Genomic DNA, 144,179 nt, shown 5'->3' on the forward strand with positions numbered 1-144,179 from the left:
GTACCTTTCAAATATCTGAGAATCCATTTCACTGCCATCCAATGTTCCTTTCATGGATTGTTCATGTACCTTCTTACAACTCCCACTACATGTGCAATATCAAGCCTTGTGCAGACCATTTCATACATTAAGCTTCCAACTACTGATGCATATGGAACTTTAGACATATAATCCATGTCTTCTTGGGTCTTTGGGCACATTTCCTTACTAAGTTTCAAATGGCTAGCAAAAGGTGTATTAACTGGTTTTTCATTGTGCATATTAAATCTTTTCAACACCTTTTGTATGTACTCATTTTGAGACAATGTTAATTTACGATTTTTCCTGTCTCTAGTTATTCTCATACCAAGGATTTGTTGTGCAGCTCCCAAATCCTTCATTGGAAATGAATTTGCCAATTTTCTTTTGAGCACATTTATTTCCTGCTGTAGGTTTTAACCCTGTACAGAAATTACCTGCATACAAATTCTTAAACAAAGAAAATAAACAATGCGAGAGCATAACCCATAAAACACATATGCACAGAGATTTTTCCATGGATCCCAAAACCGGGACTACCAGCTTGATTTTTCATTATGTTCCTTTCAATGTTACAATACATATTTATACATGCCGAAACATCCAATAGCATGGACCGAAAACCATCGCGTCCAATACCATGGACCAAAAACCATCGCCTCCAAAACACATGTGCGAAAATCATGCACAAAACCATAGGTGGGTATGCCCAACCTAACATATGGTCCAAAACCAAAATTTTCCGGGGCGCTGCCCCGGACCCCATAAAGTGGGGTTACGGGTGCCCTTCAAACCCCCTATTAACTACGTGGAAAGAATATAACACAACCCAACAATCTCCCACTTGTTGTTTTCTTTCCACAGGGGGCCACAGGAGAGCTTAGTCATTTTTTTAGCCCTGAGATTCCCATTGCTTCTCTACACCAAGAGAACTTCTCAGAGCTCAAAGATTTTGTCAATGCATCTGCAGTATTCTTCAAAGTGTCCACCTTTACCAGCAACACCTTTCTGTCTTCTATCATATCCCTCACAAAGTGATACTGAACATCAATGTGCTTTGTCTTTGAATGATAAGCAAGTTTCTTTGCCAAGAAAATTGCACTTTGGCTGTCACAGTCTATTCTTATAGCTCCCTGTACTAACCCCATACTTGAACACAATCTCTGCAACCAAACTGCTTCCTTGCTTGCATGAGTGGCTGCCATGTATTCTGCCTCTGTAGTTGATAGTGCCACTACAGATTGTTTCTTACTCATCCAACTGACTGCACCTCCAAATAGGTTAAACACATACCCACTTGTAGATATTCTCTGATCCAGATCTCCAGCCCAGTCTGCATCAACAAAGCCATGAATATCCAACACTCTATCCAATCCTGGTCTTCCTTGGTAGCACAAACCATAATCACAACTGCCACGCAAATACCTGAAAACCCGCTTCACTGCTGTCCAGTGCTCCTTCCCAAGTTTTGACATAAACCTGCTCAATACTCCCACTGCATGTGCAATGTCTGGTCTAGTACAGATCATTGCATACATCAGGCTACCCACTGCACTTGCATATGGAACACGGGACATGTCCTCTTCCTCTTCTTGTGTCTTGGGACACTGTTCAGTAGATAACCTCACACCTACAGGAATAGGAACCTTCACCGGTTTACTATCCTGCATATTAAACCTCTGGAGTATTGTCTCGACATACTTCCTCTGGTTTAACCAGAGCTTCCTCTTTGACCGATCTCTTTTAATTTCCATGCCCAAAATATAGTTTGCAGCACCAAGATCTTTCATGTCGAATTTGGAGGAAAATTGGGTCTTCAAATCCTGGATAATTTCTTTGTCATTTCCAACCAGCAACATATCATTCACATACAAGACCAGATAAATAATACGGTCACCAATTAATTTAAAATACACACAATGATCTGCTTTGCTTCTGGTAAAGCCAAGTCCCCGTATAAATGTATCAAATTTCTGATACCACATCCTTGGTGACTGTTTTAACCCATACAGAGACTTCTTTAACTTGCATACCAGTTCTTTCTTACCCTTCACCGCAAAGCCTTCAAGTTGCTTCATGTAGATTTCCTCTTCCAAATCCCCGTGAAGAAATGTTGTCTTCACATCCATCTGATCTACCTCAAAATCAAAAGCAGCAGCAACAAATAAAAGTAATCTAATAGAAGTTACCTTGGCAACAGGAGAAAAAATATCACCAAAATCGATTCCCGGCACCTGGGAATAACCTTTTGCTACCAACCGAGCTTTGTATTTCTCCACCTTTCCTTCTGCATTTGTCTTCTTCTTGAACACCCATTTGCTGCCAATGGGTTTCCTTCTAGCCGGCAATTCCACCAGATCCCAAGCCTCATTTTTGTGCAAAGATGCCATTTCATCGACCATGGCCTCTTTCCAGAGTTTTCCATCCTCTGAATCCACTGCTTCCTTCACAGTTCTGGGATCATTATCAGTAACAGACAAAGCAAAATTTGAACTGAAAGAAGATGGACTATACCTTTCTGGCTGCCTTCTTTCTCGAACTAATCTTCTCACAGCCGGAGTTTGTGGCTCTTCATCTTCTGATTCCTCCTTTGCTGCAGAGTCTGATTCTTCCTCCTTTGGCTCAAACTCTATCTTCTCAGGTTCCTTTGGTTGGACTTCATGTTGAATAACATCTTTTACCTCTCTGAACAACACATCTCGGCTGTACACAACCTTCCGTGTGACTGGGTTCTAAAGCTTATAACCCTTTAAACCATCCTTATACCCAATAAAGATGCACTTTTCAGATTTACTATCCAACTTGGTTCGTTTCTCCTTTGGAACATGTACATATGCATCACATCCAAATACCCTTAGATGTGAAAGAGAGGGTTTCTTACTAGTCCATACTTCTTGTGGAGTCTTATCTTCCAACGCTGATGAAGGTGATCTGTTGATCAGGTAACATGCAGTATCCACCGCCTCTGCCCAGAATTCCTGTCCTAACCCAGCACCACTGAGCATGCTTCTTGCCCTTTCCATCAACGTCTTGTTCATTCTTTCTGCGACTCCATTTTGCTGAGGTGTATATGGAGTAGTCTTCTGCCGTGCTATACCACACTTCTTACAAAATTCTTCAAATTCCTTGCTGCAAAATTCTCCACCATTATCTGTCCTCAGCACTTTTATCTTCTTCTCTGTCTGATTTTCCACTAGAGCCTTAAATTCTTTAAACCTGTCAAAGACTTCAGATTTCTTCTTAAGAAAATATATCCATGTATTCCTTGAGAAGTCATCTATGAATGATACATAGTACACAAACTTACCCAGTGATGGAACCTTCACAGGTCCAAACACATCACTGTGCACAAGCTCTAATATCTGTTTCGTCCTCTTACCACCAGAGGGGAAACTTACCCGATTCTGCTTCCCATATACACAATTTTCACAGAAATCAAAATCCAGAGAGCTATTATTCATACCTTCTACCATACCTTTACCATGAAGTATTCAAAGGCCCTTCTCTCCAATATGTCCAAGCCTTTGATGCCACAACATGGTCTTCTCTCCAGAGACCACTAGATTCTCTACTCCATTTTCAAGAACCATAGAACTATTGCACCCATCAACAACAGTGCTACCTTGAAGCTTGTACAGAGTTCCAATCCGAACTCCCTGCATTAATATCAGTGCTCCTCGAACCATCTTGCAGGTATCTTTCTCGAACAAAGTCTTTACACCTGCATCATCCAACTTGCTTACAGAAATCAAATTTCTGGCCAATGCAGGAATATGTAGAACACCCGGAAGTGTTCTAACCCTTCCACCTTGCAACTTCAACTTTACTTTTCCCCGACCAATGATTCTAGCCTTCCTATCATCTCCTAAGAAGACATCACCACCATCGTATTTCTCATACTCGCAAAACCACTCTCTATGGGGAGTGAAGTGAAAGGATGCACCTGAGTCAATCAACCATGCCTCATGATCTACATGTGTACTTGAAGAAGCCAAGTACACATCCCCACCTTCATCTGAGGTGGTTTTCGCCTCTGCAGAAGGAGAATCATCAGATCCCTTTCCTTTATCAGGAGCTTTAGATTTACAATCCCTTCTGAAGTGCCCTTCCTTTCCGCATTTCTAGCACACCACCTTTGTAGGTTTTCCTGGAGATTTAGATCTCCCTCTAGATTTAGATCTCCCACTCGATGACTTATTTTTTTTTTTTTCTGGGACCGTCCTCGTACAGACAAGGCATCACCATTCTGGTTGTCCATATTTTTTCGTCTCATCTCCTCTGTCAGCAAGGCTGAGACTATTTCATCAAACTGCAAAGCAGTTGCATTGCTACCTATTGCAATAACCAGACTATCCCACGAATCTGGTTGAGAACACAACAGACTGATGCACTTATCTTCATCTGAAATTTTAATATCAACAGATAATAACTGACTTACCACATTATTAAAAGCATTCAGATGCTCTGTCACCGAGTCTCCATCTTTCATCCTCAGGTTATACAGCTTTTTCCGTAGGAACATTTTATTCACCAGAGACTTAGATTGGTACAAAGTCCCTAACTTGACCCACAAAGCCTTTGCCGTAGCTTCCCCTGATACATTCAGAAATACTGAATCCGAGACACACAATCGTATTGTGCTCTTTGCCTTCCAATCCAACTTCTTCCATTCTTCATCGGTCACTCCCGATGGTTTAGTACTCGGATCTACTGCGATCCACTGATCTTTATCCACCAACAAATCCTCCATCTTGAGTTTCCACAACTCAAAATTCTAACCATTGAACTTCTCAATCTCTATCTTTCCACTGCTTGCCATCTTCTTTCACCACCAGAATCGATCTCGCAGATCTCCCACTGAACAGGGTCTACTACAGGCCCGAGCGAAACCCCTCAGCAACAAAGGCGTCCCCTTGAAGCCAAAACAGCTCTGATACCAAATGTAGGTTTTAACCCTGTACAGAAATTACCTGCATACGAATTCTTAAACAAAGAAAATAAACAATGCGAGAGCATAACCCATAAAACACATATGCACAGAGATTTTACCCTGGATCCCAAAACCGGGACTACTAGCTTGATTTTTCATTATGTTCCTTTCAATGTTACAATACATATTTATACATGCCGAAACATCCAATACCATGGACCGAAAACCATCGCGTCCAAAAAACATGTGCGAAAATCATGCACAAAACCATAGGTGGGTCCGCCCAACCTAACATATGGTCCAAAACCAAAATTTTCCGGGGCGTTGCCCCGGACCCCATAAAGTGGGGTGACAGGTGCCCTTCAAACCCCCTATTAACTACGTGGAAAGAATATAACACAACCCAACACCTGCATGTTAGACCCTGCAACAAGTATGTCATCTACATACAATAACAATATAATATAGCTGCCATAATTTTGCTTTTTCAGATAAGCACAATGATCAGAGTGACATCTAGTATAACCTTTTTCAGACAAAAACTTGTCAAATTTTAGATACCACTACCTTGGAGCCTGTTTTAAGCCATACAAGGTCTTCTTCAACCTGCACACTAGTTTCTCCTACCCTTTCACTTCATATCCTTGTGGCTGCTTCATATATATCTCTTCCTCGAAATCCCCATGGAGAAAGGTTGTCTTTACATCTAATTGCTCAAGATGAAAATCTTTAACTGCTACTACACTTAAAATAGTTCTGATTGAAGTCATTTTAACAACAGCAGAAAATATTTCATCAAATCAATACCTTTCTTCTGTGCAAACCCCTTCACCACAAGTCTAGCTTTGTACCTCTGTTTTCATCCATCTTCTTCCTTTAGTCTGTAAACCCATTTATTCTTCAATTTAGTTTTTCCTGCAAGAAACCTGACTAAGTCCCAAGTCTGGTTATGCATTAAGGAGTCCATCTCTTCTTCCATGGCTACCTCCCACTTCTTCCTGCTTTCAACCTGCATTGCTTCTTCATAACATTCGGGTTCACCAGAATCAGTCAACAATACATAATATAATGAAGGAGAGTATCGTTCAGGAGGTCTACTTATCCTGGTAGATCTTCTAACACCACTTTCAGGTGTTTGGGGTGCCTGTTGCTATTGTGGTGGTTGGTGTTGTTGTGGTTGTTGATTATTATTATTTTCAGGCACCTTTACTTTTTCAGTGATTTCATCAAGAACTGTGTATTCCTTGTTTTCTTTTCCTACAACTAATTCATATACAAGACCTTTTCACTGAATATTACATCTCTACTCCTAATGATTTTGTGATTTTTGTAATCATATAAGCGATAACCAAAATCATTAACACCATATCCAATAAAGGTACATTTCTTTGACTTTGCCTCAAGCTTTGTTCTATTTTCTTTTTCAATATGGACAAAGGCCTCATAACCAAAAGGCTTTAAAAAAGAGTAGTTTACCTTTTTACCTGTCCATGCTTCCTCTGGAACACCCCCATCCAAGGAACTTGAAGGCCCTCTGTTTATTAGATAAACAGCAGTATCTACAACATCTGCCCAAAATTGTAAAGGCAATCCTACATGCAATCTCATGCACCTTGCACGCTCCATGATTGTTTTGTCCATCCTTTCTGACACACCATTTTCTTGTGGTGTTCTTGGAACTGTCTTCTCTCTGCAAATTCCATGTTCGGAACAGTACCTATCAAACTCTTTGTTGCAATATTCACCTCCATTATCTGATCCGAGACACTTTCATTTCTTTCCTGTCTCAATCTCAACCAAAGCTTTCCATTTCTTGAAAGTATCAAATACATTAGATTTATTCTTAATACAATAAATCCAAGTTTTTCTAGTTGTATCATCAATAAAAGTAACATAATAATGATAGCCACCGAGAGATGATACCTGAGCAGGTCCCCATACATCTGTATGCACAAGCTCTAATTTTTCACTCTTCTTTTATTTCCCAACTCTAAGAAATCTAACTTTCTTCTGTTTTCCATAAATGCAATTCTCACAGAAGTCGAAATCAACATTCTTCAAACCCAACAACAAATTCCTTGAGTGAAGAATCTTCATCCCCTTTTCACTCATGTGTTCGAGCTTATGATGCCATAATGCTGCATCTGCTCCTTTGGAAGTTAAAGCATTAACAGAGTTAGAAATACCATTGCATAAATACAATGTACCAACCCTTTCGCCTTTTGCTATTACCAGGGCTCCTTTGGTAACCTTCCAAGCTTTATCTGTGAAAGTTGTCACACAACCTTCACCACCTAATTGCCCTGTTGAAATCAGATTTTTCTTTAGATTTGGAACATGCCTTACCTCCTTTAGTAGCCATTGGTTTCCATTCTGTTGTTTTACAAGAACCTTACCCATTCCAACAATTTTACAGGGTTTATCATCACCCAAACGAACCTGTCCAAAATCTCCTTGAACATAGTCATGAAAGTATTTCTTATCAGGTGTGGCATGGAATGAGGCCCCTGAATCTACCACCCAGGAATCAGTAATATTTTCAAAAGAAAGAACCAAAGCATCTTGTAACACCTCACCTATCACATTTGCTTCATGATTGTTTTATTGTTGTGCATCTCCTTCTTTTCCCTTTCGAGATCTACAGTCTTTCTTTAGGTGTCCTTTCTTTCCACACTTCCAGCACACTATCCCCGATCTAGACTTGGATCTGCCTTTCCTTGATTACTATGATATCCTGAGTTCTTTCCTCTTTCCATTTTTCTTCCCCTAGACTCTGCACTTAAAGCATTACCCAATGTCTCACCAGAGCTTTTCCGTTGCATTTCCTCGCTAAGGATAGCACCGACAACATCATCAAACTTTAAACTACTAGATCCAGAAACAAAGTTACTAATGGCCATTACTAAACCATTCCAACTTTCTGATCATGAGCACAAGAATAACAGAGCTCTAACTTCATCATCAAAGTTTACCCCTACAGAACATAACTGACTTGTAACAATATTAAAATCATTTAAATGGTCTGCAACAGATCCACCTTCCGACATCTTCATATTAAATAATTGTTTCATAAGAAATACCTTGTTTGAGGCCGAGGGTTTTTCATATAGTATCTCCAACGCCTTAATCAAACCCTCTGTCGTTGTTTCCTTCGAAATGTTGAAGGCGACTAACGCTGCGAGGCACAACCGTACTGTTCTGAGTGGCTTTTTATCGAGAAGGTTCCATTCTTCATCTGTCATTCCCGTCGGCATATTTTTTTCCTGCCCAATGGTAGGTACAGATCTTTCTAATATAGATAATCTTCCATCTGCATCTTCCACAGCGAGAAGTTTTGGTCGTTAAATTTCTCGACCCTAAACTTACCATCTTCCGCCATTGCTCCCACTCGAACGAGGAACCCTTCTTTCCTACGAGTTTATCAGACAAATAGACCTTCGACTCTGATACCAGTTGTTAGAAAATTATATATTATGGAGCAATGGAACACATAAAATATTGCAGAAATATAAACACAGAAAACGCATAAAACAAGAGAGACACAGATATACGTGGTTCACCCAGTTTGGGCTACGTCCACCCCAAACATCCAGTCCTTCCTTTCTATTATCCAGCAAAATGAAGAGACACAACCTACAGCAGATCCGCCGTAATATCCTCTGTTTTCTCTCAGAGTCTCACATCTCTGCTTCTCGCTCGGAGAATACACATATATTACACAGAGTTAATACAATGCCCTCATACAAAGGGAGGGGTTTCCTTCTAGGGCAAAAAACCCTAAACTAAACATAAGTTCTACCGTCAGATCATCAGCCTAATGAACAGCACAGATTGACTAGAAATTACTATACTTTTACAAGGCAATTTTACATCTGTTTTTAGCTTCGGGGACGTTGCCCCAGAAACCCCCCACCAGGAGGGGGCTCCCTAAAGGTCGCAACCCCCCCCCCCAGACCCCCCCTGCAGCAAATAGTTTACAGCGACATTATCGGCCCATTTCAAACTGGGGTCCAATGTGGCGACACCTTTGAATACAAAAGATAATCAGGTTCCACACCCAGCAAAATCAATGCAAAAATCACATATTACAAATATTGAATGCATAACAACCCTAATTGAGTGTTTATTCTTCTCATAAAATGTCAAAGTCAAAACATTGCAAAGCTTGATTTCCAAGCATAACTTAAATTTAATCAACAATGTCACGTAATCCAAACTCTTCGTCCTCTAAAGTTTCATCATTGTTTTCTTCCACAATATTTTCTGTTTCCTTTTGCTCATTTTCCTCTTCTAATGGATCTTTGATGTCTACGAATCTCCTAATGTATGTATTTCCAAACATTCCATGTAATGGTGGTTGGGGTTCCTTTGCCTTTTTTGCCACACGTGATTCACTAAAGTCCCCTTTCTTCAACCCAATTTCTTGCATTGCATTTGGAAGAAATTGAAGAGCATTAATTCTTTGCTGAATAAAATTGCACTGTACTGGATCTTTTTCAATTGCAATGCAATTTATTCATTTTTGAAGGTAACATGCTAGTGTTGTACTTAATTATCAAGCACAAAAGAAATAATGAACTAAATTAGTACAATGACATATTAATTAAAAAATAACATATTGAAATTCAATTCCATATAATAAAACTTACCTGAGCCAGAAAATAAATCTAGAACCCAATCTCCATCATTTGAACATATGTCTAGAAGATAGTTTATTAATAATTATGGTTTTTGATAAGTGTTAACTATCTCTCCTTTTGCTTCTGTCTTCATATGTTAGTTTTCTCACAACAACATCATAAGTCAGTATTTGGCTATGACTGTTTCTGTCTACCCGATTAAAAATCATAGATATATGGCTATCATCTTTTTCCCAACTATCAATATGAATGAACTCACAATCATTTATAAATTGTTGATCTTCATTGTTAAGAAGATTTGACTTTTTCCTGTAACATGAAATAGTAAAAGTTCAATTAACTTGTACATAAATAAATTTTTCAACATTAATCAAATATACATTTTAAACGTCTTACCATGTAAGATGCATCCTTGAATTTGTTTTCCCCTTGAAGCTTGAAAATATCATTGCCAATTGTGTGTCTGAATGAAATGTCACAAATCTCCATAATGGTGATGATGTGACTTATACAAATCCCGCAACCACTTTACTAAGAGCTTGATAAGTATAAGGGTCACTATCATAGTCAATGTTTGGAATATTGAAACCATAGGGAATATCTGCAGTGACTAGGGCATAATCCCTTTTAGGTATGAGTTTAGCAATGTCTTCACAATCGCCTTGTATTTCTTGATATTGAATAGTGTCGAGCCCATTCCAAATGAAATGATTAAGAGTTGGATCAACTTGAACATTCTTAATACATTGCCTCCTCAGTCTTTCGATCTTTATTTTTCAATAAAGGTTTTGAAACTATTTGGCGCTCCATTATCATCCTTCCTCATCTTTTATAAAATAAACAAATATATGTGTAAGTTATAAATTAAAAATAGTACATAAGTGAATAAAAATGAATGTATAAATCAAGATACCTTTTTAAATGCAAGATAAAAAGCTTTTAATGTTGATGTAGAACTTGAATCTAGATAGTTGCATACAACATCATCCCAACTATCTTCATTCAACAATCTAACCATTTGTTCTTGAATTTTCATGTAAACTTTGTGACTGCATAGATAAAGTAACAAAAAGTTAATATAATGATATGTATAACAAATACTACCAAGAACATGTTTTATTTAAAATATAATTATAATCTAGAAATAAATAAAAATAATTCAACAAACTTACTTTTGAAATCTTCAGACATTTCCTCCAATGATAATTCCCCTGACCTCACACGAGATAATATTGTTTTGATTTTTTTTTCATCTTTCACTCCTTGCATCGCTCTCCAAGGTGTGATAGTCATATCGTCTGGAAGCTACTTCATTTTAGGCGCTGATTTACTGTTGCTACATATCAATGGCTTAGACTTTTTGACCCTCTAGTTTTTAATGGCAATGTCTTCCCACATGATAAAAATCTCATCAATCAACTTCCAAACATCTCCAGTTCTAAATGCCAATGGGAAAATGTTATCAACACCTATGAATAAATCACTTTTTTTGTTGCCTTTTCCACCTTTTTAATTGGTTTTCTCTTCAATTTGATAGCCTATTTCCATACAACATTCCTTTCGGAAATCTACAGTAACATTTATCCTATCCCCACCACATTTTTCTTCAAATTCACTATGAAGAAATCTAACCCTTTGGATGAAAGTCATAGACATCCTATATTCATTATCTAAATTATGATCCCATGCCACTAACTTTGCTTCTGTATCTGATAAACCAGCGTAAATGATACATTTCATTGTTTCAAAACGTGGGTTATTAGGATATTCCTCCATCAATTGTCTTTGAGCTTCTACAGAATGGTTCCCCCCAAGCACATAATAATTATATTCAAAACATTTTGACTTATCAAATGCTTCTTTGTTGGGAACTTGAAGTGGATCAACAAGAAGCACATAACTAACCACATGAGCATATGGATTTTACCTCATCAATGTCTTCAAATTGTGAACATGCAGATGATGTGGCTTTCTAACTTGATATTGACATTGCCCTTCACTTGCCTCATAGGTTTGCCTAACATTAAGCTGAAATGTACGATCACCATCAATTACGTTTCTCTTTATCAAATTCTCTTGAATGACATTTTGTTTTATTTTGATAATGCCATCCTCTAAATCAGCTCCTGGTGTAATGATTTCTTTGCTTTCTTTTGAAGTTTCACTAGGTACTTGACTGCTGGTAATGACTGCTTCAAAATCTTGAACTTTACTTTTCTTCGTCATAACATTCCCAACAGATTTATTCTTGGGCATTTTTACTTTTGGTCTTTTACAACTCTTCTCAGTTCCAATGTCATCTTCAGTAATGGCAACATATGCTTCACTATCAGTTTCAACTTCATCGTCCTCAAAAGTAACTTGTTTACCCTTACTAGATTTATCCACTCGAGGCCTTTTTTCTAATTCTTTGGATGTAGTTTTGTAGCATATGTAAACAACTTCAGTGTCTGGTACTGAACACATATCTATGACTCTTCCCATCACCTCAATAATTCCATTATCATTCGGTATATCAATATATAGATATATATTCACATTTGTGCTTTCTCTTTCTTTCACATACCAGATTCTTGATGGAAATTTCACCTCTTTTGAATTCTTCCAGTCTGAAATCATCTTCTTATCACTTGAGGTACTTGAAAGATTTGTAGCCATGAGCTCAGGTGGAGTTCTTTCACCAATGTTTCTTGAAGATGAACCTTTAAGAGTCTTTGGTCCAAAAAGATTCACATAACTTTTCTTTGATGCCATTTTCCTAAAAAATAGAAACACATAAATTAGTAAATAACAAAAACATATTAACTTAAATTAACAACGAAAATATATCATAAATTTTTTATTTGTATAATCGGAATCGCCCAACCACCCCTAATGGGCGAGTGGGTGGGTCGGCGCTACGCAGGTCGGTGGGCAGGCGGGAGGTCGGGTGAGGGACGGCGGGGCGGGGTGGACAGCCGGGTGGGTGAGGGCAGGCGGGGTCGGCGGGTGGGCTGGGTAGGTGTGGGCAAGAGGGGTGCGCGGGTGTGGACGGGTGGGGGGTGGGTGGGGATGAGCATACGGGGGGGCCTGGGTGGGTTGGGCCAACCCCCAACCTCCCCATCCTCACCCGCACCCGGCCCCTTGACCCGCCAACCTCTCGATCCCCACATGCACCTGGTCCCCTTCCACCCCCACGCGCCCACGCCGACCCTCTTCCCTCATAGCCAGCCATCTCTCCCCCACCCTCACACACTCCCTCACCCCCTCACACAAACCCGCCTCTCCCACACCCCTCTCACTCTGCCACCTACCGACCCCTCCCACACCCGCTCACACCTCCCATCCCCTCACACAACCCCTCACACACTGGGCACTCTCGCACACCCTCGCCCACCCAACATCCCCACATAGCCCCGCCCACGGCCTCCACCTCCCTGCCCACTGTTCCACCCACCCTCGCCCTCCCTTGCCCTCCCTTTCTCTGCCCGCCCCCTCACCCGCACACCCTCCACCCACCCTTCCACCCACCCACGCACTCCCCCTCACCCGCATGCCTCCCCTTCCCTCACCCTCTGCCCTCCCCCCCTTCACATTCTAGAAGGGTATGCATTAACATTCTAATGTAGAAAAAGTAAATCATGAATAAAACATTCCAAAATTAACTATGTATATATTATATGAAAGTAGTGAAAGTAATAAAATTCTTACATTTTATTTATTTTTAGTCGAAACCTTCATAGATCTATCTTGATTCTATATCTAATAAAAATGTAGAAGAATAAAAAATCATGTAAACATTCTTTAAATTTTATGCTCAAAATGATATTTACATCTTGATATCTACTAAACCCAAAAATCTAATATTTTCAAATTTAAAACAATATTTTTTATTATTTTATTTAATATATGTCTGATTTTTTTAATAAGTACAAAAAAAATATATGTAATGAATAAAAAAAATTGAAAATAAAAAATATTTCACTGAAAGTAATTATAATATACTGCCAAAGATTTTAAATAAAAAATATATCACCCAGTCAGGCATGAAACAAAATGAACCGTGCACATTAAAAGTATTCAAAAACTTAACCACGAAAGAAGTGAATAAAATTGTTTGTAAACAGAATGCGTATAACAGAAGTTTCCATTAATTAAAAATGAGTAACAACCATCGTGAGTGACAACCCTTTACCGCCCTCCCCTTCACCCTCCGCGCCCTCCCAACCCCCGCTGCCCCCCCCCGGCACTCCTCCGCCTCCCCCTCGCCCCCCTCCCACACCCTCTCCCCTTCCCATCCCCCTCCAACCCCCCCCGGCCCTCCCCGTCACCCACGCTCCCCCCCCCCATCCCACCCCCCCCCCCATTGCCTCCCCTGCCCCCTCATCTAACCCCCCCCCCCCCGGCGCCCTCCCCTCCTCCCTCTTCCCCTCCACCCCCTCCCCTCCCTCATTCCCCCCACTCCTTCCCCCCCCGCGTGCACTCCCCCCCCTCATCCCCCTCCCTCCCCCTCCCGCCCTCCCCCTCCTCGTGCCCTCTCCCTTCCCCTTCCCCCTCCCCCTCCCTCCCCCTCCCCGCCCTCCCTCCCTCCCACGGCCTACCCAAGGTCGGCGCCACCCCGGCGGCCCGCTCCCTCGCCTGACCAACAGCTGGGCGATTCCTGCGGGGGGGGCGAGCCACTGGGCTGGTGCTGGCCTCGAGAATCGCCTGGCCACCAGTCGGGTTACCGCGGTGGCGCGACCGAGGCCTGCGTCACCCTAGCAGCCCACACCCCTACCCGACCGGCGGCCGGCCGATTCCGGGAATCACCTGACCGCTAGTGGGACGGGGGGGAGGGCGTGGGCCGCCGGGTTGGTGCTAGCTAAGGGCGGGCCGCGGGAGGGAGGGAGGGAGGGAGAGCGGGGACGGGGACGGGGAGAGGGAGGGGAGAGTGCACGGGGGCGGGGTAGGGGGAAGGGGAGGGGGCGGGGGGGATGAGGGAGGGGAGAGGGTGCGGGGGGTGGGGGGGGGTGAGGGAGGGAGGGGGAGTGGGCACATGGGTGAGGGTGGGGGATGGGCAGGGCGTGGAGTGGGGGGTAGGAGGGTGCGTGGGGACGAAGGGGGGGGGGGAGTGAGGGGGGAAGGGGAGGTGGAGGGCGTGGTGAGGGAAGGGGCACAGGAGAGGGGGAGGGGGAGGGGGAGGGGGAGGGCGCAGGAGAGGGGTAGGGGGTGGGGAGGATGAGTTAGGAGGACACGTGGGTGGGAAGGAGGTGAGGGGGAAGGCGGATGAGGAGGAGGGCATGCGAGTCAAGTAGTGGGTAGAGCGTGGGTGGGGAGGGTGCATGAGGGGGAGGGCGTGCGGGTGAGGGGGCGTGGGTGGGGGGGTCGATGTGGGGTGCGGTCGGGTGGGTGTGGGGGGAAGAGGGAGAGGGGGATGGCGAGTGGGTGTGGGTGAGGGGATAGGGGAAACGTGGGCATGTGGAGGTGGAAGGGGGTGGTGTAGGTGGGGATGGGAGGGTTAGCGAATCATGTGGGGATGTGGGGGTGAGGGTTCTGGGGGGTTGGTGGTAGAGGATGAGGGTGGCGTTGAGGGGGCGGAATGTGGAGGGGGGTTAAGGTGGTAGGGGCGTGAGGTGTGGGTGAAGGGAGTGAGGGTGTCAGGAGGGGGGGTGAGTCAGGTTGTGGCACCCACCCTGGTAGCTTGCTCGCCCGCCGCGGGGGTTGGACAATTCTCAGAATCGCCCAACCCCGCGAAAAGCGGGTGAGCCGCCAGCCTGCCCCCACACCCCCTACTGCCCCCTCATGCTCTCACACCCCACCCACTCGCCTGACCTCCCCGCCCAGCCCGCGACACCATGGCGTCCCACCCACGGCTATTGAGCGATTGAGTTTGATCAGGCCCACCATGCTCATGATGGACGTAATTGTTATTTTGGCTCAGAAAAATGATTAATTTAAATAAAAAAAATTATGTTTCATTAAACTAATTTAATATGAAAAATTTCAAGGAAAATAATTTAACTTACCTTTCAATTGTGAGAATTCTTCGTTGAATATGTTGTTGATAGCAATGTAGCTGCTCCACAAATTCATGAGTCTTTCAACGATTTTCAGAAAACTTGGATGTGATGTGAGTAATAATGATAATGAAATTTTAATATATAAGTGAAATTACGAAGATGTTTTACTATACGGTTAATGTGGGATAATTTGTTTTAAAATATTATAAAGCGAATATTATAGAATTGTTTTACAACGGGTTGGATGTGGGATTAATTTGTTTTATAATATATTATAAAAATTAAAAAAAAAAATCAATTGTTTAGTAAATATTATATACTTTAACTATTAAAATAATTAATGTAGAAGTTGTAGTTTACAATTAATGATTTATTTCATAAAAAAATTTAGTTTACATTTTTCAGTAAATTGTAGAATAAAATAATGAAGGTAAATAAATCTAACAAACTTTTTGGAAGGAAATATTTTCATGAAAATTTTTGGAGGGAAATATTTTCGCGAAACTTTTTGGAGAGAAAATTTCATTCTTTAAGCTATATAATATCTTTAGGAGACTCTCCATTTGTATCATTCAACATCTTCTATTTGAAAGGGATGGATTGTTCTAATAGTGAAGTTTCGATTTATACACCATCAACATCTTCATCGTGTAACAAATCTATTCATATTGATGAATATAGTGGGAATTCTTCCACTATGAATAGAAAGTCAATTCTTCCACTTAGTCCTGATTCTAAGGACTATGAGAGCAGCACTGATGAAAGAGGGGATGGAGAATTTCAAATAAATAAAGAGTCATAGATTCCACTTAGTCCTACTTCTAAGGACTATGAAAGCAGCAGTGATGAAGAGCATGATGGTGAAGTTCAAAAGAATGGAGTGTCACGATGTCCACTTAGTCCTAATTCTGAGGACTATGAGAGCAGTAGTTTTGAAGAGCGTGATGGTGAAGTTCAAAAGAATGGAGTGTCACGGTGTCCACTTAGTCCTAATTCCGAGGACTATGAGAGCAGCAGTTTTGAAGAGCATGATGGCAAATTTCAAAATAATGTAGTGTCACGGTGTCCACTTAGTCCTAATTCTAAGGACTATGAGAGCAACAGTGATGAGAGCGTGATAACGGATTTCAAAAGAATGGAGTTTCGAAGTGTCCACTTAGTCCTAATTCTAAGGACTATGAGAGCAGTAGTGATGAAGAGCATGATGATGAATTTCAAACGTATGGAGTGTCACAGTGTCCAGTTAGTCCTAATTCTAAGGACATGAGAGCAGTAGTGATGAAGAGCGGGATGATGAATTTCAAAAGATTGGAGTGTCACAGTGTCCTCTTAGTCCTTCTAAGGACTATGAGAGCAATAGTTATGAAGAGCGTGATGATGAATTTCAAAAGAATGAAGTGTCACTGTGTCCTCTTAGTCCTAATTATAAAGACTATGAGAGCAGCAGTGATGAAGAACACGATGATGCACTTAGTCCTAATTCTAATGAGTATAAAGGTAGCAGTGACAAAGGATAGGATGTAGAATCTTCAATAAGTAAACAGTCACATTTTCGACGCAGTCCTAATTCTATGGACTATGAGAGTAGCATTGACAATGCATATGAGGAAGAATATCCATTAAACATCGAGTCAGATTTTCCATTCAGTCTGAATTCTAAGGACTACGACAGTAGCACTGAAGAAGGGGAAGATGAAGAATATCCTCCAAGTCAATATTTGAAAAGCAGAGCTGATCATAGTGTGGATAACATTCCTCTTAATGATGATGAAAATCCTTATACAAATGATGATCCAATGATGGAGATGTTGCCAAGAAATATTGTATCGAGGAGTAGGAGCAGACCTTTTTGTATCAATGCAAGCTATTCTAGTTATACAAGGGGTAGAGCAGAATATCTAACGAGAAGAAGTTCTATCAGTGCTCTCATTTCAAGTGAATGTTGCCAAAAAGATTGCTTGAAACATATGGATTTCAAATTTGCATTAGAAAGCAGGAAGAGATATTTGTCAATGAATAAAAGCATGCAAAATTCATATTTAGTTGGGTGCACGCAATCTACATTGTTAGGTTATGATTATCATATTGGGACTTTATTTATCTGTAGAAAAGCTTTCGAAATGTTTCATTCGATTGGGAAAAGGATCCCACATTTTATTCAGAAATACGTCATAAAAGACAGTTTGGGCCATTATCAAATATTGCAATGTCATGGATGAAAGATTTCTTTTCAAAGCATGGAGAGTGTATGCCAAATAGAGAGACAATACATATTCCAAATAATTTTTCAAGACGAGAAATCTACAACTTATACAAAGAATATGCAGAAGGTGCTGAGGGACATGTCCGGTTTATTACATATCAATATTTTGTGAAAGTATGGAAGAAAGAATTCAACAATGTTCATATTCCTAAGAAGACAAGGATGGGTATTTGCAGTACATGTGCTTCTCTTAAATCAAAAAGGGACAAATGTGAAGGGTCAGAAAGAGGTAAGCATTCATAACTTTAACTTTTAAAATTGTATAGTCATCAACTATGAAAACATATTTCTTAATGAATTTATTTTATGTTATGTATATTTAATTGTCAAAGAACTTCAGGATCATCGTGAACAACAAACAAACGAAAGGAAGAAGTTGTACAAGCATTGAAAGAAGTGTTATGATAATCCAAATAAATATTTGGGTTTAATAATTGATGGGATGGACCAAAAGAAAACACTTTTACCACATTTTGTTCACACACCCAAAAATTTACAGGAGGAAAATTTTATTCAGTTTCACTTGGTCGGTTGTATGGTCTTCAATGGGAAAATGTTGCCAAGGGTGTACTTCATAGCTCCAAATATTCATAATGATGCAAATTTGACCATAACCATAATTCATGATGTGATCTCTCATTGGTTTGGTAATCTTCCTGAAGTTTTGTATCTACAATTGGACAACACTTGCCGTGAAAACAAAAATCAGGTTGTTTTTGGATATCTAAACATGCTTGTTGAATTGAGAATTTTTTAAAAGGTAAAGGTTGGTTTCCTTCTTGTTGGGCACACTCATGACCATATTGATCAGATGTTTAGTCGTTTTTCTGTCACATTGAGGAGGAAGGAAGTTGGCAGCTTGCCATCACTAATTGAATGTACTAAGAAATCATACATGCCAGAGCCTACTTTTGATGTGTTGGAAGAAACTGTTGACATGCGAAGGTTTATTCCGGGATCATATGGTGAGGGGAAATGCATTGAAAAACTTAATGACATTAGCTTCCAACATCAATTTTGTATCAAAAAAATTGATGGGAAAACACTAATATGGGGCAAGAAGTATTCAACTACTGCAGAATGGGCACTGTCATCAGGTTTGCAATTTTTGAAGTTCATTCCAGATCATCCAATATTTGCATCAAAAATATTGTTATTACAATCCGTTGGTGAAGTTCAGAATGCACGCAGACAGAATAGAGATATAAATTATTCTGATTGCCTGGAAGAAATTAAAAAATGTATTAGATATACATATGAGTACTTTGACATTGCTGATTCGGTTTGGTGGGAGTCATTTTTCAATAATCAAAGTGATATCATTTTAACAACAACAAATGAAGATATACCTTTGAAAAATCCATTTATTTGGCCACAAAATGGGTCGAATGAACATGAGGAAATAAGCATTGTTGAACAACAACAATCTCAAGGTATTATTAATTCTTCATAGGCAGTGGAAAGAGAGATGTATATTGGTTCCAGAAGATCTCGTGCACAATGTAAAGCCATGGAAGACCTTTACAGGGCTTCAGTACAGGATATTAAGGAGGGTTACATGATTGTAGTGCTAGCAGATGGAGATTCCAATGGCTATACATTCTGGGTTGCTAAAGTTATAAAGGTCTTTACAGAAAATGAGGATGTTACAAGTGTTGAAGTACATTGGTATGCCACAAATACACACCCATTCAATGGTGTGTATAAACCAGAGATGGTAGTTGACAAAAAAATGGCGGAAAGAGAAAAAGAAAGGATACAAATATAAATCGCCGCCGCACAGACATATTAAAATTGAAGGATGTTGACATACTTGTTTATGACTTCAATTTAACAAAGAGAGGAACTCTTCGCTTCAAGACGATAGATATTCTGAAAAGGTTGTTACTAAAAGGAACAGTGTTGAGATGGGAGTTTGCTGAAACCAATCGTAGATCTAGAAGAGTTTTGAAACCTAAAATGTTGGGCATGCATGTGGACTTAGATGGGGCACTAGTTGATGAAAGAGAAGAATATGGAACATCTTCGTCAGCATCCAGTCACTCATCTGAAGATGTGAATTCTGATGGTGTGCAAGAAAATATGAGTGATTTTGAATAATTGTTTAAGACAGTTTATATAACTGATGTATGCATCGTATCTTCAAATAAAATTAATGATTTCCATATGGTGTTAAATGAGAAGTTATGAGGCATTTTTATGTTGTTGGATTATATGTCTTAATTATGATAAATTTTATTGTTTAAAATATCTACAATGCAATATTAAATTAGAGATATAATGTATGTTTTATTCAATATACAAATAATGACTTTTGAATTCATTTAGTAATGTAATTTGTTCATAATGTCATGGTTTTTTAATTTTATAGTTGAAAAAATTTCAATTTCTTTTGTATCTAGCATGTTATGGTTGAAAACATGTTGAATTTATACTTAGGAAAGAAAAATGATATTCTACCAAAAACATTAATGTGTTTTTTCCCTCATAAACAACTTTGTTTGGCACATAAAAATTTGGTTTTACTAGCATTTTTTAAAAATTTTGAAAATTGACCCTAAAAAAAAATCATTGTTCCAGTGTCATCACTTTCGTTTTGAAGCTATATTTTGCATGAAAATTTCATAGTAAATTTCGTAGTCACTGCCATTTTTAAAACATGTTCAAAATTGACGCCTAAAAAATAAAAACATCGTTCCAGTATACACACTTTTCGTTTTTAGCACTGTTTTTGATGTTTTTTCGGGGTTTTTTGGCCAGAATTCCCGTTTTGAGTTTATAGTTCCCGTTTCAAAGTTTACATTGTTCCATCTCCCAAGGCCTATCTGGAATTGGTAATGGAACATACAAACTTGTGTTTTGGCTTCTTCCCTTTGCATATTGACAAACTTTGCAAGTTTTTACATACTTTTCCACTTCATATCTCATTTTTGGCCAGAAATAAAATCTGTTCAACTGTTCATCAGTCTTATCTATACCAAAATGTCCTGCAATTCCACCACTATGTTTTTCTTTGCTTAAGTTCTCCATCATAGAATAGTTTGGTATGCACAATTTATTTCTCTTAAACAACAGTCCATCTTGTAAGAAATAATCCAACCATTTATTCCTATCCATCAAAACAGGATTCTTACAAGCTTCAAATGCCTCTTTAAAATCTAAATTTGTTAATTCTTTAAGAAAATCAAAACCTAACACTTGAATTTGACTCTCTTGAAGTAATACATTTCTCCTACTTAAGGCATCTGCAACTTTGTTTGATTGGCCATTTATGTGCTTCAAGACAAAATGGAAACCTTGAAGATACTCTACCCATTTAGCATGTTTCTAACTAAGCTTTAGCTGTTGCATAATATACTATAATGCATGGTTATCTGAATAAGGTATGAACTCTTTTGACATTAGATAATGTCTCCACTTCTTCAATGACTACACAACTGCATAAAACTCTTTGTCATAAGAAGAATACTTCTTCTTTGAATAATTTAGTTTTCACTAAAATAAGCTATAGATCTCTCTTCCTAACTTAAAACACCTCCAATAGCTTCTCCACTGGCATCACATTTCACTTGGAAAGATTTACTAAAATCAGATAAAACCATAATTGGTTTTTCAGTGATCTTCTTCTTCAACAGTTGAAAATTCTTTTTTGCTTCAGCAATCCATCTAAATGGTTGTTAATTCTTATTTATGGTCTCAATAATAGGAGCATTGATCTTACTAAAATTCCCTATGAATTTCCTATAAAAACAAGCAAGACCATGAAAACTTCTTACCTCAAAGATGCTTTTAGGTGAAGGCCACTCCATGATTGCCTTGATCTTCTTTGGATCTATCTTCAATCCTTCAACAGAAACAACAAAACCCAAATACACTAATTCTTCTTTCATGAATGAACATTTCTTCAAATTCAGCAATAATTTCTCTTGTTGTAACCTTTGTAAGACATAATTCAGATGTCTCATGTGCTCCTCCTTAGACCTATTATAAATTAATATATCGTCCAGATATACTATTACAAATTTACCAATAAACTCTTTAAGAACTTCATTCATGAGTCTCATAAATGTACTTGGTGCATTTGATAACCCAAAAGGCATTACTATCCACTCATACAATCCTTCATTTGTCTTCAAGGCAGTTTTCCACTCATCCCCTTCTCTTATCCTTATCTGCTGATACCCACTCTTAAGATCTAGTTTTGTAAAATACTTTTCTCCACTCAAACAATCCATCAAATCTTCAATTCTAGGTAAAGGAAATCTGTACCTGATTGTGATTTTATTGATGGATCTTTAATTAGTACACATTCTCCAGCCTCCATCTTTCTTTGGACTCAACACTGTTGGTACTACACAAGGACTCAAACTCTCTCTGATCAGTCTTTTTTCAAGCAGTTCCTAAACCTACTTTCTAGCCTCTTCATTTTCTGTGGGAGTCATTCTATAACCTGATTTGTTTGGTAGATTTTCTCCAGGAATCAAATCTATATGATGGCTAATTCTTCTAATGGGTGGTAACTCATTAGGCAAATCATCAACAATGATATCATAATAGTTGTCCAAATTTTTTTGAATTTCAATTGGTGACTCAGAAACTTTAGTAGAAGTCATTATTACCTTGGGCTTGCAAATTACAGCAAAATTTACCTGATTCTCTTTGATCTTCTACAAGTATTCCTTTCCTCCTAGTAATAGAGTTTTTGGATCAGTCTTCTTTCCTGGTGCATCCTCTTCTCCATAGGCAACAATGTATGATTGATACCATCCTTACCAAACTTGTCGGTATTTCTTTTCCCATCATGCATAGCTCCTCTATCATATTGCCAAGGTCTTCCAAGCAATATGTGACACACATCCATGGGAATCACATCACATACAATTTTATCCTTATATTTTCCTAACTGCAACTCTACTTCACACTGTTCAATCACTAACAACTGATATCCCTTTTACGACCATGACACCTTGTAAGGTGTTGGATGTTTCATTGTCTTCAACTTCAATTTATCCACCACTTCTGTAGAGACCAAATTATCAGTGTTACCACTATCAATGATCATTTGACAGCGTTTCCCTTGAACCTTACACACTGTTCTGAACAAAGTCTTTCTTTGTGATGGTCCAACTATCTCCTTTGCTGGCTTGAGAAAAACTTTATTGACTACCAAAGATTCTCCTCTCTTTGGTATATTTTCTTCTTCTGTCACTACTGTTGCTTCTTCCTTAACTCCTCTCTCTAGTATATTTTCTTCTTCTGTCACTATTGTTGCCTCTTCCTCAACTTGAGCAACAATTGCATTCCTCTAACTTGTTCCTGCATTCTTTGGGCACTCAAAAGCTCTGTGTCCCAGTCTGTTTCACTTACAACATCTTACTTCTCCTCCTCTGCCTCTGCCTCCTCTTCCTCTAAAAAAAATCCCTCTACCACTTGCATCACCTCTTGTGGGTTCATGCTAGTTTGAACTACTGCTAGCTCCATCTTTAGGTGTTGTAGATCTTTCTCTACCACCTTGGCTTCCTTTCCCTTGGAAAGTACCTCTTCCTTTGGCAGACTGCTTCCTCATGAGTTTTTCTTCAGCTTTCAGTACCATCTGATAAGCTTCTTTTACTGTTTTAGGAGACAATATACTTATCTCATCTTGAAGGTCCATCCTAAGACCATTCACATATCTAGCCACCATCTCATCTGTATCCTGAGTTTGTCTAGCTCTTATAATTACCTTATAGAATTCCTCTATATATTCTCTCACTGTCATAGACCTCTGTCTAAGATTCTACATCTGTCTGAATAAGGTTCGCTGATAATTACTTGGTAGAAACTTACCTCTTAGCTTTGCAACCATTCTATTCCAATTCTTGATTGGTTGCTTGCCAAGGCTCTTTCTTTCTGCCTACACTCCATCCCAAAAAAGTGCTGCATGTCCTTTTAGCTTGGTGACAACAAACTTTACTTTCTTCTCATTTTCTGTTTCTTCATAATCAAAGAATTTCTCCATACCATTAATCCAGTCTATCAATTCTTCTGGATTCAATCATCCTTCATATATTGAAACCTTAGTCTTTGGCCTAGCTGTGGATCTCAACACTGATTGGAAGAACCTCATCTCAAGAGTAATTGCTATAGTTTCCTCCTCTCCTTCGGCGTCAAGCTCAGGCTCTCTAATATCTCCATCATCTATATTTGTCCCTGCTGTTAATGCTTCCAATCTAGCGTGCATCTATTGCATAGCTTCCATCACCTCAGCATTTGCAACTGATCAACCTCTTCCACCACATCCTTGTCCTCTTCCAACTCTAAAAGCCATATTAGGTTTCCTTCTCTTGCTTCTGAGATTCAATTCAGTGTCAACATGTTGCTCTGATACCACTAATGGTGGCTTGGATGCAGGCGATATGGACAAACGTTCAAACCCTGAAATAATTTCCTCTAATTCTGGTTGAATCTCTTCTTCAATCCCAACTGGAGTATCAGTCATCTATTTCTAGACTGACTGTTTAATTAAACTTTCCCTTTTGGCCGCTATAATCAATCCTTTTGCTATTAAAGGCCAAACCTTTCGTTATCAGGCACAATTTCATAACAGAGCCCTTTTTAGCACTATCAACACTGTTGAAAATAGCAATAATGCATTTATATGTAAAATACACTATTGGCAAGTTAAAATGTCATAATGCAATTATATATAAAATACAATATCGGCGGGTTATTCCATATTAAACAGACCCGAAGGTAATATAAATCTTGGCTTAAAGAAACTTGAGATCCACCTTCTAAAACCTGTCGAACTTCCTCACCATTGATCTCTTTAAGATCCAACAGTCTCAACGCTCCCCGACCATTGAACTTACTCCGCGCCTATGGACCATTGATCTTGTTCCGCAAGATCTAACAATTCATATGCATATCGGCTAACAGACCTACACACTCTAAATCCACCTGAAAAGGTGGTTTCTCCCTCTCTCCTCGCTACTACGTGGCACAATATGTATGGAATCAGAGCCGAAGGGGAAATACCACTTACGGTCTTCCGTCCGCCCGAAATCTGCTTGCGGTTTTTTCAAACTTGCGATGCGATAACTATTTGCAGACCCGATAGGTTTTAAATCCTCCTCTATAATGTTTTAGATCTCGTAGTATCGCAATATCGGCTTTTGGTAGTTCAATAGGCCGGTACCTCTCCACTGAAGCGATTTGATGCGATAGCGCTTACGGACTTGATATGGATATAAGCCATGATCTATAAGACTTCAAGTCTAGATTTCAATTTAGGACTATGTTTTTCACTGTTTCTTAGTGTAAACAAGAATTTAGCTTTCGGGACTAAAACAATGCATAAGTTAGAAACAGAGCACACCGATATGAAGGAAAAATGCTCAAACTGACTCTTATCAGAGTATTAACTGGAAAACCAAGGCCGAATAACTGTCATAAGGACTTTAAAAGAAAGCGCCACGTGAAAGCCAAAGATATGCATAAATACCAAATTTAACATACAAACAGGTGTTCAAATGCCTAGAAAGGGTTTCGAAGGTCACAAAGCCTACGGGATCGACCAATACACAGAGATATCCTCCTCTTTCCTTAAGCGATATGAGATAAAACCACTCGGTCAAAATCCCTTTACAATAGCTTAAATGTTACATATATACTGGTTCGTTTTAATAACTAGATCCTAAAACAGAGGCTAAAATTTATTACTGCTATAGTTCCACGAGGAATTCTCCTCGAGAAGTTCCCTATGCTAGCTATTCCTATCTGTTCTGTGAGGTATTCTCCTTGAGAACCTCCACTATAGCTTAACTAATCAACACTTATTACATCATGATTTATTCCTAGATTCTATCCTTATGCTTAACTAGAAAAACATGGAAATTGATGGCTAAAGGATCCCACACCTTTGCTTATAGATTTTTTTGTATTTTTGGAATAATTTTTAAGTATTTTCCCTCCAAGTATCATGATCCTACATCATTCCTCCCCAGTTAGGAAGAAATGATCCCCATTGCGTTGAGTTCCTCCATGATATGAGGAAACTTCTGCTCAACTTGGTCCCTGGAGAGTCACTTGTCCTGGTGAAGGAGTTGGCCTACTTTGACAAATCGATACAGTTGGATATCCTGCTGGTGAGTGTTCTTGATTTGTGTGTCCATGATCCGATCAGTTGCATGTTGTTCCATGTAATCTGGATTTAATTCTATGGGTGTGAGATGTTCTACAATGTTGGATGTGTCTAGTAATGGTGGAAAGTATGGCCGAAGGCGGTCCACATTGAACACTGGGTGTAGGCCAAGGAATGGGGGAATGGTGAGCTCAAATGCATTGTCTTCCACAGCCTTGGTAATGATGTAAGGAATATGTCGCTTCTTGTACTTGTCATTTTTTAGAATGGAGCGGTGATATATCGGCCCGTTGAGTAAAGGTGCTCTGGGAGTCAGATCGAATGAATGCTTGACCTGACAGTGCAATGGTACCCCTGTGGGTGAGGAGAAGATGTTCCTATGTTCTTTCATGACTGTATCCATCTACAGTTGTTGCTGTGTGGAGGAACCCTTCGCGGGGGTCATGGATGTGGTGACAATATTCCCCTTACTTTGGGAGCGAACCAAATAGAAAATGAATTTCCTAGTCTTGGAGATGAGCTTGTTGCATTTCTTAGCAAAGATAAAAGAGGTGGTGATAAATGGGGTTACCTATGGTATCCTATATAATGAATTACACAAGGAAATAATAACAGCACGAGGCCTTGCTCATACACTGCATGTCACCTCCACAAGTATGGTTGGGCTAATAATACATCACAAACATCCAGAGGTGAAACATCACACAATACCTCGTCTGTGAAGGGTTTGATGTTGTAGGGAAGGCGGCACTGTTGGCGAACTCGGAGATCTCGTCCTTGGTGAAGCCATCCGATGCTATATGGTTGTGGGTGTGGTAAGGTCTGTAGTCCCAACCGCTTCATGACCTCTACTGAAATGAGGTTCTTTTGGATGCCACTATCAACAATGAATTGCAGCGGCAAACCCTTCACCCACATTTATGAGTGGAAAAGTCGCTTCCCCTCCTCTGGACCTTCGGGCACATTCTTCTGGATCTTGGCAGTGGCAATAGTGGCATTGGGCTCTGCATCAATGATCTGCTTCCATTTTCCATTCCCCTTGTGAGTTCTAACTTAGGGTCAAAACATGCATCTGATTCTAAAGCCTTCAACTCGGCCACCAATGACTGCTTGGTCCGACACTCACTTTTTTCATGAGTGGGGCTCTTGTGGAACTCACACCACTTTCCTGTGTCCTTCTTCGACTTTGTGGTGTTGTTCTTTTCTTGCAGCTTCGATAGGTTATCTCGGGTTGCTCCCTCTTGGCTTTGTCCTCGGTTCTGTGATTTGGGGAAGCCTTTCCCTTGCTTTGGATTCACAGATCCAAAGTCTCACTTCTTCTGTTTAAACTTCTGCTCAATTTGATAGCGTATCGGTACGCCATGCCAAGCGAGGAGATGTTTAGGAACTCCATCTCATCCGGGATGTATCTGTGTAGGCAGCCGTGGTATTTGAGTACCAAATGCAGCTCAGAATCCTTGATACCCAACTGTGTGCGAAGGGTATGAAAAATGTTTGTGAACTCTGGCACATATTGGTCCCTTCCTTGAGCAGCATGGTCCACTTTATGTATTTGTCCTCCTAGATTTTGACAGGGTAGTACTGCTCCTTTTGTTATGAAACCAGCTCAAGAAAATATAGAAAATATAGATCAACACCTTAGAATTCAGCCTCTTCGAGGGGGCAACCTCCTTTACATTACATAAATGAACAATTCTTGGATGATACAAATGACAAAACCTCATTTCTATATATAGGAGTCTAAGGAGTCACAATATAATCCAGCCGACCTAAAATTAATAATATAAAGCCACAAAAATAACAATAGAGGGATTCTATGGGGCACAGTAATAACAATATGGGGGCAATAGGGGCACAAAAATATTAATAAGGGGTATAACGACAATAGTAATGGAGTAATCCCTTCACCCACATTTGTGAGTGGAAAAGTCGCTCCCCCTCCTTTGGACCTTCGGGCACATTCTTCTGGATCTTGGCAGTGGCAATAGTGGCATTGGGCTCTGCATCAATGATCTGCTTCCATTTGCCATTCCCCTTGTGAGTTCTAACTTAGGGTCAAAACATGCATCTGCTTCTAAAGCCTTCAACTCGGCCACCAACGACTGCTTGGTCTGACACTCACTTTTGTCATGAGTGGGGCTCTTGTGGAACTCACACCACTTTCCTGTGTCCTTCGACTTTGTGGTGTTGTTCTTTTCTTGCAGCTTCGATAGGTTATCTTGGGTTTCCCCCTGTTGGCTTTGTCCTTGGTTCTGTGATTTGGGGAAGCTTTTCCCTTGCTTCAGATTCACAGAACCAAAGTCTCACTTCTTCTGTTTAAACTTCTGCTTGATTTTGATAGCGTATCGGTACGCCATGCCGAGTGAGGAGATGTTAAGGAACTCCATCTCATCCGGATGTATCTATGTAGGCAGCCACGGTATTTGAGTACCAAATGCAGCTCAGAATCCTTGATACCCAACTGTGTGCGAAGGGTATGAAAAATGTTTGTGAACTCTGGCACATATTGGTCCCTTCCTTGAGTAGCATGGTCCACTTTATGTATTTGTCCTCATAGATTTTGACAGGGTAGTAGTACTCCTTGATGGTGTCTCGGAATGAATTCCAAGGGGGAGCAACTGAAAATAGTGAGTTCGTACTTTCATCCTTCTGCTCGCAGTAGGTTTCCCACCAGTCCTTGACATGGGGGGCTACTTTGAGAAGTGAAAAAGTGATCTTTTGCTGGCTGGAAAAATCATGAATAGTAAAATACCCTTCTAACAGATTTATCCGTTTATCTACGATGTATTTGTCTATCTGACCCTCAAATATGGGGATTTCAATATTAACTTGTACCTTAAAGGGTGTGGCATTTCCAGAGTAGCTATTGGAAGTCGATGTGTCGCCCTAGGGTAACCATTGAAGGATCTGGGCAAAGTTTTCCATCATCGCGTTCCTTTGTCACTCGAGAGCTTCTTCGAGCAATATTTTGATAGGATCTCCTGCCCCCTCATCTTTCTTTTCATCTGTCATGGGAGGCCATCAGGATTTGTGAGGTTGGTCTTGCAAAGGTTTGACCAGTTCAATCCCTAACTCCTTATATCGCAACCTCGTTGGGGACATGTAGAGAAAAACAGAGAAAAAGCAAACCGCTCTGATACCATTGATCCAGATTTATACAGGAACGCAACAAATTACAAAGATAACTATAAATACAAATATGCAATGGAAATAATACATCATTTCATTACCCTAAAATACTGAAATATGCCTACAAATAGAAATGGAAATAAACCAGCTAGGGCGATGGTAGCTTATCTCTGAGAAGAGATGTGGTGGCTACATGCCTCTGAACTGTGTTACAATGAGGCTCGAAGGTCTATTTATTATTGAGAAACAATGGAAAACCCTAAACATCCAAAAAACCTAACCCTAGAAAATGAAACGCCAAACTGTGGGCCCCGTTCGAGTAAATTGGTACATCAACTTCCCAGGGTCATAACTTTGGCATATGATCTCTTTTTGACGCACATACTATCTCATTAGAAAGATCTATATGAGAACTACAACTTTGGGAGGAGCAACATAGGTCCATGGACCGAAGTTGCTCCAAGTTCTCCCAAAAAACATCGTTTAAGGCCTCAAAACGACTCTGGAAGTTCAAGACCCGATAAACTGCTAAAAATAGTAAACTGTGATACAATTAAGGAAACTAAAAAGCTGAAAGAAACAATGGTGGGGGTCCAAGTGGACTTGGCAGGTGGCCACCAATATCCACCTAGATCAACCTTTCCAACATCTACTCATAAATTCATCTAACATAAGGCTAGAGACTTTTGTTTCCTATAATATAACTATCTATGGCCTCTCCATTTCTATTCTAGATCTTAAATACCTATGATTATCCTTACTATGTACTAAGGCCTTGAATATTCCAATACATTATTTTCATGGTGCAACTACATTAGTCCGGAGAAAATACTTTGTGTTATTGTTGATTTGACCTGCATTCAAGAGAAATTCCCCTACTTCTCGAAGAATTTCTTGTATTGCCTTGAACCCCTTCTTAGTCCGATCATTTCAAGTTGGTTCTTTTGATACATGAGGTTGAGATGGTCCTTTTTTCCTCGCATTTGAAGTTGTAGAGCCACCTTCCAATTGGGTGTCGTTCTTCCTCTAGGGACAATATAGATGCAAGAAGTGTTGCAATTGTTCAACATGGATTTCTTTTTCCCCAATTTGTTTATTTTTATTAGTGAAATTATAAACAATGTTTTCAAGGGAAAAAAATTCATAATATATATATCACATTAAAATAAATTTCTGTAATGATAATTCATATTCATATTCATGATATTTTAAAACGTTATATTTAAATTTAATTCAATGAAATTAATTTCAAAAATTATAGAACATGTGAAACAAAAATTCCAAGCTCATGTATATGTAAAATAAGAATGTGTGTGTGTGTGTGTAATTTGTATATAATATAAATATTATTATTAAGACCCAATACAAATTCATATTAACTCAAGATCTACCAGGTGTAGATAGGAATTAAATCTTTCCAACAACCATTTCCTCAAGTAAGGAGATTTACATCTTGAGAGATTTGATCATTGTATATGCTCAGAGGAATTAAAGTTATGAAAACATTTCCTCAAGATTTTCACTCTAAAATAGATTTGCATCTTAAGATATTTGATCTCTTGGTGCTTAGTAGATCTTGAATTAAGATGGATTGATGCTAGCATTAAATATTCTTATGACTTGTGCACATATAAGTGGATCAAAACCCATCCCTATGTCCTTATTTAGATATGTGGATGAAATCCCACCCCCATGTCCTTTTTGAAGAAACTCGATAGGGTTAGATCCAATCGTGAAAACCAAATATTTTTTCACCAATAAGAGAGGTCAAATTCTCGTGATGGCCTAGTTAATCCACCAGGGAAACTTGAGCTAGTGATCAAATGTGTGAGTTCTTGCACTTAGAGTTATTATACTAATAGTCTTGTGACTCATGTACACATAAGTGGATTAAATCCCACCCCATGTCCTTGTGTACACATAAGTGAATTAAATCCCACCCCATGTCTTCTTTGTTTTTCAACACAAAGGTATTGTATCCAATGGTAGAAAGTGAGGATTTGGGCATAACTAATTAAATCCCACTCCACGTCATTTTTTTCAACCCAAAAATATTGTATCCAATTGTAGAAAATGTGAGTGCTTGTAATTAGAGAGATTAGTCTCATGACTAGTGCACACATAAGTAGATTAAAGACTATATTAATAGTCTCGTGACTCATGAGCACATAAGAAGATTAAGTCCCACCCCATTTACTTCACATTAGTGGATTAAATACTATACTAATAGTCTCATTACTCGTGCACACATACGTGTATTAAATCCCACTCCTTGTCCTTCACAAAAGTGGATTAAAGACTATAATAATAGCCTAGGAATGAATGCACACATAAATGGAATAAATACTATATTAATAGTCACATGGCTCATGCACACATAAGTGGATTAAATACCACCCCAAGTCATGGATTAAATCCCACCCATGTCCCTTTTTTTTCAACCCAAAGGGGTTATATCCAATGATCGAGAGTTAGGATTTGAGCATAACCATGAACCCATGGGGCACCTTGAGGTAGTGGTAAAATGTATAGTTGCAACCAAGGAGACTATATTAAAAATGGTCTTGTGACCTATGCATATATAAGAGAATCAAAGCTCACCTCTATATTCTTCTTTTTAAAATCCCATGAGATGTAGAATAGTCAATGAAAGAGTGGTCTATTAAAGAACTCCTTATGTGAAGGTCATTAGTTCAAAACCCCATAGGTACAAAAAATATAGGCAGTTGGGTGTTATCCCTCGATAATTTTGACAATTTAGATGCCCCTAGGTTGTAATATTCTATCTAAAGGATAGTCTTGTAAGACATCGACAACCTATCAAACAAAAAAAAATCTATATGGAGTAAGCCTTTTATGTTATGACCCATCTTGCATAGATATTAGACCCATATTGTATGGTCATTAATGACCAATTTCACAATAATTTGAACAATCCACTTACCTCTTGTGATGGTCAATAAGGTGAAGAAATGATGTTGAAATCAGTGGCTTACCAAATCATATAGCATCAATCATCCCCTTAATTATTAAATTATCAAAGCATGTAGCATCAATCATCACCTCTATGATGTGACTTGATAAATTGAAAATACTTTTAAAAAGAGCCTTAATATGTATGACCTTACTAAGTTGTGGATACTAGGTACAAGCCCTAGAGGTAGTGATTGATTCCAAATGCTTTATTCTCTACTTTAAATCCATTTATTCACCTGGATGATAATTAATGAATTACCTATACAAACGTGAATTTGAGTTAATAGTTTATGTATTTTCAAACAATTCAAACAATTTTATTAAGTGATTTTATTTTTTCTTTATTAATTTCCATTTTTTTTAGTTTTTTTGTTCCAAATTTAAAAGGATATAGATTACAATAACTCTTCATTTATTTTTAGTAAATGTTTCTATACGGTTTTAGAGGTTTAATATATGTATGAGTAATATCTTATTATAAAATATTAATTTACCTTTATATTTTATTTTTTAAATAAATTATTTCCTAATTTTGAGGGTTAACTTAATTGGTCAAGTCCCTTTCATTAAAGTACATTTGCTATTGAGATATTTAAAATAATGATGATTCATATTCAACCATTATATTCAAAAAATTATATAATGGATGGTAGGGATTTAAGCTCCATAGAATATACTAAAATATTTTTAGTAACACTGGTTGAAAAAAGTAAATTCATAACTCAGATAAATAATTTTAAATAAATTAAATAAATTAAAATAATTAAAATAATAATAATTCATATAACTATAATATTTCAAAATTTCATGGTGATTTTTTGTTTCAAACTCAATATTTAAATTTAATTAAAAATAACAACGATTCATATTCTTCACTATGATATTTCATAAGAGGACGTCTTCTAGAATTTTAATTTAATTATCAATCATTATTTCAAAGTTTACCAAATTTTCTAAAATTCTTGTTCTGACCAAAAAAGCTATGGTGTTTTAAAACTCCATATTTCAATATAATTTAAAATATTGACAGTGCATATTCTTAACCATTATATTGTAGAACTTCATATATTTCAAAATAACCTATGCCTATTTTGGAATAGGATTTTCCTAATTTTAATTTAATTATAAAAAAATATTAGATGGATGGTAGGGATTTAAGCTCTATAGAATATTATAAAATATTTTTAATAGTAGTAATTGGAAAAAGTAAATTCATAGGTTCAAACATTTTAAATAGTCTCGCTATTCTAGATTTTGTCTCTATATTTAGGTATATTTTTTAGCCAACTTTGTTTTAAATCCAACTAAGATTTGTTGGAGTATGTAGTCTACACAATACAAGTGCCCAAGAAGATTTTCAAGATGTTCAATCCATAAATAAAAAAAATGCAATTTAAAAAATGAAAAGTTACACACATTATATATAACAATATCCATCTTAATGCCACAAATCTATCAAAAGTCGAAAAGAATCGAATTTTTCAAAGTACAAACCAGACAAAATTTACCCCTCAATATATTTGATTACTCTCAATACTTATTGTTAAAATAGATTTATACTATTTTGGATTGCAGGTTTCTGTGGAGTGGTTTTTGAGAGTTTGAATTCGGATCATCCACAGTGTTCATCTTTTTCTGTCGACGTTTCGAGTCTAGATTTATACTAGTTAATTAATTAGTTAAATCTAACTATTTTGCTTATTAAATTCATGGTTATAATAAATTTATTCTAACTAATAAATTAGTTAATCTAACTAGTTTTGTTAAAATTTACTTTAATTTTTTAAATAATATTGTGTTTTCTTTACTTGAAATATATTTTTAAAAAGCCTTAAAATATAATGCGTAATATATACCGATTTGATTGGTTAAAGTTTGACAAAATTCATAATAAAATACATAAAAAACAAAAATTAGGATTTAGATTGATTAGCTCTCTTTGGCCGAACTCGATCATTATTAATGCCAGCTAATTAGGATTTAGATTGATACTAACGTGTGTAATTTCTACCAGCGATTCTTCTTCATGAATTTCAATATAATGAAAACTAATGCTAAAACGATTCCTCACGTGAAAACGATGTTTCGTGAGTGATGATATAAGAAAGGCAGACGACGCCGAGAAAATAAGTCAGCATCGGTTGGTTGAAATTGATTTTGCCTTAGTTTAACTAGATGGAAGAATTGTCGAGAAAGTTATGGAAATTCTGGTTATATTTAGAGAAAATTTGGTAAGGATTTTTGTAAAGTCATGTTATAGTTATTAAACTTCAAAATTTTAGGTGTTCTAGACGTTTTTGATGGTGCTGAATTCATTTCCACCATCAAAAACACAATTCAAGTATTGCCTCTACAAGATTTTTTGAAATTTTTTTGCCCGGATTCCGGCCACTTTTGACATCTACGTCTGTAGACGACTCCATTGGCTTTTAGAAAATAATCAGTTTCCAACACTAAGTGTATAATATATTTCACCTCATGTTATGTATGCGCACATACAGATTACATTTAGTCATTACTTTATAATATAGAGTCTATGAGATTTAACTTATTCTTAATTTGGGAGGAGAGGTTAAGAGAATTTCTCAACCATGACTAATAACTCATAAACTAACTTATCAAATATAGTATATATGTATTAGTTTTAAGTGCCCCCTTTAATGCTTACAATACATAAATTTATTGAAACCACCCATAGACAACAAAATACACAATCATTCTTTAAATGGTTTACAACTTCTAGATCAACATGGAATCCATCAAGTTGCCTCATAACCCTCATAAAAGTCTAGTTAGCAAGTTGGATTCTCGAGTTCGACTTCTGAACTCCTGAATCAAAGACCTCCAGAAGTCAATTACTAAACAATGTCCCAAGTCATTGCATAACCTCATTAGAAGAGCACTCTCACATCTTCAACAATGAGGGATCCTTCCCTAGATCCACAACTGCCATATTATCTAGACAACCATCCATGTTGAGCCTTTTCACTAAACTGTAGTTGTTCTAAAAGAGTTTGAGAGGTTCAATTTCTTCATTGAATTCATCATCTGAATTCAATGAATATTCATCTATGGCTATGTTTGTTGATTCTTTTACCTTCCCTTTTAATAGATCGATGGCATGGTCTTTGCAAGTCCACGTTGTATAACCAATTTTCCTGCAATAGTAGCATTCAAGTTCACTTTTATTTTCACTTTCACTTTTATTTTCATTTCTTTCTCATCCTTGTCTTTGAAAATAATGCATTTTCTATTTGAGAATTTCCTTTTGTATCCTTTGGTTTTAGCCTCTTTTCCTCTGCCAAAAGTGTTGCAATTGTCTCATCTAATGTATGTGAAGACATTTGACTTAAGGTGAAGACAACATTGCTAAAATTTGAAGGTAAACTATTTAATAAAATGGATTTTGCATCTTCATCTTCTACCTTGGCACCGTGTTCATTATCTGTCTTATAAGAGACATTAAATTATTTACATGACTCGACATAAATGTTTCTTCATTCATTTTTAGTTTAAATAACTGCAATTTTATGGAAAATTTTGCATATATATTTTTGGCATGAATCAAGTGTTTCCATAGTTCTTTAGATGGTTTAGTGAGATCTACATGATATAACTGTGAATAAAAAAGAGCAATTATGAGAATGGACTTAGCTTTGTGATCTCTACTTTTCCATTCAAGTCATTGTTTGGCATTTGTAGGTGCTACTTTTGTACCCTTCACTATGCCCCACAAATTTTTCTTCATTAATTGCATCTGTACTTTTACTTTCCATGTGGGGAAGCTTGGGCCACTAAATTTTTCTAAAGCCATGAATTCCATGATCAGAGAAAACATCATTTTTAGAAATTGAAATTGCCTCTCTAAAACTGAAAATATTGTAATTCCTTTATGCAGACAAAGTAGGTTAAGCAACCAAAACTTTAATTTCTGTAGGCAACAAACCAAACTACAGGTTTCACACACTCAATCCACGATGGGCAGCAAAAATTTTGGGCCTAAATTCTTCACACAACAATAAGACCAAACAAAGTTACAACTTACCACACCTCCCAACGTACAATAAATTTTCACTTTAACACAAAGCATGAAAATCTCCTCCTTCCTGTTATCAATTAGAGGAAACCCAACTGCGAGAAAACCTCCAAGGTAACCTTGAACCTCTTTTAGGTTGAAAGCTAGCCCTTCAACTTGGAGAGGGATCTCTCCCTAAAACTCAACTACTCTAGGTCACTGTAGTAGTAGGTTTTGCAATTGAGTTCTATGGCCAGATTTAGTTTATAGGATGAAATTTGGTTGGGATGTATATAAAACACACCATTGGGCATGGAGTCTAGTTTTATCAAATGATGCTACAGATCTAATGAGCAAGACACAAAAAGCAGGGTAGCAATAACTCCTTTGACAATTTGAGAAATTTGGAAGAAGAGAACTGAAGAAAACATAATTATAACTGATATAAGCAACAAGTACTAATGACTGAGAAATAATGAAACCAGAGCATAAAGAATCCCAATTTCAGATACTAAAGTTTCCAAACATGAAGAATATTTTTCATAAATAGAGAAATAACAGACAAGGAACTACAACACATGAATTTTCTACAAATGCTCATCAAACTGTAATATATTTAAGATATGCTCAAATACACCAGAATGCTAATGTTTTTACAATAAAAACCAACCTTTTTCCCTTCTTTAGAAATTGTCTTTATAGACATTACATCAACTGATCACAGGATTATAGTTTCAAACTTAATTACAATAATCCAAAAATATCAAAATATTTTAAGTTCATGCATATGGAAGATATCTTTAATTACATTAAGTTTTTTCTAAAATAAAATATTTGTTTGAATATATGCTAACATATAGGTAAAGAAAAATATCTTCAAAATATCTTCCTCGAAAATAGAAATGGGTCCCTCTGCCAACAGGTTCAATCGTCACCCAAACTTATTTTTTGTTAGCATTCTTTTCCCTCGGGCTTCCCAGTAAAATTTGTTGATACTACCGATATCAGCTTCTTTGTTTGTCTGAATTGAGGCTTTCGCTGACAGATTGAATGTCTGCATTTCCTTTCTATCTGTTTTTAAAATTCGTTGACAGTGGGAATGCCAGCATTTTCACTTGTCAAAACTTGCTGACAACAGAGATGTCAGTGCTCTTTTTTTCTTTCAAAATTGATAATAGTGGTAATGTTAGCTCCTCCCTCCTTTGTTGTATATAAAAACGTTGTTAAGCATACTGTAAGCAATAAAGGAAAAAACGTTGTTTCTTAAGTTAATAACCAAAATTTTCAAAATGACCCCAAGCCTCTTAGCCGAGGGTGTTGGCTGCTTTAAGAAGCACATCCACCTTCTCGAACCTATGTTTCTAGCTTTGTCTTGTCTCCATAGGACTTTTTCTTATAGTTTCTTTATCTCTACTCTTCTTAGAGCCTGTAGTCTTCCTTCTTGGTTATGATAAGGTTCGTCAATGGAAGATTATCTACATGAATTACCTCCTTGGCCAAATCTGGGTTGTTTCTTAGTTTAATTTTAAACCTTAATTTGTTTGTTGGCCTTGTATGGGGTCTTTTGCCTCCTTTAAAAGTTTCAAACAACTTCATCTTAGGTCTCAACTTCGAACCTCTTTGCCTTCAATAACTTTTGGTATCATTTGTGTTTAGAGGGGAGGCTTCAACAGGTGAACTCACGACCTAGGGAAAACTGATGACTGAAGTTAAGTTTACAAGAGATGAAGGGTCTAGTTTACTAAGCATGACACTTTTTATTTGGTAGACTTTGGGTATTTTAGGGATAGAGGATGTAGAAAGGATCTCTGTGTTTTTCTGGCTAGGAGTTGGCTCAATAGGGGTTGTTTCTTGAGTTTTTTCCCCTTTTAACAGTTTTTGGCCTTCCTCTTCAATTTTTAGGGGGTTGAGGTTGAAAACCTACCTAAAATAGGAAATGGCTCCATGTTCTTTCTTCCTTCGCCAGCTGGTTTTCAATTAATAGTTTAATGAGGGTTTTATGGTAGATAAAATGTGGAGAAGGGTCAACTCGGGCTCTGAAACGAGTTTTCATATGCCTAAGACTCTCCAATAGATATAAACAAGTGTTCATACTAACCTGACCAACAAAATGTGTAAGAAAATGGAAATGATAAAGGTTTACCTGGTTGAATCTTCCCTTGCATATGAAATATTGTTGAGCAATGTGAAAGCAAGTCGTTCCATTTGTCTTGTAGCCAATCCCTCTGAACCCCGTTTCTCCAATTACAATTCTTTAATTCTTCCTTCAGAAATAAGGGCAAATTGACCCCTCCCAACACATGGCTTTTAAAAACTCGTTCCTCGTCTGCTGGCAAGGTTATTGCCTCTGAGATTATCTACTCTATAATAGGGAAGGAGATCCCACTGACATCCAACTGGTTCCCATTGAAATTTTGAGTGAATGAATGGGCCACGACATCATGGTAGTCAGTGCAATGGTGAAAGAACTCACTCTAACCGGCCTGCTAACACTGCTTCTAGATATCAGGATAACTGTCGAAACTAAAAACCCCGGGATTTGATCCTGGATATTTGTGGGAAAATCGAATGATATCTTGCGAGTCATTACCAAATAAACAACAAAGTAACCAAAATTACAAATGAAAACACGAATTTAAAAATGAAACGAGTTTAATGGTGGAGGAGGTAAATCATTACAAATTTAGGAAAATCATTACAATTTGGGGAAAACACATTTTAAACGATGATTATTTGACAAACCATATACCGATGATGGTAGATAAATCTACGATTTAACATCATACTTACCCATAGCATGCTTGTAGACCTCATCATTGACACTGACGTGGTCAACGTAATTCCAAATTTTAGATTTGGTATTTGTTTTTGGCACTACCAATCAACCTGTCAATTTTATTAGAAACGCTGATAAGCCCATTGTCAGTGAATTTCTTCAAAAACACTATTGAAACACTTAAAGCGCTGATAGCCCTGCTATCGATAATTTTTGTGTTTATTACAACTAAAATGCTGACACTGAAACTGTCAACATTTTCTGATTTAAAAAAAACAGAGTTAATGTGATAACACTTCCTATCTGCGACTAGCTAATTACAACTTGGAGTCCTCTCACATGCCCAAACCAATAGTACCAAAAATAAGACCAAAGCTACCTCTAACAACAAATGCGTCATATAGCTATCCTAAACAGTTTCAAGCATACCTTGTCTCCAAATCATCCATGCAGCAAGTGCTTCCTCTAACAACAAATGTGTCATATAGCTATCCTAAACAGTTTCAAGCATACCTTGTCTCCAAAGCATGGTGCCAATTGTTGTCTGATGATTGTATGGAAGATTATCAGTACGACATATTGGAGTTGATTAAATGCCTTCAAACAAATAATGTCATGAGAACAGATGAACATCGTTAGTCACCTTTCGTCTCTCCCTGTCGAGATAAACTAGTGCAGCAAAATCATGTCCTCATTCTAAACGTTTTAATTCCATGGATTTAGAGAGTTTAATTGAGATGAGCTATGATCCCTTATCGCAGTCACTTCACCCAAATGCAATGACTCTCTCCAATCCGTTGCTCTCAATTGATCTCAATCTTGTTCCAACACAAAGTGTTTTCCTCAATCACTTGGTGGCCTCCATGCCATGTTAATCGATCATATAACAACTTCAACGATAGTTTAAATCAATATAGATCCAACCTAGCACTTTGATACCAAGAAAGAATGATTGAAAACATAATATATTTCACACAATGGTGTGTATGCGTGCACGCGCACATAAACACACACACACACACACACACACACACACAGATTACATTCAACCATTACTATATAATATAGAGTTTATGAGATCTAACTTATTCATCATTTAGGAGCAGAAGTTGAGATAATTTCTCAACAATCACTAAAAAATCACAAACCAACTTATCAAATATAGTATGTAAGCATTAACTCTAAGGGTTTCCTTGATTCGGTAGGCAGAAAAATAGTAGTACTGGTTGTTTCATTGAACCTCACTTTGGTGGCAGAGATTAAATTTCATGATGAAATGACTCAGAGTGCACAAGGTGAGAAAGATATATGGAAACAAGAAAATGTACTAGAAAATTCGTTTTTGTCTAATGTTTTGTCTAGAATATTTTTGATCAATGGATTTGGTTTCCCTTGTGGTGGATTGAGGCTAGTTTTTTACAAATGATGTATCAATGTTGTATCTTGAATTTTGAAGGTAATACAAAATTTAACTAAAAAAATAATTTATTTTATTTAAAAGATAATTTGTTCCAATTTTCTGAGCAATATTAAGAGACTCATTCTTACTATCATAAATAATGTTACTCTGGATTATATCAAGAGGACCAGTGTTACAATTATCAATAAATGCAATCAAACTATTCAATCTTTTTGTTTCTTCCACGAGGATTTGGTGATAAAAAAATGGTGATTTATACTTATGTCAATGCATGACTCTAGCTTGTCAACAACTATTAGTTTAGCATTGACCAATACAACTTATAATGTTTAAATTTGAAAACAAATATTTACTTTTCAATATTATTGTAAAAAAAAATTTCAAACATTTGATTGGACCATAAACTTGAAGGTATTATTGTAGCCTTTGTCCAAAATTGCTTTTCAAACATCTGATTGAACCATAAACTTGAAGGTCTTATTGTAGCCTTTGTGCTATATGGATAACTGCCTTACATTTTTCTACCATAATTTTTGATGCAGTTTCAATATTTATGCCATCTATTTTATATTTTTGTAGGGTGATTTTTCATTGTTAAGATTCATAAGAAAACCAACCAAAATTAAAATATTTGAACATTTAAGCAAATATTTGCATAAAAATGGATAGGAACAAGATGTAGATAAATATATTTACCAAGAGTTATGGTGTGTTGTTTATCACTTTAATAAATAGAAGTAAAAATGTAAATGTGCAGACTTACTAGGGGTTACTACCCACCAAAATTTATGCAACTCCTTGCCCCAACAATTAATTTTTTCATTTCATTTACCAATTTGCAATTTTTATAAAAGCATAATTTCCACCTAAGTGGTAGGGACCCATCTCATGCATTCCCCTATGTGAAAAGAGAAACTCATTTTTTTAGCATGTTCTACTGACATAATTGTCATAATCTTAATTACATGGGAATAACTGCAGGTTAGAGTATGATTGTTCTTATCCATTAGGACTAGAGCATACATGTTGAGAAAATTGCTAGAAAGTGGAACATTAGATTTTTTTGCCAGATTATGTGAAAAACTACAAATACATATTTTGCATTCACAATCTTGCAAATGGAACATCAAATTTTTTTTTTTTACAAGATTATATGAAGAATTACAAATATATAGCTGACATTCACAATTTTGATGTTATTTATCTTAAATATGACTCAAATTCTAAGTTATCCCATGATGAAATGTGTAATTGTATCAACAAGTATTCAAATGCACTTGGAATATGGAAGGAGGAGCAAGTGAAAGCCTCGAAGCATATTGCCAATGCTTATATGAGAAAATAGATGCTTTCTTCTGTAAAATTTGGCATACAGAAAGGACTTTCCCATATGGATAAGGACATATGCATTGTTATTTGTAAATTACTTCCATGCAGATTATGTATATCAGATTGAGAGTTGGATTATGTATTTGTAAATTCTTTCCACATTGGTAGTATGCATTGGATTATAATTATTTTAATATTAAAAAAATATTTTATTTGTTAGTATAGAAACCATTTTATTTATTAAATAGTTTAATCTAATATTATTATATGTTGTTTTTTCTGAATGAAAAATATTTACATTTAGTTTCTTTGGATAGAGATGACTAACGGGGTTTATGGAATGCAGATTATCAGTCCAATGGGAAGATTTCATCATTAGATAAAAAAATAGGGAAATGTTATGTTTATCAACTGTTTGGTTTTTGCAAATTATCCTACTCCTTGAGCTCTTAAAATTGAGGGCATTTCACATATTTTTAATGATTTTCGTGTTGTTGTCATAAATACTATTAGCTCACTATCATTCATAGTTTGACATTTAGCCACTTACTAAGTTGCACTTATCATAATTGAGTGAAATTTTACAAACTAATTTTATTTATTTATTTTAATTAATATTATATTTACTTCGTTTTGATTAATATTATATACATTTGTTATATCAATAATGTGTATTAAATAGTATTTATAGTTTTTCCATTTCAATATGTTATTATGATAATGGGTACAATTTGTTTTAATATTTATTGGGATTATATATATATATATATATATATATATATATATATATATATATATATATATATATATATATATATATATATATATATATATATATATATAAAATTAGATTATAAATACCTTGGTATATATTTAAGCATTTTTATGTTCAAAAGCATTTGGTACGGACTAAGTTGCATGCAACCCTTGTTTGAAATAAGTTTAAAATACATAAATAAATTTAGTGCCTAGTTTTTTTTTTAAATATTAAAGTTACAATTAAAAAAATTCCTAAGATATATATATAACTCTATATAATATATCAATATGTTGTTTACATCACAATCCAACTTTAACTACACAATATTAAGATAAATAAAAATCAACTAGATAGATCAATTGCTGAGTTTCTTGGTAATTTATGCACTATCTAGTAGAGAACCATCTTAATTATAAATTTAACAAGCATCTAGAGGTATGAAATTTAATGAGGTACAATTCTCTTTTAAAGTGCACAATTTGAAAAAGGTTTGCACCTCAATAGATTTGGTCTCTCACTACCCTTATAAATCCATGCTTAAAATGGATTTACACAGGTTATATAACCATGCACAATTTTTCATTGTTTAAATTACATTTTTTAATGCATAAATGAATTCAATTCAAAAATTGTATTTTGGAATCAAAATCATTTTGGGCACTGTAAAATTGTTTAAATTACATTTTCTAATGCATAAATGAATTCAATTGAAAAATTGTATTTTGGAATGAAAATCATTTTGGGCACTATAATATATATAAAATATATACGTAGTTCATATTGAAATGTTTTACTTAACATGCACACTAGAATATTTTATTATGATCAACGTTAAAATTATATATAACATTAATGTGCAATTGTTCATTGTTTAAATTACATTTTTAATATATAAATGAATTCAATTCATAAATTGTATTTTGTAATGAAAATCATTTTAGGCACTGTAATATATATAATATATAGGTAGTTCATATTGAAACATTTTATTTAACATGGATCATGGAAAATTTTAGGGGCGAATGTTCGCCCTTTGGCGAAATAAAGGGGTTTTAAATTTTTAGTGGGCGAATATTTTGTATCATAGTACATTTTTACAAATCGCCTCAAATAGGCCACCTTATTTTAAGGGAGAGAGTAAAAAAGGTAAATTTATCCCTTGAAATTAGGAGTTATAACCTTCCATTCGCCATAATTTTCAAGAATAGGTTTTATTTAAGTGAATTCTATGGGCCAAATACCATATTTATAAAAGAGGTATGGTAAATTAATAAAAATATAAATAAATGAGAGGTATGGTAAATAAATAAAACATTTTTTATATTGACTCCATAAGTCACCTTATATACATGCAAGGGTGTAAACAAATAAAAATATAAATAAAGTGGACGTATGGTAAATAAATAAAACCTCTTTTTATATTTAGTCCATAACCCTCTTTCTATTTATGAAGGTACAAAAAAGAGGTTTTATTTAAGTGAATCCTATGGGCCAAATACCATATTTGTAAAAGAGGTATGCAAAATTAATAAAAATATAAATAAACGAGAGGTATGGTAAACAAATAAAACATTTTTTTATATTTACTCCATAAGTCACCTAATATTTACCAACACTCAAAAAATGTCTTATAGTTAGGTGAAACCTATGGGCAAAATACTATGAGCCAAATACCATGGGCTAGATTATTATTAATACCATGTAAAAAAACATTATTAACCCTAATATTAGTATTAATAAAAATAAAAATGGCACATGGTATTGATCCATGGTATTCATGTGGAATGTAGCCTATTTAAATGGGGAATTAAACCAGCATAGATCATCTTTACTCTGGATCTACTAAGCCCTAAGAGGATCAAATATCGTGATATGCAAACTAGCATAGAGTGAAAAAACATTTGATCCCTCTCGGGGCTTGGTGGATCAAGAGTAAAAATGGATGGGTGGATCAAGAGTAAAAATGGATGTTGTAATTTAATGTATGTTAAACATCTTTACTTGGTTAAAATAAAAAATAAAATAAAAATCAATTATTAATTTTAATAATTTTTATAAATTACTAATAGTAATTTTTAAGCTCCAGGTTTATGATAACCCATGTTATTGAGCCATGGTAATACCATGGTATTCATGTGAGCATAGACTATTTAAAGGGGAAATTCTATCATCTTAGATCCATCTTAATTTTGGGTCTACCAAGTGCTCAGAGGATGAATAGATTTCATCCCCTAAGGTGGTAGATGTGGAGTTAAGATGGATATAGGTTGCTTTTTATGATAATGCAGATATTAAATAGACTTAGGAAATTATATTGTAAAAAAATCTTAAGGTGAATGGTTAAAGCTACATTTAATCACTTCACAAAATTTAGTAAAAAGTACCAATATCTCCATTAATATTGGTTTTTAACTTTTTTCTGATTTAACAAAAAAAATTCAAAACAATGGAATCTTATCACTCTTTCCGCATCACCCTCACAGAAGATTTCTCACCATTTTTCAAACATTCTCAATATGATATCTTCATGAAAAAGTTTAGGTACTGATGTTGGATTAGTTGTTTGAAAAATAAGTTGGTTTGCATAACCTTTCATCTTCTATGCTATTCTTAGTTTGTCCTAACGATCTGTAGGGGTTGGAGCCATTGCACCATATTTTCCTAAAAGGTGGAGATTGTTCACCAAAAAGGAAATTAATCTACATGTGACAATGCTATTAAAAAATGCAAGACCTATGAGGGTATGGAAATATGCTAATAAGCAATTTATATTGGGAGAGACGTAATTAAATTTTATTAATTAATTGAAGATTTCCAATTAAAATAATAATAAATCTACATTTATATATTCATATATTGATTGGAAGGATTCGCACAATGGTCACTTATTTCAATTAGATCCCCTTCAAGCCTTTGGGATACCTAATACTTTCTTATATAATATAGTTTGGGCTTGCTACTTGTTGGCATGTTGGGGTAAACAAACTTGATGTGTTTTTTTTTTTTTTTTTTTTTTTTTTTTTTTTTTTTTTTTTTATTATTATTATTATTATTATTATCATCTTGTAGTTGGAGTCTATGAAATAAGAAAGAAATTTGATAACTTGAAAAAAGTGGTAGCTTGACAAAGGTTGTAGAGAAAAGATTAATCTCTCCTACCTTGACAGAACTCGTTGTCAATATCAACACCTACAAGAACTTTGTTGTGGAATATTATCAAAACTAATAGAAGGATATGAAAGAGTGTATTGTAAGAACCTTGACAAACACGACCACTGAAACTTGGAACATTTTTTGTAGGAAGAGAAAATTATGTTTCTTTTTTCCAAACATGTATGTTAGTATATTACAGTTTAATTAATATGTTTTCTTATTATCATATATGGTTTCATACTTTAACAAAACATTCGCCAAGAATTCACAATGTTTTATTATTTAGTAAAAGATTTGCCAAGATCTTACAAGATTTTATAATTCAATGAAAGATTCTCCATCACTGTACAAGATAATATAATCTGGTGAGAGATTCGCCAAAAAAATTATATATACATATTATATTATCGATAAAATCACCTCCCATTTTTCCTATGTATCATGGGGATTAGCCCATTTATTATACATATAAATTTAGGGTGGTTCTTAAAATTTTCCCTGACATGGATACTGAAATATTTTATTATGATCAACATTAAAATTATATATAAGATTAAAATATATACACTTCATATATTAGTTAATATAGATATTCAAATAGTTTATTTAAATATAATATTGAAATGTTTTTAAAAGGTATCAGAATTACACATATTTCTCAACCTTGATTAATTTATTTCTCTTTAAAGTTGATATAAAATTATGTGACTTAATATGGACATTGAAATGTTTTATTTATGGCTAAGAATGAAAAGAGTAAAATATTTGTACAAGAGCTCCTTCATACTGGATTATAATATTAACAGGAACCTAGCTAGCACAAGGATGCTTTATAATACTTTTAATAAAAAAACTAAACAAATATGTATATTTATTTTTTATTTTTTGTTATGTTTCATATTGTTTTTTATTTAGGAAATATTTTATTTTTATTTTAAGAGGGACACATGTCAATTCAAGGTTGAGCACAAAAGAAATTGCACACCTTCCTCATACTGAGTCCTACCAGCCTAGATCCAGGATCCACCATGCTTGAGGAGGGATGAAATCCCTCTAAATGAGAACCTTTCCTCAAGTTCTACACTCCAAAAAGAAGGTTTAACTAATATTAACTTATTTACTTATTAACTAAATATTTATGGTGTAGTGTAACTAATAAGACAAATTATTTTTGAATCCATAAATAGATTCAACACCCTGAAAAACCCATGAGACACTTGACCTTTGCAAATTAAAAAACTTAAGCTTATTATTTTCAAAAATTAGTACCAGATTTTGAACAAATTTGACCAAAAAAATGGTCAAAAATAATTATTTCACCTATTAGTTAGACTAAGTTAATTATATATATATATATATATATATATATATATATAATTTTAAAAGAACACATGTCGACTTAACATGGAGCATGAATGAAATCACACATCCCCTCATATTGTTATGTATGATGCAGTTCTTAGCCCAAAAGTGTGCCTCTTGGAGCAATAATGTTTTTAATAAAAATTGACACCCTAGTTGTGCCCCTCCCCACACATATGAGCAAACATCTGGTGTGGCGATGGGATCACCCCTCTCGCCAATTGTAGCCAACTTATACATGGAATATTTTGAGAAGAAGGCCTTGGAATCTTATCCTTTAAAACCAGCGTGGTGGAAGTGTTTTGTCGACGACACCAATATAAAATGGACCCATGGTAAAGCGGAACTCGACAGGTTTTTCAATCACCTTAACTCCATCTCCCTTGATATAAAATTCACTATGGAGCTTGAAGAAAATATGAGCATCCCTTTCTTGGACATCCTCATCATCAGAAAAGAGGATGGCTCTTTGGGCCATAAGGTCTTCAGGAAGTCAACTCACACGGAAAGTTACCTGCATGCGGATTCCCACCATCACCCAGCCCAAAAGCTTGGCGTTCTGAACACTCTTGCCATTAGAGCCCTCCGGATTTCTGACTCAGAACATATAAACGAGGAGAAGAGGCATTTAATCTCAACCTTCAAAAATATAGGCTACAAGGATCATGAGATAAGAAAAGCTATAAAGAAAGCTGAAAGGAGGTTGTCATCTCCCAAACCTAAAGAGCAGGATCAACCTCAAGGTGGTAAAGTTTTTCTTCCTTATATCCATGGAGTCACAGATAAAATGGCAAGAATCCTAAGAAAGAAAAACATTATAACTCAATTCTCAGCTCCCGGTACCATCAGGCAAAGCTTAAAATCTGTTAAGGATGATATCGACAAGCAGCAACTTAAAGGAGTCTATAAAATAGACTGTTCGTGTGGAAAAAGCTACATAGGTGAAACTGGTCGCTCCCTCCAGACAAGACTGAAAGAACATGGCGCTGACATCAAGAATGGAAGATCTCGTACCTCAGCCTTGGCAGAGCACTCCTCGAAGACTAATCACCACATCTGCTTAGAAAGCGCATCAATTATCGCAAGAGAAGAGCAGCATCAGAGACGGAAAATAAGAGAAGCCCTCGAAATCTTGAAGCATCCTTGTAATCTGAACAGAGACAGCGGTTTGGAGATTAGTGGAAGTTGGCTTCCCCTGATCAGTGATATCAAGAAGCGTCAGCCCAGCTCCAGGTAAGTTGTCTAACAGGTCAGTTTTTTCCCCTTCCCCCTTTTCTATTATGATTAGTCAGTATTTTGTTTCTTAGTAGCATTATTTCCATCAAATCCCTTTAGTATATTAATTTTCTTCATATTGATCCATTAATATAAAAATTATTAGATTAATTATTTATAAATATTAATTATAGAATAATAAAGCATTATATTAAACTATACTAATCTTATTTATATAGACATTAATTTTGATATTATTTAACCTAGACATTAAGACAATTAGTATTAGTGATATTAATATAAGTTTTCATTCTAATATAAATATCTTTATAGGTATTAGCATAGTTTTGACTTTAATTCAAAACAGGTTATATATATTCTATTAAAGCTCTAGTTATTAACATAATTACAAACATGTTTTTAATATAATTTAGACATTAATGTTCGTTTTAATATAGTTTAGATTTTAATATAGAATTTTATTTAGAATTTAGGTTATATTAATAAAAAAAATTTTTTATATAGATATTGATATAGATATTAGTAAAGAGTTTAGGTTTTATAGATATTATTACTATTATATATATTAAGTTTTATAGATATTAATATTAATAAAGTTCTTAGGTTATATAAATATTAATAAAGTTTTTAGGTTATTATTACTATTATATATATTAAAATTTTATAGATATTAATATTAACTAAATTTTTTAGGTTATATAAAGTTTTTAGCTTTATGGATATTAATTAAATGATTTTAATAAAAATTAAAATTAAATGTATGTTTCATTAAATTGATATTAATATTAAGATCAAAGTTTTATAAATATTAAGTTTTATAAACATTAGGTTATATAAATATGATTGTTTTATAGATTATAGGTTTTATGTTTTTAATATTAATATATATATTAGGTTTTTAGATATTTATTTTAGATTTTAGGTTATATAAAGATTATGTGTTATAGATATTAATTAAATGATATTAATATAAAAAATTAAAATTAGATATAAGTTTCATCAAATGATATTAATAAAAAATTAATAAAAATTAATATAAAAATTAAAATTAAATAATATTTATATTAAAATTATAAATAAAAATTATAATTAAATATAAGCTTCATGATAAATCTTTCTGGCCGACATGTGCTGTTCCGTTAATATTCATTCCCTCATGAGTATTTATTTCTTCCATCTTGCTCTTCTTTTATCATCTTTCTCTTAACCCTGATGATGGATCCCATTTGGGATTTGAAACGTTGGTGTAAAAATTCTCTTACTGTGGATTCTCCGGTCAAAAATTCAAAAAGCACAAACCACAGATCCCTAAAATCCTATATATATATATATATATATATATATATATATATATATGCATTTTTGTTTTATATTATAGCTCACATTGTTTTTCTATTCAGAGGATTTTTTTTTTTTTTATATATCTTTAAAGTAATACTTTTCAAGGCAAGGTTGAATATGGAAGAAAGGGTAAGAGAATTTTGCTCAACAACTAATTGTTAATATTAATGAACCATCAAAGATCCATCCCAATCCTAGATTTGTTCTTTCCCCAAGTTTTACACTAAAAAGAGGTTTACACCCTCAAAAGATTTGATCTCTCTAGACACTTGATAAATTTAAGATTAACACGATTCTTTATAAAATATTTATATTGTATGTAAATTTCACACCTCTATATATACAAATATTCTTAAATTTTTTAGGAACTCCATTCTCTCCAACTCTTTGGAGCTCGCTACTTCTCTCTGTCAAAGTCATGACAAAGGAACCACTGGTTCTCGCTCGAGTTCAGATTGATGTTCTTCCCACCAGAACCCCATAACTGACTTCTAGCATGTAGAACCAAGGTGCTCTCATCTGTCACTGGAGGGCCGCACCATCGGATAGCTGCCTTCAGCAGTAAAGTTCCAACTCACGACACTATGGTGGTAAAATCACAGGGAAAGGAATGAAGTTGTTGATCTTCTTTCCAAAGACGCCGCACAGGAGAAAAGAGGACACTAGATAATCCAGGAATATAGGGATGGAGACTTTTTCCAGATCTACCACAGGCCTTACATCGACGTGGTGGCACATCTACATGACTAATCCATACGATCACCTTTGACTATGTTTCATTGTCACTTTGTTCTTGTTTTTTGTTTTCTACAGAACAATGCAAAAAACAGTAATGTTTTATTTTTGATCCTTCAAGTTTAATGAAGGAATATGTAAATATTTAAGCTGCAACAGAATTGTTGTTCCACCACCTGACACCTGACAGTAGTGAAAGCAGTACACAAATGCTAATATACAACTTGTAATTTTCTTAAAAACTTAATGAAAATTACGTTTTTTCTTGGATATATATATATATATATATATATATATATATATATATATATATATATATATATATATATATATTTTTTTTTTTTTTTTTTTTTTAATATAATATACATAATATTAAAAATATTAAAAAAAATTAGTGTAAGTTTTAAGTTAATTATATTATAATTTTTGAAGTGTAGTTATGATAAATATGTGTTGTAATTATTTAAGTTTCTTTTAATGTAACATGCATATTATAATATTTTTTAAAATTTCATTAATAAAAACAAAATTGTAATAGAATAAACTTATTATTTTTATTATATTTTACTTTTATTACTTTTTAATTTTAGTTAACATTATATTTTATTATTATTTCTAAATATTATATTTTTTTGTCTTTTTAAAAAAATATATTTTTAGCTCGATATTAAATTTTAGTTATATATATATATATATATAAACTTTTGAGTCACTCCATTTCTATAGATTACACAGCCAAAATTAATTAATATAATTTATACAATATTTTGTTAATAATTACTTCTATAGTAATAATTATATCTAGGTATATTTGTACTCATTCCAAAATTTTAGATATATAAATGTTGACGTGTTATCTAAATTTTGTAGTGATTTCAAAATTTAGATAAATTAAATTTTTTATATTTTAATCTTAAATTTTTGTAATAATTAATATTAATTAGTATAAAATATTTTAATTTTGTATTTATTAATTTTGCAGATGAATTAATTTTTTCAAAGTGTTAAGTTATATTTTAGTATAAAATTTGATAAAAGGTTATTATACCCAATGATTGTTCATTTTCAACAACAATGTTGGAAGCCATTATATCAAAGGTTATTATGTCATTTATGGGAATTGAACCTAGGTGGGGAGGATCTTGATTATTGCTCTCAACCACCACCCAATTGACAAAGTTGAAAAAAAAAATATTGTAAGTATTAAGTCATTTTATTGTTATTAACTAAATTTAAATATGAAGTTTTGAAATATCATAATTATGAATACAAATCATCATTATTTTAATTTATTTTAATATTTAATTTTTGTTTAATTTTCCAAAGGAAAAATCAAGCTTTTTATTAAGGTAATAAAAAGTTACATATTAGATTCAGTAAAGCATTCATAAACCATACTGTGATTCCACAATAAGCGGAAGGTGAAAACATAACATTCATAAACGAGACTATGATTCCACAATATGCAGAAGGTGAAAACAACATACTGAGAAAAGTGGAAAAAACTTCGCTTCCTCAATACCAAAAACACTAAAAGTTGGAACTAAAACATCAGGTCTCTCCAAACAATATAGAAAACAACCCGTCCATATCCAAACAAAATTTTATAAAAGTAGTTGGAAGTTTTCATCGGCACAAAGCCCTAAACATTGTGGAAATATTTACAATAGTAGAAAGGTAAAGAGTCCAATAGAAGTTCATTACAACCCAAAAGTAACCATAAGATGCAGAGATCAAGGTGCATAAACAAAAAGATCGAGCCCTTATATGAAAGGCGGTTGATCCAACTCAGTGACTTGCCCATTTTTGGTATCAACTATGTGCTAGATGTCCAAATCCTGTTGTAAACCTTTCTTAGAAAGGAAATCTACTTCCGCATTCCTCTCCCTGTAAATATGACATATAGAGAAATCAACAAAACCAAATTTTATAAAAGAAATTTCATCTAAAATAGGAACCAAAGTAAGATTTTGACAATGTTGCACATTGTTTGTCCAATTTATCACATTCAGAGAGTCACCAAAAATTTGTACTGAGACAATCCCAGTTGTCTTAACCAACACAATAGGATTTTTAATTTTGCAAAGTTGTTTGAACCTGAACCAATACCCACTGATGCTTTTAGAGATTTGTGTTCATTTACATGAATGATAATACCTACCCTACATCTATCTTGTGCATCTGAAGCACCATCGAAATAAGCCCACAAAACATGAGGTCTGATTTTTTCTTCATGTTGGAAATAATATTGAGAGGGGGGGTGAATCAGTATTATCGGTCAATTATTTTTCATTTCACAACCAAATTTGTATACGCTACTTCAGTTAGTAAATACTGCGTATGTACACAAATTCAATTAAGGAAACAAGTGTATATAACCAAACTTGTAATTTAAATTATTCTTCAGATGTTGATCATTAATTTGTGCGTCAAACCGTATGAACAGTAACCAGGAATAGTAAAACAGAACAGGCAATCACACATAAGAACAAAAGATATAAGGTGGAAACCCAATGTGGGTGAAAACCACCTGCTACAATTCGTCTCTATCTTCTTTCAATTAGAAACTTCTTTTTACAGTGTTTCTGTACTGGTGCAGTCTTATACTAGTACGCAGGCTACTACCTGCAGAAGGCTACAACCTTCTCTTGTTCTCCAGCTTTTCCTGGAAGGGAGCTACAACCCCCTTAGCTCTTGTACTAGCTGAGGTACTAGTACGTAGGTGTTGACCTACAGAAGGCTACAACCTTCCCTTTTCTTCCAGGGACCACGTTTCATAAATTTTCAGACTAGATCCATGAATATCAATCAAACATCAAGTATATCTGAATTAACCAAACTCCTTTGTACAACCAATAACTTCTCAAAATGTTGTAACCAGAAAACAATACCAGTAACCAAACACCAATTCTGAACCTAGAACATTGCAACAATAAACAGAAGCAGCTAAAACATATTTCATGAGATATACGCTACTTCAATGTGTGGAACCTACGTGCATACGCTTTTGTATCAAGGCCATCCTGCATATACGTTGTTTTAAGTTAGTGAACCAGTGTGTATACGTGCCTCTGATACGCTGAACCTGCGTACAGATCTATAAAAGATAATTTATCCTTTTTACTTATTCAGACATTAGTTATACCCAGATTATCATATTTATAGATCACGTCATGCGCCAAATATAACAGATAAAAAATTACACAAAGATACTTCTCTTCAAACCGCCTAAAGATCTTGACCCATCAATAGAACTTATCCTTCTCCTTGCACTCAGGTTCCTCCTTTATTCAGATCTAGTTATGCACCATAACCCAATGACCGTATTCTAGATCTTGCTCTTCATAAGATATCCAATGCCTCAGTTGATCCCCTGCCAAATGATCTCCTTTCCCTTTTTATAGACTTAGGCCTTACTCAAACCATGGTCCAAAACCATAGAGATCCAATACTAGGGACTCAATACCTGGGTTCAACACTTTGGATGAAATACCAAGGACCAAAACCATAGGTTCAAATATGTTAGACTAAATACCATGGACCAACCATAAGTTTTCCCACGTACGCGATTTTCTTTGCATGAAAGTGCGTGCATACATATGCGCACCTTTTGATCGGTACACCCGCGTGTATACGCGATTTTGTTAAGAGGAACTTGCATATACATCATTTTCTTTCATTCTGAGAGCCTGAACTATGATCTGCCCTTTGAGTGAGTTGCCATCAAGGCCAACACCTGTGCCATAGTGCCAAACCTATGTCATAATGCTAACAATCTCCCCCTTTGGACTTGATGGCAACCCCAAGTCACTCAAAATCATTCTCCCCCTTTGACATCAAGGGCAAAGGGTTATGCTCCCCCTGAATACATGCTGAAATCTCTGCTCTGCTGTGTTGTCCAAGCTCCCCCTGACTGTAGGCAAGGTCTGCAAGAAGATGTTCTAAAAAAGAAACATGACTTTATACATTATAAATGACCTTCCTATCACCAAAGACTCATACATACATCCATCTCCCAACCAAGTGGGGACTGACTCATCTACCCAACCAAGTGGGGATACACCAAGAATTTACACATGATAACAACAAGAACATTACTTCATCCATCCCAGGCATAGTGGGGAAACCAAGATAGGTCGTTACATGGCCTTGATAAGAAAAGAAATACATGACATAGAGACGAAATATCTACAACAAGACTAGCATTTGTCAATCATCAATCATCATAACCCTCAATCATCATTCAGACCAGCAACCATGCTCTTTCGCATGCACCTGTTCCACCTGAAATTAAAACAACTGTGAATGTAAACCAAGATCTTCTAAGATAATGCCAACAATGCATTATTAGAAGAGTATATTCTCCCCCTGAACCTGTGCCAGATGGTCTCTACCATACCTATATCAGACTCTTTTCATCCTGAAGCTGGCCCACTGTTTTTCTTTAAACCAACATATACGCGACTGTATCTTCATAAACCAACATATGTACGTGGATCCTCCTCATGAAACTCGCGTACAACCACTTTTCTTTGAAATAGACAAGATTCAGTAGCAAGATGATGCATCAACTACCCCCAGCTTCTGTCTGAGGTATTCAAATGTCTCCCTAGGCAGTGGTTTGGTGAGTATGTCAGCAACTTGTTCCTTAGAGGGAACATACTCCAATTTAACCTTTTGCTCAAGCACTTGTTCTCGGAGAAAATGATACTTGATAGGTATGTGCTTGGTCTTTGAATGCATGACGGGATTCTTTGAAATACTTATTGCACTTGTATTATCACAAAAGATGGAGATAGGTGGAGTACAAGAGATTTGCATGTCTTGCAATGTTTGCATCATCCAAAGGAGTTGTGTGTAGCAAGATGCAGTAGCTACATATTCTGCTTCAGCTGTAGATAATGCAATTGAACTTTGTTTCTTGCTGAACCAAGATACTAATCTAGGACCCATGAAGAATGCACCACCACTAGTGCTTTCTCTGTCATCCACACTTCTTGCCCAATCTGCATCTGTATATGCATGAAGTGTGAGATTTGTACCTCTAGGATACCATAAGCCAAAGTTTTGAGTTCCTTGAAGATACTTGAAAATTCTCTAAACTGCCTGAAGATGAGTTTCCTTTGGATTTGCTTGAAACCTTCCAACTATTCCCATTGCATGCATAATGTCTGGTCGGGTACCTGTTAGATAGAACAGACTACCAATCATGGGTCTATAGGTTGGTTGATGCACTGCTGCTGATTCATCATTTGCGCTGAGGCTGCATCCTATTACCATAAGGGTACATACTAGTTTCGAATCCTCCATCCCATATTTCTTCAAGATCTGCTTGAGATACTTGGTTTGTGATAGAAAAATACCGTCTTTGTTTTGTTGGACTTGTAAACCAAGAAAATATGTGAGCTCACCAAGCAGGGACATTTCAAATTCTTTTTGCATCACCAAGGCAAAGTTTTGACTCATGTCTTCTTCATTGCTACCAAAGATGATATCATCAACATATACAACAAGTATTAGCAACTTATCATTGTCAATTTTTATATATAAATTGTTGTCTGTTGATCCTTTTGTAAAACCTTGTTGATGGAGGTACTTATCCAACTGATAATACCAAGCCCTTGGAGCTTGTTTAAGGCCATAGAGAGCCTTTTTGAGTCTACATACAAGTTTAGGATCATTTGCAAGAATAAACCCATCTGGTTGCTCAATATACACTTCTTCATCCAAGTCTCCATTCAGAAAGGCAGACTTCACGTCCATTATAAATACTTTGAACTTCTGAAAGCTAGAAAGAGTAAGGAACATTCTTATGGCCTCAAGTCTAACAACTGGAGCAAAATTTTCTTCAAAATCTATTCCTTCCTGTTGAGCATACCCTTTACAAACAAGTCTAGCCTTGTTTCTAATAACATCTCCATTTTCATTCAGCTTGTTTTTGAATATCCATTTTGTTCCTATGACATTCTTATATTTTGGTCTAGGAACCAACTCCCAAGTGTTATTCTTTTCAATCTGCTCAAGTTCTTCCTCCATGGCCTTGACCCATCATTCATCTTTGCACGCCTCTCTTACATTTTGTGGTTCAGTGGAGGAGAGCAATGCTAGATAGCTTGAAGCTTCTGAGATGGTTCTCCTTATTTGTACACCTGCTTCTTTCTGTCCCAAAATTTGATTTTCTGGATGATTCTTCTGAACGTACCTGGATGGAGTCTTTTCTTCTATCCTTATCTATTCTTCTAGTGCCTCATGGGTTTCTTCTTCAACATGAATATGATTTGATGTTGAAGGATAGTCCTCATCATCTTCGAAGTCTTCAGATTTTATTTTCCTAGGAGTGTTTCCTTCTTCATCAACCACTACATCAATACTTTCAACAATTTTTCCAAGTCGTTTATTGTAACACTTATATGCTTTGCTGTGGGGAGAGTAACCAAGAAGAATGCCTTAATCTGCTCTAGGTTCAAACTTGCCAAGGTTTTCATCAGTCTTTTTGATGTAGCATTTGCTTCCAAAAATTTTGAAGTATTTTACCATGGGAGTCTTACCATACCAAAGTTCATGAGGAGTCTGAGTGTTGTTTACCTGAATGTTTGTCTTGTTTAGAATAGTAACTGCAGCAAATGCGGCTTCACCCTAGAAGGTTACGGGAGTTCCAGATTCATCAAGCATAGCACGAGCCATTTGTTGAACCGTTCTGTTCATCCTTTCATCTACTCCATTTTGCTGAGGAGTCCTTGCGGTAGAGAATTCCCTTCTTATTCCATGTTCTTCACAAAAATTGAAAAAATCATCTGGGGTAAATTCCCCACCTCTATCAGACTTGAGGCATTTGATTCTGCGATCTGATTCATTTTCAACCAAGGCTTTGAATGTTTTGAACTTTTCGAAAGCTTCATCTTTATGCTTCATAAGTCCTAACCAACACATCCTGGAAAAGTCGTCAATGAACAATATAACGTATTCTTCTCCTCAAGGTGACCTTTTCCTAGATGGACCACATACATCAGTATGGACAAGTTCAAGTGGCCTGCTAGCTGATCCTTCCTTCTCAGGGAAATTAGTTCTGGTTTTCTTACCAAATAGACATGATTTGCATATTGTATTGTCTGGAATTCTGATGTCAGGGAGATCATGAACCGCCTGATATTTACATGCTTTCCTTATCTGAGAGAAGCTTAGATGCCCCAATCTTCTGTGCCATAGCCAGTGTTCATCATTCTTGCTAAGATAGCATTTTTGTTGTCCTCCCTTGAGTATGTATAAATTATTTGGAGTTCTTATGCCTTTGATCACCGTTTCTCTTGTATCAAGCTCACGAACAATACATCCATTTGATCGAAATATTACCTCATTTCCTTGATCACACATTTGAATAACACTTAATAGATTATGCTTTAAGCCATCAACATACATAACATTCCCAGCTTTGACCTTTTCTTTCAAAAGAACAGAACCTTTACCTTTTATGAATGCAGGGGTGTCATTTCCAAATGAGACCTTCTTTTCCTTTTCTAAGGCGCTATATGATTGAAGTTTTTCTTTATCACCTGTCATATGTTTAGAGCATCCACTGTCGATGTACCACTGATTTTCCTGCCCTTCCACATATAAGGCTATGCCACATCTTTCTGGTTGCGGTTCTTTCTTCCTCCATGTTTTGGGGCTCAATGAAGCTTGCTCCTTCTGAGTTGTTTGCCGAAACCTACTCCTGCATTCAGAATCTTCATGACCAAAGTTGTTACAAATAGAACATTCTATTTCATTTTCAAGAGCAGAAAAGTTATTGTAGGTTCTTTTCATGATTCCAGTCACACTCCTTTGATTTCGTGCTTCTCTGGTCATGATGGTCTTGTAGGCAACACATTGAGCTGCTTTATGTCCAAAGTTATGACAGGAGAAACATTGGCCATTGAAGAAGTTCCTACGATCATCAAACCTTCCATTGTAATAGCCATTCATTCTTGAGGTAAATTGAGAATGATTTACCTGTGGTTGGTTGTAGCTTATGTTCATCCTTGAAGTAGATTGCCCTCGATTTACTTGGTGATTTCTGTTCATTCTTGAAGTAAATTGTCCCTGATTTACCTGGTGATCTTCATTGTGCCTTTGTTGTCAATTGTCAACCTGTTCACTTCTCCTTGCAGCTTCAAGATAACTTTTGGAGGTAGATGGCTTCTATTCTTGAGATGTTTCTTTAGTATACCCAAGACCTATCTTGATTAGAGGAGAACGTTGCACTTTGATAATCTCATCTAAAGTTTTAGATCCTTTAACAAATCTAAGATTAAGAGCTTTCGTTTTCTCAATGTCCTTTCTAAGTCTCACAATTTCACATTCTAACTTTTCATTGTGTTTCTCCATTTCAGCAAGTTGGAATGTCAGAGTATCTATAATCATGTTTTCTCTTCTAAGCAAATTTTGAGTTTAGAAATTTCTTCATAAAGATCTTCTTCATCTATAGCATCCAAGAAATCATCATCTTCAAAAGCCATCAAAAGTCTATAATCATTACCTTGTTCATCTTCATCACTATTTGAAATTCCATCACTGTCTTCATGTGTGTAATAGCTCTTCTTACTTACATTCTGTTTTCTGTTCCATCTAACTGGTTCCTTACCTTTGTCAAGCTTATCTTTATGAGGACATTTGGCAGCATAGTGACCGACTCTTCCACAAGCAAAACATTTGAAAGGTAGCTTACCTCTGAATCTTCCAGAACCCCATTGAAGGTTCTTGACAAAATTTGATTCTTCCTCTTCTTCCGACATATGTCCTGAGTCATTGTAATCTCCTTTTCCTGAGGCTTTGAATGAAGCTTCTCTCTTGTTTGATGGTCCCCCTTTTCTCATTTCGTAAGCAGTTAGGATTTCGTGTAGCTGTGACATGGTAAGACTCTGTAGATTCTTTTTTTCTTCTATGGTAGAAACTTTTGATTCAAACTTAGAAGACAAAGATCTTAAAACCTTTTCAACCAAAACAACTTCTTTTATTTCTTCACCCAAATTTTTCATACAATTAACAATCTCATCTATGCGTAGGAAATAGTTAGCCACACTTTCATCATTGTACATTCTGATATTTTCATATTGAATTTTGAGAGTTTGTAGTTTTTCTCGTTTTACCTGATCATCTCCTTCATAGCTCAGAACGATCTTGTCCCATATTTCTTTTGTTGTTTTGAGCTGCATAACCTTGGCGAATTCTGATTGAGATAGGCTCCCTAATCGAGTATTTACAGCCTTTGCATTTGTTTCATACTGCTTCTTACCAGCCGTATCTGTAGAGGTTGTTGATGGAAATGTGTATCCCGTTTCCACGATATCCCAGACTTCTGTAGCAAGAGATTGAAGATATGTTGTGATTCTTACCTTCCTATAGACAAAATTGCTCCCATCAAAAATTGGTGGCCTGATCAATGCTTCTTTCTCGTAATTGCTCATGATGATGGATCTTCCTTCAAGTGATCAAGCTTCTTCTGAAGGACCTACTCTGATACCAATTGTTGGAAATAATACTGAGAGGGGGGATGAATCAGTATTATCAGGTCAATTATTTTTGATTTCACAATCAGATTTGTATACGCTACCTCAGTTAGTAAATACCGTGTATGTATGCAACTTCAGTTAAGGAAACAAGCGTATATAAAGCAGACTTGTAATTTAAATTATTCTTCAGATGTTGATCATTAATTTGTGCATCAAACCATATGAACAATAACCAGGAACAGTAAAATAGAACAGGCAATCGCACATAAGAACACAAGATATAAGGTGGAAACCCAATGTGGGTGAAAACCACCTGCTGCAATTCGTCTCTATCTTCTTTCAATTAGAAACTTCTTTTTACAATGTTTCTGTACTAGTGTAGTCTTATACCAGTACGCAGGCTGCTACCTGCAGAAGGATACAACCTTCTCTCGTTCTCCAGCTTCTCCTGGAAGGGAGCTACAACCCCCTTAGCTCTTGTACTACCTGAGGTACTAGTACATAGGTGCTGACCTACAGAAGGCTACAACCTTCTCTTTTCTTCCAGGGACCATGTTTCATAAATTTTCAGACTGGATCCATGAATATCAATCAAACATCAAGTATATCTGAATTAACCAAACTTTTTTGTACAACCAATAACTTCTCAAAATGTTGTAACCAGAAAACAGTACCAGTAACCAAACACCAATTCTGAACCCAGAACACTGTAGCAATAAACAGAAGCAGCTAAAACATATTTCATGAGATATACGCTACTTCAATATGTGGAACCTGCGTGCATACGCTTCTGTATCAAGGCCATCTTGCGTATACGTTGTTTTAAGTTAGTGAACCAGCGTGTATATGCGCCTCTGCTGCGCTGAACCTGTGTACAGATCTATAAAAGATAATTTATCCTTTTTACTTATTCAGACATTAGTTATACCCAGATTATCATATTTATAGATCACGTCATGCGCCAAATATAACAGATCAAAAATTACACAAAGATACTTCTCTTCAAACCGCCTTAAGATCTTGACCCATCAATAGAACTTATCCTTCTCCTTGCGCTCAGGTTCCTCCTTGATTCAGATCTAGTTATGCACCATAACCCAATGACAGTATTCTAGATCTTGCTCTTCATAAGATATTCAATGCTTCAGTTGATCCCCTGCCAAATGATCTCCTTTCCCTTTTTATAGACTTAGGCCTTACTCAAACCATGGTCCAAAACCATAGAGATCCAATACTAGGGATTCAATACTTGGGTTCAACACTTTGGATGCAATACCAAGGACCAAAACCATAGGTTCAAATATGTCGAACTAAATACCATGGACCAACCATAAGTTTTCCCACATGTACGCGCTTTTCTTTGCATGAAAGTGCGTGCATAAGTATATGCGCCTTTTGATCGGTACACCCGCGTGTATACGCGATTTTGTTAAGAGGAACTTGCGTATACCTCATTTTCTTTCATTCTAAGAGCCTAAACTGTGATCTTCCCTTTGAGTGAGTTGCCATCAAGGCCAACATCTGTGCCATGGTGCCAAACCTGTGTCATAATGCCAACACATCGCGAATGTTCTGACAAGTCAGAGAGGGAGTGCTTTGACGGATCAGTACATAAATGGAGGCACATTGAATTGCAATAGATAAGGATCTAGAGCTTGATCCTGAAATATGCCTTTGTTATGGGCCAACAATATCCCCCAACAAATAATTGGGGGTATGTTCCTATAATGAACATCATTAGAATTTAACCACCAATTTTTCCAAGCATCCATCAACGAAAGGCCATGCCAAATGAGTCTAATGCCAACTGCATTTGAGAAGATCTCCCATGTTTTTAAAGTAAAAGGACAACTTAAAAATAAATGAGAAATATTTTCTTCAAAGTTTTTGCATAATGAGCACCAACCCGACCCATGCTTGTTTATTTTCTGCAGGTTATCCCAAGTTGGCACTTTGTTCTTGAGAATACACCAGAAGAAGAGTTTGGATTTTGCTAGACACCCTAATTTCCACAGTGGCTTGTGCCACCACCTCCTATCACCACCAGCCCTTCTATTCATTTGAAGATTGTATCCAAACTTCAGAGCATAAAGTCCACTGGGTGAGTGTACCCACCAAATTTCGTCTACCCTGTCCCTAATTCGAACATGTTTTCTCTACAATTCCATAGTATAGTCTAGCCATGTTCCACCCCACTTGGGATCTAGGTTTAGATCCACATACGATATCTAGCCTTGATTCCAAAATGAATTGTTTTCCTCATTTGTAATCTGATTCAGAAAATAGATACACCGAGCACCGATAAACTCCCTCAGGTCCCTTGGAAGAATGAAAGCATTGTTACACCCCACCCTTGGGTCCACCCCGACTCGAACACTAGTGCTATTCCCAAAAAGCGAGGGCAAACCTTCAGCTATAAGGTGAAATGATTCAATAGTGGCCTTCCAGATGATTGATGAACTTCTAGAGGAATTATCTGGGTTGCGCAACCAGGCATCCAAATCTAATGGATCAATATATTTCCTTTTTATCACAAAGGTCCAATGTTTGTCCTTGGTTAAAAGGCACCATCCCAATTTAGTCACCAGTGATCGAGAAAAGCTTGAAAGATCCTTAATTCTCCACTGACCCCAATCCTTTGTGCGAGCAATTTTCTCCCATCCAACCCAGGGAAAGGCTTCATCCTCCTTTGAGCCTACCCATAAGAGATGACCACAAAATTTCCTGATCTGAGAAAGGACTCATTTCAGAACCCAAGTGAGCATGATCTAGTAAACTGGGATTTCCATTAAAACAGATTTTATAAGGACCAGATGCCCTAATCTTGAAAGCCACTTGAAACTCCAATGCTTAACTCACTTTTCAATTTTTGCAACCAACCATTTCCAATCTGATTTCCTGTAGGATTCCGGCTTTAGGAGGAAACCTAGATATTTGAGACTTTCTGACAAAGGTTTAATATCGAAAGGAAATAAAGATAAAGTTTTGTTGATCTCTTCCATAGAGAGCCCATTGTGAGTAATATAAGATTTTTGTGCCCAATTGCATTGAGAAATAAATCCAAAACTATCTTCAGCTGTGATAATTCACCCCTAGAACCATCACAAAACAATAGAATATCATCGATAAAAAGAAGATGAGTAATAAAGAGATTTATTGCAACTTCAATTCCTTTGAATTCTCCCTTTCTGATGGCTGCATGAATCAATTGGCTCAATCCTTCAGCAACAAAGGTGAAAAAAAGGGGAGACAAAAGGCATCCCTGATGGAGGCCCCTCTGAATAGTGAAAAACGGAGAGGCAACACCATTCATAAGGACAACAAAGGTCACGTTAGTTATACAACGCATGACCCAATTAATAAAACCAATGTCAAAATCCAGATGAGTCATTAAAAGATGCAAGAACATCCAACTAATCTTATCATAGGCATTTGAAAGATCTATTTTGACAATCATTCCCTTTTTGTTGAGTCTTTTGATACTATGCAGAGATTCCTGGGCCACACCGATGGCTTCATGAATTTTCCTACCATCAAGAAACCCAAACTGTTCCTGAGAGATGTTTTTTGAAAGGATGGGTTTTAGTCGGTTTGTAATAGTTTTGGCAATAATTTTATATGTACAGTTGCAAAGTGAGATAGGTATGAAGTCATCAAAACTTTAAGGATCATCGTATTTAGGGATTAAGGCCAAGAAGATTGAATTGAGGGGTTCATGCACAAAACCCCTACTCTTGGATTCCTCCTCCAGTCCTGCCAAGTCATCACCAATAAGCTCAAAATATTGCTGAAATAATTCCACTATCCAACCATCAAGAACTAGGCTCTTCTCCTTTTGCATGGATTTAGGAACCCCCTCCACTTCCCCCTTAGTTATAGGAGCCAAAATATTGTTGTTCTCTTCCTCTTCAACAAAACTTGGTAAAACCTGTGCCACCTGAATAACCTCGGCAATTGTAGCCTCAGGTGGAGCCTTGAATAAAGCTTTGAAATGGCTAACACCCAGGGCAGATAGCTTGCTAAAAGAAATTGTCGACTCCCCATCTGCATTTTTCATTTTCGAAGTGGTGTTTTTGTTTCTCTGGCCCTTTGCATAGTTTTGGAAAATTTTGGTGTTTTCATCCCCAACCTCAAGACATATGGCCCTTCTTTCTAGCCTCCACTTTTCTTAAATGTCTTTCATAATCCTATGCCTTTCACCCTCCATAACTTTGATCCTTTCCTTTTTCTCTTATGTCTCATACCCATCCCCTCTAGGCTTTCTAATTCCTCCAGTTCAATCTCAATGGATTTTAAAGCCACTCCATCCCTAATTTATTTTTCCTTTGCCCAAGAAATCGTTGATTGTTTCAACCTTTTAATATTTTCCATAAAGGACTGTGTTAACAATAAACCCTAGGATCTATTCAGTGGTCTCGAACTAGCTTATTATATGACTGGTTTTTTAGCCAAGAAGAGTTGAATTAAATGGACTTCCAGGCTTCCTACTGGCCCTTTTAATTCCAATAATATTGGAAAGTGGTTTGAATCGCCCCCTGATCTGACCCACTAACAAAATAAATGGAATTTGAGCTGTCAAATCTTCCTTAATAAAAAACTGATCTAAATACTTTACCACCTTAGCCTCTCCTACCCTCTTCTTTCTTGAATTAGTTTTTTCTTTTAACAAAACAACATCTATGAATATGCCCATCTGAATCTTGTTTAAGAAGAAATCAACCAAAGGATCCACTTGAGCCATTGGCTCCCAAGGTTATAACAATTCTAAAGAGACATTAAGATCCCCTCCCACCATGACCTTAGAGAAATTTAGCAAAGATTTTGAAAACAACTTGTTCCAAAAGGAGATTCTTTCCTAGGACAGACCATAAATGTTGACTAGAGTAAGGTTTGAGCTGAGATCATAGGAGAAAACCTCCACTCCTAACATCAATTCCAAGCCCCGAGAGTTCAAGAGTTTTAAGCTAATGTCCCTAAAACCCATAGCTAAACCCCTAGATCTACCAAATGCATCAAGTGCCACAAAGGTCCAACCAGGCAACATAAGGCTCAATGATTTTATTACTGAATCCCGAGGACTAAGAGTCTCTTGGAGCATAATTACATCACAATTAACATTTTTGAATAAGTGTTTTAAAGCCAACTTTTTCTGGATGCTGGCTAGCCCTCTATAGTTGAAGAACAACAAAATCATTTGGGACCCATCACAAGGGTCATTGCTGCTCTAAGTGACCCTCTTAGGGAAATTTGTTTTCCATCAACTATGTAAATTTTTTTCTCTTAACTGGGCCTTTGAAATGTTCTTTTCCAACCACGGGGCTTTGGAGGACCGACAACGTCTTGAATAAGGAACTTCACTTTTATCCCAAGGTTGAAGATTATAATGGGGCTTTTCATGGCAGATTTCTGATGGAGGAGGAAAATTGGAACCCAACAATGAGGGTCCAGATAGGTTTAAAACCAGAATGGAGGTGATGATACTATCTTAAGCCAGAGATATGTTACAACATGGAGAGAAAACTTCAGTAGAGATCCTGGAGGGACCAAGCCCGAGACAAGTATCCACAATGGGAAAACGTTGAAACAAATGAGATGCAAAAGGGAGAGAAACAATACCAGTAGGATGAGATGCCTCCTCCTTTCCCATCTCTTCCCACATGTGTTCAATCACTGGGATTTATGCATCATCAAGGTTTGCCAATTGAACCTCTTGAACCTCCATTTGAACCGGTGCCACTTTTGGGTGAACCCTAGGCACTATCAGTTGCTAAATAACATCATCATCAGGTTGATCCATCTGAACCAGTGCCACTTCTTGTTGAACCCTAGGCATTTCTAGTTGCTAAATTACATCATCATCAGGCGGATCCCACATATCTTTTACTGATGCAACCCTATTCTTTCTCCTTCTTCTGACCCCTAAAGGAAAATCCCTCACCAAGTGATCATGCTGATGGCATCGGTGGCATCTATAAGGTAGTTTTTCATAGTCGCATAACTGTGTGAGGGTGTAACCATCAACCTAAATCTAAATCATATTTTCCAAACCTTCCTTCGGGTCCAACCTTACTAGAATGCATGCCACCTTCCTTTCCATAGTAACATGAAATGACATATCAACATCATGGAAAGTACCCATAATGTTTCCAATTTCCTTGAACACATCCATTGACCAAATCTGAGGAGCAAGGCCTAGAAGGTGCACCTACATGGGAATTTCTTCCAATCATTCTCTTTGGGCGTCAAAGAGTCTAGGAGTCCATTTTTTTAAATAAAATTGGAACTTTCCAAAAACCCTAGTTCCGTTCAAGAACCCATTCGACAACAACAACATTCGAGAATCTGACCATGAACTAACCCCTAGTTAGACAAAATACCTCCATCTGCGAATCTAGACCAGCACTACACTCTTTTTTTATCCATTCGGAGATGTAATTAGCTGTGAATTTACTTCCCTTTACCCGCCCCACTATTATGTGCTCTGAAGCCTCCATAACTTCATCCATCTGTATGTCGACCCCTAAAATAAAATTTGGTCTTTTAGATTTCTTCCTAATCACTTTCCCCTTCTTCCTCATTCAGTCTAGAAGATTGACCATTCACAAAAGGTGCTTTTGATGAGCATTCTTCACCATCTTGTATTTCAAACACCAGAATACCATCCAACAACTCTTTTGGAATCAAATTATTGATGGGTAAAATCCCATAATCCAAAGTCGGCCCACCAGAGCCTTGAATAAGAGGTTTTCTACCATCCTACGACCCCTGGGAGCCAAAATCCAATTTACCCACCAGTTCCAATCCTTGGCAAGGTAGAGTTGGAAACACTATGCCAACCTTTCCTATTTCTGCTTGAAAATGTTGGTCTTCAAAAACATTTATGTCTGAAAATTCATTAAACATGCCTTCCCATTCACCACATCCTCGGTTTCTAATGAAAAATACTCAAAGAGGTTTATTGCACATGCCAAAGCATGAATTTTTCAGTTTTGAGTCTTGTACAAACTCAAGCTCGAAATCAGGCACTCTGACCTCGATACTTCATTTAAGCAAGTTTGCAGCCCTTCATTTCTCTTAAGCCCACTACTCTTGACATTAAATTCCAAGCCACCCGTTAGAAACCCAAAATCAAAGACAACAAGTGGGGGTTTTGGGCTTACCAACAATTCCGCCAACAAACAAACTATTTTGCCTGCCAAATCAACTGCACTCTCCTGATCGGCGAGAACTCCAATGTTTGGAAACCAATAAATCTCCTTTGAAGAGAAAGTTTTGACTCATCCAGCAACCCCAGACCACTGCCTACCCTCCATGCCAGCTTTGTACTTCCACTTTTTTAGGTGTATACCTAGCTAGAAAGGCAACCTTCTCCAAATTCTGATGTGTCAGTTCCAAGCCCCATATCGACAAAATGTCCTCCGATATCGGCTCCAACTCCACATATTCCTTGGGGCTAACCATCCTGCTAAGATTTAAGTGGAAAATAACTAAAAACCAACAACAACTAGTGTACTGAGCAATGTAATGACTTGAGCAGCGAAGATGTCGGATGTAAAACCAAAGTGTAAAGAAACCAAAAAGATGCATGATGTGATCAATAACCTTGTAGCACTATTGATTTAAAAATCCCATAAATAAATAAATAAATAAATCAATCTCCATTCCATTCCAAGGTGCAATGGTAATAGTAGAAGATCAAAAAACACCGTAGAAAAAAAAAATTGACTGTAACCCCCAACCGGTCACCCTTCAGCAAGAATAAAGAAAGATTGGGAACCAATGCATCCTAAACCCAAAACCCTGGAATGCTCAAACAAAACCCGCAACTCCAAGCCCTAGAGAATGACCATCAAACGTGTGGTTTCCCAAGAACCTGCAAGCTATCTCCTTCGGCTCTCCCATTTCCTCTAGAGGTCTTCAAAAAAAAATACACTTGTTATCTTTTTGATTACTTTTATTATTTTTTACACTCCACCAAAGCATCTTAATTATCTTTATACTTTGGTCGTAGAACAATAATTAGTTGTAAGTAAATAAATATAAAAAATAAGTTATATATTTGGGCGAATAGAGAATTTATAAAAAAAGTTAATTGTTGATTTTGTGGTTTATAATTTATTCTATTTTACAATATGTAATGGTAATAGCTAGAAACAAAAATTAAATAATATGTATCAAATGGCAATAGTTTGAGTGGAATCTAGTGGGTTTAATCCCCTCCCCACTAGTTCTATTCTCTTGGTAATGTGGAAATTTTTTTATACAAGTTAAGCATTCCTAAAATTGAAGTGAATAGTGGTCCTTCAATTCACCAATTATTCAACAAAAGGGTGGGATGCACTGAGAGAAGAGAGAACGTGAATGCAAAAAATAATTAACATAATTTGTAAACCAATAAATTCTTCCTAAGAGTATGTTGCATCGAATATTAGATATCGACATACTTGCACTCGAGTTTTATTCCATAAAATGGTTCATCAATTGAGTCTTCAATGGCATTTAATTTTTGTATATTTAACTTTTATTTTTAAAGGATTTATCTTCAATTAATATAATCATGGCACTTAATAGATACAATGGGTAGAAATATTTGTAATAAATTAAATTAAAAAATTTAATCTCGTGCATTTGTTAAGATCATGAAACATTGAGATTAGTGTTGATAAATGTAACTAGTGTTGGTATTCATAATTTTATTTTTTAAAAGAAAGAAAAAATAATTTTTATTTGACATATTAAAGCATGGGTTTTATGCTTGGGTCAATGGCCAATAGATCAAATTACCCATTGTGTGCTATATGATTTTTGTATGGAGTCAAATTCAAAATTATTGTATAAGAGACCATTCTTGAGCCCTTTGTATCAAGAAAGAAAATAATTTTATGTCTTGTCTTTCCTCCATCAAGTCAACCTTTCCTACTATCAAGTTGACCTCTTCAACTATCAAGTCGACTCTTTTTCAACTATCTAGTCAGCCTCATAAAAGGTCACGTCCACCTTGTATGGAGTATATATAAAGGATCATTTGACCTATTGATAAACTAATCCACCCATTCGATTCTATTATAGTAAGAAGAGTACATGGAGCACGAAACAAACAAAGATAAGGATTGAGAGTTGCAGAATTAAAGAGGGTCGAGAGTTGTAGAAGTAAAGAGACCTAAAATTTGCAGAAGTACAAAAGGAGACCAATATCTTAGATGGCATGAAATAATTTTGGAAATCTGACATGTCTTCATGGGAGGTTGACTTGATGGATGGAGAAAAATATGTGTCATGTTCAAAAGGTCTTGGTCTATCTCAACTTGATCTAATTCTACTCAAGGAAGAGTTTGACTAGGTTTTCCCCTTCTTAGGGGTTTTGCCCTGGCATTTGTCTTGATGATAATAACCTAATAAATTGCAATGAAGAATTAATAAACATCACAAGAAAGTGTCAAAGGAAGAGAAATAAAATTAATAATAACCCTAACTAAGATTCCCTAGATTTCTCAACATAGAATTAGAACTTGGTTCATTGGCATTGGAGCAATTAGAAGATCACTACAGTGGTAAGACAAGGAAGAAAATTTAGTTACCTAGGACCGAACTCTTAGAATAAAGAAGAACAAAATTATGGTCATGTTTATAAGTCTATTCCTGGGTATTTAAAACCACATTCTAGAATTGAAAAATCATAACAGTGAGAGGAGCCGAGTAGCACCATTTAGAGATACAAATATCTAGATCCCTAGCCTAGTCAAGGTTGAAATACTTGTGGGTTAGACAAAAGTTTTGTGCATACATCTTAAACTCTGAAATCTTCTCTATAAGGTTCTTGGCAATAACATAAGGTGACCAAGTCATATGGTTTTAGGACTAAAGGTAGTCCTTGAAGTCAACCCAGAAAGAAACTTAGGTCAAATTGTTTACATGCTTTGTTGGCCTATTTGAAAGTCTTGTTAGAAAGCTAAAATCACCAAAACAATTGAACCTACAGCCACCATCAATATTAAAAATTATGGAACATTGAAAAGGTTCAAGGATTAATGGGGAATAAATGTTTAGCCCTATTAAAATGAAAGAAGAATTTTATACAAGCATATTATCTTTATCTCAAAAAGGAAATAGTTTATACTAATATGAGGAGAAATATATTCTATAGTCAAGAGAAAGAAACTAGTTTTTTGAACCAGCTTGAAGACCTCATCTAACTCAAGATGTGTTAGGCCTACAATCTTCACATAAAAGTTGAGATACTTGAAATAGAAATCATCAACATCTGGATTATATATATAACAGAAGTTTGAACCTCAACAATGATATAGAAGTCGACTTCTTATTGGACAACCAATATTCCCTTCATAGTATATGATTAGTGGTTGATGAAGTAGAATATTTGAAATAAATTTATCTTAGAAAGAAGACCATCTTGAAGATCTCATAAAATTCAAGGAAACAAGATCAATGGAATATAAGTCATTCAAGAATGAAAGAAAAAGGTATGTAAGTATTTAGGTATGTATAAATTTCTCATTTTTTAAATCTAATGTCTTAAGGTTAGTTGATTGTATGATTCTAGGATTGGAAAAGATCCACTTTCATTCACTTGGTCGCCATCTCACAAATGTTTAGGGTTTGTAAATAGTCCAAGATATATATCAATCCTTGACAAGAATGAAATTAAATAATGTCTAGGAATTCATTCTCTAAAAGGTAATGGAAACCCTAGATGCTCACCATGTTAATGTACTTGTATATTTTTGTTGTACTTGTCAAAAAAAGGTTGAAGGTACATATAGAAACATTAATATTATGCAAGAAACAATTTAGTCAAGAAGAAGCTTCCATATTCTCACAAACGGATAAGTATTATTTCTTATATATTTAGCTTTATCTTTGCTACTTGATTATTATCCTTTCCCTGGAAGGTCTAAGCTTGCAAGTATAAGTATTATCACTAGATTAAGATGGACTCTTAAAATGGAGACTTATAAGAAACTTTGTTGCAGAGGAAGTCATCCAATAGGAAAACCCTACAAGGTTTGTAAAAGGAGTCACTCAAGGTATGTTTAAGACTAAAATATTTGTAGCCAGACTTATTCATATTAAAAGGTATGATAATTTTGAAATTTTCTTTTTATTACTAACTCTCTCATGTCTAGGATTTTGAATCATAAAGATTCTTGTTTAGGGTGATTAATCCTTATATTAAACCAACCCTTTTCATACTCTTTATCTTTTGTTTACTTTGGTAAAACTGTAAACTTTAGGGTTCACTATAAAACCCTAACCTTTTGATGCTTAGGGTATGTTGGCATTAATAATGAAACCCTAGTGTACCTAGGGTTTGTTGATAAAGTTTAGAACTCATAATAAAATCCAACTCCACTGATATGTAGGATTTTTGGTAATGCTATGAAGAAACCCTAGCCTTTTAGGGATTGTCAATTATATCTAGGTTATATGATGAAACCGTAGGTCTTTATGGTTTGTTGAATTAGGGTTTATGACAAAACACTTGCAATAGTCAATCCTAGGAATGAAGCCCTCAGTGTATGAGCTTCCGCATAATTGAAACCCTAGTTTGGTCAAATTATTGAAATTTGATGTGTGTATCTAGTGTTTATGATAAAAACGCTAGTAAGAGATTTGTATAAGGAAATAAAAATGTAACCCTACATATGAAATGTTAGAATTCTAGCTTGATTGTTGATATCCATGATTTAGTCTTGTTGATTAAATATAGGGTTTGTGACAAAACCATAGTATAGTTTAACATGAAAATTATAAGACATAATATTGAAACTTCTATGATTGGATTGCTCACTGGATGATGGAATATAAATTTTTTACAAAAACCTAGCTAGTTGTTATGAAAAGATCTAACTCTTGTTGATTGTAAACCTAACTAAGTTTAGGTTTTAGATGTTGATTATTTTGATGCTTCCATTACAATGACATCATAACCCTATTTTGATAAATTTAACTTCATGCTCATATATATTTGTAATTGGTTGTGCTTGTTCAAAGATTTGTAGGTACATGATCTTCAAAATGTTGTTGATGTTAATGAATTGATAAAAATCATTAACATGATGGAAAGAGGGAGCTATAAGAATAATGATGACATTAAAGATGATGTTCCTAAGAAAATGAAGCTTTGAAAGGTTGAAATTTCTCCATTAATATGATGATACAAATAAAAGAGCCAGTATGGCTAAAAGAAAGAGATTTTTGTTATAAATAAGAACCTTGGATAGAGAAAGGATGTGACAACTATAATAAAAGACCTTGAAGAAAGAATGAAATCAAAGAATAGTTAAAGCACTACACATGGTTGATTGTTGAAGTCATAAACATAGACTTGGTTGTGTTAAGAAGTGTTGAGTCCAAATTTGGTGCTGCTAGAAAAGTTGAAGAAGGGAACTTCCATATAAATGAGTTTGGATATTGTGATGATGTAAGCAACATCATAATGATTAAATACTTCTAATTTTTGTGATATGTATATATATATATATATATCTCGAGCACCTAAAGGTCCTCTCCTGTTGGTTGAGCGTGCTAATCCAGACATTCCCTTAAGAAAAGAGAATCTTCCTGTCCTTATCAGTCGAGCCCCCTGTTGGGTCCTTGCCCGTGTAGATGTCAGTACTCACTCGATTCAGGTGACGATGCCGGTACTCCATGCCAAGTTTCAATCTCGACCAGAAGGGAGAGGAGAGGATGCGGAGCACGCTCGACCAACGCCCCCCCCACCCAATAAGTAAATTGAACGTTTAGGTGCTCGACAAGCCCTCTTCTCATCTCAGGACCGGATCACACTACCCCCCTTCCTGGAGTACTACCCAGCACATAACACCATCACGTAGTACACACTATACACCTCTGATTAGCAGCGATATAGCATTCACTTACTTCCATAAAAAACACTTGCTGAATTTCATCTTTGCCTTTGCCTCTACTTCCTTTGTTGGTTCCGTATCTATATCTGTACCTAGCACTTAATCCGCAACATATAGCTCTAGATCCAGAGTCTAGAAAGAGTATAGTCTTCACTCACTCCATTAGATAACTCCCTCTCTGATTGACTTCATCAAGAATGTCCCCTGATGGTAGGTTCCTGATATATATGTATATATATGTATATATATATGTATATATATATGTATATATATATATATATATATATATATATATATATATATATATATATATATATATATATATATATATATGTATCTATATATATATATATACATATATATATATATATATACATATATATATAGATACATATAGATACATATATATATACATATATATATATATATACATATATATATATATATACATATATATATATATATACATATATATATATATATATACATATATATATATATATATACATATATATATATATATATATATATATATACATATATATATATATATATATATACATATATATATATATATATATATATATATATATATATAGAGAGAGAGAGAGAGAGAGAGAGAGAGAGAGAAATTTATTATTAATTGAGGTTGTGTTTGTTTAGATCTCTCCATAAAAATAAATTTTGATGCATGCTTGGATTGGTGGATATATTTGGTTTAGTTGATAAGGGGAGATGAATCATATTGGGGTGACAAGATGCTTGGGAGAACATTTGGTTGACCTGTGATGATGTCTAGATCCCGAAGAGGGAGGATGGCATTGGTATTGGAGCTTCGATCTTGGATACACACGTAGATACTTGGGTTTTTGTTAGACCTAAAGCCTGATGGTACCAAGAGTGGATAAAGATTAGAACACAGCTTAGTCCCACCCGGTTAGATACCTTGGTCAAGTATCTAATCTGTAGCATTGTGTGTTGTGACTCTTCATAGAAACAAATCATTTTTAATTCATCTATGTACCTATGTATATATGTAATCATCAATACCTCCCTATTTAAGAGGGAGTGTTGAAGAATGTATCTAGTGTCAGTCTTCATAATTTTATTTGTTAAAAGAAATAAAAATGAATTTTTATTTGACTTATTAAAGCATGGGTTTCATGGTTAAGTCAATGGTTAATAGGTTAAAACACCCATTGTGTGCACTAGGTTTTTCTATTGAGTCAAAGTAAAAATTATTATATAAAAGACCCTTATTTGGCCCTTTATGTCAAGAAAGAAAAATATTTTTATCTCTTGTCTCTCCTCCATCAAGTCAACCTTGCCTACTATCAAGTCGACCTCTTAAACTATCAAGTTGAATCTTTTTCAACTGTCTTGTTAGCCTCATGAAAGGTCACATCCACCTTGTATGGATTACATATAAAGTAGAATTCGACCTATTGATAACCCGATCCAACCATTCGATTCTATTGCTGTAAGAAGAGTATATGGGGTATGAAATAAAGAGAATTTTGTCATATTATGAGAAGAAAAGACACAAAGATAAGTATTGAGAGTTTTAGAAGTAAAGAGAACCAAGAGTTGCAGAAGTAAAGAGACCTGAAAGTTGTAGAAGTACATATGGAGACCAAAGTTTGCAAAAGAAACTAAGGAGACTGAAATCTTAGATGGCATGATATAATTTGGAAATATGATCTATCTTCATGGGAGTTTGACTTTATGGATGGAGAAAAATTTGTGTCATGGTCAAAAGTTCTTAGTCTGTCTCAACTTGATCTGATTCTATTAAAGGAAGAGTTTGCCTAGGTTTTCCCCTTCTTAGTGGTTTTTCCTTGGCTAAGTGCCTACATATTTTGTTCTGTGTTCTGATCTTCATCGTTTAGCATTGTCCTGATGATAAGAATCTAGTAAATTACAAAGAAGAATTAATAAACATCATAAGAAAGTGTCAAAGGAAGAGAAATCAAATTAACAATAACCCTAACTAAGATGCTCTAGATTTCTCAACAATAAGTGGTGGTGTCTAAGACACTATTTTTGGGATTCCACTAGTCATTGGGACCAATTTACCTATATTATTTTTTCCTTTAAATAACAACATTTCACGTGAATACCATGGGAAAAACCATGGGTTATCATAAATGTGGAGCTCTAAAACTACTATTAACTTGACCAGGTCAAGTTTACTTGAACCACCCTAACAATCCTCCCCTTTAATTTGACTTGGGGAGATTAACTTGTTTCCAATAATTCATCAAATAACTTATTTGATATCTCACATTGCCCCCCTCAAGCTAGGATACCAGTACACCTACCACCTCGGTACCTATCTAAGTGGTCCATTCCATAACTTGACGAATCCATGTAGAAATAACTCAAAGTTTGCAGCTACGACTGAATTTAGATTGAAAAAAATAGACCAAAAGTTTCTTCTACTATTCCGCAGAAAGGAAAACACACAATATAAACACATGAAATAGCATGCAACCATAAAAACATAAGGAGCACAATCATTTTACAGGGGAACCCAATTAGGAAAAACCCCTCCACTTCATTGCATTAATTCAGATGAGAATATGGATCAATTACAATGTCTTGCTTCAATCCTGAAGCACACCATGCACTGCAATTCTGATCTCCTGCTCACTGGCCTACTCTTACTAACACTTAGCCAAAATAAGCCTCTTCTTTCCTCCTATTGCCTTGCATAATCCTTGAGGAAATTAGCCCCTAAAAAATAGGAGAATTCCCTATTTTCTTGTTCAAATCCTTGAAGAATTTTTCTCCTGCTATGGTGCAAAATCCCTATACACACAACTAGTATACATCAATATATAAAATTATTCCTTTTCCCTCCACTCAACTAGGCAATTCAAATTCCATGCATTACTAGGGCTATTTTTAATAAATTTATTAGTTAGCTAAGAGATCAATGAGTTAACAACTATTATAACTACTCAAATAAACTCCTACTAGCTCTACTAATGACTACAGCTCAAATAATTGGGTTTAACTAACAATAACTCCACCAGATTGCTATATTTTAGCAATCAACCCATGCACAACTCTACTTCTAGCCTACAAACTCCAATTTACTAATTTAACTAGGATACAAAGCCATGTCACTGTAGCTAATTGTAATCCAATTCATCTTGCGGATGTGGAAAATCAAATTTCTCAATTTGACCAAGGCACAAGTGAAATGAAGCCTTTATTGCTACAATTCCAACACTTCACGTGCCTTTTCACTACATGTATGCATGATCAAAGTCTTAAGGAATATCAATTTTCTTGTAGTGGTGCATGGTTTTTATATCCTAGAAAGATGACCTAAATTGAGGCATATATTTGCAATATCTTTATGTTGTAGTTGTGAGCCTACGACATAATTTAAGTAAGTGATTTAGATTCAAATCACTACCCACTCTCATGGAGGCAAGCTACAAGTCAACAAAGATTGGCTTAGAGGTTGTGAAAGTAGGTTCTGAATTGGGGTATTTGCAGATCCTTCAATTCCTATGAACTAGGGTCAATAAGCAACTTGGAAACAATGAGATAGGTGGATACTCTCATGGTGAGATCCATTGTACTGATATTTTGTTTCCTATCTTAGTTATTAGTAGCTTGGCAAGTCCATTTATGAGATCATAAACAAAGGACATATTGTTTCTTCTACTGTATGGATTTCATAACTATATTAGCTTGGCAAGGCCATTTATGAGATCATAAACAAAAGGACATATATTTTCTTCTATTATATGGATTTCATAACTATATTGCTCCTCCATAGTAACAATGATCACATATACGATAAAAAATATGGATGGACTCTTTAATGTGTCTGCAAACATGGTAGATGCATGTATGTGCATATGGGCTTGTTTTATATTACAACACTTCTTTTGGTAAATGAATCCATTTTTTTTAAGTGGACATTTATGTTAGTAAATCAAATAAATAAATGATGATGAATATTCAAAACTAGATGAAGGTATTGTTGTAAGATTAACTATGGCTAAACTTAGTTTCTAGATTGTTTTCCTAGATAACTAGAGAGTATAGTGGATGACCATGTATTTTGGTAAATGGAAGCACATCAATAGAATGGATAACAACTCAATCATTACAAACACGAAATTGATTTAGCATTCTGGAGCAATTCTAACTTGAAGGGATCAAGGGGAAGTATAACATAGTATGGATGATTGTGATGGAGCTCAATTTATAAGATTTCAAAGTAGATAAAGATGTTGATGAAGAATTTAGTAGATAAATATCATATATCAAGAAAAGTACTCTTGAGGGGAGATGTTGGAGATATTAACTCTTACTTGTCTTGTGCTTAATATTTGATATTCCCCATAATATGCATTTTCTCTGTGATTCATATTGTTTCTATTATTTAGCAATTTGTTATTTAGTTAGATTTGAGAGATTTATTCTAATTAAAATAACTCCTAGTTTAGTGTTTGGTTGAGATATTCTCTCACTTAGTTAATTCCATGGTTAAAATAGTGTGTTTATCTTACACCAATGGTTGATGTATTTATATGTGTGAAATTATTGATGTTTAATAGAATACAAAATATAGTTTTTTTTTTGTACTAATAGTTTTAAATCATAGATTTATATTAATTCTAGATTTATCATGTATTGAGAGAGTGTTGGACTTTGCAATGCTCCTTGTGTGTTTCGTGACATGTGCTTAACCACCTCTCGAGGATCCATTAAACCTGGAAATGTGTCTTTGTACTAACATCTATGGGTTTTGGTATAACGACAACCATGATCCCAACAAGTGGTATCAGAGCCAAATGTATCGAGTTCAAAACAACCCTGGCTTACGCTAGGAGGAGATTACTGGACTTGGCAACACTCCTCATATGTTTCATGACATATGCTTAAATGACTCTCAAGGATCTGTTCACTTTGGTGATGCGCCTATTCATTAACACATGTGGGTTTTGGTGTAACGAAAACCATGATCCCAATAGAGAGATCATTTTTTCTTCACGTTTTGCACTCTAAAAAGGGTTTTACACCTAATAATTTGATCCCTCTTGGAGCATGATGGAGTTACACTAGTTCGTGTGTGTGTGTGTGTGTGTGTGTATATATATCACACATGTCATACCCATATTGACTATGGAAAGAATTACACATCTCCCTCATGCTCACACAATTGAAATCAAGGAAAATTTTAAGGATGGAAAATTTTCTTGAAGTTTAAAATATTGGCGAATCTCACTAATCCCTAATATGCAAATTATAAATGTTTATTGATATATTTGTAAAATTATTCAAATTTATAATTATTTTATATATACTCTCTATATAATTTTGGCGATTTTTAAGGTAAAATAATTTTATATTCTAAAATTTGGGCGAATCGTCTTTTATAAAATTGGAAATTTGCGAATCTTTTTTTGGAAAAATCATGGAAAATTAGCCCATTGGGCGAACATTAGCCCCTAAAATTTTCCATGATTGAAATCTTTTAATCAAGATTCATTTTAACTTTGGATTTATTATGTTTTGAGAGTGGTTAAATCGAGGTGTAATCATTTCCTCAATTTTTAAATTATAAAAAAAGTTTAAACCTTCTTGATGCATAAGCGAATCCAAGTTAATATGGATTTACTATGTTTCTTTAATAATATACCACATGTTGAACATGGAAGGAATTACACATCTCCATTCCACTTTCCAACTCCATGTTGAGCAATGAATAACATATCAATATCATATGTAGTAGCACATAAAAGTATTTTTTAGTTAATATTTTTCCTAAATCCCATTTCTCAATTACATGTAGAAAATAACAAAATCACATATCCCCCTCATATGCACATCATTGAAATGTTTTAATCAAAGATCCATCCAAATTCTGAATCTATATGTGTGAGGGATCAAATCCCTTGAGGTGGAATCATTTCCTATGTTTTTCACTATAAAAATAGTTGAATTTTCAAAGCATTTTATCCTCTTAACCCATAATAGATTCAAAGTTAAGATGGATTAATATATATGTGTGTGTGTGTGTCTGAAAAGGGAATAACTGCGAATTCCACGTTATGTACAAAGGGAATTACACATCTCCATCAAATGCACACTATTAAGGTGTTTTAACCATCTCTCTCTCTCTCTCTCTCTCTATATATATATATATATAGATATATATAGATATATATATATATATATATATATATATATATATATATATATATATATATATATAACAATGCATTTAATTTTTTTTCAGCTCTATATTAAGAATGGAAGAAATTACATATTTCCCTTATATTGGGTAATGCATAAAGTTGATATATAGTGTTTTATTGTGTTTTTCCTTTTAATTGTGATGTTGAAATATTTATCTACAACAAACACTAAAATATTTTTTTTAGTAACATTTTTTTTCTAAATGCCATTTTTCAACTCCAAGTTAGGTAAGTATAGAATTACACATATTTTTCATATCTATCTATATATCTATATCACTTCCTTCATTGGAAGTGGTTACAAATTCAAATTGAGAATGAAGGTAAAATATGTACAACTCCATAGACTTTAGGAGTCAAATCTCTACATGGAAACAAGTCCTTTGTATCACAATTAAAAAAGAGTCATATACCAAATAGATGTTTAACTTAAGTGTGACTTTAAAACTAGCCTTCTATGTTAACTCTGGATCTACCCAAAGGAATCAAATCCCCTTTCACTCTAAAAGAGGTTTGCACCTCACGAGATTTGATCGATGTGGGCCCTTCATAGATCTGGAGTTAAGATGTATCTAAGTTGGTTATATATATATTCTTACATAAAAACATTGGCAAAATCATGAGTTCTCAAAATTGCGAGCCCATGCCAATGGTAAATTGTTTAATTTATCTCAATTTTATTTTAATAATTTTTATTTTATTTTTTGTTTTTATGTAATTTGATCGAGTCAAAATGTTTAAATGAAATAAGATAACATAACAATATCATAATAAACATTACATTTCTTCTATATTAAATTAAAGAGCACCTCTCTACACAATTAACTTGTTATTATTACTATTTATAATTTTAAATTTAAAACATAAATCAAAATATCTTATTTTAATAATAAAATATCTTTTTAACTCTTAATATTTCTTAAATTATGTTTACAGATGTAAAAAACTAGATAAAATAAAAACAACCCTAAACAAAACTCTCAAATAGAAAAAATACTCTAACAAATCTTGAATCAGCTAATTTAAAAAGAAAATGAAAAATGGAAATTTAAATAGTACAGAAATTTGTAAATGTCATAAATAAAAATTGTAAAAGAATGTGGCCCACCAAGATCAAATCCTTACAAAGCCATTGAGAATATGACAAGTTTTGGTTAGAATGTTGGAAAATCATGGAAGGGAGAAAGGTAGTAAAAAGTTTTGATTAGAATGATTTGAAAATCATGAAAGTGAGAAAGGTAGTAAAACCACTTTATAAAGTGGGTAGTTTTCTCATGAGTTTTATCATGACTAGATTTAGCCAAAGGGTTATTCAATAACACTTTATGAGTTAGAGTAATGTCATATGTTTTAGAGAAAGGGGTAGTAAAACCACTTTATATACCAGTTGTTTTTATATGAGATATAATGTAATATATTACTACTTGTTTTAGTTAAAAGATTATGTAATTTTTCTAAGTGTATATTTCCACTTGGGTATACAGTCTTCTCTGTCTATATAACGAATTAGATCTGTTGGTTTAATAGGATAAACCATAAGGACTTAGATCGGTTGGTTTGATATGATAAACCATAGTTAAGATTTAAACCAAGTTGAAGTAGTATTATCATGTTACGTTCAAACCATTTAACATCTAATAATATTATAAACCAAAAATAAAATAATTTTTTAAAAGGAAGGTAAAGGATAAACACTTTATGACTTTTATATAACTTTAAAAGAATAGAAATTAATAGAAATTATTAGAACATTTAAATCTATTTCAAGGTAGGTTAGTTAATTAGCAAATAAGTTTGCAATGGAGCGCATGTGGTTGTATGGCCTGGTGGTTGGGACGGTGGTCGGCTTGTGGCTCCCCATTCAGGTTCGATTCACTTTGCATGATGCGTTGTTCTGCATCTTATTGTAACATTGTGTTTCGCCACTCTGTCAGTTTGTTGTGTTGTCTGCGCGCAACAGATGTTGGTTTCAATTCTGATGTACAGATGATGTATATATTTTATATGTTGCTTCTTCAGCGGGGATGCCCTCCCCCCCGAAAAAAAAAAGAAGAAAATGTTTGCAATGGAAGAGTTTTGAAATTATTTCTAGTATTTTTGTACACATGATAAAATTAGATATAAGTGAAAATGATATAAAATATATAAAATAAATTTCATTGATATTTAATTAATTTTTTTTTTTTAAGTGTAGTATTGGTAACAATGGGATAAAATATATAAAATAATTTTTTTTGCTATTGATTTTGAAAATAAATAAAATAATGTTTATTTACATTTTAAAGTTATTTTTAAAAACTTTTAATTTAAAAAAAAAAAATTAAAAAAATATATGAAATAATAAATCGTTCACTATTATTTTATTTTTTCTTTAAGTTAAAATTTTATTAGTTTTTCAAAAGAGTTACATATCTAGATATTGAGTGGATGTTATGCTTTGCCACATGGAAAATTAAACTTATATGGAGTTTTTTTGTTTTGTTTTTAATTTGGATCTAGAAATTTAAACAAGGTTAATAGTAGGATGGATGCTAAAATTAACAAATTCTAGCCACCTTACATGCCTAGAACTATAACCAATAGAGAATAGCAAAAGCCATGTAGACTAAGAAAAAAAACATGAAAATTATGTTAAACCATATGGCTATACATCTATGGGCTACTTACCCTTATGAATGGAGCTTCTTGGGGACTTGGGAGGGCATATTTGAGATTTAATTATTTCTAGATGCATGTCAAATTCCTTAACTTTGATCTATTGCTCGTCAAGCCATAACAAAATCTCATCCTTAGCATCATGATGCTCCACTAGCACCTTGGCCAACAATGATTTTATTTTCCAACATAATTGAGTGTGTGCAAATATTGACTATCTTAGCCCCTTGTGTTACCTATATCTAGTATCGAGGAGGAAACTTCCACCGCACCTTCTAAATTTGACAAGAAGTCATGTTTCTCGACCACCTATTGCTCCATATCCTAGAGTTCATACTAAATACCCGGTGGAGTGTGGTTACTATATTTATAACCTAATGATTTAACTTGAAACTGATCTCTAGAATTTCCTTGCATCGCATAATAGGCTACCCTATGTCAACAACAAGCTCATTGACATGGCATGGGAGCAATGGAGTTCCAAGACTTACACCCTTGTAGAATAAGATGTTCACAAACCAACCCTTCAATGTAAACTCGGATCTAGGGGAGGGTCACTCCACACCTTTCCCTACTTTTCGCTAAGACTGTAAAAATGTGCCTTACAGGTTTCACACCTCCTTAGAACAAAAAAACAACTAGTCTTGACTTTCCTACTAGATAAAGAACAAAGCATGGGGGAACATCTAAATCCATATCTAGAGCAAATGAGCTCAGGGGTTCTCTCTAAAATTAAACCTCCAAGTAGTTATGAAATCCAAAGACATATATTCATTAAGAAAACCCACTGCAATGGATTGATTTGCATCATAACCTAATGTGGGATCCTTCTTTCACAATTCTCCTCTACACCGAACAGGAAAGCGAGATAATGTGATAATTGAATGTAATTACTTATCATGGAGCATTGTACTCAAATATCCTCCATTCACATTTAAAAATGGAGGGTGTGATGGAACATCCCCTCCCATCATAACTTGGTGGGATGACAACCATGCATCTTCCCACCTATCGCCTCTCTAATTACCTAATACAGGGAGAATTGTTCACTACTTCATGTAATATACTCTATCTAAACTACTGCAACCATATAAATTAAATGGTTTGTAAACATGAATAGGTATAATCCATAGTAGACTTGAAAATAATTAGCTCATGATACATGTCACATTGTCATCATTAAAAAAAACATAAAAAATTAGCTAAATTATAATTTTTATAAACTATTATTATTATTATTATTATTATTAATTATAAAAAAATTAATATATGAGTTAAACATCTATACATTTATAAAAAGATGTAACAAGAAAACACACTAAAGTAACACTAATCAATAAGAATTCGATACCATAAAAAAATAGAATAGAAAATAAATTTGACGCTTATTGATATGACCTTTTTTTTTTAAATTAATTTGAAAAGAATTTCAAGATAAATCTCAAATCTCTATCCTTAAATATTTGTACAAATAATTATGATCTTTTTTAAAATTAAATTGAAAAGAATTTCAAGATAAATCTCAAATCTCTATCCTTAAATATTTGTACAGATAATTTATGATTATTTAGTCAAAATTCCTACCATCCATCGAACAACTATTTCTAATTAAATTAACATTCTAAAAACTTTATTAACCATTAACATCACTATTGAAATAATAAAAAATACACTTAAAACTTATATAATAACCATATAACTAAAATCATTATTATTATAAGTTCTCCCAATATTTTTTAATCTTTCTTTAAAAATAAAATTCATAAATTTTGAACTTCAAAGGAAAAAATGTATAATCTTCTATAATGTAAATGTTAAAAAATATCAAATATAATAAAATTAGAGAAATAATTTATATAAAAAATTATAAATGTAAATTTATTATTAAATAAAATAAAATTGATTAGATATTAAAAAATTATTGGTTTTTTGTTTGGTTTGAAAACTTTGAATCTCATGGTTTACATAACATTTAATAACATAATGTTTTCCAATTAAGCTATTCTTATGGGCCTAATTATTGTTTTTATTTTCTTTGATAGCTTGACCCACAAGGGATTTGAACCTTGAATCTCATGATTTACATATTATTTCATTTCATGGTGATCGCCAATTGTGTTGTTCCCATGCCAATATAGATTTAATCATTTTTTTGCTAGGTTGTGAGTCCCGAGATGACTAACACACCTAACCTATGGCTTGAGTAGCCACAACCTAGGGGCATGTAAGGCATCAAAATCACCGGGATATCACATTCAACCTAGACCACACATGCCCTTAGCATGGCTAGATATTTTCCTATGGAGTTTCGAATAACTAACATTTTCTCCATGGAGTGCTTTAACATTACACCGTGTCACCTTCTCCTCTACACACAGCGTAGGCTTATTACTATCAACATCCATTATGCCACTTGTCAAAATTAAACTTAGGTGGGGAATATTCCATTCCTTTTTCCCAACTACTTAAAATAAAACAGTTCACTAAAAACAAATATTATTAAATTAAATAAAAAAATCATTTTTAATTTTTAATATATATATATATATATATATATATATATATATATATATATATATAAATATAAATAAATATAATTTATAATAATTACTAACATTAAAATTTAAATACTAATTCAAATGAAAATTATTCAACTTTTACACCCGACAAATATCTTATTTTTTGCAACTCATTTATCCTCCATTTATTATTTCAAATTTTCCTATTCAATTTTAGCATGCATAAAAAGGTTGAATTTTCACAATACTCCTCTTCTTTCTTTATTTTTTGCATTTTCAATTTTTTTTAATAGAATAACGACACAATGAATTTTTTCAATACTTATCTGTAAATTAACTTTTTAAAATTTATATTTTTATAAAATTAATAAAATGTTAATTTTCACATCAATTAAATATATTTAAAATAATTTTTTTTTATAATTATAATTAATGTAATTTAAAATATAAAGAAATTAAGTTCCTAAGATACAATATAGTTGGGGATCAATATGAAATAATGTATTATGTAAACTAAGAGATCCAAGGTTTAAATGCTGAGAAATAGTAATAGTGATTGGAATCAACTTTATATCATGTGAGTACAAGTCCAACTCAATTGTCGATTCCCATATATATATATATATATATATATATATATATATATATATATATAGTTACAATAACTATTTTTCTTGTCAAGTGTCTGAGTCCCTAGATGTCTACAATCTTAACCTTTGGCTTGGGAAACCGTGACCTAGAGGCATCTAAGTCGTCAAAATCACCCGAGGTTCACGCCCAGCCTATGCCACACTAGCCCTTAACATGGCTAGATTGTTGCCCACAGAGGATCAAACCAATGACCTTCACATCACATAGTGACTTAACAATACACCACATCACTATCTATTCTATGCCACGTGGGAAACAATAATTTGCTTCTTATTATTAATAATATTAATAATTAATTTTCTAAAATTTTAAATAGGTTACTTGATGTAAACCAATAAAGAAATAAAATTAAAACTAAAACTAGTAAAATAGAGAGCATAGGATCATTCATCAATTCTAAGATGTGTATTCAAGGTTACTAGTTTCAATTGCACATTTCAATCAACTCCAAGGGTTAGCTCAATTAGTTGAGTCCCTATCATTAAAGCACATTTGTTATTGAGAGGTCACTTATTAAAACACCTTTGTTATTGAGAAGTCACATATTTAATCCTCTTGACACTCTTGGTGTTGGGCTTTAAACCACATTTGTTCTTGAGAGGCCACATATTAAAGCACCTTTGTTATTGAGATGTCACATATTTAGTCCTCTTGACACTCTTGGTGTTGGGCTTTTTGGTTGAGACAGTACCAAATGATCCCTTTAGATGGATATGCCTAGACATAATAGTGATTGATCTCTAAAATCTGTAAATCAAAAGAAGACAATCATAATAATAATAATAATAATTATTATTATTGTTCCGAGGCTTCTGCTATTAGTCTTCTATGTAGTGTTTTCTTCTTCCAGGATTATCGCATCCATGATTATTTAAATGGACATTTCAAGCTATCCACTATGACTCATAATAATAATAATAAATAAAAATAAAAAATTTCACAACATACTATGTAATAAATTGATCCATAATTTGTTATATAAATTAATTTTAAAAATAAAAATTATAAATTAATTTTAAAAATAAAAAATTATAATTAATATATTAAAATTTAATTTTAAGTTAATTTTTTTTTCCGAAATCAAACTTATAGAAAATTAATTAAACCACGAAAATGTTGATTTTTACAATTTTATTATTTTTACCAAAATACATTTTTTAATTAAATATATAATTTACTAAAATTTTCACCTTATTTTATCATTTAGTAACTTTTATAATTTAGTTTGTGTAATTTTAATATTTCTCTAATATTTTTAGCTTCCTTTTAAAACTGGGATATTTTGTAAGAACATGCATCTACATTTTCTCAAATTTCAATTATTTTATTTATCACAAACTTACATAATTTAAGTTTTAATTACCAAATAAATTTTGATATGTATTTAGGGTTTCTTTAAGTTCTTGATTTGAAGCATGAAATCTTGTCAATATCAATATCAACCACTGTATAAGTGAGAATAGTCTATAAACCCAATAAATGTGTAATCATATTTTACCCATTTGGAGTGTGATGGAATTTGAAGATAGCATGTCAACATAATGAGCAATGGAATTTGAAGATAGCATGTCAACATAATGAGCAATGGAATTTGAAGATAGCATGTCAACATAATGAGCAAGTACACCAGGATGAGGAGAAAATTTCAAAACCATAAAAGTGAAAGAAAACTTGCTATATTCTATGAATTTATGATGTACAAGGATGAGGTGTCATATCCATTTCTTGGTGTTCAACAAATGGTTTGATGTATGCTAGGAAGTTAGTTGGGTTTAGCCTTTCAAAAGAAAAGAAAAAAATAATTCGAAGTTTAGTATGGGTAGTCTTTGAAAAAAATCAAAGAAAACTTGCTATATTCTAGGAATTTATGAAGTACAAGGATGAGGTGTCATATCCATTTCTTGGTGTTCAATAAAAGATTATGGTTCAACAAAGGGTTTGATGTATGGTAGGAAGTTAGTTGGGTTTAGCCTTTCAAAATAAAAATAAAAAAATTAATTCGAAGTTTAGTATGGGTAGTCTTTGAAAAAAATCAACGTAACTTCTTAAAAAAGTTTATTGAAGCATAAATTCGAAGTAAGTACGACATGTGCAAATAAACTTTATCGTTATTATTATTTTTAACATATTTATAATATTAAATAAATAAAGAAGAATGAAAGGATATTAAAATTTTTATATATCATAAATGTAATAGGTAATGTTGTTGTTTAATATTTGTTTTTTTTATGAAAAAATGAAATGAAAAATTGATAGTAAAAATTCCCTTTATGTTTATGTATACAAAATTTAAATTATTTAATTATTAAAATTTGTGATTTACAAGGTTTTATTTGAGGTGACATTATAATAATTGAGATTTTTTTCTACTTTTCAATCTAGGTTTTTTACTTCAGAATATTAAAACAAAATTTTAAAATATTAAAACAAATAAAATATTTTTAAAATATTAAAACAAATAAAATTGTTAAAGTTTTTAAGTAGTGAGATTTTTATACTTGAATTCACAAAGTTAAGTTTCAATAAATATTTAGTTAAAACAATGAAATTTCTATTTTGCATTAAAATCATTTATAACAAAAATTTCAATTTCCACAACAAATGACATCAATTTCCTTTTGTTTGTTGCCTATATTTTTAAATAACTAATGCATCTACAAATGCTTATAAGTCTTTACCATTTATATTGTTGCCTATATTGTTTGACAACTTGATATTTCAAGACCTTATATCAGTCCTACACAAGTTACCTATAAAATCAAGCTAGTTATTAAAGGTAGGTAAAAATGTTTGACAAAACATTATATAATATTAAAGGAACAAGTAATTAATTTTGAAAAGGCATGTTGACTTAGGGGCATACCAAAGAGCTATAAAGATTTATAATGGAGGGGATGTTTTTTCTTATCAATACATTATATTATGAAATATGTTGTTAAGTAAATGAATAGTTAAGTTTTAGGCATTTTATATTTTTATGAAAAAACAATAGAAAAATATTTATAAGTATTGGGAGACTTTAAATTATTAATAGATTAGATAGATAGTAAATGTAAAATTGAGACTATAATATCAATTCCAATTAGAAATTAATTTATGAAAGTAAAAAATATATATATATATATATATATATATATATATATATATATATAATTCAACTCAAATGTTGATCATCTATCTAAAGAAGTTGTATTAATATAGGAAAGAATTCAAATGCAACAAGAGTTTAGAGGAAAAACTTAGATTACATTTTAAAATATATTTTTATATTGATATAGGAAGTGATAGAATATCACAAATGTGTCGGTTGTATTTTTTTGTAGTTATTGCAATAGTATTGAAGTAGTAGTCAAGCTTAAAAGAGATTTTGTTAAAAATTTCCCATTATAATTTAGGAATATTTGATTTAAGTAGTGACATAATAATTTTAAATATTTTTTATATTAAATAGATTGTATATGTTAATATTATATAAAAGTGAATCCATATAAAAAATAATTTCATATATATGTATATATTAAATAACCAAAAAAGAATATCATAAAATAAAAATGTGATTGTAAATTTTTTCAAAAATTTGAGCAAAATTTGTAAATTATTTTCCAAAGTTACACATTAATTGAAAGTCAAATATGAGTAACACAATGAAATTTTCATAAATATTGGGATTTGATGTGTGTATTATTATGATAGTTGGTGGAAAATATAATTTTTTTGAATCTAATTTTCTTAAATAATAAAATTTTTATAAATATTGAGATTTGATATGTGTACTATTGTGACACTTGATGGCATATAATGTTTTTCTTTATTTATTTTTTTAAATAATTTTTGTTTTTCATAAATTCTACTTATAACTTTATGAAATTAGTCATTTCATCTATATGAACTAATAAGAAAATAGAAATTCAAATTTCACATATTTTAAAATTTATTTTTTATTTTCAAAATATTTAGTTTAATAATTTTTTTTTCCAAACTTTAATAAATTTTATAAAATCTTTTTAAAATTTTCAAAACTACTTGGAAAATTATTTCAAAACATTTTGACTATAAACAATTATAATATATAGTTTTTAATATTATAATAATTATTTTCATTCACATAAAGAATCAACAATATACTAATTTAATAGTAACATCATTATAATCAAATTAGAAGAAAATGCTCTTACATTGAAACACATGAGTTTAGTTTGTGTGAATAGAGAAGATATTAAATTCCCATGTATCACACACTAGTTGTAATTGACCTTGGCATGCACATACATATGTAATGCACATCATTATCATGGAGTTGTGTCTTGGGAACATTATGCATAGGAGTTTTACAAGGCTTTAACATAGGAGTTTTGCCTTATGGTTTTCTTCATTTAAGACTTTGATTGTGTGTGGATGTTGCATGTTGTTACGTATAATAGTTCTTTCACTTTTACAAAGCTATAATAAAACATACAAATGTGCATTAGATACACTTTGAAACATTTTAGTTGCATAATGATGTGGTTCAAGAAGTGTGGAACTTGTATGCAACAATTTTATAGTATTGTAAATTAATTAACAATTTCTTAATATATTGAATTATTTCTCTGGTAAATTAATTAACAATTTCTTAAGAATTATTTCTCTTGGGTTTAATTCTTTTACCTTCACTTTATTAGTAGCAATTTCAAGATGAAGGAACTAATTTACTAATTTTTTCTTTAATTCTCTTTAGTACAATATATTGTTTGTATGTTTTTTTATTCACATCAATTCTTTTTTAAGTTGGCTTGGCCATGGATTCCTTTAACTTACATGACTCAAATATCTTACGAAGGCACTTCTCTTTATTTTTGCTTTCTTATGCTTCTATTAAGATCTTCTATTTTCTTTGGAGTAGTTTGGATTACATATTCTCTTATATTAGTGTTGTTGTATTCCACCACCGTCTATGTCTTTCTAAGTTTATGCCATGAGAGTTTATAGGCTATATTTGATAGGGATCTTTCATAAGTCGTATATTATTATTATTATTATTATTATTATTTAAACAACTAAGCATAGATGATACCAATAAGTTATGGGATGTAAGAAGTTATATTCACATTTTATTAATAAAATAAGAAGCAAGATCTAAGTTATTCTAATGCAAATAATGATGTAATATAAATATTTTTTTTGAATAATTTATCTATAGTACGAAATTACACTCAATGTTATATCTTTCACTTTTATAGTTTAATAATTATGTACAATAATAAACATGTAATAGAACTTTCTAGAGACAAAAAGTACCATTCACCAAGGGTGGAGATTCGATCTCGACTTTGTTGCTTCTTGTGCTCCCTTATTGTTGTCCGCATACACGTGTGAAGGATGTTGTGTCACGATAAAACGTCGTTGACTCGCCGGTTGACTTCCCAACCTATTCCTTGGGTACTCTTCTTCCCCACGAACCCCTAAATTGCAATGGGGTTGTGAGAAATAAAATTAGTCGATGGAGGAGAGCACTCCTAACTCAAGAGTTCCCTCACTAACGACTTCCACCTCACCAAAATCACTATAGGCTTCATAGTCACTCACAACAACATCATGTAATCCATCCAATAATAGGGGAAAAAGTGATCTCTCTCTCTTAGCTTGCTCCTTCTTTAATAGGAGGTTTCATAGGTGACACTTGTCACTTTATGCAAAAAATAATTATTTATATTAATCTAAAAGTTTGATTATTCACCTATCCATGTGTCAGCCTCTCACCGAGACTCTACTAAATTATTTTACTTAAATTCATATTTGAAAATAATATTTTCCCTCACCCCAATATGACTCCCTATTTCTTCTCCTAGTTGTCTCTTGATCATCCTTTTATACTCTTTATTATGTGTTCATTTCTAAAGTCAACTAGTAGGTCTCAATTTTGTTTCCCAAACTACACCCTAGTTTACCTCAAATTGACTCTTAGATAGAGATTCTTGTGTTGCTTCATTCCATATGGAGGTTCTCTCATGAAACTAAATTTCTCTAATTTCTCTAATTATTCTTTATTTTCATTCACTACTCTATTTTCTTAATGAAGTTAAATTATTTTAGGATTATTTTTTCTAATTAACTCTATATTCCTTCCCCCCTTTGCTTATTAAAACCTTACATACTTTTGAGTTGCTTTACATGCACATTGTCTACCTAAGATTTTCCAAACATGGGAAAGGGAAAGTTCGAAGTTGGTCTAGTCTTTTTATTTGTTCCTATTCTCCCTTTTCCCAAAGATTTACTCTAAATTTAGTTAACTTGGTTCTAAAAATATCACTTACTTGATTATGTGAATTAGTATGATTACCATACCTTGATTTTATTTTAGTAGTTTCTTCTTGATGCCAAGGGTGTTAAGTCGCTCGTGCCCTTCAATAACTTCCCTTTGAAGTTCCAAGGGTGCCATGCCAAACAATTTATTCTTGATTCCAAGGGTACCAAGTTAATCTTGCCCTTAAAGAACTCCCTTTTCGATGTTCCAAGGGTTCCATACTGCTTTCCCTTCAAGCATCTAATGACTACAAGGGGAAAAACTAGGTACGATGACAGAGACTGCTATCCTATCCTATGTCACCCTCTATAGTGAGACTAATGGTGATGGTCATCTAGGAATTATTTTTGATGCACACCCCCAGTAAAATCCTCATAAGTGACCCTATTCAGGATCTGCCTTCGCGGCATCATGATCTTCAAGGCGAAGGTATCCCTATTATCATCTTAATTTCATTCTTAGAGTCAGTATACTTGAGGCTTCATACTGATGACCTTTTTACTTATGTTTGACCCTTGTTTCTAGTAATTTTTATGTATCTTCATTGGGATATAGTGTTAATCACAGTGAAGATATTTGTCTTCGTTGGGAACCCATGTTATCCTAGTGAAAACCTTCTACATTTCTCTGTGTTTTCTTAGCAATGATGGTTGAGTTTCTATATCCTTGCTTTCCCCATGAGATTGACATAGAGGATCATGTCTTTGAGTTGGCTTGGGTGTATTATTAGAGAATATTCCAAACTTCTCTTCATCCAAAGTGTCCAAATTCATCCCCCTTGGGAGGTCTCTAGGCCTATTTATTTTAGTGATTCCAAAGGGTCGAGATAATAGTGAGTTTTGAATCTTGGAGAGACTGAGAGAAATATAATTCCTTGCATCAAATATCTTGTGCCCATATGATAAGATATATTTTGTTACACTTAGATAAGGAGGTTACGTTGCTAGTTTGAGGAGAGGGCTCTCTTGTTTGGAGGTATACATTCTTTGCATTTCCATTTTTTATTAATCAATCAATGTTCCTTTATTATATCTATGATTTGATCATGTTGTATAGTTGTGCATGTTGTTTCTAGGCTGATAATCCATCTAAAAAAGGCTATTGTAGGTTTGTTTGGTGGTGTATGTGTGCAGGGTCTTATCTTATTGCAAGAGGAAGTGATATCATCAAGTAGGAGTAGGTTTCTTCTCCATCAGGCCCAAGAGACATTGTCGATTTGAAAGGGTGCCTAGTACCAACCCTCAAACCCTTATTTTATAGCATCATGTATGAGTGTTAAATTTTCTTACTTGTGTAGGAAGGAATTAGGGTTAGAAGGTTTCTTGAAAAAGTTTGCAATCTAGTTTATGTCTTATTGGAAATGGATCAATTTAAAAAAGCACATAAACTTAGTGTTTTTAGTTAAGCTTTGCAGATATAACCAGAGAAGAATAGACAATATGTAGCATCATACAAACAAAAATTTTATGACAAAGTTCACCCCTCTTGGGCTATGTCTTCGGGTCCAAATTCCAATTTTGTCCCTTTCTATTATATGTTCAAAATGTGAATTACATCAACATACAATGCTCAATCACAAAACTGATGTTTCCGTTGTGTCCAAAACACCAAAAAACCCTTGTGTAGGCTCTTCTTGGGCTCAAAAAGGTTGAAAAATAATGACTATGTTAGGCCTCTTTCTCCATTTCTCTTATATATGTCCCGCAAAATGACAAAACTAGCTAACTAGGCAACTGACTCGTCCTTTGGCAGGTTCGCTAGGCGATAAATCAATGTGTTTTCAGCGCAACTTCTACCGCAATAGGTGCAAATTATCAGTCAATGAGTTGGGCATTGTGGCTCCAACTACCATCCCTTTTAACCATCATATGGCTATGGGTGTGAGCTTGAGGCTATGCTCCCATCGAAACTCTACCCTTGGTCAGATTGGAGGCCATGTGGTCTGGTGTTGCATCGTGTGCCAACCCTTTTCTCCCCAAGCCCCAACTACAATTCCACTGTTGGTTATGCCGACTAGTAATGGGTGTTAACTCGGGTTGGGGGCTGGGCTAACCACCTGCCACCTTTTCCTTTGTCATGTTCTGTGGTCACATGACATGTAATATGCATGGGGGCCAGTTCCTACCGAGCGATCCCACCAACCCACCCCCCCCCACCCCATAAAACTGCGAACCACTCGATAATAAATATAACCGATGACCACCATAGGTTAAGAACCAACTGTGTGGTGTGATAGTTGGATTGTTGGTTGGCTCATCGAAGGTTGCAAGGTCGAACCCTAAACAAACTTTTACAAGGAACCCAAGGGCCATGTGGAACCTACTCTTTGGTCAAACTTGAATTTCAACAAAGAATAAAATTATGCCAACACAGCTTGTACGACTTGCCAGTCAGTATCCCGGTTAGCCCTACAAGTTGACTTTTTAGTTGATTGCCAAAAAATTCATAACATGATAACTTATTTCTGTTAGCCATCAAAATGGTAGTTTTAGTTGCGTCGTCCTTGAACATGGTATCTTTCTGCATCATTATCTTGCATTTTGGTTTTAGTTTGCCTAGGATCCACACCATACATATGAGTCTATTTACTCCTTCGGTTGGTTTCTCTTCTAGTCACTATGGAGCATGCTTCAATGCCTCCTATGTTGTTACACAATATCATGTGGTGCCATTAGTCATGTTTCCAAGCCACTTTTGTTTCATGTTGTTATGTGTTCAAGGGAAACCTTAGCTAGTGTCGCCCATCTGCAATCTTCATTGAACTTTTTGTGTCGTCCATCCCTGTATGAATTGAACTTCATCATATCATGACTTCACCATTCACATCATCTCTTGGTCTATTCCATGTCAATTGATGGGGGATACATCAAGGAACTCCTTCGACAAATCTTCTCCTATAGACTTAAGCTCATTATCCACGAGCTTGATCTAGGAATAATAGTACCTTGGATATTGCATACCTTGGTGGTAGGCTTCTTTGTGATCGAAAATGACTCCTGATTAGTTGATTCTTCTAGTGTTCGATGTCGGCTCATTTGTTCACACTTAGTGGACTATACTAGGTACCTTAGGGTCCATTTTCATCATTGGTGGGTCCCCTTGCTTCTGTTAATGGTACACCCCATTGACCAGTAATCAGGTGATTTCTACCATGCTCAACATCAACACCTCTATTCACATGATGTAGATTCATACCATCAAGGTTATGTAGAAGACCATAGGCTAGGGTCATATCACTCTTATATGGCACCCTTCCTAGGATTCATTGGAGTTATGTCTCATTTATGTACTTTGAGGACTACTGTGGGGCACCTCTTATCTTATGTGTCCATAGTCCTACTGATGAATCAGTGACATAGATCCTCATTGTATTTTATAGTGGCTATGATATTTTTGATGTATTGCATTGATCCACTTTGTACTTTTTGTGGCCATTTCTTAGCATTTCATGTCATGGATTAAAAATGTATGTTTGGCAGCCATGCTCAGTTTCTATTTATGGCCAAGCACGGGTATGCCCACCTTAACAATGTTATCAATAGAGTTGAGACTCCATCATTTGAGTTCCTCCGATTTAGCTTTGTAGCCATGGATCATTCCTCCCGTTTTGAGCTTTGAGTTTTGTTGTAATGCATTTTGGCCATCAGTTACTCTTATGACGTCATGCATTAGTGGGCATCTATTATTAGCCAAATTTCCTCCTTAGAGTTAGTATACATGAGACTTCATACTGATAGCCCTTTTGCTAATGTCTGACACTTGTTTCTAGCTATTTTTATGCATCTTCACTAGGATATAGTGTTGATTAAGGTAAAGATATTCGTCTTCACTTGGAACTCTTGTTATCCTAGTGAAAACCTTCTAGCATTTGTTTGTTTTGTCCTAATGATGATGGTTGAGATTCTATATTCTATCTTTTCCTATGATATTGAATTAGAGGATCATGTATTTGAGTTGGCTTGGGTGTATTATTATAGAAGCTTCTAAATTTTTCTTCATCCCAAGTGTCCAAAATTCATTCCCCTTGGGAGGCCTCTAGGCCTATTAATTCTAGTGATTCCAAAGGGTCAGGCTAATAGTGAGTTTTGAATCTTGGAGAGACTAAGAGAACTATACTCCCTCACATAAGAGATCTTGTGCCTATGTGATCAGAGATATTTTGTTACACTCGGAGAAGGAGGTTATGTTGTTAGCTTGAGGAGAGGGCTCTCTTGTTTGGAGGTATACATTCTTTGTATTGCCATTTTATATTAACAGATCAATGCTCCATTCGTATATATATGATATGATCATATTATAGACTTTTGCATGTGGCCTTTAGACAAATAATCCCTATGTAGAAGGTTATTGTAGGTTTTTTTGGTGGTGTATGTGTGTAGGGTCTTATTTTATTGCAAGAGGAAGTAGGATATTCAAGTAGGAGTAGGTTTTCTTCTACAAGAGGGCTGAGAGACATCATCAATCTATGAGGGTTCTTGGTACCAACCCTCAAACAATTATTTTATAGAATCATGTGTGAGTGTTGAATTTCTTGCTTGTGTAGGAAGGAATTAGGGCTAGATCTTTTGATCCCTTTTCATGGTTGCACACACATCTGGGTAGATGATCATCTGATGTACTGGGTTAAAAGTATCTTTCTAGCTCACGTGAAATTATCATGTAACAATCCCAACACCTTTCAAATCAAGTAAAGGCAGTAGTGGTAGAAGGTAGAATTAGGTACATTATCTTACCGCTCCCATGAAGTTCCATCTATCTGTACATCCCCTTCACCCATGTGTGATTCGTTTTCTCAGCATCTAACCTGAGTATGAAAAAAAAACATGTCATTATAATTCGTAGTATAAATTTAAATTGATTTTTAAATTTTTTTGAGACAACAGTATGCAATTAAAACCAACCCAGAGTTTTTTGGCTTGTCATGTGCATGTGCATTTGGGTAGTCTCCTACCAAACTCAATAACCATTAGTAGTATTTGACCACAATATTAGTAACTAATATACTTGTGTATACTAAATCATCACCATGACTTAATCATCAACATCTTTGTTAACCATGAGTAACAACTAATCTAAACATAAAACATAATGAATCCATCACAGGATTAGACATAGTCATAAAACACATCCATCACAACTATTGTCATCATAACATAAAACTCAGAAATAATTATTATCACATCCACAAACAGTAAAATTCAAATATATGGTTCCTCGACCTGAGGTCCTCAAAGAATAATGTATGATCCCTAAGGCTATATCAAGGTTAATGTCATACTAGGGTCAGTCAACTAGATTAAGGAACTACATACACCTCCTCTTAACAATGGACTTCGTCCTGAATTCCTCTGAATAGAAGAGGAAAATTGTGATGCATCTCCTTGGCATCCTCCCAAGTGGCAGAACTAGGATTGTAATTGTCCCACTGGACCTTAACATGGTCCACTATTCATCATCTAAGCTACTGAGTTTGCTAGACCAGTATGCAAACAGGTTCAACCATCACTATGCCCTCTTCTAAGGCCTACAAATGACCCAAGTCAATAACATGCAAAGGATTTGAAATGTAATGACACAATAAAGACACATGGAACACATCATGCATATGTTCTAGTGATGAAGGTAAGGAAATCCTATATGCTACTAGCCCTTCCATTATCATTTCAAAAGGTGCCACAAATCGTGGAGATAATTTTTCTCCCTTCCCAAACGTTATGGAGCTCTTTTGGGGTCTTACTCGAGAAAACACCCTATCTCCCACTTCATAACATCGATTCATCTAACGAGCATCAATATAGCTCTTTTTTTGATCTTGTGCTTCTTTTAGTCTCCCTTTAGTAATGTTCATTTGTTCTCCCATCTCCAATACTACTTTTGGTCCTATTAATACTTAGTCCTTTAGTCGGTCCCAACTGAGAGGTGTTATACAAGGCCTCCCATACAAGAACTCAATGGTTCCATCTTTATGGAACTTTGGTAACTTTTATTGTAAGAAAATACCACTAGTGCTAAAATATCCTCCCATCATTTTTGTTGGTCCATCACATACATTTGTAACATTTCCTCAAGGATTTGATTAGTCCTCTCTGTTTGACCATTTGTCTCAGGGTGATAAGCAATGTTGAAGTTCAATTGGGTTCCCAAGGCTTCTTGGAAACTAGTCCAAAGCCTTCTTGTAAACACTACTCCCCTATTTTATATGATCTTCCTTAGCACTCCATGTAATCTTACAATCTCATCAATAAAAAATCTTGCTATCTCTGGTGCCTTATATGTAGTCTTAACTGGTATAGAATGCGCTCTCTTAGTAAAAGTGTCTACCATTAAAAATATGGCATCATGTGTTCTTATGGTCATTCACAATCCCATGATGAAGTCCATTGATATAACTTCCCATTTAGACTCTGGTATCTCATGGGGTTGCAATAACTCTGTTGTATGTTTTTATTCAACATTTACTTGTTAAGACTATAAGCATATCATTACAAATTTTACAATGTCATTCTTTATCCCCTTCTAAAAGAAGAGTGGTTTAAGGTCCACACTCATCTTCTTAAGACTAGGGTGTGCCATGTATATTGCTCGATGTGCTTCACTTAAGATTAATTGGCATATATCCTTTGGGGCTTTTAGTAGATCATAATATTATCGAGAAATACTTGTACAAACTTGTCTAGGTATTCCATGAATATTTTGTTCATCAAACTCATGAAAACACTTGGGGAATTGTTTAGACCAAAGGGTAATACTACAAATTCAGAATGCCCAAATATTATCTTAAAGGTTATATTTGGAATATCTTCTTCCTTGATTCTCAACTGATGATATCCGAATCTCGGATCTATTTTTCAAAACACCATTTCTTCCCTCATTTGGTCAAACAAGTCATATATCCTCAATAGAGGATACTGATCTTTTATTGTAATCTTATTCAACTAGCAGTAGTTGGTGCACTATCTCCAAGACCCATCCTTATTATTAATAAAAAATATAGGGGGCTCCCCATGGGGATATGTTGGGTTGTATGAAATGTGAGTCTAGTAATTCCTTTTGGATTTGCAACTCTAATTTTGGAGTTGACATGCGATAAGGTGTCCTTGCAATAAGCTCCATGCCTAGTTTAAGGTGGATGGTGAAATCAATTTCCCTTTTTGGGGGTATCCCAAGAAATTCTTCAGGAAATACATCCTTAAATTCAACAAGAATCGGATAAAAAAGATAGGGATAGTAATAAATAACGATGAGATATATATATATATATATATATATATATATATGGAAATAAAGAATAAGATTAAGAATTATAAAGGGAATAAAAGACAAGATAAAGACATAAAAAGTTATACACATCAATATAAAAATAAATAAATAAAGAAGACAAGGTGTTAGAAATTAATTAACACAACAATGAAATATATAAAATATTGTGGAAATACAAATACATAAATGCATAAAATAAGAGAGAGACAAATATATGTAGTTCATCTAATTTGGGCTATGTTCACGGAGAAACAACGAATCCTTCCTTTTATATTATCGAGAAAATCAAGAGATACAACCTACAATAGATCTATAGTAATTTCCTCTTCGCTCTCACACAACCTCCTATCTCTCTCTTGCTCAAAATAATAATCATCATCCACAATACAATTATCGCATATAAACCGACGGGTTTCCTTCTAGGGAAAAAAAACCTGCAATTAAACATAAGTTCTTCTCTCATATCATCTGCCTAATGAATAACCCAGATTGAGTACAAAATTACAGTATTTTACAAGGGAAATTTTCGTTTATTTTTAGATTTGCGGGCACTGCCCTCGAACCCCCACCAGGGGGGGGCTCCAAACATGCAGTCGACCCCCCTTGGCCCCCCAAGTAGCAATAGTGGAGGGGAAATTCCCCTACACACCTCCTGTCAGGGATTGGCATCCAAATGTAGCTGAAACAAGACCTCTGAATCAGGAACATAATCAAGCTCCACATCCAACAATATCCCACTTAGAGACTAATGATATCAACTCCGTCATTGCTTCACTTGCTAGAAAATGATTCCACTTTAGACCTAGTCGTTTCTCATCTTGATCATCATTCTTGAAGGTCAATTGAAACTGAGAAACAACTCAATTTCTCCCTGGTTAAAACCTCTGTCAACATATCTGCTAGATTCTAGCTAGTGTATATATTTTCCAGCTTCAACTCTCCATCATCTAAAACTGACCATATGAAATGATACCTGAGTTGTATATGTTTAGTATTAGAATGAAATGTTGAATTATTTGCAAGATGAATGACACTCTGGCTGTCACTATATAACTTGACCATCTCCTGCTTCTTTCCCAACTCATCCATTAACCTTTGTAACCAAATCTTTTCTTTACTAGCCTCTGTAGCAACAACATACTATGCTTCCGTTGTTGAAAGTGTGACAATGTTTTACAATTTTGAAAACCAACCGATAGTTGTTGCACCTAAAATAAACACATGCCCTGTGGTTCTCCTCTTGTTATCTATGTCACCTGCCCAATCTGCATCAACATATCCCTATAGAGCAATTTTTGAACCTCTAAAACATAATGCTTGATTTGTGGTACCTCTCAAATACCTGAGAATCCACTTCATTTCCATCCAATGTTCTTTTCCTTAATTCTTCATATACCTTCTTACAAATCCCACTGCATGTGTAATATCAGGTCTTGTGCAGACCATTGCATACATTAAGCTTCCAAAAACTGATGCATATGGCACTTTACACATGTAATCCATCTCTTCCTGGGTCTTGGGACACATCTCCTGACTTAGTTTGAAATGGTTAACAAAAGGTACACTGACTTATTTCACATTCTGCATATTAAATATATTGTCATACCAAGGATTTCTTTTGTAGCACCAAAATCCTTCATCGCAAATGATTTTTCCAATTTTCCTTTGAGCACATTTATTTCCTTCATGTCAGACCTTACAACAAGCATGTCATCTACATACAATAGAAATATAATATAACTGCCATCATTTTTCCTTTTGAAATAAACACAATGGTCAGAGTGACATCTAGTATAACCTTGTTCAAACATAAACTTGTCAAATTTTAGATACCACTGCATTGGAGCTTGTTTAAGCCATGCAAGCTCTTCTTCAATTTTCACACTAATTTCTCCTTCCCTTTGACCTCATACCCTTATGGTTGCTGCATCTATATTTCTTCCTCCAAATCCCCATGTAGAAAGGTTGTCTTTACATCTAACTGCTCAAGATACAAATCTTCTGCTACCACTAGACTTAAAATTGATCTAATTTAAGTCATTATAACAACAAGAGAAAAAATTTCATAAAAGTATATACCTTTCTTTTCTTCAAACCCCTTCACCACAATTCTAGCCTTATACCTCTTCTTATCCCCATATTTTTCCTTTAAGTTGTAAACCTATTTATTCTACAATGTTGTTTTACCTGTAGGTAACTTGACTAAGTCCCAAGTCTGGTTATGCATCAAGCAGTCCATCTCTTCTTCCATGGCTTGCTTCCACTTCTTCTTGGTTTCTACTTACATTGCTTCTTCATATCTTTGTGATTCACCAGAATTAGCCAATTCAGGGGGTCTACTTATCTTGGTAGATATTCTAACACCACTATTAGGTGTTTTAGGTGCCTATTATTGTTTTGGTTGTTGTTGGGTGGTTGATGATCATTATGATTTTAAGGCATATTTGTTTTTTTTATGATCTCATCAAGCACTGCGTATCCTTTGTTTTTTTTTTCCTGTTTCCTTCCCTACATCTGATCCTTATATAATACCTTTTCATTGAATATGAAATCTTCGCTCCTAATGATTTTGTAATTTTCATAATCATATAAGTGATAACCAAAATAATTTACACCATATTAAATAAAGGTACATTTCTTTGATTTTCCCTCAAGCTTTGTTCTATTTTCTTTATTGATGTGGACAAAGGCTTCACAACTGAAACTCTTTAAAAATGAGTAGTTTAATTTTTAACCTGTCCAAGGAACTTGAAGGCCATATGTTTATTAGATAAACAACATGTTGGGCATGGAATCCCCCACAACATGTTTTGTGGCTCAAAGCCCAAGTTTTGGTCAAATAATGTTGTAAGATTCCGCGAATTACGGGCGCGGAGTGCGAAATGTATATTGAGTCATAGGGTTGTTCGCCCTAAGTTTTGTAATGTAATGTAATGTCATGTCAGCCTACCCATGGTCTGCGGACCATGGGATTGTATAAATAGAGCAAGGCTCTAAGTTGTAAAGACAAGATTTTGGGGAGATGGATTAATGAGAATGATCTAGTAGCGGATAGAGAATAAGTCTAAGTGTCTTGGGTCGTAGTAGTAGGAAGAGGCTCTGCGGCTGAGTGCGCAGAGGCCTAGTAGAGTTCACAGCTAAGTGCGCGGACCTCTGCAGCTGAGTGCAAAGGGCGAAGTTGAGTCTGTAACCCAAGAAGAGGAATAATAAAGAGAAAGTTGATTCCAAATACTCTGTATCTCTTGTTGTATTACTTTCTATGCATTTATACTATTTTGTTTATCACGTGCACTTCTAATACTAAAAACTGTTAAGTATAATTGGGCTTACACAGATAAGTTAAGTAATCGAGTAATATTGGATTAACTGTAAGGATGTGGTTAATAACATGGATCGTGCCTCAGACAGGACTTCATGAAGGCAACGTTATAGGTTTTGAGGTACTAATAGGTGCAAGTAGCGACGTGCACGCAAGGTCAATCTGCGGACCACTAAAAACCATCAGACATCTCTAGGGTGTGGAAACCTGGTTCTAGCATCCTCCCATACTACTTCAGGTGAGACCTAAGTCCGCGCTTTGTGGACTGTTGCCGAAAGGGCCAGTAGTACCGTGATTTCTTTGGCTATATCATCTCTGAACCTGGGTTAGGCCCATACAAGCCAACAAATGGTTCCGTTGTCGAGACTAGGATTTGCATAAGGGATGTCTGATGTCATGTCACTAGAATTCAATGAAGAAATAAATTGAAGAGTGGTTGGACAAGAAGATTCACGAGTTCGCGGCGCAGGAAAACAAGAATCTGCGAGTATATAAGGAACAGTGGTTGGAGCACTACTTATATACGAAAATCCATGAAATTTTCTTTTCATCCTTTCCTTCTGAGTTGTATGAGTGGATTGCAAAGCTAGCAGGCAGTCAAGGAAGGTGTAGGCTCGACAAACCAATCGTGTGGACTCCAGAATTAGTGTGCAAACTAGAAGCATCAAGAGATACGATTACGTGAACTGTGGACCATTGGCTCGACCGAACTATAGGAGGATTTATCACTGAGTTCGCAGTAGATATGACCATCAGCTACAGTGAGGTGGAGCGACGATTCCTCAAAGGACCGCGAGGTAAGTATATTAAATCTTTGAACATTTGGATTAATATGCTATTGTGTGAAAAGTGGGTTATGCGAATAAATTAATGTTTGGGGCTATGCGAAGTGGGAAGATCTACAGAAGTGGAGGTAGTGAAGAATTAGAATCCAGTCCCTTAATTTCACCCTCGCGGGAAAGTGAGGAAGAGCTCGCGAAAGTTTCTCCGAGAAGCATGGTCAATTTGATAAGGCAGCGAATTCCGCGCTTACCACCTCCACCTACACTGCCACCCATCTCACCCCCCTCACCTCCATCGCCACCCACCCTACCTCCGCCACCACCACAGTTCCAATGGCGAGTGCGATCAAACTATTAGTATTCAGAGGAGGAGGAATGAAGATCCAGACCAATTCTGGTTCATAGTAAGGGCGGTATGGGAAGCACAAGGAGTCATGGATGACAATGTAAAAAAGGCTACGCTAGTTAGCGCATTGCAGGATCATGCATTAACATGGTACATTAAGCATTCTAATGATCATACAAACGCAGGAATCGCAGAAGTCCAGACTGCCCTGAACAAGGAATTCAACTGGCCAAATTCAGAGACACAATCAATTATCGGGTTTAAGGAGATCGTGATGCTCCTAGGCGAGACCGCCTAGGATCTGGAGCAAAGACTGAAGGGTATGATTCGCAAAGCCAATATGACTTTGATGAATAGACATCACTACGCATGGTTTGTAGAGTCACTAACACCACATCTAAGGACGATGTTGTCACAGTAAAAACTTTCCACCCATGATCTGATAATGAGATATAAGACAATTATTAAGGTGTTACAGACTCATGTGCATGGATTTGCCTATGTTACTTCGTGCAATGGATCGATAAGATTGCAAAATACATAGACTATGAAGCAGTAAAAACAAACATAATAGATAACACACAAAAACACAACAAGTTTAATAAGGAGTTCACCCAACACCCCTGGGCTACATCTCCTAGTCCGACCTTCAGTGGTGACCTTTCTATTATGTCTTCAAACAGAGTTTTACAATAGTGAGCTCAATTTGAGCCTCACACAACAGATACAAAACAATAAGGCTTTACTTGGATGCTCGAAGTCTCTTCTGAGTACACAGACTCTCCTCACTGACTCTCTCTCTCTGTTGCTCTATCTTAGCATTGCCTTCAATACTGTTTGCCTTTGTTTCTATCGACCTGTGGCTTTTGAAGCTAATCTGTGCTGCCTGTTCATTTCCTCTTCTCGGCTTTCTATCTCCCGGCCTTTGTCTACTCGAATCCCCCTTCTAAGCGTTAATAACCACTTCATAACGTCTTTAGGGGAGGTGGCCACCTATTCTGCAACAGATGAGTGCATCGAGCCTTTGAAATCCTTGAAACAACCATTCTCTATTTACACATAGAAATGCGTTCAAACACAGGAAAAACCGCTAAAACACCGTTCTCCTATCGGGTCCACCTTTAGGCCGCTTATCACATCTCCACTGTTGATTTGGAAGATCCAGATCCAATGGTTGTTGTTCATTTTGGGCTGCTCTTTCATATGGAGGTTAACCGCCTGATGAGGGTGGTTTTCTCTCTCCTTAGCTTGGATACGTGGTAGCTGGTGTGTGGGATCCGCCCGGCCCAAACCATTTACCGCTTTGTTGCCCCCAAAATCCCACTTGTTTCGTGGATTTCCTTTGTATTTTTAAAATACGTTAAAACACTAAAAATCTCATAAAAATGGCTTTGGGCGGTTTTGAAATATTATGCATTCTCATTCACAAACCCTTCTTGGTGTGGTTTTCATCACGTCGATGCTCCCCTTTGTATTTCATTTAATAAATGAAATACACGAAAATACGTTAAAAATGCTAATTGACAGATCTCAAATCTTATAAAATAATGTTTATATATCCATTGGGTCCGGCTAATCGCATCGCAATGCATATATATATATATATATAGCTGTATGTATAAGCTCCTCTTCATTGTGTTTTCCGATTGTGATTCTGTGATGCAACGTGGGCCATTGATCTGCGCACTTGATCGACGGTCCTCGGTGACTTCGCTGATCGCCATTGCAAGTTCCACAGGGTCTCCACCGATAACCTCCAATAGCCTTTGCTGATTGCGATTTTCCGGTCAGATCTGGATCGTTGATCAGCCAGATCTGACAGCTACTGTGAATTCACTGTTCAAGCCGCTGATAGCTCTGTTTTCACTGTTTTCTTGTGTTTTTCGCCTCCCAATAGTGTTTTCCGATGTTTCTAAGGGTTCTTCCCATATGATTGTTTTGATCTTTTGAATGATTTTGAAGACTTAGAGAGTATTCTAGGATCCATTTGGATCACACCTTCCCACTGAAAGAGGCTTTTGGACCACCAAAAGTTGGTTTTTAAGCATCAATCAAGTGAGGATACAACTTCCTCACTTGTCCAATCTCTATCCATTTTTCACTGCTTGGTTTTGAACCTTTGAGTCCAATTCTCAAGTACTCAACACCTCACTGCGTGTAGTTCTCACCTTCCTGTCCAGAACTGTATCTTCCTGCAACTCATTGAGATATTCAGGAAACAGATCATCAATAGAAGGCAACTGACTTTTCTCCTCGGAATATTCAATCAAGGAAGGTTCAAATAGTCTCAAGTTCTTTGCATTAACTACTGAATAGATGTGCATGTAAGCTGGAAAATCAAGGCGAAAAGCATTCTCACCAATTTTCTCAAGTATCTTGAAAGGCCCATACCTTATTGGCTTCAACTTCTTTCCTTCACCTTGCATTCTGTCTTTGCTGATGTACTTCCAGACTTGATCACCAACTTGGAAGCTATGCTCAATTTGATGCTTATCATATCTTGCCTTGTACTTGGCTTAGCTCTTTTCTAGCTATTCCTGCATTGCCTGGGGAATTTCTTGGATCTGTTCAATGAAATTGGTTTCTTTGTCCACATCACTATGTTCATCAACTATTATGTCTTTACTAAAGACAAAATCCAAGGGATACCTTGGTGTAAAACCAAAACAAGTCTCAAAAGGAGATCTCTATGTAGAAGAATGTTTAACACGGTTGTAAGCATGTTGCACATAACATAAATGTTCATCCCAAATCTTGGGATGCTTGCTGCAATAGCCCCTGAGAAATTGGATCACTGTCCTATTGACCACCTCTGTTTGGCCATCTGTTTGTGTATGAAAGGTTGTGCTTTTCTTTAGTCTGGTGTCCATCAACTCCCATAGACTTGACCAAAACTTCCCAACAAATCGGGAATCTTGATCAGATACAATAGAAGTGGGTAACCCAAAATGTGCCCAGACATGCTGAAAGAACAACTTCATTGTTTGTTTAGCTGTAATCTGCTTGTTACAAGGTATTAAATACACATTTTACTGAACCTGTCCACAATAACATATAAGTAATCATGACCTTTTCTATATTTAGGCAATCCCCCAACAAAGTTCATGGAAACACTTTCCCAAGGATGAGAAGGAACTAGAAGTGGAGTGTAGAAGCCTAGTATTCTATTGTTGGGCTTGCTTTTTGCGCACATGGTATACCCTTTAATATATCTAGAATTTTTTTCATGCATTCTTGGCTAATAACAAAATCTTTGTAGTTGTGCAACTGTTATACTTACACCAAAATGACTTGATATTAGAGAAGTGTGTGCTTCTTGGATTATGTTAACTCTTTTGGTTTGAGGAATGCATAAATTTCCAAAATGATATAAGATTTGGTCCTTAACGTGATAATCCAATTCTTCTACTTGTTTGCCATGACTTAAAGTTACATATAAATCTTTAAAATATACATCTTGAGCATATTGTTCAATGTAGCTTTCATGCAATACTAAATTATGCTTAAGTATAGTAGATGCATTTATGATTGGTCTTGAGAACATATCTACAACTTTATTGTGTATGCCCTTTTTATACCTGATGACCAGATGAAACTGCTGTAGAAAACCCATCCACCTATAGTGTCTTGATTGCTGCAATTTAGTTTGTGAGTGTAAATATTGAAGTGGTTGACGATCAATATGTATAACCATTTCTTTGCCCAATAGGTAATGTTTCCACTTTTTCACACTTTGCACTAATGCATACAATTATTTATCATATGTGGGATAATTAACTATTTCAGAATTAAATGTCTCAGAATGATAACATATGGGTTTACCATGTTGCATCAACACTGCTCCCATGGCATAGTCACTGGCATCTGTTTTGATCTCAAATGGTCTTTGAATATCTGGTAATGCTAGTACTAGTGTTGTACTAATTTTTTCTTTCAAGGTGTCGAAGGCTTTCTGATGTTTGCCTCCTCACTGAAACACCTTGTTCAATCCTGTTAAAGCATGTAAGGGAGTTGCAATCAAGGAAAAGTTAGAAATAAACTTTCTGCAATATTGTGCTGCTCCTAGGAAGCTTTCAACTTCTGTAGCAGATTTGAGTTTAGGCCACTTCACAATTAATTCAACCTTAGAGGGATCTATCTTCAATTCATCACCCCCTACAATATGACCCAAATAATTCAAAGATGTTTTGCCAAATTCACATTTTGATAACTTAACATAGAGATTTTCTTTTTTCAAAACATATAGAGTCTGCTTTACATGCTTTAAATGTTCATCCCATGTTTTACTGAAAACAAGAATGTCATGTAAATATACAATTACAAAACCATTAATAAAAGGTCGGAGTACATCATTCATAACTCTCATGAAAGTGGCAGGAGCATTAGTTAAGCCAAAAGGCATAACTAGCCATTCATATAACCCTTGCTTTGTTTTGAAAGCAGTCTTCCATGCATCTTGTTCTGCAACTCTGACCTAATGGTAGCCACTACGCAAGTCCAACTTGGAAAAATAAACTTCTTTTAACTAATCTAATAGATCATCTATGCGAGGAAGAGGATAATGATTCTTGATCATTATTTTATTCAGTGCTTTGTAATCAATGCACATCCTCCACGAACCATCTTTCTTTCTCACCAACACGATTGGAGATTTGCATGGTGATGTGCTTGGCCTTATGAATCCTTTGTCAAGTAGCTCCTGTACCTGCTTCTTGATCTCTTCATTCTCTAAAGCGGATAACCTTCACATTCAGATGTTAGGCAATTTAGCGTCTTGCTGCAAATGAATATCATGTACTATTTCCCTTTTGGATGCTAGACCTTTAGGTTCTTGAAATAGGATATCATATTCTGAAACAACGTTTTCTAAATCAGCTTGTTGTTTAGCATCACAGCCTTCAAATACATTGGTTTTATCAGGTTTCTTTTCCTTTACATCCATTAGTAAAAATTGCTTGCATGAATTTACAATTCTTTTCATCTGCCCTGAGTTAATGAGAGTGTAGTTATTTTTGAGCTGATGAGCTCTTACAACATATTCTATTCCATCTTTTGTGAGTTGATACTTATTTTCAGCTCTATAGAAACTGGCTTTTCTATCATTGAAGTAAGGACTTCCTAAAACAATACCACATATATCCAAGGGAACTATATTTAACTCAACCTCATCTACAAATGTTGACCCAAAAGCAAACCTAAGTTTACATTGTCTAGTCACTTGTAGCTTTGCTTTATCACATACCTAACCTAATGGATATGGCTTCTTGTGAGGTGTGGTTAGTAGTCCCAATTTCTTTACAATTGCTTCAGAAATCAAGTTTACTTGTGAACCACTATCAAATAAAGTATCAATCTTTTGATGCTTGGAAATAATTCTAATATGAAAAAGGTCATGTCTTTTCCTCTAATTTTCTTCATTATCAATAGACTGTGCAAAATTACATGTAGATGCTTCAGAATTTTTACCTATTATACCTGCAGTTGTCACTGTTGTTTCATCACCTGAGTCTGACTCCAAATATTTCTGAATAGCAGCAGCAATCTTCTTCTTTTTTCCATTGAACTTCTTGGGTTTCAGCTCCGAATGCAAAGACTAGTAATGTTCATCATCATGTCCATCCTTCTTGTAGTGACTGCATGAATGTTTGTCTTTCTATACAACATTTGCCTTCCTCTCTTTCCATTTCTGCTTCCTCTTTTCCTTGTTTTTGCTCGCGGTGGGTTTTGATGATCCCCTAATCTCTGGGTTCACATTCTTGCCTCTAGCCTCTAGATGTGTAGCCTGAACAAATCCCTCATCTATGCTAGTAGGGTTAAACATGAGAATGGTGTCCCTCAAATAACTATGCAGACCACCTATATACTTCAGCAAAGTTTTAGGTGAGTCTAAAGAAATGCCTAGAATTAAAGCTCTTTTTCTAAATTCTTGGGTATAGCTTTGTACACTTTGCCCCTTTAATTGGCGATGAGTTTGCCAACTCATCATAGCTTGCTGCATATAAGCTAGTGGATAGAATTGTTTTCTAATGGCAAAAAAAAAATTCACTCCAAGTAGATATAATTTTACCATGCTTCTTCAAATCAGCTTGGGTCCTGCCTTCCCACCACACTAGGGCAGTTCCTCCAAGGCGAAGGCTGGCCAGCTAAATCTTTCGCCTTTCTGAATCGATGTTCTGCACCCTACAATATACATCAATTTGTCTAATCTAGTTATCTATATTTTTTGCATTTAATTCTCCATCATATATTAGCAGATCAAATTTTACATCTAATTCAATCAAAGGGCTAGAAGGAGGTGTTGTTAGAGGAGGCTTTTCTCCTTTTCCTTTGCCTTCTGAATGGCCATCTAGAAGAGGTTCCTCCATTCCTTTGTCTTGTTTTGAGGTTGAAGAATCTTGTCTTTGACCTTTCTTAAATTCTCGATACATCTCTTCTACCATGGCTCACATGGTCATGAAACTATCCATGAATTGAGAGTCTGATTCCAAGGGATTTTCTTCTGTCATTTCCCTCTTAGGATAGATTCTTCCTATTTCTGGGTTAGCTTCAATGAGTTCTCTTTCTCCTAATTTGAGTTTTGGCCTAGTTATCATTCACCAATCCAGCACAAGCTTGTCTAACCTTAGCAACCTGGCTCTGATACCACTTGATATGATAATGAGATCTAAGACAATTATTAAGGTATTACAGACTCATGTGCATGGATTTGCCTATGTCACTTTTTGCAATGGATCAATAAGATTGCAAAATACATAGACAATGAAGTAGTAAAAAGAAACATAATTTATAACACACATAAACACAAAAAGTTTAATAAGGAGTTCACCCTACACTCCTGGGCTACATCTCCTAGTCTAGCCTTTAGTGGTGACCTTTCTATTGTGTCTTCAAACAGAGTTTTACAATAGTGAGCTCAATTTGAGCCTCACACAATAGATACAAAACAATAAGGCTTTACTTGGATACCCCAAGTCTCTTCTGAGTACACAAAATCTCCTCACTGACTCTCTATCTCTGTTGCTCTGTCTCAGCACTACCTTCAATATTACTTGCCTTTGTTTATATCGGTTTGTGGCTTTTAAAGCCAATCTGCGCTACCCGTTCATTTCCTCTTCTCGGCTTTATGTCTCCCGGCCTCTGTCCACTCGAATCCCCCTTCTGAGCGTTAATAATCACTGCATAATGTCTTTAGGGAGGTGACCACCTGTTTCCCAACAGATGAGTGCATCGGGCCATTGAAATCCTTGAAACGACCATTCTCTGTTTACACAGAGAAATGCGTTCAAACACAGGAAAAAATTTCCAAAACACTGTTCATATGGACTTCAAATATTCATAAATGCATCCTATTCTCCTATCGGGTTCGCCTTTAGGCCACTTATCGCATCTCCACCATTGATCTGGGAGATCTAGATCCAATGGCTATGGTTTGTTTGGGGCTACTCTTTCGTATGGAGGTTAACTACTCAATGAGGGTGGTTTTCTCTCTCCTTAGCCTGGACACATGGCAGCCGGTGCGTGGGATCGGGTAGAGCCCAGCCCAAACCATTTACCGCTTTGTCCCCCCAAAATCCCACTTGTTTCATGGATTTCCTTTGTATTTTGAAAATACGTTAAAACACTAAAAATCCCATTAAAAATGGCTTTGGGCGGATTTGAAATATTATGCATTCTCATTCACAAACCCATTCGGGTCCGGTTTTCATCGCATCGGCACTCCCCTTTGTATTTCTTTTAATAAACGAAATACATGGAGTACATTAAAAATGCCAATTGACGGATCTAAAATCTTATAAAATAGCGTTTATATATCCATCGGGTCTGGCTAATCGCATTGCATATATATCTATATATCTATATATATATCTATATATATATATATATATCTATATATATATATATATATATATATATATATATATATATATATATATATATATATATATATATATATATATATATATAAAAGCCCCGCTCCATTGTGTTTGCTGATTGCGATTTGTCGGTTAGATTCGGACTGTTGATCAGCCAGATCTGACGGCTATTGTGCATTCACTGTTCAAGCTGCCGATAGCTCTGTTTTCACTGTTTTCTTGTGTTTTTCGCCTCCCGATAGTGTTTTCTGATGTTTCTAAGGGTTCTTCCCATATGATTGTTTTGATCTTTTGAATGATTTTGAAGACTTAGAGAGTACTATAAGATCCATTTGGATCAACCCAGGCCGAAGCTTTAGAGATGGAAATGAGACTGCATGAGACCCCTATACAAGACCCTGGTCTGGGAGTCCAACAAATCCACGCGCAACTGCAAAATCTATGTCTAGAGATGCAAAGTTTGAAACAGGATAGAACACCTCGGCCAGAGCCACGCGAGGAGGTATGGTGCATAAAATGAAAAGGCCAAGGGCATGACAAGGACCACTGTCCAGTGTTTGCGAATTACTTGGTAGGAGGAGGGCCGATTTCGTTAAGACCTTAGGTGTAAGCAGGATCCAACACGATGCCTGCACTATGGTGTGCAATCTGTCAGATATGAGGAAAGCACACTATGGATAATTGTTATCTATTGCATAAGTATATGCAGACGTCCCAACAATTATTTTGTAATTTTTGCAGGTCGGTAGGCCATGATGAATGCACCTGTAGACCGAAATGCGAGTCCTCAACCCAAATGTAGGAATGGTGAGCATTGGATTTCAGGAGCGCAGACAAGGTCGAGGTGGAATGGGACTAGCAAGGGTTCGCGGACAACTAATTTGTTACAATTACAAAGGGTCAGGACACTATGCCTATGAGTGTACAAACTCGACAAGGACATCATGTTTGTACTATACTCAGTTTGATCATGAGGCAGAAGACTACCCTTCATTGATAGCAAGGATGCGTGAAAAAGGGGTACTCCAGCCCCCTTTGACTCAGAATTTACAGATGATGAGGTTTGAACCGCGCGAAGAAGACCCGAATGTAAACATGATGCTCAGGAGTGGTATGACCAATGGTGATGATAAAGGTAAGCAGTTAGAAGAAAGTTCATGGGTTCGCAAGGCTCCTACAAAGGAACTCGAATTTGATTTAGAATGCACGAAGGAGACATTCATGGAAGCTAAGAAGAGCTTCACAGAGGCCTCCACTTTAGGTAGTAAGGATCAACTAGAACCAGGGATGGATCCTTCAATGCTCACTACCTTTCTGTAGACATGCATGAAATTGCTACACGACAGCAAGGCAGTAAAAGGACTACAGGAACTTATCACTAGGTGCATGGGGTCAGGTGAACCACGTGTGGTTCGGAAACTTGGAAAGCATGCATTGCACACAGGAAGGGAAATGAGATTGACTGTGCAAATCAACGAATATGAAATGGATCAAGTAATCTTGGATCTCGGATCGAATGCGAATGTAATGCCAAAACAAACATGGGAACGCATGGGCAGGACCGTGCTACAATGGTCTCCTATTCAGTTGCGAATGGCAAACCAACAGAAGATCTTTCCCTTGGGAAGATTGCAAGGGGTCACGGTGGATATTGAAGGTGCGAGCGCGTAGGTGGATTTTGAAGTAATAAAGATTGTCGACGAAAACAATCCCTATCCTACGCTACTAGGAATAAACTGAGCCACCGATATGAACGGAGTCATAAACCTGAAGAAGCGCAAAATGATTTTTGAGAAAAAGTCACTATGTGTGGTAGTACCGCTAGATCCAGCCGAAGGAGTGTGATACACTGAACCAGTGCGCGATGATGATAGTGATGACGATCTCGATTGCATCTGCATGATAACTGCGTGAGAACAGGATTGGGTGAATCTGACTGCATATGGAAGGATTTCGTGGGAGCGCAAAAGCTCCTGCACTTTGGATTCAGATGAAGAAATAGAGCGTTGGCAGAATTGGCTGCATGAAGTAACAACGCTTAATTACAACATGATGGTTAGGTCACTGTGCTGTGTGACAACAAAGGCAAGGGATCTACCTATTTATGACGGGTTGACAGCGGTGGATGAATTCCTGAGAAAATTTGAAAGCGTAGTACCAGAACAGCAGCGGTTCGATGCTCTGAAATGGGCACTGCATGCAACGCCCACAAAATGGTGGGGTACACATCAAGGAAGTTTTGAGGATTGGCGTGGATGCAAGAGGATGATGCGCCTATGATTTGGAAAACCCCCGCTAAGGATGAGAGCCGGTTACCAAGGGCAAAACCACTTACGTGCCTACCTTTCCTAATGGGTACAGACATCTGACATGCAGCCCGCACAAGCACACACCACTCCTATAATAAAGGATCAGAACAAAACGCAGCACTCTAAAAGGCGAAGTGCACCAAGGATTATCCACAGAAAAGCATTCAACAGGGTGTGCGAGGTGTTGAACAAAGTCCACCAGTTGAGACGCATTGACTGGGACCTGCACGTACTAGCGGTTCGATGGGCCTATAGAACCATGTGCCAAACCCTGACCGTGAAAACAATTCCAAGGTTTTGGAACAAGGTAGGGACTATAATTTCTGAAGGGAATGCAAAAATGAATCCACACATAACAGCACCCGCAGGTACGATAGTGTGTGAAACCTAGGACGAAGAAATCACATAGCTACGTGAGGTAGAACACATAAGGCTTCAGGAAGCCATTCGGCACGGGAACCTTTCGACTTCGCGAACTCGAAAAAGACTGGGTAAGACTAAGGAAGAAAAGCATTTTGATGGACGTAGAGGTCAATATGCTAGAAAGTAAGATCAAGCAAGAATGTCTTGTCGATAAACCAAGAATGGAAAGACAAGGTACGAATGATCATACCAATGGATTCAAAGGTGATCGCCAATAATTGATTAGTTTGCTACCATGGCTAGGACCACATATCACCAAACGTAGTGACCAGGGAAATGCACTACATACAGTGGAGTGCGCAGCGCCGACTATCGCGAGGACAAGTGGGGATTTTCTGCGGACTATACTGGAAGGTGAGAGGGAACCCCACACGGGTGGTGCGACCACCTAACTAGTTGTAGGAAGAATAGTCTCAGCATTCCAGGCAGTTGAAAGGGAGCGCAGGACTATAAAATAATCTGTTGGGGAGCTATGTGATAAGAGAGGTGCGCGCAGAGTCATCATATCAAAAGGTTCGTGCCTGCGCACGAAGAGCTGCGCTGCCGCACGGGTAGGCTAGGAAGTGACCGTTGGTGTCATTGTTCATGATGGGATGTTTGGTTTGAGGCCAAATGGAGTAGGCGGCGAACATTTAAGACAACAGTTATGGGCAAGATTTCGGAAAATCTGCCGCCAAGAAAACATTGATGGCCCATAATTAGGGGGAACGGTCGAATTTGAATTAAAAAGGAACTATAAAACTCTAGGGGCTAGCCATGAGACAACACTTGTTCACTTGAGAATTGAGCGGCTGAATAGAACATAGAGTTGAGTGCCGAGCAATATTTGAGCCCCTAAGTTCGCAAAAGACGGCATACACTACATACAAGATGATGGATACCAGGAGAGGTTTGGGCTTTGAAGAAGGAATTTCCGGTGAGGCCGTGTTGACCCATACGGTACACGATATTCCCGAAGATACTGGGATTGAGCCAGGAATCCCGAAATCACCTCGAACGCCAAGACCAAAAAAAGATAAGCAGACAATGGGACTAGTCCATATGTCCCCAAGGAATCCGCAATTCAGTAAGCTATCAATGGAGGAAAAGGGTAAGGTTGTCACCATTGAGATAGATGAAGAGGAGGAGGACTTACAGGCTCTGATTTCCGAGGTAGAGGAAGAAGAAGACGTGGAGGTGGACGTCCAACCAATGCACTCTACAGAAAAATTACTCGAGTATGTCCCTTCACGAAAAGGGAAAGCTAAGGTACCAAAGGATCTGGATCCAACAAAGAGTGCACTCCAGACCCCACTCCTCCCTAATGGAATTACCTTTGAGGGTCCGCTTCTAGGACGTGTGCCCACCCTAAAATTTTAAGACTGGGACCTCACGGACAGCGAGAAGTTCCCACACTTAGAGGCGGAGAGCCTAATGAAACAGAATAAGGAGGGGCCAGTGATCACATTACAACTGTGAAAATGGTTGAGCGATGTGGAGAAGGCCTGGTTGCTTCATCTGCTATGCATACCATAGTTTCACTGCGTGCCCATCGCCATTTTCGTCATCAGGCAACTGCTTTTCCTGGTGCATGATGGGTACTTATGACTGGAGGAGTAGGGGGATGCGACGTGACAGAAAGAGGCAGTTCTCAAAGCGCGCGTCCAGCCATGGATTCACGAGGCCTTCACCATCATGGAATTTATCGAAGGCAAGCTCACATAGATGCAGGGGATGTATGCGCTAAGGTAGGGATTTGATCCTGACAAAGAGGCTTCGAAAGAGCACATGAAGCAGGTCCAACAAACAGCAGAGCAGTGCACTGTGGACCTCCGAGTAGCACAGGGCCAACTGGAGGGACTCTGTGCCAAGATCGCTACATCGATAGAGTGACTTGAGGACAAGTCACGATGTTTGTGTTGGGGGCCTGTTGGGCGTGGAATCCCCCACAGTATGTTTTTGGGCTCAAAGCCCAAGTTTTGGTCGAATAATGTTGTAAGATTCTACGAATTACGAGCGCGGAGCGTGAAATGTATGTTGAGTCATAGGGTTGTTCACCCTAAGTTTTGTAATGTAATGTAATGTCATGTCAGCCTGCCCATGGTCCGCGGACCATGGGATTGTATAAATAGAGCGAGGCTCTAAGTTGTAAAGACAAGTTTTCGGGGAGATGGATTAATGAGAATGACCTAGTAGAGAATAGAGAAGAAGTCTAAGTGTCTTGGGTCATAGTAGTAGGAAGAGGCTCTGCAGCTGAGTGTGCAAAGGCCTAGTAGAGTCTGCAGCTGAGTGCGTGGACTCCTGCAGCTGAGTATGCAGGGAAAAGTTGATTCTATAACCCAAGAAGAGGAATAATAAAGAGAAAGTTGATTCCAAATACTTTGTATCTGTTGTTATATTACTTTCTATGCACTTATAATATTTTGTTTATCACGCGCACTTCTAATACTAAACACTATTAAGTATAATTGGGCTTACATAGATAAGTTAAGTAATCAGGTAATATTGGATTAACTATAAGGACGTGGGTAATAACACGGATTGTGCCTCAAGCAGGACCGCGTGAAGGCAGCATTACAGACTATGAGGTATTGATAGGTGCGTGTAGCGACATGCATGCAAGGTCAATCTGCGGACCACTAAAAACCATTAGATATCTCTAGGGTGTGGAAACCTGGTTCTAACACCCTCCCATACTACTTTGGGTGAGACCTTAGTCTACACTCTGCAGAATATTGTTGAAAGGGCCAGTAGTACTAGGATTTGTTTGGCTAAATCATCTCTAAACCTAGGTCAGGTACATACAAGCCAACACAACAATATCTACAACATCTTTCCAAAACTGTAAGAGCAATCTTGCATGCAATCTCATGCACCTTCTAGGCTCCATTATTGTCTTGTTCATCCTTTCTGACACACCATATTCTTGTGGTGTTCTTGGAGTTGTATTTTCTCTCTGAATTCCATGCTCTGAATAATAGTTATCAAAACTCTTTGTTGTGGTATTCACCTCCATTTTATGATCTGAGACACTTCAACTTCTTTCCTATGTCATTCTCAACCAAGCTTTCCATTTCTTGAAAGTATGAAATACATCAGATTTATTTTGAATACAATAAATCCAGGTTTTCCTAGTTGCATCATCAATAAAATTAATATAATAGTGAGAGCCACTGAGAGATGATACCTGAGCAGGTCCCCATACATCTGTATGCACAAGATCTATTTTTCGCTCTTATTTTCCTTCCCAACTCTGATAAATATGACTCTCTTTTGTTTTCCATAAACACAATTTTCAGAGAAATCGAAATCAACATGCTTCAAACCTGAAAACAAATTTCTTGAATGAAGAATCTGCATCCCCTTCTCACTCATGTGCCTGAGTCTATGAGCCATAGTGTCGTCTCTTCTCCTGTGGAGGTTAAAACATTAATAGAATTGGAAATATTATTGCATAAATACAATGTACTAACATTTTCTCCTTTTGCTATTACCAGGGCTCCTTTAGTGACCTTCCAGGTTTTGTCTGTAAAAGTAGTTACACATGCTTCGCCTCCAAACTGACCTATTGAAATTATATTTTTCTTTAAATCTGGAATATTCCTTACCTCCTTCAATAGTCATTGGTTTCTATTCTGTTTCTTTATAAAAGCCTTACCCATTCTAATGATTTTACAGGGTTTATCATCACCCATACAAACCTCTCCAAAATATCCTTGAACATAGTCATGAAAATGTTTCCTATTAGGTGTGGCATGGAATGAGGCCCCTAAATATACCACCCACAAATCAATAATATTCTCTAAAGAAAGAATCAAAGCATCTTGCAACAAATCACCCGTCACATTCGCTTCATGATTGTTCTTGTTGCCCATCTCCTTCTTTTCCCTTCTGATATTTGTAGTCTTTCTTCAGGTGTCCTTTCTTCCACATTTCTAGCACATTATCCCTAATTTGGATTTGGATATGCCTTTTCTTAACTTATTACAATTTATGGGGCTCCTTCCTCTTTCCATTTTTCTTCTCCCTAGCCTTTGGAGTCAAAGCATTACTCGATGTCTCATCGAAGCATTTCTGTCACGTTTCCTCTATAAGGATGGCACCAACAACATCATCAAAATTTAAAGTACTAGATCAAGAGGTAGAGTTACTAATATCCATAGTTAGGCCATTCCAACTTTCTGGCAGTGAGCACAGAAATAACATATTCCTAACTTCATCATAAAAAATACCCCTACAAAACTTAATTGACTGGTAACCGTATTAAATTAATTTAAAATATCAGCAACAGATCCACCTTTTGACATCTTCATATTAAATAGACGCTTCATAAGAAATACCTTATTTGAGGCTGATGTTTTTTCATATAGTTTGGTCAATGTTGTCATTAAGCCTTATGTTTTTGTTTCCTTTTAAATGTTGAATGCCACCAATGATTCCAGACACAACCATATTGTTCCTAGTTCCTTTTTGTCGGGAATCTCCCATTCTGTGCCTATCATACTAGTTGGCTTCTTTGATTTTCCACTCAATGGTAGGTAAAAATATTTCTAATATCGATAATATTCCATCTGTATCTTCCAAAACAAGTAGTTTTGGTCGTTAAATTTGTTGACCCTAAACCTACCATCTTCCGTCATTGCTCCCACTCGAACTAGGAACCATTCTCCCCTGTGAGTTTATTAGCCAAATAAACCTTCGGCTCTTATACCAGTTGTTAGAAATTAATTAACGGAGAAATGAACTACATAAAATATTGTTGAAACACAAATACAGAAACAAATAAAACAAGAGAGAGACAAATATATGTGGTTCACCCAATTTGGGCTATATCCAAGGAGCAACAACAAGTCATTCCTTTTACATTATCCAACAAAATGAAGAGATACAACCTACAACAAATCTGTTATAGTTTTCTCTTCGCTCTCACACAACCTCCTCTCTCTCTCTCACTCACTCAGAATAATAATCATCATCTGCAATAAAATTCCCTCATATAAACTTAGGGGTTTCCTTCTAGGGAAAAAAACCATAAATTAAACATAACTTGTACCATCAGATTATCTGCCTAACGAAAAACCCAGATTGACTATGAAATTACAATATTTTATAGGGTATTTTTTCATCTATTTTTAGCTTCAATGACGCTACCCCCAAACCCTCACTAGGGGGGATACAAACATGTAGCGGCCCCCACGAGGCAGAAATAGTGGGGAGGAAAGCCCCCCCATCAGGGACTGGGATCCAAATGCAGATAAAACAAGACCTTTGAATCAGGAAGATAACCAACCTCACATCCAACACCAAGACCAAAAGGAGCCTAAGAACATAACTTTGAGGAGAGAACAAAGATCCAGTTTCTACATAGAAATGTTCCCTAGATTTCCATCAAATAAAATATGTAAGATTGGACGAATGGTTCATACATTTTTTGAATTGTTTATCCTCACTATTTTTTTATAGCTTTCAATATTGTTCTCAATTCTCCGATAAAATATCTACAAAGACACAAACATACAAATTATCAAAGCATGTGATAGACATAATCTATACAAGTGATCAAGGAATATCATGATTCATAACAATCACCATAACAACGAATGTGGGAAAAAATATGAATTTGTATTATAAGGAAAAGGAGGGAGTTACAACCAAATCCTTGATGTTGATAGCTTCCTCCCAATAGTCCTCAATTCCAACCTTGCAATCAAAATCCTTCAATGGATATTTCAACAGAGTGTACATATAGTTTCAAGAGTAAAAAATCCAACCCATTTTCCTTTGAGTGCATTATATTTGTGGGCCAAGGACGAAAGTTCAGATCCACTTAGGTAGGAGTTATATACACAATGGAGGGGATGGGATCCACTATGGTAGGGATGAGATACACTATGGTAGGATTTTGAGCCCATATCCTCACCATTTGGAAAGATACATTCATGAGGCTTCTAGAATGGAAGCTTAATAACTTTTTTTTTTAAATCCATGTAAGAAGATTGTCACACTTTTAATGAAGACAATTTGCGATGATATCACAACACATATACTATGCAAGGTGTGATTTCGTGGGTTGTGACACTGAAACCTGGGACAATCTCCAAAAAAAGGTTCTTATGACATGTAATCCATGTTTCTGATACTTCATGGAGAGGTATTTCTTCCACCTTTCTCAGGCATTGATAACGATAGTTCTTTGGATGGAAAAATGTCTAAACTTGACATCATTTGTATTGATGAGACAAATTGATGTGTAACAACATTTGAGGAGAGACTGCCCTAACAAACAACATAGGAAGAAAATTTCATGCAAACTTAAAATTTCTAAACCAACAACCAGTAATGTAGAAAAGAGATGTGGGAGCATCCCCTCAAGCTCTTTGAAATACTAAAAAGTTCCTTCTTGAACTATTCATAGGGATATTGGAGCTTTGAGGTTGCAATAAACCTTAGGAAGGACACTGACTAAAATTTTGTGCTAATGTTGGTGATGGACACACTTAACACAAAAACTCAAGGGACTGAGTTTTTTGTGAACTAATAAATTATGTGTAGAGGGAATGCTTTGCATGTATTTGATGTTATTTTTAGCTACAATTTCTTATTGTCTTGTTTGTTGACGTTGAGCATGGCCACACTGCTTTGTGTGGTTTTCATATGTTGCTATTGCGTTTTTTCTCAATTCTTGTCCTTTCATCTTACCTTCCTTGTTTGTACTTAATTTGATTGTTCGATGTGATAAAATGGAAGTAAAGAATGTTGTAAAGGAGAGATAAAATAAAACCCAACCAAAAGTGTAAGACCCTGGCCATACCTTGTGCATAAGATAAATGACAGTAGAGGGTACAAGAAGATGACAGAACAACTAGTGGACGTTGTTGGGTCCACATGAACAAAATGGAAAACAATGAAAATAGCATAAGAAAGAAGTTTCCTTAACTAGAAATTATTCATGGCTAATATATATATTCTATATTTTATGAGTATGAGAAAGATGAGAAAATGAAATGAAGGTGTACTGATGTTATTTAGTTTGGAAGTTCATTTGTTGAGAATCATCAAAGTAGGAGGAGGTATGATCACTATGTGAATGGTAAACTACTTACTATGCGAGAATGACCTATATCTTATAACTAATGATTATTAATGTGCTTATTCTTATACTTCTAACATTTGTTGTGTGCATGAATGAAAATAATAAAGGTTGTAAATCGACTCCAAAATGGACAACATATCAATATAATAGAACATGTGCATGTACGACACATGCTTGTCAAATTAATATGCACAAGCTTGGAGCATGGATGGAGACATGCTTGAATTGGATACATATGAAAATACCTTATGAAGTTTTCATTGAAATCTATAAATAATTGAATTGATAAATTATGACTAATGTGTGATGATGAGACCAGATTCAGAAACTGCTAAATATTGAAATAGCAAGAATGTTACCAACAAAATCAACCCTTCAAAAAGGCTTCAAGTACTAACAAGAACACCTAAGTAAATAAGGCATGTAGTAGGCCAAGGTAGAAAGGGTAAAGGAAAGGAATTGGGTAAGAATTCTTTTAGCTAAATTTGAAAACTATTGTCTCAAATTAATGCATGATTTTCATGGATACCAAGAAGTGGTAAGGTTAAGGAATCTAGCCTTCAACTTGAAAATATTGCAATAACTTTTGCAATGCAAGCTAATTGAAATGGATAACTAAACCGCTAATGAATTTAGAGATACACACTTCTCATTTCTAACTCATTGGTCTTTTGGAATAAATGTTTGAGTACATTATGAAATGCTTGGAATAAATATGGTGCATATGTACAATTCAATGGTTGTTTCATTTCAATTTACTCGAATTTAGTTGAAGTGATAGAATTATTATGAGTATAATAATTCATAGGTTACTTCAGGTTGTTGTGAATTCCTACAATAAAGAGATTGTACATATAAGCACTAACAAGTGTTTGGCTGATTGAAAGATCATATTATAATATGAGTGCTAGAATGGGGTGTGATATATAAGTGACCATGACTCAATAACACCACCAACAAAGGAGTCCAATAACATGACTAAAAGTCTCATGCCTATGAGATGAGGCTTTTGATTGAAGAAAAGTTGGGTAGTTAAAAATGTCTGATCTGAAATTTTTGAGTGTATCTCATGGAAATTAACTGTGGTGACACAAGTAAAACTATGGAGCATGGATCTTAGGAATAAGATTTTCATGATGGAATTGCATCCCTATGACACTTTGTTTAACTCATGGAAGAAATTCATAAATGTTACCTTGACTATAATACTCCATGAGAAATGCAATGAAGCATGTCAAACCATTACTTTGCCATAAGACTCCATGCACATTACATTAGAGCATGCTAGATTAGACTTTGTCATAATAATCTAATGATTACTCCCTACAGGAAATCCTTGGACAGGTAGACTACTTGGAATGGGGTTTGCCTAGGCCTAGAGAGATGGGTAGATGATGGAAGTCCACATAGGAAAATCCATGGATAGGTACACTACCTAGAGAGGTGAGTAACTGGCGGGAGAAGAAATATTCCCATGCTCACTAGGATGTGAACTAGAGGGGACTTACTTGGAGATGTGTGAAAAAACTGTGTGGAGCAATATACCCACCATAGAATTCTACCCTTGGTGGTGAAACCAACTCAGTGTGTTTGACTTGAGAAAGGATTTGTATGAAATGATTGTATGGAGTAGTGGTACCGTGCTTGCTAGTATGCTTTTCTTGGTGAAAGAAGCATGTCTCAATGACAAAATCCTACCAAAAAGGTAGATGATCATTTTGTCTTGGTGAAATATGCCTTGCCCTATTGGAAAAAGTAACTATGTTCGGTCTTCAATAATGTATTGGAGTCATTATGTAATGTACTTGTCAAAAGAATAAAGAAAATAATTTTTATTGTTGTTGTTGTGACTTATTAAAGCATGGGTTTCATGCTTGGATCACCATGTTTTTAGTTAAAGTCCCCATTGAGGACTTCTAGGATTTATTTTGAGTCTATAGAATTATTGTACATTTAAAGAGACCCTTCTTGGGGTTTTGAATATGATGTAAAAATGTTTAGTATTGAGTAAAATATGAATTATGGAACCTCCACACCGTGTCATCCTAAGGGAAGATCAAGTTGGCCTAAGGCCATGTTCAACCCCACAAGAAGATTATAAAAAGGAATGACTTCAAAATCCCTTTTAGCATCACTTCCCATTCTCTCTCTACTCGGAAGTAGTGCAAAAATACGTTTCCTCGGTAGAAGTGCAAAGCAGGAAGCTAGAAAAGTCTATTTCCGGGAAGATGAAGTGAAAGCGAGTTTGGGGGAGTCTAAGGAGTCAAGGAAAATCGAAATTTTGGTGGTGGTCTCTCTCTATTTCATGTTCCAAATTGGGAGAATGAAGTATTCCAAGTTGGACTGTTGCCGGAAGTTGTTAGCCATTGCATGTTGCTGCATAGTTGAAGTTGTTGGGAAGAGGTCAATCTTCTAGAGGCTGACTTGGTGTGAAGGGAAGGTCTGGTCTTGGTCTAGGGTGAAGAGTATCAATGAATGCTATTGAAAGGAAGAATTACTTTGACTAGGTTTTCCCATCGGGGGGGGGGGGGGGGGGGGGGGGGTTCCCTGGCATGTGCCTACATCTTGTGTCCATTTTTTTATGTACTGCAACTTTTGGTATTTCTTGATGAACTAAAGAAAAGATGTATAAAAGAATCGTAATAATAATAAACATCAAAAGTAATTATCAAGATCATGAAAATATTTACTACCATTCTGATTTTCTAACATGGAATCAGAGGTTTGGTGAAGAAAGAAGAAAAAGGTAGATCCATTCATAGGCACTACTCAAGGAAGGAGACTATCATATCCAAGGAATATATCTAACTCTATCAAGGGGGAGATCGAACTTGAAAGAGCATCTAACTTCAGATCCTGGAAGAAGAGGATTAACCTAATCCTCGAGAAGAACAAGGTGTTAGAATTGGTTAAAGGAAATGTAAAGAAGCCTACAGAAGAAGTCAGTGATGCCGAAAAAATGAAATTCATGGACCTAGAATTTGTGGCTATGACTCTGATGGTAGAAGGGATAAAAGAAAATCTTGTCCCATTCATAGCTAACATTGATCATGCTCAGGAGATGTATGAAGCGCTATCGAAGTTGTTCACTATTTGGTCAAGTAACAAGTTTGAAGAATGAGATGAGAACTACGAAGATTACTAAAGAAGATACTGTGGAAACCTTCTTTGTGAAGATAGCTAGACTCAAGGAGTATATCTTGGCCATTAGTGAGATTGTTCCAGAAAAAATATAAGTATCTCATGTCTTTTCAGTTTTGGGCTCACGCATTCATTTAGTTTTGATTACATTAAATACTAATCACCATTCTCCCTTTGTTTTCTTACCTAGGGAAAAAAATCGCAAGAAGGAGGACCTCTCAAGACAATGTTAGTCAAGAAACAAAGGTATCCTTTGAATTCATTGAATGAAAATATTTTTCATTTGATGATAAATTACTAACCTTGTTATGAATAGTAGTATTGAATCTAAGTGCTTCTTGTTTGGGTGATTCACCTCTTGATAAATCTACCCACCCCACTCTTATATGATTTGGTAGAACCCTAGACAACTTCTGGAAAACCCTAATTGAAGGGTATGCTGTTGTGAATGTCTAAAACCATAAACTAATTAGGGATATTGTGAAATTCTAGTTGAAGTCTTTATTCATGATTTCATATTTGGGATTTTGGTATGATCGGGAAATCCTAACTTGTTAGGATGGAATGGTAAGATCTAAAGTCCCATAACCTTTGAAGTTTTGGTAATATAGGGTTTGCTATGTTTCCACATTAGAACCCTATCTCATTGGGGTTTGGTGGAATGTGTGTTCTACATTGGAACCCTATCTCATTAGGGTTTTGTGGAATGTCTGAGGAAGACCGTTATATTGGCTTAGAATGGATTTACTTGGTATGTGTGTGTTTTCTAATCAAGCCCTAGTATAATAAATATGTTTGTGTGTCTAACTCTTATTGATATTTATGAAGTTGGGTTTGACTATATCATAATATGAAATGCATTTGAATGGTGATGAAATCTAGGCATATAGAGATATGTCTTTTTGGTTGATTCCCTAGCTTGGTCTAATTTTGAGATTCTAGGATGTTGATATAACAAATTGAAATCTTTTATATGATTGTTGAAAAATGAAAATCTAGGGTTGCAGTTAAATCCTAGTAGTGACATTTTCTAGTGTGAAATATAACAATATGAGATTTTTTAGTAGTGGCAGTTAATGACTGTTGAGATTGGAAATCTAAGGTTTTGGAATTAAACCTTAGTCAAAGTAAAATCTTTGGAATATGATAGTTTGAGATTGTATAAGATTGTTGAATTTGTGAAAATGGAATTCTGGGATTTTGGAGTCGAACCTTAGTCAAAGTAGAAATATTTGGTGAATGTTGACTATATGATAATTTCAGATTTGTGAAGAAATTATTGAAATTAGAACTTTTGGTTGAGTATGATGATTGCTCGGAAAACTAGGGTTTGTAACTAACCTTAGTAGTAGTTGGTCATGTTAGTGATTGATTGATGGTTGATTGAAAATCTAGGGGTTTGGAACTAACCCTAGTGGAAGCTAGTCAAGTTAATGACTAAGATATAATTGACTTTGATTAATTCTTCTGTATAAAATCTAGGATTTTTATGAATCCCTAGTGAGAAGTCTAACACATGTATTTTGGAAGGTTGTTAGATGATTTGTAGATCCATATTTTTGTGAATGGTTTATAGGTTTTTCTATATGTTGTACCTTTGGAGGACATATTGAAACCCTAGATGTAATGAGTGTTGTTATGAAGTAGTCTAGGGTGTATGACAAAGTCCCTAGCAAGATGTTGAAGAGTATATGTATCCTGTTTATAATTAAGTCTGGGTATCTGATATGGATAAAGTTAAAATTCTTCCATGTTTTTGATATGGCTAATATCATGCTTCTATTGTTTTTGTTGTACTTCCTATCTAAGCTGTGTAGGTACACAATCTTCAACTTGGTGAAGATGCTCGATGTGACAAGCAAGTTGCGTTGGTATGCAATCTTCAACATGGTGAACATGTTCAATGTGAAAAGCATGATGAGGTTGATGATAACTTTGATGAAATGGTTGAAAGCCACTAAAATATTCTCCTATGTCGAAAAAGAAAAAGATGATTTCCTAGAGCAAGCATGAATATAAAATATCTCCCTAAGATTGAGAGGGAGTCCGGATAAAGAGGTGCTTCCTAGTTGAGAGGGAGTGTCAGATATGGTTCTCTGCTTCATGTTTCATGCACTAGACTAGGACTAATAGTCATAAGTCTGAGTGAATGCCATGAATAGGAAAAGGAATTAGAGAATGAATTTTGAAGTGTTGTTGAAAGAAGGAAAGAAAGATTTGACTGAAGAATATGTTGTTGCATATGAAGAAGGAAGAAAAATGTATGATTGAGGAATATTCTGATAATTATTTGGTTAATAGTCATACTATGGAAATTTGAGAAGTAACATTTGTTTCCCGGAACACCTCGGAGGTTTGTATTTGGTTATGTACATACAAAAGTATATTATTGATTGGGGTTGTGTTTGTACAGGTGAATCTCTCGAAGGAAATCATGCTGGTTACCAATAAGTTTTATTGGGAGAGATTGGTCATTCTTGATCTGCTATATCAAGGAGTCTTGAGGCTTTGTGAGTGAAGAATTTCCTCGGAGGACATCTAACTGACACATTGTGTTGATGTCTAGAAGTTGGAAAGGTGGTGTTGATCATTTAGCTCTGTTATGGATACACACTTGGATTTTTTTGGTTTGATGGTTAGAAAGTAGGCCTGATGGTACCTAGAGGGGATGAAAACTTGAGTCCATCTTAGTCGCAACTGGATATATTTCCCTAGTTAGGAATATCATCCATGGAATTACGATGCCTAAACTATTGAGTGGCTGGTTGGATAGATTTCCTTGGTCACGAATCTAGTCCATGGAATTGTGGTGCCTAAATTGATTGACTGGTTGGATAGATTTCCCTGGTCAAGAACCTAGTCCATGGCATTGTGGTGCCTAAATTGATTGACTAGTTGGATAGATTTACCTGGTCAGGAATCTAGTCCATGGGATTGCAATGCCTAAAGTTCTTCATGGTTCATATAGTTTGAGATCTTCCATTTTATATGTACATGATGAATACCTCCCTAGTTAAGAGGGAGTGTTGGAAAAAGTAACTATGTTCAGTCTTCAATAATGTACTTGAGTCATTATGTAATGTACTTGTCAAATAATAAATAAAAGAGTTTTTATTGTTATTGTTGTGACTTATTAAAGCATGGGTTTCATGCTTGGGTCACCATGTTCTAGGTAAAATTCCCCATTGAGGACTTCTAGGATTTATTCTGAGTCTATAGAATTATTATACATTTAAAGAGACCCTTCTTGGGCTTTTGAATCATGTAAAAAGGTTTAATTTTGAGTAAAATATGAATTATGGAACCTCCACACCATGTTAGACTAAGGGAAGATCAAGTCGACCTAAGACCCTATTCCACCCCACAAGAGGCCTATAAAAAGGAAGGACTTTGAATTCATTTGGAGCATCACTTCTCATTCTCTCTCTAGTTGGTAGAAGTGGGGAAATTTGTTTGTTGGGTAGAAATGAGAAGTAGGAAGCTGGGAAAATCTACTTATGGGAAGCCGAAGTGAATGTGAGTTTGGGGTATTTTAAGGAGTCAAGGAATATCAAAATTTTTGTGGTGGTCTCTCTCTATTTTGTGTTTCGGATTGGGAGAATGAAGTATTGCAAGTTGGATTGTTGTCGAAGGCTATTAGCTGCTACATGTTGCTGCATAGTCGAAGTTGCTAGGAAGAGGTCAATCATATGGAGGCTGACTTGGTATGAAGGGAAGGTCTGGTCTTGGTCTAGGGTGAAGAGTCTCAAAGAATACTATGGAAAGGAATAATTACTTTGATCGGGTTTTCCCCTTGAGGGGTTTTTCCCTGACATGTGCCTACATATTGTGCCCATTGTTTTATGTACTGCTGCTTTTGGTAATTTCTTGATGAACTAAAGAAAGAAGATACAAAATAATCGTAATAATAAGAAACATCATAAGTAATTATCAAGATAAAAAAAATATTTAATTCCTTTCTTATTTTCCAACATGCCTCACACTCATTAGGATGTAATTGTTGAATTTTATAGCTATGGTTGGTATTCATAATACTATTTGGTACTTGTAATGATGAAAAATATAAATTATATTTGTAAAAGAAAAAAATATTTGAAGAGTGTTCTTCATGCTTGCAATAAAATACATTATTTATTTATTTTTATTAAAAAGAAAATCTAATAAGGCCAAGTCGGCCTGCACATAATAGACACCCTTTCGCATGGTTAGAAGGCTATACGTAGCTTATTCGTCTACCTCTAAGGTCATACTTCAGATCATAAAGTATATATCTAATTTGTGGAAATAAGAGAAGGAATTCAAGGGTTGAAATTAGAAGGAAGAGACATGATATACTTTCCCCCACTCTTGTAATCAAGGAGGCTGAATTTTATATAGAAATTATGAGGTATATTTCTATGTCAGATAGTGTGAATTTCCTGTGGAATAATGCGAAGTTATGAGGCATAAGTTAGGTGGTATCATCTGAATTCTGAGGTTGAGATAACGGAAAAGTTTTGACCCTCTTGGAGACATTTCTGTGGTATATTTATGTGTTGTGTAGAGTTTTTGAATGTTTAGAGACCTTGTTGTAGAGATTTGTGTGGAAACAATTATGGAGGTTTTACTTGGCCCTTGGTAATTGGTCATCCTTTTGGTTAGGACTTTGATGTATCTCTTGTTGAATTGATTCTCTAAAGAAAGGGTTGGCTATGATTTTCCACCATTGTGGGTTTTCCCAAGGTAAAATCCTCTTGTCTCTTTGTGCATTATGATCTCTATTTCTCTAGTGATTTCTATGGTTGAATTTATGAAAGTATAATTTCTTAATGATATCTTGAAAGAGAAAATAATCATCCACATCATTGGAAGTAATTATCAAGAATCAGAAATAAGTACTTGCATCTATTATACTAGAAAAAATCAATAGTGAGCACGAGGAAGCTTGTTCGGTAAAGACATAACTAGATACTATGTGAAGCTACATAATGTATACAACATTGAGTGATTGCTAGGTATGATTGTTGGAAACCTTTGAGTACTAATGAGAGGGGGAGATGAATCATTAGTGTGACTTTTTAATAATTTTTTCTAATTAAAAATTCTCTACTGAATCATACATCAAATAACCAGTCGTTGAATGACTAATAGCAAATTATAACATGTGCACCATATGAGCATAAACCAAACCATAAGAAACAACATAGAATAAACATGCACAACAGAGTAATCACACATGCACATAAGAGACACAAGATATCTGGTGGAAAACCTTTGACCAGGCAAAAAACCACCCTTGTTGTTGTTGCAATGGTTTGAATATTCTATTAAGAAAAATATGTCTTTTACATAGATTTGCTGATTCCCATTAAAAAGGAGACTCGACCTCATATACAATATGCCAACAACAATTAGCCAAGAGACTCGATTCTACTGATCATCTTGGAAGACTACGTTCTCACATGGATCTATGGACTACCATCCACTAAAATCCACCATGATCAATGATCCTCACCTAGATCCGATTGGACTATCCAACTACCATTGGATGGAAAAATTGTTCCTTTCGATGAAGCTTTGAAATCATTACTCCACACCCATGAAGTAATTTCTCCTCTACTCTATGTGGACCTCATTTCATCTATTTTCATACTGGTTCCCAAGACTTTATGCTCAGCTTGATTCAACTTTGCAATATGATCTTTAGAAAAGAGATGTCATGAACACAACAGATAAAATAAACACAATCATATTCTATCCACTCTAGAAAAATAGTGGCCATAATCCATCCAACAAATACTGAACAATACTTTCACCAACAACTAATATAAAACTCATACTCAACCATAATATCAAACCCTCATTCGAAACTGTAATTTTTGCATAATACAATTAGCAACATACAACACAATGGCTATGTGCCACATGCACTAGCAACACCTACAAAATAAAAGTGAGAGTAAAAATATGGAGCTATACCAATCTCTCCAACTCCACCAACATACTCTACTATAGCTCTCTGCATCTATGATTTGCAATATGAAGTTTTGAATCAATATTCTACTTTAGCAAATAGATCTATTCATTATGTTGTCATTAGCACACATACATTGAAGCATATGTGCTTACAAATAGGTTTGAAGCATTTTCACACAATGCAGTCTTCTGTAACTCACACTATTAATCATCCAACCTCAACCAACTCCAAAATGTAGAATATAAAACATGTAAGGAAAATTTCACTTTTGGATTGGAATTAAAGGTGCACAAAGTTGACAAAATCAAGCCACTATCACCACTACGTATGCACTAAAGGTGTTCACATCATTGGATGACTTTTTCAAACCATTATTAACCTTTACAAATTAATCTAGAAGCCTATGGGAATTTCCAAGTCGAATTACATTTGATTTGTATGAGAAATCTAGAGGATTTTTCATGGAATTTCAACCACACACAAGAAACTAGCTGATCTCGGTTACAACTACATGGATAATCATGTCTCCATGTGGTTCGAACCTTTCAAATGCATGCACAAGCTTAGCTCCATGTGATTGGGGCAAAACATAAAATCTCACCCCAAAACCTCTGTGAGCTGATTGGTCACCTTCTCTAGCTCTTGTTCAAGCCTCTAAGCCTTTGTCAGTCCTTTAACACGTCTCCAAATATTCTAAGCATGCCTCCCAAGTTACACTACCATGTTAACCTAGAAGCCAACAAACAAGGGTTGGCATGAGTTCCAACAAGTCCTTTACTCTCCAAAAAAGCCTGCCCAAGTTGCAACACATCTGAAATGGTTTGTAACACTATAATACCTCATAAACATCCTCATAAGGCTGACAAATCAACCTCCAATTCCTTCACTAGGTTACTGCACTAGGTCATGAACACCACTAGCGCATGACGAACCATAAAGCAATCATATAATATTACTACCATCATATATCCATCAAGGTTGACATCAATGTTGACACAACTAGCTCAATGTCAACTCAACCAACTACAACCATGTTGCAAGGAAGGCATCCAAACATTAGCTAGGAAACATAGTCAATGCCAACATAAGCTATTTGTCATCATGAAGCCAATGCCAACATAAGCTAGTTGAAACCATGCACACCATAATGCCAAAATTGATAAACCACTTAATGATTACAAAACCAAGGAACCAAAGAGTATTATAGATATAAGTATCAAGTATTAGTTTAAAGAAAAATTTATTTAAGTTATGATTTATTATGTTTTAAAGTTTTTATAATTAATCTCAAAGGATTCATGTGCTTGTGGTGTAGGCGAACTACTGAACTCTCCAATATAAATATATGAGGTTGAATACAAAGCAAGCAATATCAACATGATAATATTAGAGTGTACAGTAACAACATAATGGAGTTGAAGACCTTTGGGACTAGCCCATTCTGATGAAACTAGAATCCTATGGTATGCACTGATCACCATGAGGTATGTTCTGACAAATGTTTTGTGTTGTTAGAGGAATACAAAAGGATTTCTTGGCTACGAGACTCCATTAAGAACCTTCTTGTGCAAGGAAGCCTTACCAAGGAATGGATCATTTGAGGAATTGAGGCCGATAAGGGGATGCCTGAACTTGGAAGCTGTGTGACTCCACGAAAGAGGAAACTTGATTAAACTAGTTTTCAAATAATTGTGAGCATAATCATGGGGATCAAAAATGCATTGGGTGTATCCCCATAAGCAATGCATTAATTTTTTTTTCCCTAAAGAATTCCTAATAGTAGTGAATAGAACGATTGGACATAACTATTTAGGACATGGGAATTGTCACTAAGATAAAGAGATATAAATATAAAACTCATCTTTTTATTATGGTATTTTTTATTTTTTTTTAGAACAAGGCTGGTGTTCCTTTAATGGGTTTGGGCTTGTAAGATCCCCTTGCTCTACCCATGCTTAGTGTAATGATAATAGTGATTGTAACAATTCCATTGAAAAACCATGACTAGGTAGATCTTTCATTATGAATATGATAATTATAATTTAAAACTAATTAAATTAATTAGCACAACTAAAGGTTAGACAACCTTACAAATACTTGGCCTGAGGGAAACTTGCTTACTCTCCTATTTTTCCTAAAGCCACTTACTTTCTCACCTAGCTTCAAAATCCACAACCCATACCCAACTAAATTAAATGTCGAGGTTTCTTACTTTGGGAATCAATTGTGTGATAATATACTGCGATATGTTTGGGAGTGAATGAAGTTATCATAATTCCACAAAAAATCTCGATGATATTAGACTTGGGGGATGGAAGGGTAGTTTGTGCATGTTTTCCCTCTTTCTTAGTGATAGATAACACATGGAGGGAGAATGCATTGTAGAGGGAAATGAAGATCTTCTAATGACACAAGATACAAACAAACATAGAGGATAGGAGACACACATAGTGGGGAAGAAGAAGGAAGTGGTACAATCGATGTAAAAATACTCTAAGTGGTAGGTCTTAGCTAGCTCATATTCCTATGTTCTCTGATGTTGTACCATTGAAATTCATCCTACTTTATGCGACCTTGGTGACCATCTATGTGGCTATGTTTTATAACCATTGAGTTATTTTTCTAAGCCTAGGTGGCATGTGTCAATTTTAGTGAGTGAATGGACCACTAAGTGGTAGTTGTTGAGATGGTGAAGCACTAGATCAATGGACTCGATATCTTGAAATCATGTTCAACCCATTGGTGTGAAACATTTACGTATGCAAGCATTTCCTCAGACCCTAGATTTGGTCTCTAGGTGTTCAGCAATAAGAAATGTTGTAATGTAGCTGGCCTATGGTTGGGTGGAGAGTGGAGGTCCATCCTTTAATTTATAGCTAAATCAACATACACAAATAAGTATACTTGGTTATGCATGTTAGACTCCAAGTTGTGATATTTCTAATTGTGCCGATGGTTAATTATTAGTTTTGCATCATTCGTGAAAGAATGCCTAATTCACTATCTAACCATGATTGGCTAACTAACTTCATATTATGGTGATTATGAGTTGTTGAGTTATGTGGTTGCATCCATCTTAGTTAATTTTTGATTTCTTGATATGTCCTCGATTGGTGATCTAAGATCACTCGGGACTATCCTATGCATTCACAAGTTTCAATTATCTTATAGCTTTGTGGGTTTGGGAACCTCACTATTATGACCATGTTTGTGGTTGGACTCATTAGTGTTTCAATTTATGTGGTGTGTATAGATTAGTTCCACCTCTGGAAGGTTATGGATAATGAGTGTTTTTCTTTATATTCTTTCATGGTCATGATGAATTTATAGATTTTTGTTATTGTTATCCTAATGAGCCACATAGTTATTTACATGAATATGTATGGTTTTTTATGTACCTCAGTTAACATATTGTTGGGTCCTTCATTTTGGAAACTAAGTCCTGCCAATTTTTGACAGTTGGCCACATTTTGACCAAATTTGACTAGTGGGAAGTCATGAAGAAGGCAATCGAGGAAGGACAAGACTCCAGGGAATTCTGGAAGTTGTGGGATATCGACCAGGGAAATCAAGGTACATGGAATGACAATTGAGCTGGAATGTTAGTTGACAACTGAGGAAGTAGACATACTCGAGCGACAAAGGTAGCTGGAAAGGAAAGGGAGGAGCATCCAAGGGAGAAGCAGTAGTCTAAGAGAGCAAAGTGTTTAAAAAGGATAAAGGAAAATCTAGACGGGAGAATAGGAGAGAAGTATACCAAAATGTTGTCGTGGAGCCTATTAAGCACGCACTATTCTATACTTTGTTGGTCATGTAATATATTATATTGCTAGTCTCTGTTCTATCGATGGGGATTTTGAGCCGAATATATTGATGTAGTGCTGCCGAAACTAATGAAAGAGGAAGGTGCAGGGATATATGAGTCTTCTTGTGTGACTTTATGTGTCCATTTAAAAAAAATTATGAATGCATATGCATAGTACATGTTCCTTTTTTAATGCTTAAGTTGTTACGATTGTATCTCCAATATCCTGGTTCTAGGTTTAATGAGTATTAATAGTTTTGTGTGATTTCTCTTGACGCTTGGCTCCAATGCCTTAACTAAGTAAGGTTGCAGCGCACCTTGTGTGAGATGCCTTATTATTTTTGTGTAAGGTAAAAATGTTGGCATTACTCTAGACTACAACAGAGCCTTCGTTGGCCCATATGCCTAACCTAGGGTCTCAAATTGTTCCTCATTTTCCTACCAACAAATGGTTTCATTCCTGGGACCTGAAATTTTCCAAAGGGGTCTGGAATATGGTGTTAAGAATCTTTAAGAAGGATTTGCAAGATTGGTGGCATGGACAAGTAGAGATGTTTTCTTCTCAACAAGATCAACTTTGTCACCGGAATTCCAAAAGGTTGAAGGAAGATATTTTGTGTGGATAACTTGCAAGCGATCAATACAAGATCTTTTGGTGCAAGTTCCTAGGGGAGCTCTACAATTGGTTGTAGAGGCTGTAGATAAAAGAAAAGATCGTTGGCTAGAGCCAATCTCCTCATACCTAGACTCAAGCGGATCTTGTTAAAATACATCAGCTCAACATAGATTTGACGCGAGTTGTTGACTTTTGGGTGCAGTCCACTCTAGAGGGGTATATTATTGAGTTTTTTGCGGAGGGTCATCAGTCCTTTTCTAAATCCAAGGTTGTGTTCAAGTTGGGGTTGAAAGGAAGACTATTGAAGGAAATACTATTGTGGAATAAAGTTATAATGGTGGAAGAGAACTTGTTAGTGTTCCAGAAGCCACCTATCACAACTTAAAAACTCGGTACTGGGGGAAGGGTGTAAGGGGAGGAATGTTACTTGGCTGGGAGCTATGAGTCTATTGGAGAACTGGATGTTGATGATTTTTAGAAGGATAGAGATTTGAGAGCACAAAGGAGAGCACAAATAGTTGAATAATGGTGGGACAAATCTTTGCAGGAGATCTATAGACGACACAAGGAGCTACACCAAGAAAGAGCGGTGTTGAGCAGTCCAGACGTATGAGAAAGAGAAGGCAATTGGATGAGAATGCAGAATAATGGGTTTTATGATATAGTGAAACCTGGTCCAATAGGAGAGGTTGAGATCACCATAGTGACAGAGGTTCAGAAAGGTAGTAGAGATTCCACCCCCCGAGCAGAGATGGGAACGACAGATGGATCGGGCCCTACAGGATTTGAAGTAAGCTGAGATGATGATATGCATTGTACTATGAGAACATTATTTTCAAAGGATGATGTGTCTCCCGTGAGTAGTGATTCAATGCCCAGCAGCTCAAGTAGTACGTCCCCCAACCTTCCCCTAGTACTTTATAACAACCCCGATCATTTTTTGTCAAATATAGCTAAAGTTATTAAGGTCCACAGTGTACATGATGCCTACAAGGTTGATCCCTCTATTCATAGAAATAGTAATTGCATTTTAAGTCCCTAAGGATCATCACAAATGGGTTCCCATGGATTTATAATCATTTTGTTAGTCTAACCGTGTATGATTAGTAACATGGTGATATCCTTTACTAGATATCCTAAATTCTATGGGAAAGGGAATGAAGTTGTCAAACAACATTAGTATCTATGCGATGACATATGGGGATAGTTTTAGACTCCAAATGAAATGAATCTTATTGAATTCCATACCACGCTTCGAGATAGAGCCCTGAGATGGTTCATCAAGTGGTCCACACTACAACATAAGCCGACGATAGATGAGGTCAGTGGGAGTTTGTCCAAGAGTTTAAACCCCCTTAGACTAACCATCAAGGGATATTATAACTAAGGGAAATTAAGCATAAGGAGGGTGAAACTACCTGGGAGATAATGAAAATATTTAAGGATTCCATTGGAAAGCTAAGCTACATTGTTAACCCCAATCATCAACGAGATTGGTTTATGAAAGAATTATTTCCACTTACCTGCACATCGCTGACTCAATAGAAGATTGATACTTTATAGGATGCCCTATAATAGGTGACAGGAATCGAGGCCATGGAAGGATACCCACATGAACATCGAGGAGGAATGGTTTCCCATGATCATACTCTCATAGGACTGCAACATTATATCATTGATCTAACAAAGAAGTTAAGGGACATGCATCCAGTGCGACCATTATGACCACAAATGTGGTGTACCAACTTCCATGTCGAGGGGCATAATGTCACAAATTTCCCATGGATGAGATGCTCGAGCACTCCCTCCATACTGGCGGGGCCCTCCACATTTTTACCCACCATCAAAGTTGTGCAGATTGGTACACAAGGGTTATATGTAGGCTGAACTCAGTTCCACATTTTTCCTAATCAGTAGGGTGCAACCCCAACCAAATATTGCGAAATTTGCAGGACCTATGGCCATCGACCTCATCTCTATCCACTTTTACAAAAGTATTCAAATTTCCCAAACAATTTTTTCTGTCACTTTTGTGGATCATCAAATCATGACACTGATTAGTGTAGGGCATTGGATGCCTTAGATGACCAGCTGGAACATTCTGCCTACATGATCAATGAAGCTCCTCGAGAGCGAGGAGGTGGAGGAACAAGGGGGGAAGAACAGGAGGCAAAGTTCCAATCCATTGTTATAATTGTGATCAAGAAGGGCATGTTGCAAGAGATTATCCGCTGCCCAAAAGACCTCGGTGCTCCTAGTGAAAGGTCAACACACACGCCACCGAAGACTGTACATAGCTAATTTCTAGATGGGAAGAGTGCAACCGTCAAAGGGGAGAAAATATAACTAATTCCAAACCAAGGGAACTTGAGAAAACTCTCCTTTCAAACATTAATATAGTCATCCACTGAGGGGAGAAGACAAGAGCTAACTTGGGAGCCATGGGAATAGCCAAGAATTATAAAGTCGGCCTCATCAAAGCACTCATATGATTCTAGCTAGCCGAAGAAATATTACAAGGAGTCTACAAATATTTTTGGAAAATTGACTCCAACCATTGAGCTCCAAGGAGAATGACCATAACATTTAGAATCCAAGAGTCCGAACCTCCTTCACCATAATTCTCAACCCATAGATGAATGGTTCAAGTTGTTTTTACAGATTGTGAATGATGAGAAAATGCTTGGACAATTGCGGGAAAATATTAAAGCAGTTGTCAAAGAGGGGGAATTTGAAGAAGGGCTCATTTTCGCCAATCTACCAAAACGACACTCTAGATGGGTGAGCAGGAACAAGAAGAGAATAAGGAGGGAGTTTCGTATCGATGTACAAATTGCAGGCTTCTAGATTAAAGATACAATGCTAGACTCGGGCTTAGATGTGAATATCCTAGCGAGGAAAAATTGGGAAGCCTTGGGAAGGCCTAAGGTGGTGTTATCTCCAATCCATTTATGCATGGTAAATCAATATTGTATCTTCCCTGTGGGAAATATGGAGGATGTAGAGGCAAACATAACAGGGGTAAAATCTTACATTAACTTTGAAGTAATAAATATTATGGGATACAAAGACCCCCATCAACCATTGTTAGGAATAGACTAGGCCTTTGAAAAATATTCAATAATTGATATGAAGAAGGAGATGATGACCTTTGAGGTGGATGGAGTTAGGGTGATCTAGCTCTTGGATCCATATCAGGGGTCAAGGTTCACATAGCTAGTAGATGACAAGGAAGAACCTGAGTTGCTAGACCAGTTATACAGGTTGACGACATGAAGAAGGGAAGACTATATTAACCCCACAACAAGAGGATCAATCAATTGGAGAAGTGTTCAGAGCTCTGAAGGGGGATTCGAGGCTATATGGGATGACTGGCCATAAATCATACATGATATCAACACCAAGAGCTACACCACAATCTACAGTATCAACTAGGTTGGTACTAAGGTATAAGAATTTCCTATTTTAATGATATTGGTTTGTTACTAATTTTATTAATGAAGTTGATACAACCATCCCCGAAGTACATAAAGTATATTTAATGGACATCACTTTACAAGCAACACCAGCAAGGTGGTGGGGCTCTCACCATAACCATCTCAGAGAATGGCAGGAGGTTAAGACAACATTGGTAGCCAGATTTGGGTATTCAGAGGACTACCTACCTAAATTTGTTAAGTATCAGGGAAGCATGTACCCTCAACAACATCTATAGAGTTGTAAGGCAAGAAGGATCAAAGAAGGAATTCCATAAAACTTGTGGGTGCATAGCTTTATCCATACCCTGGGGACATCTCCACAAGCATGGTACATGAATAAAGAAATAAGAAGACAAACCAGTGAATGGGACCATATGGTAGCTCATTTTATCAACCATTTTTCCTTCATTGATGACGAGGAAGGATAAAAACTTCTCTGCAAGCTATGAAAAGGGTCTTGTTCTTAGTAGGACAACTAACTAAGGGATACCTAGCTCAAAATGCCTTGGATCACATATACGAGTCGGGCTTCCATGAAGCCATGGCTTGTACAAAGATATACTTGGAACCCGATGAGGATGATTTGGAGGAACTGATGTATTTGAAATTTAAAGAATTTTAAGGGGACAAGAGTGTCAATGATGGGCCTATAACCATTGGTCCACAGGGACTACCTTTGAAGTTGCTCTGAAGTTGCGGAAACATAATATTGGTACTGAGGAGAAGTTAAAATTAACTTCTATTTAATATTACTGGGTTGAGCAGAGTACCAAGGACGTCTTCGATCTCCTAAGAGAATATGAATATTTTTTCCCTTCGTCTATTGAAAATCTTAAGGGGATTAAGGGTGAGCAAGGAGAGATTAAGATTGTTCTTAAAACTAAAGCAAAACTAGTGAAAGACTAGCAGTATAGACTAAAATAGAGAGTCAAAGAGAAAGTGAAGAAGGAAATAGACAAAATGTCGGCAACGGGGCTTATCTTCCTAGTTGACGAGGCCAAGTGGGTCAGTCCAATTGTTATACAGAATAAGGAGGACATTGAAGAAATGTGAGTCTACATGGATTATAGGAGTCTTAACAATGTTTTTGTTCATGACCCTTTTCCTACCCCTTTCAGCGATGAGGTTCTTGACAATGTGGCAGGAAATGAAGCTTACTCTTTTACATATATGTTCTTTGGTTACCACCAAGTCCATATTGCGGAAGAGGATAAGAAGAAAACCACATTCACAAATGAATGGGGATCCTATGTTTACCAAGTCATACCTTTTGGACTCAAGAATGCACCACCATTGTTCTCGAGGATTGTGATCACTACATTCCAAGACTATATTCATAGGTTTCTAGAGGTTTACATGGATTATTGGACCATATAAATTTTCCTAAAAAGACAATCTAGTTTTCTATGAGTGATGTTTGACCGTTGTAGATAGTTGTAGATCTCTTTAAACTTGAAGAAGTGCATATTCGCCGTCCCTTTTGGAACACTCCTGGGCCATTGTTGAGCTTTGAAATTACACCTCTACTACACATTTTCCCAGACTTTTTCCCCTCACCAGTACTCCATAACCTATCAGAAAGCATTTCATATTGATTCTAAAAGAGAATTTAAGTGGTTTTCTCACTATGTTTTTGTGTTTGCTGTTTGACTTAGATTTTGCTCATTAGCTGGGGAATGCAGCCACTTTCCGTAGCTAATTCAACTTTCTGCAGTTGTTTTTGTTAAACTCTAGGTTGCAGGTGTCATCAGGCAAAACGGGACACGTGGGCAGATCAGGAATGACCTGCACATGGATCAGGTCCTATTGGTTCAGTCGGATTCATCAAGGAAAGTCGTGGTCAATGGTGGTCAAGCGGTGGTCAAACAAAGGAATCCTACAGCAATAGGACTTCGTCTTCAAGCATGTGAAGGATTCGTGGTTGTTCCTAGATCCTTGGGGTCATGTTGACAGCTGTAGACTGCCCCACGATGCGAATCCAACAGCCACTTTTGATAGATTGAATAATCTCGGCAACCATTATGCTAAATCCATGGATGTTGTCTTTTACGTGTCCTCTGTTGACGTTTCACAGGAAAATAGTTATGAAGATTTTGTTATAAATAACGCGTTTCCAAACGCATAGAGTCAATCTTTGTTAATGTAATTTCACTGTTAAAGTTTATTGTGTCGTGACATTAGTCCCACTGTGGTAACGAGATGATTATTCCTCTGTTTTGAATTACAAAGAAGACTTTGTTTTTATATGACTATGTACGCATAATTTTGGATTGATAGCCTATTGACCAAGGCCGTGCAGAGGGCCCCTGCACGCTGAGGTTTTGTTTCCTTATTTCTGTACAGTTTTTATGTATTGTTTCCTTATTTTCACTGCACATGTTTCATAGTTATCCACTTGTGTATATATTTCATCTGTTATGATATTAACATTTCATTCATGTTTATGATTTTACAAGCTTTGTATATTGTTGTTAACGCTGATCAGTGTGTGTATGTTTCAGGATAAAGTAGGCACGAGAATTTTCATATAATTTTCGCAATAAGTGACATGGGATTAGCCTCTCTGTTGACTTTGATTTTCTTAGTTTTTTTAATTCCAGTTCTGTTTTGTTGATTTCAGTCTTATTCACTTGCTTTGTTAGTTAGCTTAGATATCAACTTGCTCATATCATTAACGATTATCTCCAAAAGCCATAGATTGGACTACCTGGCGAGGAATCAGATTATGAATGATGTGATTTGATTTTAGTTTTACTTTTCTGCAATTAGACATCAACTTGCTCATATCATTGATGTTATCTCCAAAAGCCATAGCTTAAACTACCTGGCGAGGTATCGGATTATGAATGATGTGATTTGATTTTAGTTTTACTTTTCTATAATTAGACATCAACTTGCTCATATCATTGATGTTATCTCCGAAAGCCATAGCTTAGACTACATGGCGAGGTATTGGACTATGAATGATGTGATTTGATTTTAGTTTTACTTTTCTGCAATTAGACATCAACTTGCTCATATCATTGACATTATCTCCGAAAGCCATAGCTTAGACTACCTGGAGAGGTATTGGACTATGAATGATGTGAATTGATTTTACTTTTATTAGATTGCAATTTTTTATTTATTTGAGTGCAACAGCTTAATTCATTTTTCTGTATTTAGACAACAGTAGAGATAATGGTTTCATGATCAGTAGTTCATTATTTGCTTGATTTGAATAGCAACACATTTTTGTTCAAGTATTAATTTCATCACTAGTATGTTCTAAGATCCTCTGAAGTATTAAGTTCTGGAAATCATTATAGAGGACATAATTGCCTTAAAATCTATATCCATACTTGCCTTCTAGAGTATTCTTAAAACTCAGGGATAGGATTTCCATTCATATTAGGAGATAAACGAAGATAAAAATCCCCAAAACAAAATAAAAATTGAAAACGACAAAAAGGTAAGAAAGAGGATGTCTTGCACATATAGTGCGCCACACTTCATCAGTCTATGACTCTCAGATTGATAGTTAATGTAGCAATTTAGGACACACTAAATTGACTAAACATTTTGGTTTCGTTGCCAGGGAAGTGTAACTAGGTAGCCAATCTCTTAAAAAAGAAGAAGAAAGAAGTGAAAAATTGATAAGTTCTTGAAGTATGCTCTCCTCTTGCACCTAGTGTGATCTAGAGGATCAGAAAAGAGAGTTGTTAGTTCAATAATTTCTTGATTATGCTCTCTTCTTGCACCTAGTGTGACCTGGAAGATCAGAAAGAGAATTATTAGCCCGACTTGAAAAAATAAAAAATAAGAAATGACATGCATAGAGCAAGAGATTCTAGGGGAAGGTTTACAGCTAGGGCCAAAAGTTTGATTTTCACAACTCCAGCTACTTCAAGGCGTAGACAGGATACACCTCCATCATCTCCAACTCACACTCCCAGCCTTAGGATTCCTGGAATTCAAGGGGCAGCAGCCGAATTACGAGACTCTCCCACACTATCCATTAAATCTGACCTAGGAGAAGAACCTTTCTTCACTTCTACAGGAGAACAAATTGTAATCAATGAAGTAGAATCACCTGAAGAAGAGGAGGGAGAAAGTCTTCCTCGTGCGCCATTAATAGAAGAACCAGAGGACTCTGAGAACTCTGAGGAAACTATCATGACAGAGGAATTAGTGAATAGATTTGGAGGGGCGGGTAGAGGTAGAGGTAGAGGAGGAGGAAACAATGGAGGAGGTAGAGGTAACAATGGGGGAAATAGGGATGGAGATAACTCATTTGTATTCCCTATAACCGATGAGGAAACTCATACAACAATGAAAAACATTTCACCATATGTCCTCCCAAACTTTTATGGGTTGCGATGAGGATCCTGAAACATTTCTATTTGAGTTTGAAGTCTTATGCCGAACCTATGATTATATGGAAGAATCTTGAAAACTCAAACTTTTTCCTTCAACATTGAAAGGAGCTGCTTTGAAATGGTTCATGGGATTAGTCACTCAATCTATTAGGGCTTGGAATGATATGAAACAAACATTTTTAGATAGATACCTAGATTATTGCATGCCCACCAATCATAAGGATGAGGTATTCAAGATGATGCAAAAAGAAGATGAAAACTTGGAGGATTTACTTGAAAGATTTCAATACAACTTAAAGAGAGAAAAACTGAGTAATTTAGATGAGGAAACCTTGAAAGCCCTTCTATTGAAAGCCATTAGAGATGAATGGATATATATTTTAAACATGATGGGGAAGGGGTATATTTCTCAAATACCACTCCATGATATAGCAGAACTATGTGTACATCTCTCAAGGGGAAAATCTAAAACTAGAAAAGGGCCTAGAGATCCTTCTCTTATTAGAGCAAACAAATCTACAACTGGATCAGTAAGTAGGGTAGAGATTGGCAATATGCTTGATGAGTTCAAAACTGATATTCTAGGGAACCTTAGTGAACAACTAGACACCCTTAAAATACAAAACAAACAGAAAGAAGAATATGAAGCCTTAACCATCTTTTGTCTAAAATGTAGAAATAAACATGCTTTAAGGGAATGTCCCTTGGATGCTAAAGTTGTAGAAACATGTGTGATTTTCTCAGAAAGTCATGAGACCAAGGATTGTCCTTCAATTCCTGGGCTCAAAGTTGTCTTTCAGGAAGATCCAAATTCAGTAGAGTCCCTTTGTTTTGTTTCAAGAAGACCATGGCAGGGGCCACAAAATCAAGGATTTAACAATCCTATGAACTTTCAGCTCTCGCCAAATTGGAATTCTTGGAAACAACCTTGGCCTCAATCTCAAAATCCATACCAATCATGGGCACAAGGGATGCAAAATCCTTATGGGAGATTTGCTCAATTTTATCAATATCCTCCATCTTTTCTAAATCAACAATATCCACATATTCCAAATCAAAACCCACAACTTTCATTACCATTTCCGCAACAACAACCTTCTCAACAAAATCCAAATTCTCAACTCTTGCTTCCATTTCAACAAAAGACAAATCAACTACCAACCCAGCCATTGCCAAATCCCAATAACAAAAATCCTCAAAATGCTTACATGGTAGAAGGACAACAATTTCCTACCTATATGATTGTTCCTCTCAATGATGTACAACTCAGGTCTGGTAGAGTTTTAGAAAAACCTTCTATAGATGTTGAAGAGCAAGATACCTCTGAGGAGGATTCTCTTAAAGCCAATAAAGGTTCTAAGGAAGCATCTCTTCAAAACCCAAACATTCAAAAAGAAAAATAAAAAGAATCAACCCCCACGACTCCTATAGTTGAGAAACCTACATCTTCATCCACACCTCCTTTCCCTGAAAGATTACAAATTTACAAAGGAGTGGAAAAACAAATCTTGTTGCCTGACTATGATTTTCTAGATGAATTAAAGAATGTCTGTATCAAGATTCCCTTGCTACAATCCATTGAGAGATTCCTATTCTAGCAAAAACAATAAAGGAGTTGAGTCTCAAAAGACCAGGAAGGAAACCAAGAGATACAAGAAGAATCCACCTGGTAGGAAAAATTGCAGATATCATGATGGGAAAAATTACCATGTAGAAATATGTAGATCCAGGTAGTTCAATTGTCAAGACACATATAAATGGGATAGAAATTCCAAATACTTTGATTGACTTAGGGGCTGCTATCAACATTATGAGTAGACAGACTATGGAACATCTTAAACTTCCTAATCTTCTTTTTACGCCCACCTTATTGCAACTTGCAGATAGATCAATAATCAAACTAGATGGTGTATTAGAAGATATTTCAGTCTCCTTAGATTCTTGGGAATATCCAGTAGATTTCATGATTTTGACTCCCAAGAGTAATTTAGGAGGGCACCCACTCATCTTAGGAAGACCTTGGCTAGCCACAGCTGATGCTTTCATTAGTTGTAGATCTAGAGATATGTACATTTCTTATGGTAGTTGGACAAAGAAATTCAATTTGTATCCTCCAGCAAAAGTAGTTACAGAAGTAGGAGATAATGAATGGGTCGATGATGAGGACAGTATACAACCTATCTTTACCATTTTTGAAATTACTGAAGATAGTCAAATTCTGAACACATTAGAAAATTTTGAAACATCTTCATAATATGACCACACACAATTTCAGTTCGATTATGATATTGAGTACTTATCATCAAGACAAATGTCTCTTTACTCTATGGAAGAGTTCGATAGTTCTACCATTGAGATTCTTCTAGGTAAAACATTGAATATCAACAAAAAATTGGAAAAATCACAACAGGAAGAGCTAACCAAAATCTTGCAAAAACATTCTACTGCATTTGCATTGGAGTATACTGATATGAAAGGTATTGACCCTAAGACTTGCATCCATCATATCTATATCGAGGAAAACAATAGACCAATCAGACAACCTC

This window comes from Pinus tabuliformis, chromosome 2_1, assembly GCF_031772625.1.
Source record: "Pinus tabuliformis cultivar Carrire ecotype Pingquan chromosome 2_1, CPIR1, whole genome shotgun sequence".
Classification (NCBI taxonomy): Eukaryota; Viridiplantae; Streptophyta; class Pinopsida; order Pinales; family Pinaceae; genus Pinus; species Pinus tabuliformis.